Source organism: Nuphar pumila, chromosome 12 (genome assembly GCF_984573655.1).
Source record: "Nuphar pumila chromosome 12, dmNupPumi1.hap1.1, whole genome shotgun sequence".
Classification (NCBI taxonomy): domain Eukaryota; kingdom Viridiplantae; phylum Streptophyta; class Magnoliopsida; order Nymphaeales; family Nymphaeaceae; genus Nuphar; species Nuphar pumila.
In genome coordinates, this window is record NC_143260.1 from 39,716,717 (window position 1) to 39,849,418 (window position 132,702).

The 132,702-nt window shown below is 36.6% G+C and overlaps 3 protein-coding genes across 6 annotated transcripts in view; 1 reads left to right on the forward strand and 2 right to left on the reverse strand.

Annotated features, from left to right (window-relative positions):
• Positions 1-11,780, reverse strand: part of GLY1 (NAD-dependent glycerol-3-phosphate dehydrogenase family protein) — a 13,944-nt gene extending 2,164 nt beyond the window's left edge. The window contains exons 1-8 of the mRNA XM_089982920.1: positions 11,346-11,780; positions 9,765-9,901; positions 8,672-8,777; positions 8,236-8,437; positions 7,880-7,967; positions 7,345-7,492; positions 6,318-6,467; positions 6,098-6,247 (exon numbers count right to left, since the gene is read on the reverse strand). Coding sequence (XP_089839046.1) covers positions 6,098-6,247; positions 6,318-6,467; positions 7,345-7,492; positions 7,880-7,967; positions 8,236-8,437; positions 8,672-8,777; positions 9,765-9,901; positions 11,346-11,708 — 1,344 coding nt within the window. The 5' untranslated portion in view covers positions 11,709-11,780. The remainder of the gene's footprint in view (positions 1-6,097; positions 6,248-6,317; positions 6,468-7,344; positions 7,493-7,879; positions 7,968-8,235; positions 8,438-8,671; positions 8,778-9,764; positions 9,902-11,345) is intronic.
• Positions 11,781-33,028: 21,248 nt separating this feature from the next.
• LOC149820803 (lipid phosphate phosphatase gamma-like) lies at positions 33,029-34,146 on the forward strand. Its single transcript, XM_089983001.1, has one exon. It carries the CDS (start codon positions 33,295-33,297, stop codon positions 33,964-33,966), a length of 672 nt encoding a protein of 223 aa, XP_089839127.1. The 5' UTR covers positions 33,029-33,294; the 3' UTR covers positions 33,967-34,146.
• Positions 34,147-55,678: 21,532 nt separating this feature from the next.
• On the reverse strand, positions 55,679-118,931 carry LOC149820804 (uncharacterized). 4 transcript variants are annotated; one of them, XR_016426550.1, is made up of 9 exons: positions 118,862-118,931; positions 118,455-118,565; positions 116,964-117,031; positions 83,409-83,546; positions 65,243-65,284; positions 58,458-58,597; positions 56,511-56,615; positions 56,225-56,416; positions 55,679-55,921 (listed from the first exon to the last, which is right to left on the reverse strand). XR_016426550.1 is itself a non-coding variant. In XM_089982890.1 (8 exons), exons 1-8 carry the CDS (start codon positions 118,885-118,887, stop codon positions 56,368-56,370), a joined length of 636 nt encoding a protein of 211 aa, XP_089839016.1. In that variant the 5' UTR covers positions 118,888-118,931; the 3' UTR covers positions 55,679-56,367. The 4 variants fall into 4 exon arrangements, 3 of the variants coding, with proteins under 3 accessions (XP_089839016.1, XP_089839015.1, XP_089839017.1); XM_089982890.1 differs by having other exon boundaries at positions 55,679-56,373; XM_089982889.1 differs by having other exon boundaries at positions 55,679-56,416.
• Between the last annotated feature and the right edge of the window lie 13,771 nt (positions 118,932-132,702).

A 132,702-nucleotide genomic window follows, 5' to 3' on the forward strand; every position in this document is an offset into this window, starting at 1 on the left:
TATTTTGTATTTGAAGATTGCGTGGTAAACCGTGAGATCGGAGGAGCATTGGATCGTTGCTTCAGAAAGCATGCCATCAACTTTCTTCGTCTCTTCTTTGTCATTTCCTTCTTCTCTCTTCCTTTCTCTTTGCTTCTATGGCTGACAAAGAAATTGTAACTGTTGTTCCCATCAAATTTGATGGGATCAACTACAATATGTGGGCCACCACAATAAAAAGGATTCTAGTGGAAAAGGAGTTGTCGCATTTTGTTGATGGTTCTATTCTGAAACCTCAACCTATTCTTACTAAAATTATTATGGAAAAAAATGGTGAAACTAGAGAAGAGACCTTTAAAGGGAATGAAAAAAATAAGGCTCTCTTAGACTATACGTAAGCCTACAAGGCATGAGAAGTGGGTCATGCAAAAGTGTTTTCTCTTCATGGGGAGCATGTGTGAGAAGCCATGTGCAAACATTTTGGAGTTTGAAAGAGCGCCATGTGCAAACATTTTGGAGTTTGAAAGAGCTGATGAGGTGTAGACCTTCATCAAGCAAACATATACCCAAAGAGATGTCACTCACAAAATAAGAGTTGCGTGATAAAATTCATAATTGTAAACAAGGTGATAAAAGTGTCAGAGAGTACTATGGAACTCTTAAAAGGCTTTGGGACCAAATGGCTAAATTGGAGCCTACTTGGGACACACTCAATGATGCTGTTACAAGGAGAAATCAAATCCTTGAAGACCATTTTTTCCAATTCATGAAGGGTCTTAGACCCGAATTTGAATAAGTACGGGTCACTATCACTCATTGTAAGAAATATGAGTTTTCACCTATACATGAAGTCTTAACCAAAGTTTGCATAGAAGAAACAAGATTAAAGACCATGTCCAAGCCTAAGGAATCCAAAGACAATGTGTTGGCCGTCTCATGACCTAGTGCCAATACTAATGCGCATAAGTCTTCTCACTTAAACAAATCCAGTTACGGGAGGCAACACAGTGATTATGAGAGAAAGAAGATTGTATGTTATAATTATGGAGAACCATGGCACTTTGAGACTTATTGCCCCCAAATTCAAATGAAAGGATGAGCGAAGGGCAAAGAGTGGAGACACATCATATGAGGATAAGAGAGACCAATGGAGACAACAAATCCATTGGAACCATGTCATTAATGGAGGCCCTACAACCGCTTCTCGAGGGACCATTCATCTTGGGTGTCGTAGTTTCATCTTCTTCTTCGTCAGGTAACACTTTTTTGCTCTTGGACTCCAGTGTGTTTTTCCATGTAACCCTAAATAATTCTTTGCCTTCCAAATGTAGAATTAATTCAAGTAGATCTAATGTTTTCACCGCCAATGGTTCCTCTCTTCACATAAAAGGGATTGGAGATTTTCAAAACTCTTTAAATTTTTCTATACCTAAAATTAGATTTGTTCCAAAACTCAATTTAAATCTTCTTTTCGTTTATCAAATAGTCGATCATGGTTGTAGAATCTCCTTTTCATCAAACCAATGTTTGGTACAGGATCTTTAATCCGAGATGCAAATTGGGAAAGGCCATAGAGAAGGAGATCTCTAGTACATGGATCGATTGATTATTCCTAAAAATACTTTTTGTTACAATGTACAAAACTTGAATATTCTTTTTTGGTATCAAAGACTAGGTCATCCTAGCATATTTAAATTATCTAATATACATCATTTGAGAAAATTTTGTAATGAAATTATTGAAAAATGAAGGCGATTCCATTTCAAGATGAGACCTTTTTTGCTATTAAACCACTCAAATTAATGCATTTGGATGTATTGGGACTGACACCTATTGTTTCTAAAGGTAGATATGCTTATTATGTGATTTTTGTAGATGATTACTCTCGGTATACATGGATTTATTTTCTTAGGCACAAAAATGAAGTATTTGAAAATTTTAAATTCTTATTACAATTAAGTCAAAAACTTATTTAAGACCAATATAATTATTTTTTGCTCCGATTCAGGGGAAAAATGTATGTCAAACAATTTCAAAAAGTATTTGGAAATCAATGATATTGTACACCAAAGGTCTTGTGCTTATACTCCTCAACAAAATAAATTGGCCGAAAGAAAACATAGGCATATAATAGAAACTATTAGAACTCTATTCATTTCAAAAAATGTTTCAAAAGAATTTTGGGCTGAAGTTGCACTTATTGTTGTTTATCTTATAAATAGAATTCCTTCCAATGTTGTGAAAAACATTGAGGCAAAGCGCTCTACCAAAAATGAAGCGAGGCATAAAGCGTTTAAAAAAATATAAAAATATAAATAAATAAAAATGGGCTTTATTTATGAAGCAACAACCAATGTAAAATAGGAAATATCAAATAAATACCAAAAAATATAAAAATAACATGTAAAACGATAAAAGTAACATTAACACAACAACTTGATCTATCTAAGTATCTAACAAATAAAATATGAGCAGTCAATAAAAATTTAACAAAATCACTAACAATCAAGTTCCACAACATCATCATATAATGCACACAAATTCATCTAAAGTTCTAAACAAACATTAAGCTAATTCTTTATGCATGCTTGTTTGAAAAAATGAACTCTATCACACTATTAAAATTATGCATAATAATCCAAATCTGCACTTAGTCTCACAAACAAAAAACAAACATTTTTTATTTAACAATTTTTTTTTTTTAATTTCCATGATCTAACAGCCAATTACACGTAAATACACAGTCACATGCATATTTGGAAATAATTACACAAACTGAAAGTAATAGTATCACATGTATGATTTTTATATAAAAAAACTAACAAAATTGACATATACAAATTTTATATACAATCAATTAATTGCAAAAAAAAAATCCAATCATTAAGAACTGAAGAAGAAAAGGAAGGAGGGAAGAAGAAAGAAGAAGGAAGAAAAGGAATAACAAGAAGAACTGAAGAAGAAAAGGAAGGAGGGAAGAAGAAAGAAGAAGGAAACAAGATAAATAAAAAGAAAGAAGAGAGGAAGAAGAAATAGAAGAACGAAAGAAGATAAAGAAGAAAGAAGAGAATGGCAAAAATCGAAGAAGAAGAGACAAAAGAGAGGGGGGGGGGGTACGTACATATTCTTCATCGTCTTGTTCTTTCAGCAGCAGAGAGAGAGAGAGGTAAAAGAGGGGAGTGCCCTAACTCATCAGACCTCCCCCTTTTTCTTTTTTACTTACTAGATTTGAGTCAAACGAGGGCTTTGACCTCTTTTGACTCAATCAATTTAAGGTGTGCGCCTTAGCATGAGGTACACCTCACCTCGAGGCGTATGCCTCAAGGCCTATGAGACACATGCCTCAGGCCTTTTGCGCTACACATGCACACCACAAGGCATAAAGGACCTCGCCTTGAGGCAAGGCGTGCTTTTTGTGCCTTAAGACGCGTTTTTAATAGCACTGATTCTTTTTGTCAAACTTCAAAACATTACACCTCTTGAGAAACTTTATAAAATTATCCTTCATTACTCTAGATTGAGAAACTTTGGATGTAAATGTTTTGTTCTTACAAACAAAAATGATAAATTGTCTCTAAGGGAAATACCTTGTGTCTTCCTCGGATATGGTGAAACCCAAAAAGAATTTAGATGTTATGATCTCAATAATGGTAAACTCTATTTCTAGAAATGTAATTTTTTTGGAAAAATAAAATCAATTTGATCAAAGTGTGCCTAAGAAAGCTAATAACTATTCTCTTTTGTTTGAATTGCTACATAAAGATAAGGAAGATTCTTTGAGTATTGATGAACATCAACTAAATACTCTTGGTGATGTGAACAACTATGAAAGTGAACCCCTAGTTATTAAATATAGCAGAAGAGACAATGATAGACAACCTAATGCTTTGGAAAGATACTTTAACCTTGAAACACAAGAACCTAGTACCCTTAGGAGATCCACTAGGGAATCTAGACCACCAGATAGATTTGTTTCATATGAGTCATTTTCTCCACAATATAGAGCATGCTTAGCCAAAATCTTTTCATATTTTGAACCTACTACATATAAGCAAGCCAAAAATCATGCCGAAAGGATAGATGTCATTAACATTAAGCTTGAAGCTTTAGAAAAATACAATACGTGAAAAATAAAAGATCTTCCAAAAGGAAAAAGGGTCATAGGTTATAGGTGGGTTTACAAGGTAGAAACCAAAAGTGATGGTTTTCTGGAATGATATAAGGCTAGGTTAGTAGTCAAGGGCTATTCACAAGAATATAGAATAGACTACGATGAAACTTTTGCGCCAGTAGCTAGGATGACTAGTAGCTAGGATGACTTCAGTTAGAACCCACCATTAAGAATTGGCATATCAAATGGATGTAAAAAATGCTTTCTTAAATGGTAAATTGAAAGAAGAAGTATACATGGATCCTCCACAAAATATGAAATTTTGATAGTAAAGGTTCTTCACTTAAAAAAAACTGTGTATGGTTTGAAACAGGGTCCTAAGGCCCGGTATGATAGCTTTAACTTTGTTATAATTAAGATTAGTTATAAATCCTACTATACTAACACTACTATATTTGTTAAGAGATCTGATGTAAGTATTGTTATCCTACTTCTCTGTATCGATAACATGATCATTACTGGAAGAGACAAACAGGGAGTTAGTTACATTAAAAGTATTCTAAAATAAAATTTTGAAATGACAGATCTAGGTTTTCTTAGATATTTTTTGGAGATTGAGTTAACATATTCTGCATGCGGTTATTTACTAACTCAATCCAAGTTTGCCATTAAGATTATTATCATGTATGGAATTACAGATGTAAAAAGGATGGACACTCTTAAAGTAATTAATGCAAAGATGAAGATAGATGATGAAACAACCTTGGAAGACCTCACTCCTTGTAGACAGATGATTGGGGCCCTCACCTATTTGACAATTACCCGACCTGACATTTCTCTTGCAGTGCAATAAGCCAGTTTTCAGCATTCTCCTACTACTATACACACAAGTGTTGTTATGTTGATTATCATATATTTGCAAAAAAAAATTATAAAGGAGTTTTATTATCTTACTTATCTCCACTTCAATTAATTGTGTATACTGATTCCGACGGAAAAGAGGATCCCAATGATAAACGCTCAACTATGGGTTTTTGTGTTTATAGGTGATTCACTGAATCATTGGTATCCAAAAAATGCAAGCAACAAAAAGTTGCCTTATCATCCACAAAAGCCGAGTATCACGTCATGGCTACAGCAACATTTGAAATCATGTGGTTGAGAAGCTTCTTGGAAAACATGGGGTGTATATGCAATCACACTCATGGTTATGTTGTGACAATAAAAACGTCATATAAATAGCCGACGATCATATATTTCATGAAAGAACTAAGCATATCGAGATGGATTGTCACTATGTTCATGAAAAAATCTTAAGAAGACTAGCATTCTGCCCTATGTAGCATTGTAATCTCAGCTGGCCGATTTCTTCATAAAAGCTCTTCATTCTCCTTGGTTCCATTTCTTACTTGACAAACTTTCGGTGATCATACTGTAAGTTTAAGGAGTGTAAAGTTGTACATATAAGTATATATACTTATAAATATGTATATACATATATATAAATATGTATATATGTTTCTATATTAATGTAATAGGTTATACCCATTAGGGGTATTTTGGTCTTTTCTGTACATTTATTTTTTATTTTCCTTTTTATGTATTTTGTAACAGGTTAATGAGCATAATGGTACTTTACCATTAGAGCCGTTGGGAGATCCCAATGGCTCTCTATGGGCCATTATGCCTAAATAAAGGGGCTCTCCCTCCTTGTATTGTTATGCTTTCTCAAGAATACTTGTTCTCAATAATGTCTATATTTTTTACTTGTGTTCTAGCCCCTAAGTAGCTTGTGTGCATGTGTTCTAGTATTGACCCATAAGTGGTCTTTGTTTGTGTATGTTCTTGTGCTCTTGTAAGCCCGCAAGAGGCACCCACTTGTATCATTTTTCTATTTTCATTACAAGATCATGAAGACATGAACAATGTAAATCTTAAACCAAACAGTAAGAACAAGGATTAAGCCAGAACACTCTGAAAAACGGAGGGTGAAAAGTAATGGCTAACCTGAGGAAGGCTCATCAGCTCTAGAACAGCTTTCTTTGGTGTCAGCTCATTATCAAGAATGCGGGCAACTGCTGTCAAGACTGGCATCTTTACTTTGTATTTCTGTGCCAAAGCAATAACAGCCCCAGCAGTTGACACACCTTCAGCTACCTAAGAATAATCAAAGTTAAGAAGTGATCTAGAGAAAACAAAAGAAGTGCTCTCTAGGTCTTTCTAATACCTGAGTCATTGAATTTAAGATCTCATCAAGCCTCTCCCCTGACCCAAGACGCACCCCAACAGTTCTGTTTCTAGATAGATTAACAAAACATGTGAGCATAATGTCCCCAGTTCCAGATAACCCTGTGAGAGTAGTGGACTTTGCACCCATCTGCATTCACAGAGTGAGATACAATATACATGAACAAATTTGGAATTTATCTTGTGCATGATACCAATTCTCCGTTTCAACAGCAACATCATTATGCATTCTCATGAGAATGAAGCACAAAGTCCTAGGAGGAAGTGTCGCATGAGGGGGAGCACAAATTTGAAAGAATTTCCATCCAATGAAAGATACATACTAAAATGAGAATAGAAAAAAAAGAGATGCTAATGCATGATCCCTATAGTCCAAGTTGATTATTACAGGCTCTAGATAAGCGAAGGACTCATATTTAGCACCTAAAATTCAACAAGGCATAATTTGTTCCAATCAAAAGTTATGTTGAACATATGCAACTTCTGTGGTTTGTCTTTGATTAATAGTTCACCATCTCAACAAGAAATTGCAATTAGCATGATTGCCAAGAATAAATCAGTATACCATTTGAACAATGTCCACAAGAAATAAACAATGCACCATATGCATTTATATGGAGGCTCACAAAGCAAAAGCTAAAAAACAGTGGCTGAGAGAGAGAGAGAGAAGCAGCAGAAAATATTATTTTTTTTAGTGGGGGGAGGGGGGGTCCAGAAAGTCTATATCAATCAGGTCAGTTTCAGAGTTAAATATGGCCTTTTACAGATTTTATGGATACCATGGTCTATTCTTGAATGCGGTGGAGTTATCGATACAAGGTTATTAGGGAGAGGCTTCAGTGTAAGGCACAACATATACAGTAACAAGTAGTTCTTGCTGGGAGTTTCTGTGTGTACACGGGTCAAGTAGTGCAACCCCATGCAAACACTTTTAATAATTTGATATACATCACTAAATTAAATAAAAGTTCAACACACGTCAATAGCTGACAATATAAGTTATATACCTTAGTTGCAAGCCATCTTATCTCTGAGCAACCTTGTGCAACAAGAGATGCCATACAATTATTTCCCAGATTCATTCCCTCGACAATACCTGCAGCTATAGCTAGTACATTCTTGAGTGCACCAGCGATCTCTACTCCTGTGACATCACTGACATTAAAAGGTTATAAGTCAATACAAACTTGAATAGTCCAGAAAGAAACAAAAAGCAACTTATTTCGAAGCTACTTTATTTTTTTTATAAACCTCAAAGGGAAAAATCACCGCCAGATAAGGAAATGCCACGTAAAATTCTGCAAAAACTGAGAATCTTCACCTAGGTTATTCTATAAAACATGTGTTGTATAAAACAGGAGACTAGCTTAATAAATCATTTTGATTATGGTTAAGTAGCATCAAGTGTACTAGCTATAAAAAATGAAAGCAATATTTAATGCATTTTATCTTCTTTCCAATAGAATGATCTACGGTTGGAATCCCAGCAGCACCATATTTACAACTAATTGAATGGCATGACAAATTTTGATCTTCTTTTACCTTGAGAAGCTTATCCTCACATATTGAGATGATAAAAGCTGTTGAGCAGCCTTTGCCAACTTCTTGTCTTTTGATGCCGCCACCATTGCTGCAGAATTGAAATCAAGTATAAGAACCATGTTCTCAGCAACTTTGACCATCAAGTAGCAGAGTTCCATGGCTTCATAAGCCATACTAAGTAACATACCCCACAAAACCTGCACGGCAATCTAATTGTCAGATCCAGCACTGCAAGTGCTGCACTCCTACTTCACCGCTAATGCAACACCACAACAGAATGCATCCATGGAAAATTAAGATGATTGAAGAAATTGTGCATGTACTTTGTCACAAGAATGTAAGGAAAAACATGCAACCTGTAGGCAATTTTCTCATTAGCTCCACTGCAAATGATGGTCCAGACAACACGATAACAGGTTGACTAGGATTTCCCAGTGCTTGTGGAATTATTTGAGACATCATCCTCAATGAGTTCAGCTCCAATCCCTTACTGACTGATATTATTGGCATCTTTGGATCAACGTACTCTGAAATGCCACTAAGAAATGACGAACTGAACTGCAATAGGATACACAGATGCACCAGATAATCCCTTGAAACTTCAAAGATAATTGTATTTGAGTCATGCCATAAAGATGCCCCAGTCAATAACTGAAACCAAATCTAGAGTGCACAAGGAATAAAGGCCTGAGTTTAAATCTCTCTATCAACTGCCAAAAAAAATGACTTTGGACCGTGGAGGATAGATGTTACCATCTCAGAAACTGAATAAGCAAATCTGATTTGAATTACCTGGACAGGAATGGCATGTATACAAAAATCAGCTCCCAGCAAAGCAACCTTTGCATCAGTTGTTGCATGGATATTGTCTGGAAGCTTGTAATCTGCTAAGTATTTACTGTCAAATAAAACAAGAAACCAAAGTATTATCTACAAAGGATATGATGGATATGATCAAATTTTCCATGAATTTTTTTCTGGATAATGACAAGCAACTCTCTGTAATAATGATTGCAGTTTAGTTTAAGGCTACCATGTAGGGAAAAAAAGGAAGATATGAGAATAAGTACGCCTTGAGAAAATGAAAAACAAAGAGCAAGATTGGGGCATTCTCACACCACCCTAATTCTTATTGTTCAAATACTAATAAGTAATAACTAAATCATAACAACATACCAAGCAAGACAGACTACACACCCCTCCCCTCTATTATTAACATGAAATAGAACTGCCATAATCAGATGCAAAAGTGAATTTCTAAAACTCCTTTTCTCTATTAACACAAATCTCTTATTAGCCCTACCTCTCTTTTCTAATCTTGATTCACCAATCTTTCCTTTACACAGAAAACTACAAGATCAATATTTCTTCAAAGACAAGTTGATCTTGCGCCTTCCCATTATGATCTTCTTTCACGAAGCTTTTTTTTGACACTAACAGTCCTTTTAAAGTTTTTATGTTACTAAAAAAGAAGCAAATAATGAGGTTGATATCATCAGTTAAACAACACAATCTAATTATTTGACATTGGTGTAATCAACAAAAAAAATCATTCAAAAAAGAGGATCATTTTTCTTCTGTTTTTGCTAGCATATAGTTTGATTTGAATCAAGCTAATTGAGAAAATGAGATCATGCCCATTCGTGTACCTTTAGCATGCATGTCCCCTTTCCATCCATTGGATTAATCCAAACTTGAGCTTAGAATAATGCATTTGGGTACACCATATGCATTATCAAATGCCTTGCATTGGGAGGAAGCTCGAGTAACTTATGCCCATTCAGAAAATTGTGAGGTGTACGCAAATAACCAAAACAAAAACAAAAACAGACATCCCATAGTTAAACAAGTCGAATTGAAGAGAGATACGTATTATGGTACTAACCTATTACAGTGGTTCTTGTTAATTGAGTGACAAACACCAACATCCCTTACAAGCATGCTAACGTCCATTTCAGCCTTGTTGTTGGCAATAAGAGCTGCCACAGCCGTACCAAAAGATCCTCCTCCAAGTACTGCAACCTAAAGTTCCAACTTCCAAGTAAAGTCAATTTCTTAACTCTACAATTACTGTCATGCAAAATACAGATAACTAGTAACCTATCCACCTCCACCATCCATGCAGGATTGACGGTCATGGACAATCCATCATCTGTAAGTCCTCCACTTCAATCCAGATAAATTGATCGGACACCAGAGATGGAGGAAGAATGGCTGTCTAATTGCATCCTCAGTGCATGATACACGATATTGTGTGAAGAATATACATAACCATCAGAACCATAAACAAATATAATATTAAGAGAAGATCAAGTATTCATCATTGTTCTCCATGAAGCTATTTTTAGCAATCCGATGTTGAAGCGTACAGCACTTGATGAAGTCATTGCCTCATTATAAACACAAAGAAGAAGCCAACAAAGAAATAATATCTCTTTTAAATTTTCAAATCAAGATTCTTCCTTGTTCTGTGACGCACTTAGGCTCCAGGTTTGAGGGAAGGCTTATTAAGTCTGCAGGTTTCCCTCCATAAAATCTTCAATATTGTTTCACAGAAGTTTGTCCATTATAACCAATTGCTAATAATAGATACAAGTTAAGAGGAATAACAACAAAATTAAAGGAATAAGATTTACTTTGCCATGCAAAATGACCATATTGGAGCAGAGTAGAGGCTAGCTGCCTATTCTGATCCGTGCCTACCTCAGTCTACCAGGATTTTGAAGGGTTCTTTGCCCATTTTTTGTCAAATCTGACCGTACAGATGTATTCTACGAGCTTGATTTTATAGGAATCGACTCTTGCATTGTCTTATTCTGACAGGGGGCAAGGTTTTTATAAGGTTTGAAAATAGACGGTATAAAATTTTTATAAATATCATAAATATCCAAAGGCTTAATCATGTGTTTTTATCGAAAACAACACGATCCAAGTGTCGTCTCCAAGCAAATCCACCGTGCCTAACGCATCTGCAGGCTCAGATTTACTAAAAACAGCCCGGAAAACCCCGTTCGCTCACAGTAGGCTGCGGTAGGCACGAAAGGGAGCAGGCAGCTACCCTCTACTCAATTGGAGCATACTGAATTCAAAAAGTTGCGTAAACAGAATACTAAAAAAAGGCGAAAATCATTTTTCCTGATTTTCCAAGCAAAGTTTAGCTTTAAGAACGTTTTTAATTTAATCCTGTAAAACGATAAGATTTGCTATGCAATGCCGAAAGCTGCATTGAAACATACTGGATTCAAGAAGCTACCTACATAGAACACCAAAAAAGATGACAAAGAAAATCTTTCTTTTTCTAATTTTCCGAGCAAATTTCAGCTTTAAGGACGTCTTGATTGAAGCTTGAGAATACAAAAAAGAGTGTTGCAACCAACCGTAGCGAAGAATGAACACTCCCCACAAAGGAAATAGCTCTAACTTTCACTTATTTCCCGAGAAAAGTGAAAAATTAGGAACTGGGTACCTTCTTGGTCCGCTCGAGAACGTCGGTTTTGGCCTTGGCGTTCATCAGCCTCCATGAGCGAGACCACCGGACCAGTTTCTCCCACGCGACCTTCACTATCTTCCGGCGATCCTTCCGGACCGTCTTCGCGTCTCCGGCGGCCGGCGTCTCGGATGGTTCCGCTGGTTCTAGCGGGCTGGCCAAACAATGGGTGGTGGTGGTGGTCTTCGATGGGTGCCTTGGTGTGGGAATGGAGAAGGCGAAGATGGGTGTTGGTGTCTTCTTGCCCTCGCATCGCTTGAAGGATATAGAGTTAGAGAGAGAAGGGTGAAGGGTCCAAGGTAAGGGTGAGTAGGGGACGGAGAGCTCCAGAGATATGGTCATGGAGGATGAGAGAGATAAGAGTAAGCCAGCGACTTCAGAGAGAGAGAGAGAGAGCTGTTTTGGACCTTTGGTTGTGCCGTCGACCGTACGTGAATGACAGACTTTTAGTCAGTCACAAGATTTCGTGAACTCTAGGACACGGGGAGCGGATTGGACTCGGGAGTCCGATTTTTTTTTTCCAAAAATGGATACGAAGATACAGCTTTTTTTAATTAACCAATAAAAATTTATTTTTTGATATTTTAATATTTAAACATGTTTTTATTGAAATTTTATTATAAATTAATAGAAATTATTAAAAGTATCAAAATAATAATTGTTGCCATATCTGCCCGAATCACCAAGGACATGCGGCGAAAATGGCGTGTCCATGTGATATAGCTTTTATCTAAAAGTCCATTGCTTTGGCTCTAAAATGGGTTGAGCTCTTCTGCTACCTTTCGAAGATGGGACCAACGGGGCTCCGCGTGGTTGGTAGGAGTTGCCACTGCACGTCTCTTTATGGTGGAACGTTGCAGGTTCAAACCCAAGGTAAATTGAATAATGATTGGTGGGGCTGTGCCTAACACCAGCTTGCCTTTGAAAAAAAAAACATTTGAAGGTGAGCCACTTAAAACAAAGTGGGTGGGTCCATTAAGTGGCCAGTTCTCGGTGAGGACCCTGGTCTTAAAAAAAAAGTGCTGTTTTCTTATGCCACTTTTTTTTTTTTAAAGGAAAGCTGGGGTTAAGCAGACCCTGCCAAATACCATTGGGATTTGAACATGCAACTTCCCATGATTCCCAACACAAGGTGACGTGCACTAGCTGCTCCTACACAGGAGGAGCCCCCCGTTGGTTTTTCTTATGCCACTTTCGGAAGTGAAAAAATCTCATATAAAAAAGTTAAGAATGAGAGACAAACTTAGGTTTTGAAAAATTCTCCATGCCAAAAGCTCTATTAGGAAAAATGACATATTTTTCTTTTCCACTTACATTTTTCCTATTATTTCCCTTCACTTGCCCAGAAGGGCACGTTTTGGAAGTAGGAAAAAAAATCTGATAGGAAAATAAAATTTTGCCCATGAGAAGTTTGTTGGGATAAACCACCACGTTGGTGGTGGTTACCCATGATGTGGATAACGCTCTCCCACGGAAGGTGTTCCTTTCGTTAAACCCACGCAAAATAAAGAGGGAATGGTTGCACAACCGTTCCCACTATGTGCCTATAAAAAGGGGGTTTCATGAGCAAACCTGATTAAGGTGAAACACAGGAAAATCGTGAGAGAGGGTTTTAGGTTCTTACCTTTCCATACAGTCGATCTCCATCAAGAGGAAATCGATCATGCCCACCGACTGCATCCGGCAGCCTGCGCTCGTGGAGGGCCGCAGTCCGGTTGAGGAGAAGCCCTTCCCTTCCTTTATCAACCACCACCACCACTGCGGCTTCTTCTGCTCCAGCCGACCTCCACCACCCACAGTAGCCTGCCAATGGCTGGCTCAGGTACGCAGTCCTTTCCTGTTGTTTTTGCTTGTTTAACACAATTTTGCTATGTTTTTTGTCTTAACGCAGGGTCACCGCCATAAAGGAGAGGCGATGCAGGACCAGTCCCAACATTGGGTTATGGGCCCACACCACCCCTCCGCTGCGATGGTTTGATAGTGATTTTTTTTTTCAACTATCGCCATTGGGCGACAGTGTTTTTCGGTAGAGCGGAGTCGCTGTGGGGCGACGTTGCAGGTTGTCAACAGACGATCGTCGTGGGGCGACATGGTGTCGACGGCAGCCGGCGACAGTCGTCGTTGGGAGACAGACAAAAAAAAACCATTAAGGTTTTTACCTGTGGTCGTCGAACTGCAGGAGTTTTCATCGTCGTCGGTGGCAGCCGCAGACTGTTGCCAAAAAGGGGGTTGTTTTCGTCGAATCTCCGGTATTGCGTCCAACAACGTGCAACATAAGAGTTTTAAAAACCCCTTTTCGTTTTTCCCCTCTACCTTCGGGCAATGGGGGTTGCCAAAAGGATGTATCGCAGGGAAACAAGGGCCTTCGACGATCGATTCGCCGGTGTCAAGGACCATCCGACGATGTACGACATCTGGGGCACTCCACCGTTTTATTTTAGGGCGGCAGGTTTTGCCGGTGATGCGTCGTTGGCGGGGCTCCGTGTGCGGCGGGGCCCTAGTGTGTTTTGCCAGAGATGCGTTGTCGGCAGGTAGCGTGGGTCGCCGGCAGGCGACATTGGTTGCCGGCAATCCAAGAGGGTAAACCCTCTTCTTCTCAGAAAAATAGAAAACACCCTCGAGTTTTATGTTCTTTTTCTGATTTTTATCAGGTGGAACCGGATCGGGTCCAATACCGGTTCGGACCCGGATCTGGTTCATACCGAGTCTGACCCAGATTAAGTCAAACTGGGTCTGACTCAGATCAGGTTAGTACCGGGTCTGGCCCGGATCCAGTTACTATCCGGGTTAGACCCGAATCCAGTTCATACCGGGTCTGACCTAAAACTAGTTCAAACCGGATCTGACCCAGATCCTGTTTAAAGTCGGGTCCAACCCGGATCTAGTTTGAACTGGTTTTGACCCGGATCCAGCAGAGTCCAGGCACTATTTGGCCTGAACCGGATTAGGGACTGATTCGGCCCCTTCCGAGACTGGTTCAGAGCCATTTTTTACTGGTTCCTTCCATTTTCTCACCGGTTTTGAGATGCTAAAACCCTATTTTCATAAATATAAGAAAATACAAGGATTTTTGGCATACGGTTTTAAGGCTTTTATGAACTTTTGTTCATACTTGACACTGATTCATAAGGTTTAGAACCAGTTCGGACCCTTAGATAACCGTTTCAGGGTTGTTTCAGACCGATTCACAGTGTTTTCAAACCGGTTCCTACTTGAAGACCCAGGGTTTAATTTACCCATTTAAGCTTGACTTGGGTTATAGTTCATGCATTTATTTGTAATTATGCATGTGTGAACGATTGTTTAAATATTGACATCAAGGATAGCTAGATGACTTAGTGAATTTATGTCACCAAAGTGACTGAATACACGTATGTTGTCAAAATTTTATATTATCATATAGTTTTTAGCCAATATTATTGTTGTACTTAGATTCATGAAATGATAAACAACCCAAAAGTAGTTTTATTGTGTTTGAAATTTAAGTAGAGTAGAATAAGGTAAATGTGTCGAGATACATCACACATGTGTATCCAAAGGTACCTTGTGTTGATGATCTAACTTCACAAGAACCTTAGTTTTACCGAATATGGTCAGTAGGCGAAGTGGTTTCGCTTGTCAGAGCTCTTACCAAAGTAGGACCCTGATGACCCCCTTCACTCGCCTGGAAATAAGCTTATTAAGGGCCTTTATTCTTTTTGTTTTTTTCATTAAAGTTTTAGTCTTGTATGAATGTTTCTTGATACGTGTCTTTTATCGTGTAGTTTCTAGTTCTGTGATTTTAGATGGCTCAAACTCTATATCTTTTCTTGATAGATCTAACTTTAGTGATTGAAAAGAAACTGTTCTTTTTATATTAGGGTATATGGATTTAGATCTGTCCCTAAGGATAGATGAACTCGCTGCCCTCACTAATCAAAGCATTGTTGATCAAAAGAATGCTTTTGAGAAGTGGGAGCGCTCAAATAGGCTTAACTTGTTGCTTTTGCAATCTAAAGTAGGTAAAAATATTCGCATTGTTATCCCACAATGCAGAACAATGAGGGAATTCATGAATGCTATTGAGGCACAGTTTGTGAGTTCAAACAAGGCCAGAGTCAATACCTTATTGTCAAAGCTTATAACTATGAAATATTCTAGAGGAGAAAATATTTGCCAATACATTTTAGAGATGAGGAACATAGCGTCTCAGCTAAATGACATGAATCTCATCATTTCTGATTCTTTTCTAGTGCATTTAGTTTTAGCGTCCTTACCCTTGGAATACGGACATTTCAAAATCTCTTACAAAACACATAATGATGAATGGACATTCAATGAACTCATGTCCAACTGTATTGAAGAAGAAGAGAGGTTGAAAGAGAAGAAGATGCATAGTGCACATATGGCTTCTCATGCATCCAAGGTAAGACCAAGGAAGAATGCATTTAAGAAAAATGCTAGGAAGAAGCCAACTGAGAATAAGTCATCTCAAGGCAAACAATCTAACGTTGGTCCCATAAAGTACTTCTTTTGCAAAAAGAAGGGACACATAAAGGCAGATTGCATAAAATACAAGAAGTGGTTGGAAAAGAGAGGTAATTTGTCATTTATTTCTCATGAATGTAATTTATTACATATTCTTGAAAATAACTGATGGATTAAATCTTATATGCTTTGGCACCGAATGATGGGTCATATCTCTAAAAAGAGAATAAAGAGACTCGTAAATGAATGGATCTTGAAATCTCTAGATTTTACCGACAATGACATATGTGTTGATTGCATAAAGGCTAAGCATACAAACACATATAAAGAGGGTGCCAAACATAGTAGCGAGATATTAGAGATAGTCTATACAGATCTATGTGGACCGTTTACCCCCTTTACACAGGCGAGAAATATTTTGTCACCTTTATTAATGACTATTCATGATATATGTATCTCTACTTGATTTTTTAAAAATCTGATGTTTTTTAGATGTTTTTCAGATGTTTAAAGAATTTAAGAAAGAAGTAGAGAAACAAACTAATAAAGTTATTAAAATAGTCAAGTCTGATAGAGGTGGTGAATATTATGGTAGGTTTACTGAGATGGGGCAAAGGGAAGGACCATTAGCACAATTTCTCAAAGAAGAAGGCATTGTGCCTCAATATATCATGTCTAGTAGTGCTTATCAGAATGGTGTAGCTGAAAGGATAAATTGTACGCTTAAAGAAATGGTCAGGGCCATGTTGAATTATTCAACACTTCCCATAAAGTTGTGGGGTTAAGATTTAAGGACTGTTGTGCATATTTTGAATAAGGTTCCTACGAAATATGTGCCTAAAACTCCTTATGAGTTGTGGATAGGTAGAAAATCATCACTATCTTATATGCACATATGGGGATGTCCTATAGAGGCTAAGTTGTATAACCCCCACATTAAAGCCTTTGATCCAAGAACAACCAATGGATATTTTATTGGTTATCTAGAAAGATCAAAAGGGTACAGGTTTTATTGCCCATCTCACTCACCACAGATTTTTGAAACGGATAAGGCAAAATTCCTAGAATATGGTTCAGTAGAATTAAGTGCAGTTCAAAGCTTTGGTTTTGAAGAAGTACATGATTCAGTTTTGTCACCTGTTAAGGAAAACACCGAAAGATACCACATTATTATTCCTAATGATGATGTGGTTGATCATTCGGTTGTTGATGCACAAATCCAAAATGAACCTATTGTAGACAATGTAGAAGAGCACGAACAGGATGATCAGGTTCAATCTGAACCTGAAGAACGACCTGTTTGGAGATCTACAATGATTATGAGATCTGCCATACATCCTGATTATGTGGTGTACCTTCAGAAACCTGGTGATTTCATAGATATGGATGTTGACCCGTTGACAATTTATGAAAGCTGTGGAAAGCAAACAATCTACACACTGGATAGAAGCCATGAAAAAAGAGTTAGACTCTATGGCTAAAAATCAAGTGTGGAATCTTATCGAGTTACCTAAAGGAGTAAAGCCCTTAGAGTGTAAATGGGTCTTTAAGACTAAAAAGGACTCCAAAGGTAACATAGAGAGACATAAAGCAAGATTGGTTGCTAAAGGATTCACCCAGATGAAGGGCATTGACTATAATGAGACATTTTCTCCTGTCTCAACTAAAGAGTCAATGAGAATAATTTTGGCCTTCGTAGCTCATTATGACTTAGAGCTACATCAGATGGATGTGAAAACAACGTTCTTCAACGGGGATTTGAATGAAGAGGTATACATGGAACAACCACTTGGTTTCTCTAAAAATGATTGTCTGGTTTGTAAGCTCAACAAATCAATATATGGACTTAAACAGGCCTCCCGACAGTGGTATATTATATTTTTCCAAGTCATTGTGACTTTCGAGTTTACAGAAAATATTATTGATCAATGTATATACCTTAAGGAAAGTGAGAGTAAGTTCATTATATTGATGTTGTATGTGAATAACATTTTACTTGCAACCAACGATTTAAAGTTGCTTTCAGAGACAAAATAATTTCTTGCATCACATTTTGATATGAAAGATATGGGTGAAGCTGCTTATGTTCTTGGCATTGAGATCCGTCGAGACAGAGCAAAAGGTTTTTTAGGCCTCTCCCAAAGATCCTACATAGATAAGGTGTTAAAGCGATATGGGATGGAGAATTGTTCTCCTAGTTCAACATCCATATCAAAAGGTGACAAGCTAAGCCTAAAGGATTGTCCACAAGATGATATTGACAAGGCACATATGAGTGCTTATCCATATGCATCAGTTGTTGGCAGCTTGCAGTACGCGTATACATGTTCTTGACCAGATATTTCTTTTGCAGTAGGGGTGCTTGGCAGATTTCAGTCTAACCCAGGTTTACCCCATTGGAAGGCTGCCAAGAAAGTCTTGCGGTACTTGCAAAGGACAAAAGACTATATATTGACGTATCATAAAGTTGATCACCTCGAGGTCATTGGCTACTCAGATGCGGACTTAGGATGATGCCTTGATAGTAGAAAGTCTACTACTGGGTATGTCTTCTTACTTGCTGGGGGCGCGATCTTTTGAAGGAGTGGAAAACAGACGACCATTGTTGCCTACACCATGAAGGCAGAATTCATAGCATTGTACGAGACTACTTCACACGCTATATGGTTAAAGAACTTCATATCACAGTTAGAGGTGGTTGATTCCATTGGGAAGCCACTGAAGGTCTACTGTGATAATGAAGTTGCGGTGTCCTTTTCGAACAACAACAAAAGTACTACGTCATGCAAGCATATGAAATTGAAGTATTTTGTTGTTAAAGAAAGGACGAAGAATAATTTAGTGCATATTGTTAATATTGGTACCAAAGAGATGATCAATGATCCTCTTACTAAAGGGCTAGCATCCGGATTATATTCTAAACATGTAATGAGGATGAAATTGTTAAACTCTTTTTGACATATGCATATAAATAAAGTGATCACTTACAGTTCATGATTCTCATTATTTTTGTTGTTAATCTCATAAGGATTAGAGATTCAACTAAGGACCTACAGAATAGAATAAAAAGGTTATTTTGTTCATCAAGTTATTCCCATAAGGTTTTTTGGTTAAGGGTTTATCGTCGAAATAAGTGGGAGAATGTTGGGATAAACCACCACGTTGGTGGTGGTTACCCACGATGTAGATAACGCTCCCCCACGGAAGGTGTTCCTTCCGTTAAACCCGCGCAGAATAAAGGGGAAACAGTTGCACAACTGTTCCCACTCTGTGCCTATAAAAAAGGAGGTTTCATGAGCAACCCTGATTAAGGTGAAACACAGGGAAATCGTGAGAGAGGGTTTTAGGATCTTACCTCTCCATACAGTCAATTTTCATCAAGAGAGAATTGATCCTGTTCACCGACTGTATCCGGCAGCCTGCGCTCGTGGAGGGCCGCAGTCCGGCTGAGGAGAAGCCCTTCCCTTCCTTTATCAACCACCACCACCAGTGCAACTTCTTCTGCTCCAGCCGACCTCCACCACCCACAACAGCCCGTCAATGGTTGCTTCAGGTATGCAGTCCTCCCCTGTTGTTTTTGCATGTTTAACACAATTGTGTTTTGTTTTCTCTCTTAACGTAGGGCCACAACCATCAAGGGGAGGCGATGCAGGACCAGTCCCAACAAAGTTTTCATATGAGATTTAAAAAAAAAAGATATTTCTCTTTGTGAAGAGAAAAACTGGTGGAAAAAATATTAGTGTTTTGATTAAGGTGAGGGTTGCCCTCAATACTGAAAATCTTTTATGAGAAAATTTTGTCCAGTTTTGAGATGGAGGAGTTTTTCCTGGAGAAAATTTTACTATCAAAATCAAGGCAAAATTAAATTTATTTTCTTTTAAAAAAATATATTGTTTGAAACAAAGGAAAAAGTTGCTACTTTTCTTACTCGCTTGCATTTTTCTAATATTTTCTCATTTCCAAATATGCCCTAAAAAATCAAAATGACAAAAAAAATTTAATGGAAAACTTTCATATCACAATAATTGGCAGCACAAAGCCTCAGAACTTATTCTTCCAAGTAACCAATGAGTAGAGTAATTGTGTGTTCATTATGTGCTTCTCAACAACATGCAATGCAAGGAAAAGTGGTACGTTTGGGTGCCTCAAATCGACGGGATTTGGAATCAGAATGATTTAAAATTCCAAATCCTTGGAATCAGAATGATTCAAAATCACAGGGTGTCTGAAATCTTGAACATGAGAGTTCAAGCTTTTAGAATCACTTTATCGAGTTGCTTTGAGAAAGTGATTATGTGGGAACAAACTGACCGTCCCCTAGGTTGGACTGCAAAAGTCGATTGTTTCTTTAATAACAAGAGAGATTCAACAATCCAACAGGGGGCTCAACTTGTCTAGTAGGAACAGCTAGTGCACATCACCTTGTGTTGGGACTAAGGGTGTCAACGGGCCTGGTTTCCCGGACCCGACCCAAACCAAACCATATAGGGTCCGGGTATGGTGATAAATATTAAGACCCGAGTCCGATTAATACATGGACCCAGGTATATAGATTGTGAAATTTTATACTAAATCTAGACCCGACCCGACCCGATTAAGACCCACAAAATTTCAATGTAAAAATGATAAAAAAAATATAGTTTTACCGGGTATGGTCTGGATCTGGTTCATGTAGTTCTTATCAAATCCATGTATGATTTTTCTTATAGTGGACCCAATTATACCCGGGTCTGAATCCCAAAACCGAGTCCAAGTCTGGTACCACCTGGGTCCAAACCAAACCTGAGTCGTTGACACCTTAAGTTGGTATGTTGCAAGTTCGAATCCTGATGGTATCGTTGTGTAACTGGTAGGGGTCTCCCTAACCCCAGCTAGCCTATAAAAAAAGAGAGAGAGAGAGATTCAACTATCTAAAAACACATTAGGATCATGAATTCATGTGGTAGGGATGTAAATGGCTTGGTTTCGGTTCGGATATGGTCAATGTCAGACAGAGATTAGCTTAAACGGATTCAAATTCAGATAGAGAAAAGCCCATACCAAATCTAGTTTTTTTACATGTAATCATATTCAAATATCCATCAGATTCCCTTCCAAAAATTCAAAAGCATATCCAAATCCAATTATAATCATATATGGTTTGGCTTGCTAAATCCAACTTAACAAACTAGGATTTGGTCAAACATCGAATAAAATCGGATTCATTGACATCCCTATTTAATTCCCGCTATCCTGGTAGGGTCGTAGGAGCTACTTGTGAATGTCACCAAGTTAGGACGGTCACCATTGAAAAACTTTCTCCATATGCATCACAACTTGGCTTGAGTTCGGTTTAAGCTGAGACAAGTTTCGGGCTCGGGTACCCCAAAACCCATTGGTATGGATGTAAACGGTTTGGATTCAGATCGGATGTGACCAATATCATATTTTACTAAACGGATGTTGGCTAAATGGTTTCGAATTCGAATGGTGAAAAGCTAATACCGTATCCACTTTTTTACATGTAAAAGGATTCAGATATCTGTCAAATTCAGATATATGTCAGATTGGGTAGCAAAAATTCAAAACCATATCTGCATCCGATTGTAATAGGATATGGTTTTGGCTTACTAAAAAAAACTAAATGGAAACAAATTCAATTGGATATCAAATAAAATCTGATTCAGTGACATCTATGCCCTTTCGATATCTGACCCGATTTGATATCCACCCTTATTAGGGTACGCTTACCATCCATTATCAGATTTGAGTTTGATGTCTGATTATCCGAGTCTATTTATCAGAATCAGCAAACAAGAATGATAAATGGACTTCGATTTCAGATTAGCACTCTTATATTCTAATCTAAATCTGAATTCATTTTTAGACTTTATATGTCCAAACCCAAGTGTGACTCAAGATCGGGCTGTTTAATTGGGCTCGGCTCATTTAGTAGGGTGCACTCTTGCTCAGGTTGACTCGTGAGCTTGATACTAGTTTTATAAAAAAAAAACTAAGTGTTTTTTAAAAGCTTGATAATATATAAATATATACACAATACATATAATATATTCTTAATATATGTATAAAACATATATAACATTCTCATTTTGTATATAATATAACATCTCCAAGTGCCCAAATTAAAAACCTTGTCGAGAAAAGCCTTTAAGACAGATAAATACATCATTCCTTGCATATTTAAGTTTTGTTCATCTTCATCAGACCACACCTTTGGCAAAAAGGTTCATGGGAGGATTCTGATACTTGGGTTGGATGTTGATGTTTATATATCAAGCGCATTGATCAATTTTTATCTCTGTTTTGATGATATAGATGATACACGCCCAGTGTTTGTTGAAATTCCTGAAAGCGATGCTATCAAAGTTATCTTGATATGGCGTTATCTCAACCAACAATGTTACCTGCAAGGCTGGATGCAGATATATCAGTTTTGCATTTTAGATTTGTTAGATTTATATTTCAAATTACTGTTGTAACTTCCCTAAGTGTGATGTAACTTCCCTATTTTGTAGGAAGTTTCTTTTTTTTGCCGATGGATATAATAGGAATGTTGTAACAGAGTAAAAGCAACTCATTTGAATGAAAAAATTAAGATAAATTTTTTCACTCGGTATTAGTGTGTGAGAAACTTCTAGCTGCAGATATCTCTGGTTTCCAACTTTTTTTTCTTCAGCATAGCCAGTGAAGATGGTAGGTTAAATCAAATCAAAAAGAAAAAGTGACTCTTTGAAATTCAAAGCATTATTTTATTATTCATTTGGATGGAAAGCTACTCAATGATGACCTTCCATGGATTCACCTATATAAGTCACGACTAAGGTCGCAAAAATTAGAGCTTGAATACCGCTTGTGAATAATCTGAGGAACATCACAGGTATAAGAATCACTAAAGGTACTAAGGAAACAAGAACAACAACTACTAATTCATCGGCCAATATATTCTCGAAAAGTCAAAAACTAAGTGATAAAGGTTTTGTAAAATCTTCGAAGACATTAATTAGTAAAAGTATTGGAGTTGGTTGAATGTATTTACCAAAATAACACAATCCCTTTTTAGTAAGGCCTGCATAGAAATATGCCACTGACGTGAGTAAAGCTAAAGAAACAATAGTATTTATATCATTCATAAGCATATAGCAATGGGTTTGACAACGAAGGATCAGGCTAAGCTACCAATGAGTTGAATGATAATCCTTTCTTTCAGCATCATTCTGATAACAAAGGCCAAATATTGGTTATTAGTCCCCTCAGAGGTGATAAATACGCGTCATGAAACCGAACCATGACAATAGCTCTTTCAGCAAAAAATAAATTGGGTTTTGTTGATGATTCAATTGTGAAACCTAACGCATCCTCACCTAACCTTATTGCCTAGACCAGATGAAATAAAATGATTCTTTTATGGATCTTGAACTCATTATCAAAAGATTTGACAAAAAGTTTCATATATGGAAAAATGATAATCGATTTATGACAGGATTTTCATGAGTGGTTTTCTCAAACCAATGGACCATAAATTTTTCAAATTTGTCACCTCATTGTGACACTATATCAAGAAAATCTCTCAATTTTGTCATATTATACAAAGACAAAAATATTATGGGACGAGTTGTCAATACAACTTGCCCTTCTTGTATGTGTTTGGGGGGCTTCTAAATCTCTTTCAAATTTATTCCAGCAAGAAAGGCTCATAGACTTTTGGATGCGCCTAAATGAATCGTATGATGTTGTGAGGAATCAAATTTTGATTGTAGACATCTTATTGAATGTTAATAAGGCTTACAACTTATTATTACAAGAAGAAAGGCAGAGAAAGCTTTGTATTCTGTCAAACATTGAGAATAATGTGGTTGTTGTTGTCGATAATAGTAGGTGACTAAATGGATTCTCACAAAGGCAATCCTTGTATCAAAGGCAAGGAACAAAGAGAGCGCTCGAAATGTGATCATTGTGAAAAGTTAGATCACACTAGAGATCGTTGCTACTACATTCATGGTTTTCCAACAAAAAATGTTATTTCTCGTAATTAGCATGTTGAAACTCAAAGTGTGACCAATGGTCAAGATACAAGAACAAGACCCCATACGTATGTATACACAAGCTCTAACTTTCCTGTCTCTGGTGTCCTTCCAACCTTCAAAAAACTAACCTGCTTTTTAAAATATAGTCTTCACAAAGACTGACATCCAGAAACTTCAAGACTGATAACTTCACCTTTGATGATAGTATTTGCATCCCCTTCTCACTTATATGGCCAAATCTGCAATGACAGATTTTATAATCAAGGGTCGAATAAATGAATGTCACAATTTTTTTCTTATCTCTGGTCATATAAAGTGTATCAATCTTGTTGCCTCTTACTATGATCATAGCACCTTTGGCAATTTTTCAAGATCCACCTCAATGATCTTAACATACATTTCATCATCAAGTTGTCCTACATAGGTTGAATTTCTCTTTAAGCATAAAACATGTCTGACATTATGTGACTTTCACATGGTGTTATTAGCAGTCTTAATTTACACATCACCCTTTTCTACAATATCTAAAGGTTCATCATAAGCAAGATAAACTTTTCCAAAATTTTCAGCAACATAATTATCCATGCCTTCTCTGTATGGGGTGAAGTGAAAGGATGATCCAGAATCCAAGATTCAGGATTTAATGGGACTCTCAACACTTAGAATTAGGGCATCAAGAACTTCTTTTGTTATTATTGCATTGACAAATTCTTCATTTTGCTTTTGATTTTGTTTCTTAGGCAGTCTACAATCTCTCTTCACGTGCCTTCTTCCTGCAGTTAAGCAATTGGAATCCTTTTGCTCATTTCGCGGTCTAGACTGACTCCTTCTCGCAGACTTAGACCTGCCACAATATTGACATTGTTGATTTGTTATTTCTCTGTTTTCAGTGTTTAACACAGAATCAAAGGATTTTTCTGATTTCCTTATGCGAATATCTTCACTTAGAATCAGGTTCCAGACATCACCTAACTTTAACTTGTTTGAACCAAAAGAACTGCTCATAACAATCATAGTCATACCCCAACTATCCGGTAGAGAGGTCAACAAAATCAATGCCTGAACTGCATCTTCAATATTGATATCAACTGAACTCAACTGATTCATAATGACATTGAATTTGTTGATATGGTCTGTAACAGAGGCACCTTCGACCATCTTCAAATTAAACATATGGTGTATTAAAAATACCTTATTCGATATTGATGGTTTGTAATACATATTTGAGAGTGCCTTCATGCAACCAACTGTGGATGAATTTTTAAATTGGCTCGTGATGGATTTTTAAACTTGTATCATTTTTTATCTTTATTGAGTCACATCCTTGGTATTCTGATTGCAATGATAAATTGCTTAAATCATGTCACATGATGCATTGCATCTGAGTCTCGGGCTACCATGCATCATCACCATAAGTAGTTAAACCCACAGAGTAGGCTTGGGGGCTGGCCTGGTAGAGGAGTGCAAATTAAGTGCATTGCCTCACATTGTGACCAGGTGTGTCACATGCTTTACACACTGCCCGCTCATATTGGGACCCACTTATATCACCCTTATTACTAAAACACTACTTTCTCTAAAAGTCGGTTGTCACATCCCCTATACCGATTAATGTCCCCTCCTCTATAATTTCTTTTCTTCTAAAAAATATTCTGATTTCGTTGATTTTGGTATTAAGTCACTTTGGTTGAAGGTTTGATTAGATCTTTGTGGTTTTCTTGTTCCACAATTTGGGCCACCTCACTAAGAAGCATACTATGTAACTCAAATGCAATAAGCAGACTAGACCGAGTAGAGAGGGATGTTTTGAAAGTTGTATATTCATTGTGTAACCCTCTAAGAAGTTTCATAACCATATCATGTGAAATGAATTTCAGTGATTGAAAATATTCATCAATGGTATTATTCCCTTTCATGAGATCTTGCAGTTATCCTTTCAATTACATAATTTTTGCTCGAGAATGAGCAATGTAAGACATTTTTAATGGCTGCCAGTCCTCCTAACATTCACAACAAAGACCTAATAAATCACAAATGTTCGAATGCGAAATGTTGTTCAAACAATTGAGGGGAGATGCACACATAATTTTTGCAAGATTTTGATATATCTCATAAAAGTGCAAATATGATATGTAAGATCGAGACTACAACATATTAGTGTGAATGTCAGAGGTCCAAGCAAAACACTTGTGAAAGGTAAAATGGTTAAAAAAAGTCGAGAATTGGAACTTTTGGATAGGCAGAGACTTTTTTGCAAATCAGTATGCATTTGTGAGGACACATCAAATTTTAAAGATAGTATAATCATTTTGTATTTTTTTTGCCTCTTAAAAATAAAGCTTAGGTATGAGAACCATGTCATTAAATCCAAGAACCAGTGTAATTTAAATATAAGATCCGATAACCTTGGAAATAGGGTTGGAGTTACATTAGGGCCAGGATGGGCATGTGCCTACCTTGACTCAAAAATCCCCTTCAATAGGGGTGTGGATCATGGTGGGCATGACCTAGATCTGACCCCAACTCTCTCACTCTTTTGGTTTTCTACCAATCTGCGTCCAATGGCCTCTCCAACACATATCCTTGGCTAGATGGTCGTGGATGGGTCTTCTTCTTCTTTTCAATATCTTCTTTTTCAATATTCCCATGAATCATGAATTGATAGGGTTTTGATTTTATCCCATTTACCATAATGTATAAATTATGATGTTTATTAGGGATTAGGTTTTTTATTTAGCTTTTTTTTTTTAAATAACATGATTGTTCAATTAGGATTTTGGAGTTTTTCTTTTTCTTTCAATTAAATTTAGGCAAGAATAGTGAATGCTTGATTTTGGCTAGAATAGTAGGGGTTTTATATTTTTTCCAATTAACGTAAATCTATTTTTTTTTACAGTTTAGGCTATTGATTTGGGTTATATCAAATGGCATGAATGTTTAATTAGGGTTTTAGGGTTTTTTGTGCTATTTTCTTTTTAATTATCACGAAGCATGGTTCCATTAATGAGTGTTTGGTTTTGGTTACCAAATCTATAAATACTTTGAGTTTTTATGATTTAAAGTCTTATTTTGGTTTTTCAAATAACATAAATATTTAATTAGGGGTTTTGTTTTCTTTTTTCAATTAGCATATCAATAAATAATGTTTATTAAGAGCTTAAGATTTAGGGCTTTGATTTAATTTTTTTAGAATGACATAAATGTTTAACAATGGTTTTAGGGTTTTTCTATGTTTTGTTTCTAATTATCATTAGGTATGAAGCAATAAATACTATGTGATTTGATTTTGGTTAGAATATTAGTTTTTTCATCAATTAGCTTAAATGCATAACTTATGATGTTTGTAGGAATAAGGGTTTTGATTTGGTTTTTTTAAAAATGACTTTAATATTTAATTATGGTTTTAGGTTTTTTATGTGATTTGTTTTTTCATTTAGCATTAATCATGAATCAATGAGTAATGAATTCTTGATTTCGGTTATAATATTAAGGTTTTTTTTGTCAATCAGCATAGATGAGAAATCTATAATTTTTTTTAGGATTTAGGTTTTTGATTTGCATTGCTTCAAACGACATGAATGTCTAATTAGAGTTTTGATAATTTCCTCTACTATTTTTTCTTTTCGATTAGCATTTCAATAAGCAATAACAATGATTTTATGTTTGATTTCTAGTATGATTGTATGGTTTTCTTTGTGTTTTTTAATTATCAATAACCATAATTCCATGTTTGATTTTGTTATGATTTTAAGGTTATAGTTTTTTTTTAAGTTATTTGTTTTGGTCTTTGCTATACTTTTATGGAGGTAGTTTTACCATTCAAATATTTTTGTAACGTAGACATTTGATTGATATTGCACACTTGGGATTTCATTTATCAAAAGGTTGTACTAAACTAAATCAACTAGGCTCATCATTAACTTTATTGGTATGCTTACAAACTTCAATGTTTTCACTTTACATATTCATTTGTTAAATACTTGTTATTCACCATCAGTATATGTATTATTAAGAGGATTTTGAAAAACATTACTTGGTTGGTGATTTGATTAGAGAATTAGTCGAATAGGTTTTATAAATGTATATCAATACTTTTTTATTGAGGAAAGTGAGTGTTAATACTATTTGAATTTTTTTAACATATTGTTAGTATAGTTTATTAGTAACTTTTTTTAATATACCTTTTTCCACCCTCATTTAGATTTCTGCGGAAATCAAATATTCAAGCTTGTACTCTTGTAATAGCTGCTTACATGAGCATGCTTGATTTGGAAATGAACAAAGCATAAAAAAGTTTTTTGGTAAATATTCATCTCATTTTGTAAAACAAACTGCAAGCATCAACATGATGGCGTCCTGCAGCCCTAAGGGCTCTGCATACCTGGCTAGGGGTGTTTGCTTGAGGCATTCAAGTTGAAGGATGAGTTTGATATCACGGAAAATGATGGTAATGTCCTTATAAAATGGTGTTTTAAAAAATGTTTCACAATTTTTCAAAATCTTTTCCTTGTCCAAAATTTTTATTCTCACAAATTTAGAACATTTTTACCCTTTGTGAACCTCCTCGTAACATCCGTGTGCATGCTCGCTCTCTCTCTCTCTCTCTCACACACACACACACACACTATATATATATATATATATATATATATATATATATATATATATATATATATATATATATATATATATATATATATATATATATATATTTGTGAACCTCCTCCTTTGTACAAATATGTGGTGAATCTCCTGACATTCGTACAACTATGTTGCTAATCTCCTTGACGACTTTAACTATATTTGAGGGTTCACATGTGGACATGAAAGGAGGTTCAAAAAATATATATATATATATATATATATATATATATATATATATATATATATATATATATATATATATATATATATATATATATATATATAATGCAGTTTGCATTTAAATTTTCCAAAGATACCAAAGTAAATAAAAAGTGTTGCTGACAGCACATGAGAAACTCCGGTTCGAGTGGTGGGACTTGAGAAGCATCTGGATGGTTAAGTACCGAAGTCCAATTGAAAGGTGTTTGAACCTCAAAGTAATGTTCTGATGAACAAAATTCGCCTTCTGCGCCTACTTGACTTTCCCACATGAAAGTATGCCTGCCATAAAAAATAGAGAATTATCTATAGGTACCTTTATGAATCCACTGCTTGGTTCTGCCCTGCTTATATCCTTATGGCTCAAGGTCTGTTCGTTTTCTGGCAAAGTAGTCACCAAGAGCATATTTTCTTTGGTCACAAGTGGGGATGAACAATCACAATTGAGAAAGTAAAAGCTGGCAAGATCAATCTTGTGACCAATTTTCACATGATTCAAGGCAAAAACAATCACAGACAACCACAATCATAAGTTGCAACCTTAACATGCTTCACTAACTTTGAGAAAGTGTTGTAATTGTGATTTACAATTATTGTAAATCACAAGATCTTGAGAAAATCCAAGAATCATAGGGCAATGAAAACATACCCTCGTTTTTATACTTTTCCTATGACCTTTTGGGAGAAACAAACAGGTGCCAAATCAGCAATATTTTGTTTGAGAAATAATAAAAGAGAAGATACTTGGAGCTGAAGGTTTGTACCCTCATAACGACCACATTGTTCATGAGTTTAAGGTCCTAAAAACTGCTTAAGACTCTTGTTTGGGAACCAGTGTTGGAGGGATTTGCAAGGAGTTGAAGGAAATACAAAAATTAAACTTCAAGAAAAATAAATTTCAAAGGAATTCTAATTTCTTTCTATTGTTTTGAAGCATAAGTAACTCATTCAAGGATTTAGGTTTTCAACTCCTTTTGATTCCTGACCATGCTTGGTTGTAGGTAACCATAGTTAAAGCCTCTTGGGTGCAACTAAGTAGATTGGGTTTAAGGAAAGAGGCATTGTGAATAAGGGATTTACTGAGATAAATGTGGTGAAAAAATCGAACATTGAAAATCCAGAGAATATGTAATTCAAGTTGTAAATACCTCATCTTTATGAGAGAAGTTAAAATTTGAAGTTTTTAGGATTTAGAGCAAGTTGATTCCCAGCCAATATTCATGCTTCCCTTAGCTCCCTTCTTCCAAACACAGTCCAAATCCTTTTGGACCTTGCCACGCCAAGTAACCGTCTCCGATTCCCCTCCCAACTCCTCCGGTACCCTGCTCCCAAACAGAGCCCAAGATGTGTTGGTTAGCAATATAGGAAATGAAATTTTCAACTCTAAATACTTCTGTTTAGCTATAGTAGTTTTCCAAAGGGAGATTCATAAACCAGCAAACCTTTCAAGTTAGTCGCCTCTTTGGACTTTTTATGTATTCTTCACCTATTGTGGCAACTTGTTCATTGTGAACTCCATTGATTAGGGCGTTGAAATGTATTGGCATTTATTTATATTAATGTTTATACTACTGCCATTCAAACACCCCTTAAATTTGAGTGGCTGTATTCGGCTAGTTAGCTGAAAAAAAAAAGAAAAACAAAAACGTGGACTAAATTAAAAGAAAAAAACTTTATTTAAAGGTAAACTTTTTGCTTCAAAATTCAAAAATAAGCTTCACTTCTACAGGGGTCATCAGAAACTTTCTGAGACTGTACCAACGGCGGCTTCGTGTGGTTGGTAGGAGCTGTCAGTGCAAGTCTGCCTGTGGTGGGACGTTGCAGGTTCAAAACCCCAGTGGTACGATTGAATAATAACTGATGGGAGTCTGCCTAACCTCAGCTTGCCTTAAGCGTTTATCTGACTGTATAAGGTCAGGGGCACAATAGATGATAGTTTTTGTTAAAGGTGCTTGGATGTAGTTCATCCACAAGATGAAACGATAAGCCAAACACTACCATTTCTGTTTTTGCTTTTCAGCCGTTTGTTTTTTGTGCTTTAGATAAAAAATACTCATTTAACTTGGTAAGAAAGATAACGATAAACATTTTGAATCGTATTATGAAGGTTATTATCATCATTTAAGGGCTAAAGTTGGCATCCAAATGAACTGTTTTCTTATAATACAAGGGCATGTTTGAAAGTGAAAAAGATGTAGGAAAACTGATACAAAGTAAAAAAAAAAAAATTGTATGATTTTTCGACCCATTCAAACTAGAGATTTTTTTTTCTAAAAAGTATATTTTTTGATAGAAAACATTCTTCAAAGAAGTCTAAGAAAATTGTGAGCCCTTTCTCTTGGTAGAAGTGAAGAGTTCAGCCCAATCCTCTTCCTCTCTTTCTCTGTTTAAGACCCTTCCTTCCACGGTCTCACCATCACCACCACCACCACCACCATCCATCTCTAATCACTAAGGGTAAGTCGAAGAAGATAAGGAAATGAGGAGGTGAGGAAGATTAGGAGAAAGGAGAAGGGTGGTTTACATTTTATTTTTCTCACGCACACAAACAAATGAAAATATTTCATTTTAGACAAATTTTTATATCAAAACTTTTCATTGGCAATTTTTTTTTTCCTATACAAAATTTTCTTGCTTCCAAACATGCCCCAAGAGTCACAGGAGTAACTTGGGAAATGACTTTCATCGATTCCACCTAGTCATAGGTCATAGCTGAGTTGGACTGGGATCACTAACTTCAAAGATAACCAAACTGCTGGTAACACGTTCGCCAGCTTTGGCGAAGCAAAGGAACAAAATAGTGTTGATTTTTTGCTTTTCAAAAAATAGTGTTCATTTTTTTATAGACTCATCAACTGACTCACTCCCACGTCTGGTAACCGCACCTGATTGAAAGTAAAAAAAAATATGTACAGTAAACAAAACGGAAAACGCTTCCACTCATTGTATGAAGCTTATCGAAGAAATAAGTATTTAAAAATTAAAAAACATGGTTTAAAAACTTGCCAAGTTGACTCGATTCGACTCGGCGTGTAAATCGCTCAATCACCGGACCAATCAGGTGTGACTCGGCTTTAACGAAACACACGGCGGCTGAGTCACGGCGAGTCAGCTGAGTCATGGGCGAGCATATATATATATATATATATATATATATATACATATATAATATATTTTATACATAACTACATATATTATATAAAATATAATTTAAATATTATATATAAAAATATGATTATATATGTATTAATAAAGTTCTACATTAAATATATTATAAAAATATTATATATATTAAGAGAATATTATAAAATATAGATACTATATATTTATATTTATATTTTATATAAAATATAAAATTAACATAAAGTTATAGCCAAAACAAATCAATTTGCTTGGTTAGAAAACTTGTTTTCAAGGAAGACCTTCTTTTAAGTGCGATTTTGACCATCAAAACAATCAAATTTAGCACACATTAAAAATCATGACCCGACAAAAGAAAGTTAACTTGTTAGTACTAAGTCAGTATTATACTTTTAAAATCTATTTTAAAATCTTAAAAAAATCAAGGATCCATACTATTGAAACACCTCTAGAGGGCAAAATCTTAAAAAAAAATCAAGGATCTATAATGCTGAAACATCGTCAGAAGATCTAACGCCATATTGATTGAAACTCTCACATATTTGTCAATTACTTGGCCTGATATTTCACATAGTTTACACGATGAGTCAATTACCACATTCTAATCAGAATTATTAGATATATTAAGAATTTTGTTTCTGAAGGCATAGCTTTTATTTTCCTTGTCACCATTGGATCTAATTGCTTACAGTAATCTTGATTTTTGGAAGAGAGATTTTAACCATTGTTATTCAACCATGGGATTTTGTATGTTTTTAGGTAACTCATTGATTTTATGAATATACAAAAGTAATAAAAAATGTCACTTTCATCAAACAAAACTGAATATAAAGCCATGACAACTGCAAGTTCAGAAATAGTGTGATTGAGACGGTTGCTTAAAGATATGAGGTTTTAAGGGGTCAAGTAAGAATTACTTATCTTCACGCCTTTTTTTTTTTATTGTTCTCCTTAAATCAAATGAGTCTACTGATTGTGTACAAGGAGTCTACGACAAAAAGAATTTTAAAATAAAATTATCGAATTATCCTTAAAAAAAATTTGCCTCATGTAAACCCCACCTTAAAGACAGGGTCCCACACCAACTTACAGAGAAATTGGATAGGCAGAAATTATAAATTTTTATCCAAGTAAAAAACATGCACCGCAAACCAAAGATGCAGCCAGAGAGATGAAGATGGTCGACACATTCTTCTTTCCTCAACACTACCACCAATCATAAAGCTCCCTCCCTCCTGCAATTCTCTCTCTCTCTCTTCCTTCCCAAATGCACCCTGTTTCTGTCCCTTCTGTAAACCCAAAGAGGGGAAAGGAATAAAGGAAAAGGCACAAAAACGCTTTACTAAAAACGTCTCTCTGAGTCAGAGAGAGAGAGAGAGAGAGAGAGAGAGAGAGAGAGAGAGAGAGAGAGAGAGAGAGAGAGAGAGAGAGAGATGGCCTTGAAGGCTGTTGGTCTAACGCACGTCCGCTACCAAAGGGGTGACAAATTGGGGCTTTTACTGGCGTGGATCTCACTGATCCCGGTCTTCATCAGTCTCGGCGGCTTCGTCTCCCACTTCGTCTTCCGTCGAGAGCTCCAGGCCATCTTCTTCGCCCTCGGCCTCGTCATCTCCCAATTCCTCAACGAGCTCATCAAGAAATCCGTCCAGCAGTCGCGCCCGGAGACCTGCGCCTTGCTCGAGGCCTGCGATTCCCATGGCTGGCCTTCCAGCCATTCTCAGTACATGTTCTTCTTCGCTATCTACTTCACCCTCCTTAAGATCACCTACCTCCGAAATGGAGCCGCCGCCTCCAGGATTTCCAAGTACGGCCTCGTCGTCGCCCTGATCCCGTGGCCGCTGGCCATCCTCACCATGTATTCCAGGGTTTACCTGGGCTATCACACTGTCGCCCAGGTCTTCGCCGGAGCTGCGCTCGGGATCATCCTCGGTGGGATCTGGTTCTGGTTGGTGAATTCGGTGCTTGTAATGTACTTCCCAGCGATTGAAGAGAGTGCAATTGGGCGGTTCTTTTACATCAAAGATACGTCGCATATACCGGATGTTCTTAAGTTCGAGTATGACAATGCTAGGGCCGCAAGGATGGCATTTAAGAGGAAGGAATAGACCGATTTACTTGGGGTTTGTCTTCTCGTCTGCCCAATTTTAGCATACGGCATGATTCTGATATTGTTTTCTTTTCAACTTGTTTGATAATATATTTTTCTTTCATGCTCTTTTTGTCACGGTCTCTGATATTAATCAAAAGACCCAATCGGGCATTTAAAAAATTTGTTGTAGCGTTTACATTCTCCATGGATTCTTTCTTAGGGATTGTTGGACTAGAGTAGAAATTGCTAATGTGAACCTTTTGTTCTGTTTATATATATATATATATATATATATATATATATATATATATATATATATATATATATATATATATAGGGTAATACATCAGTGCTAAATGAAACATGCTAATTGGGGTTTTCAGGCTTTTTACGTCTTAGTTTGAAATTCTGACCGTACATATGTGATCTGTGTACTTGATTTTTTAGGGATCATCTCTTTAAGGGTTCGATTCCAACACATGGGTAGATTTTTATAAGGTTCGAAAAATCAACAGTCCAAAATCTTTGTAAACTTTTGAGACTTCAAAAATCAAAATTTTCATCAAAAACACATGTTCCAGGTGTAGATTCCCAGTAAATCGACCATGCTCAACACATTTATGGGGTCAGAACTGCTAAAAAATACTAGAAAAGCAACAAAACTCATTTAGCATGTTTCATTTAGCACTATATATATATATATATATATATATATATGGTCACTAGAATATGAGAATTGGAAATATGAAAAGTAGTGTGAACTAGGCAATTCTGATAATTTTTTTTTGCAAATCCAACCCTGCAGATGTGTTCAACATGGTCCATTTGCTAGGGATAGATTGTCAAATCATGCTTTTTCGGCAAAGAAACACGAAATTTGAATGCTTGAATATTTACAAAAATTTTGAGCCATCAATTTTCAAGCCTTAAAATGCTGCTTATGCATCACAATCAGATGAATAAAGATCTGTTCCCTTTAAAACCAAGCATATAAATCACACCCATATTGTCATATTTAAGGGAAGAAAACACTCGTGAAAATCTCAGCTCACACTTTAGTTATCATATTTTCAATTCTCATACTCTAGTGCCCCTGACACCCCCCCCCCCCCCCCCCCGACACACACACACACACACACACACACACACACACACACACACACACACACACACACATATATATATATATATATATATATATATATATATATAGAGAGAGAGAGAGAGAGAGAGAAAGTGGTAGCTGCCTGACCACCTTTGTGCTTGATGCAAATGGATGCGTGCTGGGCATCCATCATGCACACATGATGGACGCTCAACACACGCCTGTATTAAAAGGACCTTTAGCGGCGCTTTCGAAGCACAAAAGCAAAACCACCAACAAAGATCAAAACACCGTTGAGACCTTTAGCGGTGCGTCAAAATTATTCATTTTTTTTGCTTTCTTTCATGTGAGATACTCTCTCTCTCTCTCTCTCCATCCTCTGGTCTGAGAATGAAAGACATTTGAATGCCCCTTGATGAATTGGAGATGTTGAGAGTCTTGGTTGCTAAAATATATGTTGGTAGATGGAAAGCAAATGTTATGTTTTTCCAAGGGCTCTATTACTTTATAAAAATGTTGTTTGTTAGCGACTGTTTTATTTCATTAACTCACTTCCATACTTGAGAATCCAAGTATCATGATTGTTTTTATGTCCGTGATTATGTGTGTGGTATTGCATTGAGGATTTATCTTGCTGCTGTGGGTTGTAGCTGGGAGTTTTGTAAGGTGTTGTATTTTTTCTGGAAAATTTTGTGATAGCCAGCAATATTGTGCTTGAGTCATCTACTCATGGAAATGCTCAAGTGTCAAGCTCAAATGCTAAACAATAGAAAATGTATAGGGACAAAACTTAACCAATTCAAATTCCCAGATATCTTTGTCTGGTTTCCCTGCAACCTATGGTACCCAGACACTTCATTTTGCCCTCCGTACCTCTGTCGACACGTGTCGACACCCGGACACACCATTTTACCCTTTGTACATACAAGTTTGTATTTAATTTATAATTTATAATTTATAATTATATTTTCAGTTTATAACTTTATATTTTCAGTATATAATATATATTTTAGATATAGCATATATATTTAGATTATATTCAGTTTATTTTGTATTTATGTGATGTATATATAGCTGTGTCTCGTACCCACATTTTTTGGAATTGCGGTATCGTATCCTCCGTACGCATACCCGGCACCTGTACCCAGGTGACATAGCCTGCAACCTTTGCTATTTTCTGTTTCAAAGTTTATATTTTTTGTTTTTGTTTTTATTTTGGCTTCATTGTTGCCCCGTGGTGATCACTTTGTATTCTTCTATGGAATGATTACAACATTCAAAGGTGTTGCTTTTGAAATGCATTTTTGTGCAAACATTTGAAATTGTTTTATCAGTATCTAGTCTTTCATAAGCATTTAATTGTGTCAGCTATATCCAAAGATTCAGTGATAATTGTCTATTTGCAAGGGTTGAAAATTTTAGAAGTGTGTATTATCATTTAATTTGAGATATTATATGCTGAACGCACCCTACCATCGACCTACAATTCATCATATGGATAAATGGACAACCCAGGATGAACAAGCTTTTCTGACTCATTTTTTTCTTGCTTTTTGGTATCTAATTTATCTATTCCTTCAAAAATGATCTACAAGGTTTTTCTAGCTCAATTCTTTCAAGTTTTGAACAATAATCTAAAGTCGCAATGATACAAAAATAAATGGAATGAATATATGGATGAGCATGGTCATTTTGAATAAATGAATGAATGATTATACGAGTTGGTTCATTTTTTAATGAATGGAATGAATATACGTGGATGGGCATGTTCATTTTTGAATGAATAAAATGAATATAGGTATGAATATATGTATGAGCATGTTCATTTTTAAACGAATATATGTAAGAACATGTTCATTTTTTGAATGAATGAATGAATATACGTATGAGCAGGTCAATTTTTTAACGAAGGAATGAATATATTGATGAGCAGGTCAATTTCTGAATGAATGAATGAATGAATGAACGAATATATGCATGAGTAGGTTCATTTTTGAATGAATGAATATATGCATAAGCAGGTGAATGAATGAATTAATATATGCATGAGCAGGTCAATTTTTGAATGAATGAATGAATATATGGATGAACGTGTTTATTTTTTAATGAATATAATGAATATATGTATGAGAAAATTCATTTTTGAGGGGTAATAAAACCACTTGAATCTTGTATGATTATGCAGTTTTTCTATTAATTTCACAGTTCATATAGTCTATGGGGTAATAAAATGACTCAATGAATAATTTTCAGGGACAACAACCACTTTCTCCTTTTTAAGCGCACCAACTGTTAAATTTCTTCGCATACAATATGCAAATGATATACTAGCAGGTCTCTATCGTATAAAAGTGTCGTCATGGTCGATTGGATGATGTACCACAAGCGAACAGGTGTTTTCCACAATTCTGACCCTGCAGATGTGTTTGTCATGGTCGATTTGCTAAGAAACAACACTTGTATCATGTTTTTTGGATAAAAAACATGGTTTTTTAAGCCTTGAATATTTATGAAAATCTTAGATCGTTGATTTTTAAACCTTATAAGAACCTACCTACATGTTGGAATCTGATGATCCAAGAGTCGATTCCTATAAAATCAAGCATGTATAACACATCTGTACGGTCAGATTTAAGGAAAACATGGAAAAACCTTTAAAAGCTCTGTAGGCTGACGGTAGGCTAAAAAACTGGTAGGCAGGTACCACCTACTCTTTGTATGTGACTGGTAGTGAAGAACCTGAATGACTCTTATTAACAGCTTATGCAATAAGGTGATTGCTAACCAGATCTTACACCAAAACTGCTTTAGATTCTGCATTATCTTTTACTCTCTATCCTTTTCCTCCTCAACTGTTTCGGATACACTCTCATGTTAGATTTACATGTTTCTATGTGTTTGGTGCCGGAGGTACATAAATATCTTGGTACTTGTTCAGCTGACATAGAACAGCTGTTTTGTAAATTGCATATATACAAAAATGTAGATCCTCTCTGGGAAAGTAACTGACAAGGGGATTCATTTACTTGAGAAAAGGAGATCCAATGTTTGTGCTTGGAAACTTGGGCCACATAAAATAGACATCTTGCCCTAGAAAGCACTGCCTCCAGTCACACAAAAAAGGTAGCCTTAAGGACTAGATATTTATGTTAGAGAGTTAATTTGAGCTGGAGAAAGACAGAGAGGATGGAATTTTTTCTTGGTCATTCTTTCATTTCAGTGATTTCTATGAAGTGTGATAAGTTGATAACATTATGATAATCAATTGTATCTTTAAGAAAAAAAAATTAATTCATGAAAATACTACACGAATCAAAACTGTGCCTTTTGCCCCACAGAAATTTGCATGTTCTGTTAACATAAAAATCTTACATTTGAACACTTGATGTAGATTTTCATGAATTTTGTCGCTAATGTATCAGCCATTTGCATCTATTTAAACAAATTTTAATATTTTCATTCGATGATGAGAGAGAATCGTTTACGGTGGTTTGGACATATTCGGCGAAGGCCTAATGATGCTCCAGTTAGAAGGATGGAGAAATGGGAAAATATATTAGTTAAAAGAGGTCGGGGTAGGCCTAGGAAGACATGGATGGAGGTGATAGGAAAGGATATGAATGCTTTGAACCTCACCAAGGACATGGCATTGGATAGAAATGATTGGAGGAGAAGGATTCATGTGGAAGACCCATAATGATTTTCTTTTTTGGTTCATATCGCCGACCCCAATTATTTTGGGATGAAGGCGTAGTTGTTGTTGTTGTTGTTCATGATGTGTTTGACCTGCCAAGTAGTTTTTGGATTCACTGAAAATTTTCAATGCAGTTTTGCCATTATAATACATGATACTGCATAATTTATATTAAAAACTGTGAGTAGCCTTCTTATCTATGTTGCCCTGCCTCAGTGTTATCAAAAACGCGCTTTGAGGCGAAAAAGGCGCGCCTCACCTTGAGGCGTGGCCCTCTGTGCCTCAAGGCGCAAAATTTTTTTTTTTTACAACAAGACTTCTAAGACATAATAAAAAATATTTTTGTAGGTTAATCTCATATATTTTCCAGTTATTTTAGTTATGTAATTAGTTTCTTAGTATATTACTATATTTTAACTTTTGTTGGTTAATCTCGTATATTTTATACATTTTTAACTTTTGTTGGTTAATCTCATATATTTTTTCAGTTATGTAATCATTTTTTTAGTTACTTTTATATGTTAATCTCATATTTTTTAGAATAAACTCATATATTTTAACTTTTGTAGGTTATCTTATATATTTTTCAGTTATGTAATCAGTTTCTTAGTATATTTTAACTTTTGTTGGTTAATCTTGTTACGAAAACCGCGAGCAAGAAACAACCGAAGGAAACAATAAACTGGGTCTGATCCATAAGAAACCGGGTCTCAAACATAAGCCCAAAAAAAAATTCTTTCGGGGGGCGCTGCCCCCCATGACCCGCGCCAGGAGGGAGCCCCCGGACCCCCCTTCCTGCAAGGGCAAACACTCTGAATCAGGCTCCACAACTCATCAAATCTCATATATTTTCCAGTTATTTAATCAGTTTTTAGTTACTTTTATATGTTAATCTCATATTTTTTAGAATAATCTCATATATTTTAACTTTTGTTGGTTAATCTCATATATTTTCCAGTTATGTAATCGGTTTTTTAGTATATTTTATCTTTTGTTGGTTAATCTCATATATTTTCCAGTTATGTAATCATTTTTTTAGTTAATTTTATATGTTAATCTCATATTTTTTAGAATAATCTCATATATTTTAACTTTTGTAGGTTAATCTCATATATTTTCCAGTTAGTTTCTTAGTATATTTTAACTTTTTTTTGTTAATCTCATATATTTTTCAGTTATATAATCATATTTTAGTTACTTTTATATGTTAATCTCATATTTTTTAGTACTTATTTGAGATTTTCTATTTCTTATTGGTTGTTATTTCATCAATAAAGCATTTCTTTATTTATATTTTTAGATATTTTTTATAATTTTTTTAAAGTTTTCAAAAAAAAATTTGAGGCTTACGCTTTGTGCCTCGAGGCTTACGCCTCGCCTCGATTTTTGGTGGAGCGCCTCGCTACGCCTCAATGCTTTTCACAACACTGCCCTGCCTTTAAGGTTGTCACATGATATTCAACTTTCAGATTTATCGCAATAACTGCTTTCTGTTTCTAATCTTAGAAATTAGGATGCCCTTTTTTTTTAGTCAAGGAGGGGGATAGCCCCATCTGAGCTTCAAATTTGAGATGCCACGGACATGATAGTGCAACTTTACCCATCCAGCTATCTTATTCAACCGGACTAGGTTGCCTTTCAATATCCTGTGTTCAATATAGGCCTCCTCCTTTTGTGTTCCTCACTTAAATCTGCATCAAGAGAGATAAATCATCATCACATTGTTCATTTTTTATGGCTCATTTAAACCATTATTTCTTGCTGCTTTGTGTCCCATCATATTCTTTTTTATGACTTTCATATAATTGAATCTTGGGATGTGCATGAACTAGCACACTTGCTTCACAACACACAGATTTTGCAACTGAGAGATATCCTTAAATCTCCTATAACTTTTGTGGTATTTTACTAAGATTGGATATTGCTTCAAAATTGTATGTTCCCTTCTCTATTGCTTTTTTGAGATGTGGCTAAGAATTCAACATTCGTGTCCTCTTCAAGTGATCAAGTTTTAATTGTGCTCCAGTTATGTCACTGTATCTGCCTTTCTTTCAATTTTAGCGTCTGGATGGTTGTCAAGTACCAAAGTCCAATTGAAAGGTGTTTGAACCTCAAAGTAATGTTCTGATGAACAAAATTCGCCTTCTGCACTTATTTGACTTTCTCACATGAAAGTATAACTACACCTTGCTGCCTGCGATACAAGAATAAAGAATTATCTATAGGTACCTTTATGAATCCCCACTCATTTATTGCATTGAAGAAACACTGAGACACTTCTTTCAGCCTATATATGGATCTATTGAGCTTGCACATATACCTTTTTGGATCCACTTGATATATGCCTAATGATTGCTCCATGTAAACTTCTTATTTCATATCTCTATGCAAAAGTGCATTTTTTACATCCAATTGAAAAAGAGACCAATCAAACATTGAAATAACACAATCCTTTTACAATTTTGACAACCGAGTTGAACGTCTTTATAATCTATCCCATGTTGTCGGTCTTATCCCTTTGAATAAGCCTCGCCTTTTATCATTTAAAACTTTCATCAGAGTTGTATTTCACCGTATATACCCATTTACAGCCTACAACATTCTTATTCAGGTCTTTTCACTATAATCCAAATGTTATTCAAATGTATCATAGATTCTATTTCTTTGACCATTGATCTATCCATTTTTTACTTTTAGTTACCCCAAAGTGGTTTTTTTTTTTACTTTAAAGGCCTCTCTGAAAAAACCTGAAATTCATTTGAAAATCTTTTATAAGGTAAAAATCTATCAATGGGATGTCTTACACTTGTGGCCCTTCTCAATTTTACTATTATTTCTCAACTTTTAGAGCTCTCATGTGTCTTTGCATGTGGAATTATCCATCATTGACTGCTCAACTAAATCATATGCCATTCTACCATCACAAATTTCTTCTTGTGTTCTTCTGTGATATACTATGATGTCTTTAGCATGATCTGCCACTTTGGTCCTTATAGGCAAATTATTTTGTGAGCTCATCTCTTCGCTTGTCTAAAGACACGTTCACCATTTTCAGTTTCGACATTATCTTCATAATCAAAGTGCTTCATAAACTCTTTCTTGGGATGGCTTGGTACCTACATTATGCCATTAACTTTATCCTTAGTCAATGAACCACAAATAAAGAATGGTTTATTTTTAACTTCTTGCCTCTTTTCGTTAAGACCTACATCAATATCTCTCAATAAATCTAGTTTTACCCAGGGTTATCAGAAACACTATAGCTCTCGGGGAAGCACACTTCACTGAAACATGTTTCGAAAGCAAGAAACGTGGTGCTTCCGAAACGCTCGGGGAAGCGGCCCTTTTAAATGGGAAGCTCACTTCCCTTTTATCGGAAACACACATTTCCTTTTTTTGGGGTGCTTGGACAGTTTTACCTTTTAGTATTTTCTTTTACCCAAAAGATAAAAGAAACACTATTTTTTAAAAGGGAAAATTGGTTATTTTAATTTTTTTGTGAAATATGAAAACCTAAATCTAGTAGGGTTTGGGGTTTTCGTTTCCCAATTCTCAACTCTCTCCCTCTCTCGTTCTCAACCTCCAGCGACCTCCATGGGTGTTCTCAGGTACTCTCTCTCTCTCTCTCTCTCTCTCTCTTGCTCGCTCTGTCTATCCCTCTTTTTCGCTCTCTAGGTAAAATTTTCGGGATGCACCAGTTTGTGTCTTTGTGATGATATTGTTAGAAAATTGCAATATTTTCAAAACATCATCAATGTATGTTACATAGCTTAAAAGTTTTGTTCATTTAAGTTAAAACTTTGGTATGAATCTCTGAAATTTAATCATGTTCTCTTAATCATACATGCTTAGATTGCTTTATTAGATGCTGATGTTTGATCAAATTGGGACACTGATCAGTAGTTAATTGATAGTGCTAGAAATAGTATTAACACTTTTGATTTTTGAAAGGGCAATAAAGATGCAAATCTAGCCATTGAATTCAAGTTATTACTAACCTTTAATTTGCACACAATACACATTGTAATCAAATTTACTAGTTTTCTATAGCTTATACTTTTACTACCAGTAACTTGATAATGTTTTTATTATTTTAGTAGTTCTTAAATTCTTGTTTAATGGATTGTGGAATATGGAATATGATTTTTTTATGTATTAATTATTAAATGCTTGCAACATGATGCATTTGTTAAATTGTTGCACTTGCATATATGATTCAGTTTTGAGATTAATAGATTTTAATGTTATTTACTCATGTTTTATTTTGTCAATGATAACATAAATTTTATATTTTGATAAAATAAGAAAAAATAGTTACGTTTTCGTTTCATGTTCAATTCCCTTTGGCTTCCCACTCGAATCCTAGGTCGCTTCCCTCTTAGTTTCCTCTTTGAATCCTGGTTCGATTCCTAAGTCGCTTCTCTTCTCGCTTCCAAGAGGATTTTCGGTTTGCTTCTAAGTCATTCCACGCTTCTCGCTTCTTGCTCCCGAGCCGGTTTCTGCTCCCGCTTCCTCGATTGACAACCTTGGTTTTACCAAATGTCACTTTAGATATTAAGATATCTTCTTCTCCTTGAAGAATAAAACTTATACCCTTTATGAACATTAAAGTAGCTAGCTAATACATATATTTTTTACTTGGGGTCAGGCTTCTTTCTATGTGCATCATCAACATGTACATAGCACACACAACTAAGCTTTTCAAAATAGAATAATCAGGTTGTAACTTAAGCAGTTTGATTGGTGACTCATCATTCAGTCCTTTACTAAGAAGTTGATTAAGATAAACTGCTATGGAAAGCCCTAGTCTAGAATATCTTAGGCATTCCACTAATATACAACAATGCTAATCCAATCTCATTAATATGCCTATTTCTACCATTCCATTCTGTTTGGTGGTGTCCAGGCAAGATAGAGGTTTCATTCTATTGTCTCTTAAATGCTTCTTAAATTCATTGGATGTATATTCTCCCTCTCCATGAGAAGGGAAGTTATAAATACCTTTTCAGAAACTTTTCTCGATATAGGGTTTAAATTTCTTAAAATTGCAAAAGATTTCTGATTTATGTTTAAGGAATCAAGTCCATGTGAAGTTAGAATTAGTCATCTACGAAAATAACATAATGAGATGTACCCATTAAAGAGCGTGTGAGAGTAGAACCCCAAACATTAGAACGGACTAGTTCAAAAGTAGAAGGCGTTCTTTTATTGCTTGAAGGAAAAGGTAGCTTTACATGTTGACCTAACAAATGGCAAATAAAAAAAGATAAACCGAGCAACTAACTGCATCAGGAATCAACCCCTTTCTACATAATTTACTCAATGACTCCAAAGAATAGTGACCTAACTGGTGGTGCCAAAAATAGACATCCTTATTGACTTTAAACTAACATGACATAATAAGAGGCTGAAATCTCTTCTGAGATTCATCCTGGATGACATAAAGCTCTCAGTTGTAGTCTTATCTGTATTTGATGATGACATCCCAATTTATTATAATTCTCGCATCCCCTGTTAGTTTGCATCCCATCTTATTATAATTCCTGCAACCAGCATAATTGCTACTCCTTCCACACCCACGACCTTGAAAGCCATTAAACAATCTACCACCTTTGCCCATTCCTGGTCTTTCTTTAAAATTTTGGGCAGCATTATTATTTATCAATAACATGTGATGTCCAATGTTATTGTGGATGAATTGCTGGTCGCACATTTTTGGAAACAGTAATTTCATGATGCAATGACATGGGAATGTAACTCAAAAAAATGTAGGTGGCTTAGCACATACTATTGTAACAAATGGTTCATATCTGTCACCTAATTCTTGTGAGACAATTAAGAGTAGGGAACATACAAATGCATCTTTGGGCCACAAATCATTCCCATTGCTCTGCATATGAACTAGCCAAACATCACAAGCTTGCTTGCTTCCTTTTCTAAAGGAAGGAAACTCTGACCCTTTGCATTGTTGTAGAGTGTCATTGTAGAGAATCCCTATCTTCCTCTCTAGCTACTTTTATTCATCAGTTTTATTGTCCTTAGACCCCTAAACAGAAAGGGCTTGCCGACTGTGCAGTTCTCTTAGCAAGCCTATGTCTTCTAGACCTAGGACTACCATAACCCACCCCTTCAGGACTTCGACCAAGATAAGGAGAGACAATAGTCAAGCTGTCAGAATGTTGGCAGTTATTGCTACTCTGTATATAAATTCATCAAAATGACAATACCCCTTTGGCATGATCCCACTTCAGTCTAGACCCCGCAGACAGGATGTCCCCTTTGCGATATTCCAAAAAAGATTATAAAATTTCGAAAAAATTTGCAAAACTCGTGATAAGTTTTGCGTGATCACTTGCACAAATTATAAAATTTGTAGAAATCCGATAATTGCGAAATTGCGAACGAGTATCGCATGGCACGTTGATGGTGCTCTCCTAATTATAAAGTTTCACCTTCAAGAGCAATGAGAATTGGAACATCGACAACATTGGCACCTTACAAGCCTTCCTTCCACAAAACCACTATACCTTCTGATCTTCCCACCATAGGAAGAAGTGGGAACCCAACATTCAACCAAATCCTGTTGGCAACATATTGATTGAAAACCTCCATCTTCAATTTGATAATACCAATGATGTACCAACTCCTCCGTGATTCAATTATGAACAAACATCTGCTTAGTATGGCAATTGAAGCCTTATACATTCTACGAGGCATTCTTCATTCAGATGATTTATATAGACTCCCTACTTGACGCTAAGATCGGCACAATCAAAGGCTTGACACAGGGACAAAGGAGACTGGAACAACCATCCTTGCCAAGTCCTTTACTTTTTGAAGGGATGAACCCGATTGAGAAAGTATCTTGACTTTCTATCCAAGGTCCTCAATAATAGCCTACTTTAGGGCACGTTTGGAAATGAGAATGTAGGACAAGTGATGCAAGATGAAAAATATATACAATTTTTTCAACCTTCCAAATGAGAGACTTTTTTTCTGAGAGAGTTTTTCCAAAAAAATGTTTTTTGATAAGAAACATACGAGGAATGTTTCCTACCAAGAGAAAATGGTGAGGTCCACTCCCCACCACCCACCACCATCACTACCATCTCACCACCATCACCCACCTCCCCAAAAACCGCCCTCCCATGATGATTTTTCACTATCCATTACTGCCATCCACCTCACAACCATCACCCACCTTCCGAAAAATGGTGCCGGAGAAGCTCCATTACCACCACCCCACTATGGCCTTCTATACTCAAATAGGTTGTGGGCGTGGTAATGCCCGTGGCCATGGCAGAGGTAGAGGAGGTGCTGATTGGTTTGGCCATTTTAATTAGATTTTTCAAAATCCTGGTGCTAAGGATAAGGGCAGTCCTAATGCTCATCCTCAACGTGATACTTGAGTTGTTTGCCAGCTTTCACCGCCCATGATATGAATCATATACAGCAGGACTCTGCCTGTTTCCCTGATACAGGGGCCACCCATCCTATGGTGTCAAATGATCAGTCTATGACCAGCAAGGCTGAATATCATCAGATGGTATAATGGTGGGAAACAGATCTAGTCTCCCCATGACCAGCATAAGTAATGTTTCTCTTAATACTCAAGGAAACTTTTTTATACTTAAGAAAGTGCTTCATGTTCCGGATATTAGGAAAAATATAATGTCAGTTGCTAAATTCTCTCATGATAATAATTGTTACTTCAAATTTCAAATTGATGCTTTTTTATGTGAAGGATTGACGGAGTGGGATTACTCTCCTAAGAGGACCTAGTAGTGATACTCTATCGTTGGCCTAATTAGAGGCGTGATAATCTTTTGGGTAGTGCAGTGTGTTTTCTTTCTAATTTGCATGATAGAAACATTATTGGTGAATTGTGTCTTGCCGGTGTTAAAGTGTCTAAGGAGATCTGCCATAATCGCCTAGGTCATGCTAACATTAAAGTTATGAACCTGCTCAAACGAAATAATTTATTTATTAATGGTGACATGAATGTGTGCTCTAGTTTCTTGGTGAGTAAGATGCATAAGCAACCTTTTGAAAAATCTGATTTTTAAGCCAAAACTCTGTTAGAGCTTATTCATTCAGATCTATGGGGTCCAGCTCCATTGTTAATCTTAGGAGGATTTTAAGTATTACCTGTTGTTAGTTGATCATTTTTCCAAGTTTTCATGGTTGTTTCCCTTAACCAAGAAATCTGATGCAATGTCAGTATTGAAAATTTCAAAGCCATCATTGAGAAGCAATTATGAACACGTTAAATCTTTTTACAATGATTGAGGGGGAGAGTTTACCGGTAGTGTTTTCTCAAGTTTTCTTGATAAAACATGGCATAAAATTATGTCTGTCTTGTCCGCACACACCACAACAACATAACGGGGTGTTGGAGCATAAACACAAACATACAGTCGAAACATGGCTAAGTTTATTTATGCATGCTTCTATGAGTTTCGAGTTTTGGGTGGATGCTTTCAGAACTTTCACATATCTTGCAAAATGTCTACCCAGTCCAACCTTAAAAGGATGGGAATTCCCTATAGCTTCTTCTCAAACATGTTCTTAGATATGATCACCTTAAGGTTTTTGGCTGCACTTGTTACTCTTATTTAGTCCCATATTTAAATTTTAAGTTGTCTTCAAGGTCCAAGACTTGTGTTTTTTTTGGGTACGGAGTCAAACCAAAACCAAAACCATAGTCCAAACTGAAAACCTGTTAGAGTCCAACCGTCAAATTCAGCCCTTATGATTGAGCCAATCCAAATTGGTTAAAAACATGGTATGCTCTACCTAGAGAACTCTAGTCAGATAGACCTAGTTCCTAGCCAAATAGACCTAGTTATTCCCATTGAAATCAATCTTAATGAAACCGAATATGATTTAAATCCATCACCGAAAGTTCTAACTCTCTCCTCCAAGAATTCGATCACAATCTTGCATGAAGTTCAGGTTCCTCAAGTATAAATCTTATTGTTGACTTGTCTAACCAAAACTCTCTTCGAAGCGCATCACATGGTTACCAGATGATGGGACTTTAAAACCCAAGGTTTTCATTTCTACCAAACATCTTGTTCCTATTGCTCTCTTGAGTAAGGTTATAGCAAAAGAGAAAGAGCAAGATTTTTTTTGACCAAGTCAAGAGAGACCAAAAGTAGTGTCGAGATAAATGCCTTATACAAAAATCATAGGAGTTGATTAGACCTAACCCTATTATCAAGTTGACTTCTGTTACAATGATTCTTTCTATAATAGTTAGCTTAAACTAATTGATACATCAACTTAATGTTAACAATTCATTTTTTCGCGATTATATGAAAGAAAAGGTGTATATGAGTCAACCCAAAGGGTTTGGGGACAAACAATATCCTAATTATGTTTGCAAATTAAATCAGGCTCCAAGAGCTTGGTTTGAAAGGCTGAAACATTATTTGTTAAAATTGGGATTTGTAGAGGTTGAATCAGATTCATCCTTGTTCATTCGGCATGCACGAGAGAAGAAAATGTTTGTCATAATCTATGTTGATGACATTATTATAACTGACAATTCGTAAGAAGAAATCAAGAGGCCAATCACTTTGTCTGGTCAAGAGTTTTATATAAAGGACCTCAGCCTTTTGCACTTTTTTTAGGTATAGAAGTTAGTGAAGGAGATCAAGGGATATGTCTGCTTCTAATGTCTCTCTTTATAAATATTTTGGTGAATATATTAGTGATCTTATACAATATAAAAGTATTGTTGGAGCTTTACAATATGCTACATTTATTCAGACAAACATTTCCTACTCAATTAATAAGGCATGTCAATTCAGGCACCAATCAACACAGAAACATTAGGCTCATGTTAGGTTTTTGGATGCAGGGTTGGATGCCTAGATTATCAAAAGTCCACTAGTGGTTACTTGACCTTCTTAAGGTCAAATTAACTTGATTTCCTGAAGTTCATCAAAGCAACACACAATTGCTCGATCAAGCACTGAAGCAGAATATAAAGCAGTTGCAAGTGTTGTTTTTAAAATAATGTGGCTTAAACAAATAGCAAAATAATTAAATATTGACTAGTTAAGCACTCCAATTGTTTGGTGTGACAATTTAGGAGCGACCTACTTATCTGCCAATTCGGTTTTTCATGCCAGAGCTAAATATATAGAAAATGATTATTATTTTTCTCTAGAAAATGTTGCATGGGGAGAAATAGAAGTTCGATTTGTTTCTTCACAAGATCATATTGCATACATTTTTTGACAAAATCTATATATGAGTCTAAATTCATTGCCTTTAGAGACAAGCTCAATCTCATGGAGATTCACTTGAGGGGGAGTGTGAAGGATTTGGATTGTGGTCCTCATATCACACGTCTAGTTATTGGGTCCACATGTCTACAACGAGAAGACTTCAAACAGAATAGCAAGTCTTCAAGAGCGGTTGATAAGTCTAAGCTCGAGGACTCTAGAATAGCAATAACAGAGAAGATATGCAACCAGCTCAGTCAGTCTCACTATGTTAATAAAAATATAGTTTCCTAAGCTAATAGTAACTTTGTAAAAGCCAACTTAGATTGGCCTTCCTTAATTGATCAGGTCATGCTGAACATGGGCGTTTTTGCTCATGCGGGCATCTTGGCCCTCTGTTTGTATTTTGGATGAATGCCACGTGGTTTTGTTCATCCTTCATGACAAAAAAGCAAAAAAAAGGAAATAATCCATACTCCCAACTCCAACAACTCCCAAACCTAAATTCTCGATGGCTAGAATGGTTTCTCAACAAAAACAATTTCTTTACCTGACTGATCCAATCCAACCCGAGCTCTTTGGTCAGTGGAAAATATAACAGAGAGAGAGAGAGAGAGAAAGAGATAAGAGAGAGATACTTCACCTACCCAGAAAGCCGTGGCAGTGAAGGAGACTGTCCAAAGAAGGGTGGCCTGGACGTATGTAGGGTTGATGCGGAATCTCGGCCTCCTCCTGGATACCATGTAGATACCAGCAACGTAGCCGGCCATCCCTCCTTCTCTCCTATCATTCAATGAAGAAGAAAACTCAAACAACTTTCTTCTTCCTCCTTGGATGATGCCAATGCAAAAGAAGGATGGCAAGTGGCGCCAGTCTAGACAATTGGCTCTTTACACCCCCCCCCCAACCTGCCTTGAGACCGCATCGGGTGCAATCACGTGGCAGAAAATGCAACAGCCGCTGCAATTGATCACCCTCAATCTTCTCTTGTATAACCTGTCAACAATCGATAGATGGTGATTAGGTGCAGTGGCTCGTTGCATTTGTACAATGTGCCTGATCCCAACAGGCCTACCTTGTTGCCAATTTTACGGGAAAAATGAGTACGGATCCCCATCATTTGACATAGGATGGGTTCCATCCTGCATTCAATCTTAGCCGTCCAACTAATGGTTAGGATTGATCCACCATCTCACATTGATGTGAACTGAACCTAACCGTCCAGATCCATTAGCTGGATGGCTAAGATTAACATAGGATCCCTTGTTTTCCTTAAAAGTAAAAAACAAAAGGATCCTTTGTGTCCTATGTCAAAGGATGAGGCCCTTTCTGCAAGAGGATCTCGTGATATATAAAAAAATATGGACTTTGTAGGAAAAATCTCGCTAAAATAACAAGATATATGGGTGCTTGCTACATGCAGTGGAAACAAGAGTAAAGTGATTCCCAAGTGGGAGAGGTGCGATGCGGGTTTCACATGTTTCTTGCTTGTAACCCAAGGGCCTGTTTGTTTCATGCCATTTTCATATGAAATTGCTGATCTGGCATTTTTTTCCCTCCCTTTCACAACACAAGATCATCATGATTAGAAAATGTCATGATGAGACAAGTCAGCCTTAGTTTTCCACCATCTACTAATTTCCTTGTGCAGATTCTTTCGTACCTCCTTCCATACTGATTTTCTAAAAATCTAAGTTTTTTTCTCGTAAAAGGCCCTTCTAAAAATAAAACAAACATGCTCCAAAGGAGGATAAAGAGCATGCCTTAGTACAAAAGGGACCCCTTCATCGGAAAGAGGGCATGAAATAAATGTATCTACAGGGGGTGTTTGTTACACTCCCAGAAAGCCTCTTTGAAAGGACCACTTTGGAGGGAAAGTACTTCCCACCGGGGGGGAGAAACCCATTTTGACATGAAACTTGCTTTGTTGCATTTATTACGTGGGTCCTATTTTATATTTCACATAGTCATGTTTGTTTCACCCTTTGTAGAAAAGAAGCCCTGTTTTTTTACGAAAGAAAGCATCTTTCATAGGAAAGAGCATGAAACAAACACCCCCTCATGGGAGAACGGCTTCGTGTAAAACACAAGCCAACGTGGGGAACAGCTTCCCCATGGGAAGCATGTGATGCCCATTTTCACACTAACAATGGTCTTGTACGAAACTTGTGGGCCCTGCACCCACTTTCGCCTGGGAGAGCTCGTTTCAGCCCCTGTGGGAAATGGCCCCCATTTCATATGATTTTGAGCTTCTTTTGCATGAAATGTGGTGAAGCAAACGCTGCCTAAGGAAATCTAAAATATCATAGATATAAATATAAAGAAAAATATAAAATGATATAAAAACTAAAGTGTTTTTTTTTTCAAATTAGTGTCGTGATAAAAATAAGATAAAATAAATCAAGTTCGTTACAAGGAAGTCCCCATGTCTACATATTAAGGACAACTTATTGGCCGTGAAAACATTGTGACATCTTTTTTTTTTCATGTTTTTATAAGAATTTTTTCACCAAAACAAATCAATTAAGAATATTAAAAATGTAATGTAATAAACAAGAAATTAAATACTACTAAAAAGTAGCTGATATTTTGATGATACAAGCTGCTAAAAACACAAATATTGCGACAAATGCATGAAGCTTTCATCTAAATAATTACAATGCATGATTTTGAAAATATCGTGGTACTTTGGCCATCCCCTTCATTACCGACGGTATATTGACAAGCCTCTGATTGGTAAAACCCCTGAGATTTTCTCTGCCTATTTGGGAGAACACCTAGCTTCGAGTTCGACCTTGCACCAACGGGGGCTCCGCATGGTTGATAGGAGCTGTCAGTGCACGTCTCGTTGTGGTGGGACGTTGCAGGTTCAAAACCCAGTGGTATGTTAAATATTACCTGAAAAAAAAAACTTTGACCTTGCAACAGGGGACGCCACTCGTGAGTTTTGAATTGTGGTCGTCTCATGTAAAGTGACAAAATAAGGTGGAACTCTTATGGGCAAATATAGGGTTTGGCCTAGTGGGATGGGGCCTAGGTTCTTAGACCGTCTGTCTAGGTTAAAATCACATGGGTGTCATCCCTTGTGTAAGCTGAAGCTTGGCGACTCCCTAGGGTCAAGATTTAAGCTCTCCGAGTTTTACGCCGATATGGACAGAGACCGTAGTACGGCAGGCTGAGCCTGCACGGCTGGGTCTCTGCGCCCAGGGCGGTTTCTCCAAGTAAAAATTCAAATATATATATATATATATATATATATATATATATATATATATATATATATATATATATATAATTCCATATTGGTCACAGCGCATATGTTTCATATCCTAGCAAACCAACCCACATTGGACCCCTTAATAATTTACATTTTAAGTGTTCTTTATTGTCTAATAATCAATATATTATAAGCAGATTTATGAGTTGGATATGGTTAGACTTATATCTGGGTCAATTTTAGTAGGTACCTGTATGTGGATTTTTATATGTTTTTTGTTGATTAAAATCGCTAATTATATGTTGCTAGAATATAGACACGTATGGACATGGACACGATAAAGAGCAAGTATACAATTAAATATTTAATTTTATAAAATTGTGTTTAATAAATTTTACATAAATATCAAAATAATAGAAAATATGAAAACTGCCTTGACCATGTCTGACATGTGTTTTAGCATTTCCTTTTTTTTTAGGGCCAAAAGGGGAATTTGGGGACTGGCAGCAAACTGCTAATCAAAGGTAACCATTTCCCCCGGCTTTCATCCATCGTGCATGGGGATTTGGATGGCTCACTGCAGTGTGACAAATATTGCAAAAATATCATGAGAAATTACCTAAAATTTTCAAATGATAATTGTTGATAATATTTTCAAAATATCATGATTTTTTCGTAAAAACATAAATATTGCATTTTAAATACGATATTTATGCGTTTAACGACTACATAAATATTGCATTTTTTATGATATATATGTATTTTTTTAAAAATATATTTTTTAAAATTTTTAATGTGTTTATTATTGCTGATATTTTGCCAAAAAATGATTTTTTTTTTAAATTCTATTTCTCACAAGTTTTTGGCTGCCAATATTTTTGCCGTTTTAAACTTTTGTCACTGTGCTCTTGACTACATCTAGTCTAATTTGTCAAGGGAGAACCTTTCCTTTCATGCATACAAACCATAGTGACAAACTTTAAAAACGGCAAAATCTTGTTTTTCAAAAAATCGCGAGAATTTGAAATTTTTTCATAAATCTCACATTTTTTGGCAAAATATCGGCAATAAAAAATAAATTAAAATGTAAAAAATATTTTTATAAGAAATTATTAATAAAATTATTTAAAAATAAAAATACACTGTTTTTTTATGATAAATAACTGTTTAAAACTTAAATATCATGTTTAAATTGTGGTATTTATGTTTTTTCATAAATCTCGTGATATTTTAAAAATCTTGTGAGAAATTGCCGTTTTAAACTTTCAGGCAATTTCTTGCCATATTATCGCGAGATTTTCATAAATCTCACGATATTTGTCACTATGATACAAACCAATGTTGTCAGAATCGTACCAGACCCTAATTCTATTTTTAAAACAACCCAAGGAATCTGATGATTATATGATTCTGAACCAAATCGGACTGAATCAGCCAATTTTTAATCAGCAGATGGCACGTGCCAAGAAAATATCAAAATAATATTAAAATTATTTTAAACCCTTTTTAAAATCTATTTAAAAATAAGTTGATTCAGCTCATTTCATATCAAATTTTTGCTGATAGATATGAATCATCGATTCAGGTCGATTAGCAACGATAGTGACACCACTGATACAAACCAAGGGTGCATTTTGTGTCACCCAGGGGGAGCGCAGTCTTTTTTTTTTTTCGACAGAGAAAGCTGGGGTTAGGCAGACCTCTACCAGTTATACAACTATACCAATGGGATTTGAACTTGCAACGTCCCAACACAAGGTGACGTGCACTAACTGCTCCTGATCCCCCCCCCCCCCCGTTGGTCACATAGTCATCTTCTGCTGTAACTAAGTCTTCAATCCTGCGGACATCAACCCCCTTGCGCAAGCCGAAGCAAGGTGTTTTCCTGGGGGAGAGGGGTGCATACTGGGACAGTAACCCTAAGTATGACATGGCCCCATAGTGTGTTTGCATGCGCCAGTGTATCCCATGGAAAAGGCATGGTTTTCGCGCCCTTTGGAAGAAACCCATTCTTTTTTTTTTTTGCAGAGAAAGCTGGGGTAGGCAGGCCCCTACCAGTAGTAATACAACTAATACCAACAGGGGCTCCGCTTGTCTGGTAGGAGCAGCTAGTGCACATCATCTTGTGTTGGGACGTTGTAGGTTCAAAACCCAATGGTATAGTTGTATAACTGGTAGCAGTCTGCCTATCCCCAGCTTGCCTATAAAAAAAAACTAATGTCATTGGGATTCGAACTTACAACGTCCCAACACAAGGTGACATGCACTAACTGCTCCTGCCAGACAAGCGGAGCCCCCCTTTGGTAAAAACCCATTATTTTTCCGTGACATTCAAACGCACTCTAAAAATCAAAATGACCAAAGCTATAGGAGGCGAAGCTTGACAATTTCTTTGAGTTTAAGCCATTCATATGCCAAGTTCAGATGCACACTTTGGACTTGAACTCCTTGAACCTGCTTTTTGAACACGTATAAGCTGGAAAGAGGGCATGCCTTAGCCCTTACCACCAGAAATATTGTCAGCCAATATGTCAATAGGGATGAGAATGAATCTAATTTTTTATGATATCAGACCAAATTCGATATTGTAGTTGCATTTGGTAAGCCAAAACCATAATCAGATGCAGATATGGTTTTGCTACTGAATCCCACAGAATTTGGCAGATATCCGAATCCATTTACATGTAAAAAAGCAGATCTGGTATGAGCTTTTCACCGTCCAAATTCAAATCCAGATTTAGCCAACATCTGATTAGTAGAATATGGTATCGGCCACATTCAACCTGAATCTAATTCATTTACATCCTTAGGTCAACCTTAGGAAGGATCCAGGTAGGGACCAAACTGGCATCTGACCATTAGGCAGCTCTCTACCACCTTGTTTGAACCTTACCACATTTAAGTAGGGGTGTCGATGGGTTGGGTTGGGTTTGGTTTAGACCCATGAGAAACCAGAGCCAAACCTGACTTGAGGTGATGGTACCAAGTCTAATCGGACTCACCATAAGAGAAACCATATCCGGATCCTGTAAGAATTACATGAACCAGAGCCAGACCATACCCAATAAAATAATATTTCTTATCATTTTTACATTGAAAATTTGAGGATCATAATTGAAACTTAGGTCGGACCCAGATCTGGTATGAAATTTCACAAACCATACCCTCCATATATTAATCGGACTCTTCGGGTCTGACCCGGATATTAACCAGATCTTATTTATCACCAAGCTCTGACCCTATAGGGTTTGGTACGGGTTGGGTCAGGGTCAAACCCAACCCATGGACACCCCTACTTTTAAGTATAATCCTTGTTTCATTCTTTTCCTTTTTATTTCTAATGATAAGGAACCCACCAGGACCCAGCCCTAATTGATTCCACCCTATACTGCTAAACCGCGGGAGAGTACCATCGCCCCAGTCTTGTTTCATTCAGAAATTGTTGGATCTCAAATCAAATCAACTGATAAAAATTACTTTCCCCACAAATCAACTACCTACTTTTGCGCTTGGCATGGAAACATTTGCATCAAAGTAGCAAAGCGTGTTCTACAAGAGCCTGTTATTTATCACAAAACAGAATCTAACAAAGTACAGTTTCTTCCTTTTCTTGTTTTTTTTCATAACAGATGCAGGGGGTGTAACAATAACGGCTTCGCAAACCTTGATTGATAGGGCCAAGCTTGTTGATTACCGCCATTCAAGCTCGAATAAGTTTATCTGCATCATCAATAAAGAGTTGCACTGCATCACGAACAGATAAGGATAACCCATGCCCAGTTGCAACATGACTCATCAAGCACCTGACTAACTCATCCTGGATCGTAATCAACACCAACTTAATCTCTAGAACCGTGCATCAATTTTTTTTAGTAAGGTCAATATAATTGTAAGTAGATCAAGCAACTAATGAACCTGGGGAACCTAAGATCAAAGCCATTGGCGACTCCAAGCCATCAGAAAAATATAGATCAACAAGACTCGTGAGGAATAAAAGAACTACAATTTCTAGCTGTCACTTACCTCTATGTACTCAATAAAGTTGGGACAATTCAAAAAATTGTTAACCGTACCCCCATGCTATATTCACTTAACATGCCTCCAAGCTGCACTAATAATGTCATCATCTACAAATGGCCGCAGCTCCCACATCAGACAGTAGCTTTCTAACTCTGCCGAGGGTGTAGAAAGATTTAGTGACGAAACTATCTTTTCCTGAGAACTCATCATTGTTACATACGTATCAACATGGTATATTTCCCAACTTCATGTTTAGATTTAATTAATAGCATAAAAATGTTAAAATTACCTGCATTATATAGTCAACCTCCAGCATGTTATACACAGCTTGCATTGTCATGGCATATTCTGAAACACCAGCTCTCTGAAGATGTTGACTAGCACTCTCTGATTCCTTCAAGATGAAAAATTGAAATCAAATTACAGAAGAGTTGCAGACAGGGATAAAGATCACAGAAGGCTGCAAATATTAAGGAAACAAGCCAAGAGATTATATTCACTATGCAATACATAGAAATCATTTCAAAGATTTTCATCACGCATTTTTACCAAACCAATCATGGTATATAATGCCATGAAGGGAGTAAGGAATCCCACAAAAAATAGCCATTAGCTAACATACCAAGAATCCTTCATCTTTCTTGAAAGATGCACATAAGCAATAAACATGAATTTAGACCTCTGTTGGCAACTGCTGCTTTATTTCAAGTACCAAATGTCAGAAACTCAGATTGTCCTGTTAAGTGGTAACCTGAGTGGTTCCATGAAATCAGCATATGCTGTTACATTTAATCTAGTTCCCAAAGTGGGAGTTCTTTGAACATCTCATATCATTCTCAAGTGTAGCTTGCACCAACTACATGCAGACGATTCAACCAGTAAATCCAGCATTCTCAGTAGTATGTGATGTGATGGTTAACCCCCAGCTTTTTCTCAGATGGGGATGGGTAATGGTATGTGCAGTACAACAGTGGAGTTTCTCTAAGGACATGCGGAAGGGCACACACATGCATGCGTGTGTGTGCACCTCCTAATTTAGCACAGAGAACTTCACTACAATTTGAAGAAAAATGATACGTAGAATTTATATATGTACCACACAATACGTGCAAGTGTGCATGTTTATCGAAAAACAATTTAGAAGTACGAAATATACATGTAAAATATCTAATATGTAACATGTACATAATGAGATACCCGGCAGCACTGAACAATGATATAGTTATGCTGGCCCAAAAATTACTTGCATTACGTCTCCCACTAATGTTAGCTTAGATGCAAAATGTCACCAAGCTCTATTTTGAAATATTCCAATATTGTGAAAATATGATGAGTTATTTCAACAAAAAGAGATGATATTCTTGTATTAGAAATTACAATATGATTACAACATTCAAAGTAGCCTGAATTACTCATGTTTCTAATCATTGTGGCAGGCAAAATATTCCTGAGGTTCACTTAATAGTTCATATTCTAGAGCATCCATTTTCAGTAAGGACAAAAATGCTGATGATAAGTACGATGTTATTTTACCCCTTCTAGATGCTATGCTGCAGTAACTGATTCTTAAGAAGACTTGTCACTGAGCATACAGACATTAACATCTATTTTCCATATTCATTCTTATGTCTACTGTAATGCACTCAATTTTGTTGCAGCAAGCCCATCATGGATATATATTGTTTTCAAGTATTCTCGAATTCAAGCATAGTGTCCCCATGATTCAAATAAAACTTCTGTTCAATGATCCATTACCTGATTAAAGCAATTTAGTAACCTCTTACTTCACCTCTGTGGGAGGTTACAAGTATCATAGAATTCCACATAAGTTCTGGTGGAAAGCCAATCAATCAGTTTCAAATGAAATTTAAATTAATTGATCTAACTTGTTAGATGGAGCTTTACCAAAGGCTTCTGCAGCTTTTAAAAGAATTAGATGTTCAAGAGAATGAACGTCTTCTATAGAACTATACAAGTAAGCACATGCAACAGGCTTTTAAATTAAATGCTTTGTTCCCACGGAGTCACTATTTGAGTATCTTAACATACATGATGGATATCGAACCATCCATATTGACTTCTCGCAATATAGCTTTTAAACCCCTGAACCAATTTCAACTAATAGTAACTATTTGTTAACAAACATGCCAGCCCATATGGTCCTTTACAGCCAAATCAACTTGTGCAATATACATGTTTAAATGCACAAAGAAGCATAGAACAGTACAACATTCACCTCTTCAGAACTAATTAATGGATCGACTGGAACATCATCCAAGAGTTTATCCATATAATGTGGCAGTCTCTCGTTTTCCTCTTTAACTAATACAAGCCCATCCTCCCTGAGGTGCTCAAGTTCCTTTAAAAGAGACGTTGCTGAATGACAAAAACGAGGATGTCATTTATAAATTTAGAGATAAAAAGGAAAGCAACAAAGAAAATGGATCAAAGTAACCATTCCAAAAATATTAATCAAATTACAATATTAAAATTTTAGGAGTAGGATATAGGAGATGCTAAGATGTAATTATACATGTCAACATTATGCAGAAACTGTGAAAATCTCTACAAAAAGAGATTGTGTGTAACACCACAATACAAGAAATACAAAGAGTGCACAAAGGCACAAAGGAGAACACTCACAAGTGCACGAAGGCACGGATACACATGCACAAAAGCATGAAACAAAATGAACTTCAATTCATAAGTTCCCAAGAGGGGCTTTACAAAAGCATTGTTATTGCATATGCACTCACAAAAAAGGATGTGTTTACAAGGGCCACTAAGGCCTATTTATAATGCAAAAAGAAGCCACAGGGTGCAGCTTAATATGACTGTTAGAGCTGCACCCAACGGTCACATTTGTGACTGTTGGGGCAGCTCCAACAACTATATGGAGTTGTCCCTTTCACAAGGGTCAAAAAGAAAAAAAGTGTAAAAAGAAAAAGGTGTAAAAGTAAATAAAAAAAGAAAAAGTAAAAATGTTAGCCCATTAAGGTGGCTGACACCTATTAAGTAAAAGGACTAAAATACCCCTGATGGGTATTTCAGTTTACAGTTAAAAGAGACATAATATTTTAACACTCCCCCTCAAACTTAGGGTGTCACGACCGAAAGTTTGCCAAGAAGGAAGTTAAATCTTGGAGAACACAACGCCTTGGTGAAGAAGTTTGTCAGTTGATATTCTGATATAACATAAGGAAGGTCAATGGTTTTTCTTAAATATTCTTCACGAACATAGTGACAGTCCATCTCGATATGCTTCGTGCGCTCATGAAATGTGTGATTTTTGGCAATGTAGATTGCACTTTTATTATCACAACATAATTTTGTGGGCCCTTGCACTTGAATATTCATATCTTCCAACAAGTTGTGAATCCAAACAATCTCCATGATAGTAGATGCCATGGCTCTATACTCAGCTTCGGTGGATGAAAGCGATATTTTTTGTTGCTTCTTGCATCTCCAAGAGATTAATGATTCACCTAAAAAAATACAGAAACAGTGGTGGAGTGACGGTTATTTGTGTCACCTCCCCAATCAGAGTCAGTATAAGCAATTAAACTTAATTCAGACATAGAAGATAGAAATACTCCCTTGTTTACTGAAACCTTTATGTATCTACTGATGCGAAGGATGGCACTCATATGGACTGTAGTAGGTGCATGTTGAAATTGACTAGCAACATGTACTGCATGAGAAATATCAGGCCTGGTAATGCTGAGATACGCTAGGGATCCAACCAGTTGCCGGTAAGGTGTGGGATCTTTTAGGAGAATCCCATCATCAATCTTCATCTTTGAACCTACTATTTCAGGAGTTTCGCAGACCTTGTCATCTGTGATTCCTGATCTATCAAGAATCTCACAAGCAAGTTTAGTTTGAGACAAAAAATAGCCTCTCTGAGAATAGGCAACCTCAATTCCCAAAAAATATGTCAGAAATCCTAAGTCTGACATTTTAAATCTTGAAGTCAAAATAGATTTAATGCTCTTGATTCATTTGATATCATCACCTGTTATTAACATATCATCAACATATAACAATAATATAACAATAATATAACAATCCCTGCATCAGATTTCTTAACAAACAATGCAGTGTCAGTATAGCATGAAGTGAAACCATTTTCAGTCATTACATTGTTAAATCTATCGTGCCAAGCCTTGGGTGCTTGTTTCAGTCCATAAAGAGCTTTACGAAGACGAATAACTTTATTTTTAGGGATTTTCATACCAGGTGGAGCATCCATGTAAACTTCTTCATTAAGATTTCCATTTAAAAAGGCATTTTTGACATCCATTTGGTAAATATTCTATTTTTGAATTGAAGCAATGGTGATAAGACATCTGACAGTAACCATACGAGCTACTGAAGCAAATGTCTCTTCATAGTCAATCTTATATTCTTTACTGTACCCTTTAGCTACAAGACGAGCCTTATACCTTTCAAGAGAACCATCACTCTTAGTCTTGACCTTGAACACCCATCGACATCCTATAGTTTTCTTGCCATTGGGAAGAGATTGAAATTCCCAAGTGTTAGCTTTCTTAAGAGCTTTGAGTTCACTCTCCATGGCTTCTCTTCATTCAGTACATTGTTTGGCTTCTCCAAACATTTTTGGTTCAAAATAAGAGTGAATGACACTTAAACAAGCTCGATATTTAGGAGAGAAAGAATCAAAAGATACGAATCTAGAGGGAGTCCTTCTAGTTCTTTCAGTTCTCCTAGGATGACAATCATGAGTGGAAATAGTCTCACTAGGTTCACTATATAGTTCAATAGCACTCCTAAAGGTGCTTCTATCTCTATGAGAATAAGTGATGGGTTCTCTAGATACATTTTCTTCTTGAGGGGTAGAAGGGTTAGAGTTATTGTTGATCATAACCATTTCATTTTCACTATTATATGTTGATTCATCATCACTAGAGATATCATCATCCTTAGATAAAAGGTCAAAAAGAAAGGAGTAATCGGCATTTTCTAAAAGAGATTCATTTTTTTCAAAACCACTATCATTTTCCAAAAAAGTTACATTCCTTGAAACATATAATTTATCATTCTTAGAGTCATAACATCAAAATCCTTTTTGAGTTTCCGAATAGCCAAGGAAAGCACAAGGAATGGCTTTTGGTGAGAGTTTATCATTTTTATCGGTAAGAACAAAGCACTTACAACAAAAAACTCTCAACCTATTATAATCGGGTTCTTTTTCATATAGAATCTCAAAGGGAAAATTTTATCTAAATTTTTTGATGGAAGTCGGTTGATAAGATAGATGGAAGCAAGAGCCGCTTCGGCCCAAAAATTTTTAGGAATATTTTGGGAAATGAGAAGGGTTCTAGTGGTTTCAATGATATGCCTATGCTTTCTTTCGGCCAAACCATTTTATTGTGGGGTCTTAGAACACGATCTTTGATGGACAATGTCACAATCCTCAAGATATTTCTTAAACTCATTAGAGAGATATTCACCTCCGGAATCGGTCCTAAATATCTTTAAATTACTATTAAATTGATTTTTGATCATCATATAATATGTTTTAAAACATGAAAAACTTCATGCTTATGTTTGAGAAAATATATCCAATAATATCGTGAGAAATCATCCACAAAAATCATATAGTAAGCAAAACCACCTTTGGATATGACAGGTGTCGGTCCCCAAACATCCGAGTGAATAATTTCAAAAGGTTTAGTACTAAACATAGTTCTTGGTTCAAAAGGTGTACTTCTCATTTTTCCAAGAATACAATCATTACAAGAGAAAATATTTTTACAAAGATCTTTAACAAAATGTAGATATGATAGCTTGGTAATGTTGGGATGACCAAGTCTCTTGTGCCAAACATTTATGTCTTTATGTTGGGCCACATTACAAAAGGTGTTTTTAGGAATTTGAAGAAAGTCCACATAGTACAAGTCTCCTTTCCTAGAGCCTTCCCCAGTCAATCTCCTGGACCGGTGATCCTGTATTAAACATTTACTAGATGAGAATTGAATGTTACACCCAAGGTCCGTGAGTTGAAAAACGGAAAGCAAGTTTAAATTTAATTTTGGTATAAGTCTAATTTTTGGAATAAAGAAGTTTTGGGTTTTAAAATTTCCAATTCCCTTAATTTCGAGAGAAGTACCATCCGCGGTCGAAACAAAAGAAGGTGAGACATTTTTAGAATACTCAGAAAGAGATGAAATGTTTGGGGTCATATGAAAGGATGCACCCGAATCTAAGAGCCAAGAAGTTTTACCTGGAGGAGAAGAGGTGGATACGGCGGCACCAGAAATAGCTCCCTTTAGAAGAGGTTGAAGAGCCTCCACAATTTGATTGAGAGATAGAGCTTCTTTTGAAGATTCCTCTTTGGATGGTTGAGATGTAGTTGCCATTGCTAGAAGTTTCTTCCATTTTGGGCAAACCGGTTTGATATGACCTGGTTCTTTGCAAAAGTGACACGAGATTTTGCTATAATCTCTTCTTCCTCCTTGATTACCTTGATTTTGATTCTTAAAATGAGGAGGTCTATATGTTCTTAAATTGTTACCGGGTCTAGAAACAACATTAACGCCATCACATTCTTCTTGATTTGTGGACATTGCAAGCACACTAGGATTTTGCTTGCTAATGCCCATACGGGTTTCCTCTCCACTTAATTTAGTTAAGACATCTTCAAGAGAGGGAGAGGTAAAAGAGGATAGGAGAGAAGATTTTATTTGCTCAAACTCGGGCCTTAGCCCATTCAAAAAATTGAAGAATCGGTCTTCTTCTAATTGCTTATGACGAAGCTCTATGGCTTCTCCACTCCACTTGGGTTCAAGCATGGCAAGCTCATCCCAAATGGAAGAGAGTTTCGCAAAATACTCTCTTATAGACATATCACCTTGAACAAGAGTTAACGCTCTCTTTTGAAGATAATACTTATGGGACAAGTCCCTAGAAGAATACATCTTCTCAAGATACTCCCACGCTTGAGAAACCTTTTTAAACTTTATAATGTTGGCATTAATCCTTGTCTCAACGGAAGAGAAAATCCAAGACAAGATCTTGAAATTCTTTATTTCTCATTCCTCATGTTTCCTACTATATTCCTCAAGAACATTAGTTCTTTCATCTCCCTCAAGGATTTTGATTTCCCCTTCTTTAACCAAAGTAATTTTAGGCTCTGGTTCCGGAATCGAGCCTTGAATGTAACCCCAAAGACATTTTCCTTTGATGTGAGCTTCCATATTTTCGGCCCACACGTGATAATTTAAGTCATTTAGCTTGAAACCAAGAGAAAAATGAGAGTCTTTTTCACCCATTAGAGAGGAAAGAAGAAAGAAAAGAAAAAGTACCACAATAAGATTTTAAATCTTTCTTGTTGTAGTAATCTTCTAAAATATTGAATGAAGAAGAGTCTCCACTCCAATCACCAAAAAGTTGAAGGCACGTTTTCCGAGGCACTTGATATTGAGAAGAATCACACCAATTTCTTTCTCCAAACAACCTTGCTCTGATACCATGTGAAAATATCTACAAAAAGAGATTGTGTGTAACACCACAATACAAGAAATACAAAGAACGCACAAAAGCACAAAGGAGAACACTCACAAGTGCACGAAGGCACAAATACACATGCACAAAAGCATGAAACAAAATGAACTTCAATTCATAAGTTCCCAAGAGGGGCTTTACAAAAGCATTGTTATTGCATATGCACTCACAAAAAATGATGTGTTTACAAGGGCCACTAAGGCCTATTTATAATGCAAAAAGAAGCCACAGGGTGCAGCTTAATATGATTGTTGGAGCTGCACCCAACGGTCACATTTGTGACTGTTGGGGCAGCTCCAACAGCTATATGGAGTTAGTTTACAGTTAAAAGAGACATAATATTTTAACAGAAACATGTGCATGGAAATTATGCATGTGCACATCAGTGAATTGATCTAGAATCCGATCCATTTCCATAGTCAAGCGTACTCAGCTACAATTTTTGGTGTACATGAAGCAGGACCCACTCAACAGGCCCAGGTGCATGCTCTCAGATGAGCCAATGGCACAATGTGCACATTCAGACTGATTAACTCAGGCCTAGACCCAACAGACAATCAGGAGAGGCCAACAAAAGCACAGGCCAGATTTGGCTTATAAGCCTGACTATACCATGCTTAAGCTTCACACATCCTGACTTTCTCCCCCGTTTTAATATCATTCCATGTATAAGACTTCTATGGCAGAACAATCAATGTTAGAGTGTATGAAAATATTTTAAGGCATCAAATGCTACTTAGAAGTTTCAATTCTTCAGGCTGGCTAGATGTTGTGAAGGCTTATACCATAAATAAATGGGTCATAAAATATAATGATGGACATTCCACAATGCGCAGCCCTCATCAGAAAAAAATGAAGATGAAAGTGTACAAGCATACAACTAAAACATGTGAATGCATTTGCATGAAGATTTGGTGTGTAGGTATACACATGCACGACCAACATATGCCTCCACAGCTATATCACATGGACAAGGATATGGATTTACACAATACGAATATACGACACAGGTTTGAGAATTTTACAAAAAAGTAGGACATAAGCACACGTTTTGTGTGTGTCTACAGTCCCAAAACATAAGTCAAGGGCAAATGCCATTGATAGAATGTACCCATTGCTTATTCAGACAACTTGAGACTAATCACCGAGCTGTTAAGTGGTTTAAATTTGACTCCACAGGGTAGACAGTTTTTCACTTTCTCTATCCCTGTTTGGGCACATTACTGGTGTGCAGTCACCAGAAAGAGTTGCCAAGTGCCTAAGACCCTAATATGACATCGTAGGATAGTTTTCACTTAAATGACCCTGGGATACACTGTGTCATGGTTGTCAAACTGCATGCGAAAGCAGAGATCCTGGTAATTGTCATGTTCCATGAGAATTCAATTGTCAAGAATGAAGACCACCAGTAAGTGTGAATTGATTTCTGCCAGCCATAAATGCAAAAGTGAATTCAAGAAGAACAACAAAGTAGAATAAGATTTGAGATCTCACCCTGTGCTATGTGTTCATGGAGTCCTTGTTGGCACATATTTACTTTCCATATGCACATTTGCAAGATAAAAAAACAAAAATTAAAAGTCAATATTAACAGCTGATTATTAATAGAAGCATTAGAAAGACATTAGAAATATAACTGATATTTGAGTATCAGACATGGACAAAAGGAACAAACAAAAGACAAATCTTAATAACTCACAAAAAAAGGTCAGAATTCTAAACTGTAAATAGAATAACTGTACGAATCTAATGCCCAGAAGAGTTCTTTAGTTTCATTTAGAACCAAAGACAGGTCAAAATCTGCGCATATTATTAGTAATAAGTCTGATGCTATATACGATAGGTAAGATGATTTCCATAAATTCTGAAAAGGTTGGCAATTTTCACTAAGGCTCGGTTCGGCTCGCCTAAAGCTCATTGGGACATAATACTGCCACACACAAGTGATAGTTGAAGGCATGAATAATGTATTAAAAGGACAAAACAAGCACATGGTGCCCATAAGTGAACATAGAAATTCATTCTTTTTTCCATTTTCAATTCAAAAAGAAAAAGTGAATGGAGAACCATTCACTAGCTTCATGCCTTCATCAAGACCAATGGAATAGTATCTTCTCCTACTAGCTTCTTGTATTATTGGTCTTACTCATATGCACGATTTTTCTAGTTTTTTCCTTTTGAATTTGAGATCTCAGACCTAGTGAGAGAGAGAGAGAGAGCATTGTTAAAATGTATCTCCAAAAACCTTTTGTAAGTATAAATATATATATATATATATATTTATATACATAGAGATACATATACATATACATATTATATGTATATGTATATGTATCTCTATGTATACATATTATATTATATGTATATGTATCTCTATATATATAAACATATATATTTATATACATATTTTCTTTTCTTACCCAAAAAGGGTATTCTTGTAATTCCCTATTTTGCGCATATTCCATTTGGAATATGTTGTAATTTTCTTTTTTATTTTCTTGTATTTCTTTTTTATTTTTTATTTTTTTTTCTTTCTTTTCATAAAAGGTGCATTGGGGGTCCCCCAATAGAGTCGTTGGGGGCTCCCCAACGACTCCTTTGGGAGCCCCCCCCCCTTTGCACCTCTTGGTTCTTATATAAATAGGGGTGTTCCCCCTTGTTTTTCCTAAGCTTGAGAGTCTCAAGCATTTGCTCTTTTTTATGAAATACATGCACTATTGCATGTTTGCTACTTTTACGTTTTTTGCGTATTTTGTTCAAGTGTTGTGAGAGTGTCTTCGTGCACTTCTTTTATAAAGTATTTATGCTTGTATGCGTATTGTCTCTTCATAGACATTTTCACATGGTATCAGAGCTTGGTTGGTGATAGAGGATTGTGGGATTCTCTTCTTTTCAAGTACCTCGAAAAGCGTGCCTTCGGATTTTTGAAGGTTGAAGTGGTGGATCTTGCTTCTCAAATATTTTAGAAGAATCTTGCGCAAGCTAGCATTTGAAATATTGTGTTGGTACCCCCTTTCTCCCTTCTTCTTTACTTTATAATGGGCGAAAAAGAGTCTCATTTTAGTCTTGGCTTCAAATTAAATGGGTCAAACTATCATGTTTGGGCCGGAAACATGGAGGCTCACATAAAAGGGAAGGGGCTATGGGGTTATGTGCAAGGCACAATTCCGGAACCGGAACCCAAAATAACTGTGGTGAACGAAAGTGAAATCAAGATTCTTGAAGGAGAAGAAAGGGTTAAAGCTCTTGAAGAGTATTCTAAGAAGCACGATGAATGGGAAATGAAGAATTTCAAGATTCTTTCTTGGTTCTTTTCATCCGTTGAAACTAAAATTAATGCCAACATTATTAAGTTCAAAAAGGCATCGGAAGCTTGGCATTATCTTGAGAAAATGTATACATCGAGGGATCTATCTCATAAGTATTATCTTCAAAAGAAGACTCTCTCTCTCTTACTCAAGGTGAAATCACTATTAGGGAATATTTTGCCGATCTTTCCTCCATTTGGGATGAGCTTGCCATGCTTGAACCAAAATGGAGTGGAGAGGCAATTGAACTCCGTCACAAGCAACTTGAAGAAGATCGGTTCTTCAATTTTTTTGAATGGGCTAAGGCCCGAATTTGAGCAAATAAGGTCTTCTCTTCTATCCTCATTTACTCCTCCCTCTCTTGAAGATGTACTCACCAAATTAAGTGGTGAGGAGACTCGTATGAGTTTATGTAAACAAGGATCAAGTGTTCTTGTGGTTCCTTGTAATTATGAAGAAAGCAATGAGGTCAATGCCGTATCAAGACCTGGGAACAATGTAAAAACCTATCGTCCCCCTCACTTTAAACTACAAAATCAAGGTGAAAATGGTGGGCAAGGAGGAAAAAGGGACTATAGCAAAATTATTTGTCATTTTTGTAAAGAAACCGAACATATCAAACCCATATGTCCCAAATGAAAAAAGCTTCTCGCAATGGCTACCACCGGTGTACCACAAAAGGAGGAGGCATCATCAAGTGGGTCACTCTCTATAAATCAAATAGTGGAAGCCCTTCAACCTCTCCTCAAGGGAGCTACCTCCAGTGTCGCCGTGTCTACTTCTTTTCCAGGTAAAGTCTCTTGGCTTTTGGACTCCGGTGCATCTTTTCATATGTCCCCAAACATGTTTTCGCTTTCCGATTACTCAAAAAATGTTTTTCCCTCTTTTGTTTCCACTGCAGATGGAACCTCTCTTGAAATTAAAGGAATAGGTAATTTTGAAACTCAAGATTTTTTTATTTCAAAAATTAGATTTATACCTAAACTAAACTTAAACCTTCTCTCTGTTTCTCAACTCTCGGACCATGGTTGCGATATTAAATTCTCTTGTAATAAATGTTTAATACAGGATCGCCGGTTCGGAAAATTGATTGGGGAAGGCTTTAGAAAAGGAGACTTATACTATATGGAATCTCTTCAAGTTCCAAAATCTTTTTGTAATGTGGCCCAAAACAAAGATATAAATGTGTAGCACAAAAGACTTGGTCATCCTAATATCACCAAGTTGTCTTATTTACATTTTACAAAAGACCTATGTAAAAGTTTATTTTCTTGTAATGATTGTTGGAGAATAAAGATGCGATGCACAGCCACCTGTGTAGAGAGAGAGAGAGAGTCGGCTGCACAATAGAAAACTCGTTAACTCTGTTATTAGGGTTTCTTTCTATGTTAAATAGAGAGAGGCTAAAAAGAATAATTACATCTAAGCCCATTATGAAAACAAAATTTCAAATAACCTCTAATATAAAAAGACTTGAACTTAAAACCACCTATTCTCAACACTCCCCCTCAAGCTGGAGCATAGATATCAATCATGCTCAGCTTGTCACAACATTTTGAGAAATTTGGTCTAGCAAGAGGCTTTGTAAACATATCTGCAACTTGGTCTTCCGACTTTAGATATTTGGTAGTGATATGACCAGCTTGAACCATATCTCTTACATAGTGGCAATCAACCTCAATGTGCTTTGTTCTCTCATGAAAAACAGGATTGTTCGCTATATATGTTGCCGCTTTGTTATCGCACATCATGGTCATGGGAGAGGAAACCTTCACCTGAAGATCATGAAGAACAGTACGAACCCACATCAATTCAGCAGCTGTTTGGGCCATAGCCCGATATTCTGATTCTGCACTCGACCTGGAAACCACATTTTGTTTCTTACTTCTCCAAGAAATCAAGTTGTCTCCCAAAAACACAAAATCCTGTGGTAGATTTTCCATCTACTACAGATCCAGCATAGTCAGCATCAGAATAGGCCACTATCTCCAGAGTTCCACCTTTCCTGAACAATAACCCCTTTCCAGGAGAAGATTTTAGATATCTGAGAATCATTATGGCTGCATTCCAGTGTACCTCGGTTGGTTTGTCCATAAACTGGCTAACTTTGCTTACTGCTAAAGCAATATCTGGCTTGGTCACAGTTACATATAATAGCTTCCCTACTAGGGAGCGATAGCTTTTGCTATCAACTGGTTTTGACCCTTCTTCAAACAACTGAACTTTATGGTCCATGGGAATATTTGTTGGTTTAGCTCCCAACATTCTCGTTTCCTTTAATAAGTCAAGAACATACTTCCGTTGAGACAAAACCATCCCTTCACTGCTCCTAGCAACTTCTATACCCAAAAAATATCTAAGTGAACCAAGGTCTTTTATAACAAAGTGTTTTTGAAGATGGGCCTTTGTGTTTTCAATATCTTTCACATTGTCTCCTGTAAGGATGATGTCATCCACATATACCACCATAACAACTATGCAGCCTTTGTGTTTTCAATATCTTTCAATGTCTGTTAAATTATATACCTAATCATTCAATGTAATATATATATTTTTTATATATATAAGGTAATACATATACATATATTAATATATATGTATATGTATCTACTTATTATATATATAAAATATATATTTTTATTTGTTTAGCCGTAGGGGTATATTAGTCTTTTCCTCTATTTTACGCACATTCAATTTATGAATGTGATTGTAATTTATTTTTAGTTTTCTTTTATTTTTATTTTCTTTTATGTAAAGTACCATAAGGTACCTTGGGGGGCCCACTAACATAGACGTTGGGCCCTCTCCAACGGTCACATTTGTGTTGGAGGGGCTCCAACGTCTATGAGTGGAGCCCCTCCAAGGCTCCTTGTGTGTTGTTATAAATAGGGGTCTCACCCCTTTGTATTTCGCATGGCTTTGAGTGAAAGCCCAAGTGCTCAATAAATTGATTCCATTGTTTTTTATGCCTTTGTGCATTTGTGAGTTATTTGTGAGTTGTGCCTTTGTGCACAAGTGTTCTAAAGTGTTCTTATTGTGCATTCGTGGTGGGTTTATTATCAAGAATATTAAGGTCTTGATCTTAGTATCTTAGTGGAGATACTTTTACATGGTATCAGAGCCTCGTTGAAAGGAGGAGGATCGTGCATCTCGTCACTTGTAAAGTACCTCGAAAAACGTGCACTCAAGCTATTAAAGTTTTGAGTAAATCATTTACTTCGGGCAATATTTTAGAAGCAACTTTTGTCAAGAAAAGTTTGAAAATCCGTTAAGGTACGTATTATTTTCTATCTTTTCTTCTCTCTAATGGGTGAAAAAGATTCCCACTTCTCCCTTGGGTTTAAACTTAGTGGTTCGAACTACCATGTTTGGGCCGGCAATATGGAAGCCCATATCAAAGGGAAATGCCTTTGGGGATACGTTCAAGGTTCCATATCGGAACCCGAACCCAAACTTTCTATTATAGAGAAAGGGGAGATTAAGATTCTTGAAGGTGAAGATAGACAAAAGGCCTTAGAAGAATATTCCAAAAAGCATGATGAGTGGGAAATGAAGAACTTCAAAATATTGTCTTGGATTTTTTCATCCGTTGAAACCAAGATCAATGCCAACATCATTAAGTTTAAAAGGGCCTCCGAAGCTTGGTTGTACCTTGAAAAAATGTATACTTCAAGGGACTTGTCTCACAAATACTATCTCCAAAAGAAAGCCTTGACTCTTCAACAAAACGATTTATCTATTCGGGAATATTTTGCCTAATTATCATCTATTTGGGACGAGTTTGCCATGCTCGAACCAAAATGAAGCGGAGAAGCTATTGAATTAAGGCACAAACAACTAGAGGAAGATCGATTTTTCAACTTCCTAAATGGTCTTAGACCCGAATTTGAGCAAATTCGGTCCTCTCTTCTATCCGCTTTCACATCTCCCTCTATTGAAGATGTCATCACCAAGCTAAGTGGTGAGGAAACACGTATGGGGATCAGTAAAAATAACCCAAGCATCCTTGCTACACCTTCTCAAAGTGATTATGAAGTGGTTAATGCTGTGTCAAGACCCGAAAATAATTTGAAGACCTACAAACCGCCCCATTTCAAAAATCAAGGGCAAAATGATCGATATGGCAAGAGAGATTATAGCAAATTAACTTGCCATTTTTGTAAAGAACCGGGGCATATCAAACCCAATTGTCCTAAATGGAAGAAATTTCTTGCCGCGGCTTTAGCATCCCAATCGGAGGAACGACCTTCGACATCAAATGAACCTCTTTCGCTTCATCAAATTATGGATGCTCTTCAACCTCTTCTCAAAGGAGGCATTTCTGGAGCCGCAATGTCATCCTCTTCCTCTCTCGGTAAGACATCTTGGCTACTTGATTCCGGTGCTTCGTTTCATATGACTCCAAGCCATTGTTTTCTCTCTGATTACTCTAAAAATTGTCTTCCATCTTTTGTCTCAACGGCGGATGGAACACCTCTTGAAATTAAAGGAATGGGCAATTTTGAAAAACAAGACTTCTTTATCCCAAAAATTCGTCTTATACCAAAACTAAACTTAAATCTACTTTCTGTTTCTCAACTCTCGGACTATGGTTGCGATATAAAATTCTCTTCTGATAAATGTTGGATACAGGATCGCCAGTCCGGGAAGTTGATTGGGGAAGGCTCTAGGAGGGGAGACCTCTACTATGTTGATTTTCTTAAAATTCCCAAGAATCAATTTTGTAATGTTGCTCAAAACAAAGATATTCATGTATGACATAAGAGATTGGGTCATCCCAACATTGTTAAAATCTCTTATTTGCCTTTTATTAAGCATCTTTGTAATGAAAATTTTGTTTGTAATGAATGTATTCTTGGAAAAATGAGAAGTCTTCTGTTTCCTCAAAGATCCATGTTTACAACAAAACCTTTTGAAATCGTTCACTCCGATGTATGGGGTCCGGCTCCGGTAATATCTAAAGGAGGTTTCTCTTACTATGTTATCTTTGTGGACGACTTCACTAGGTTTAGTTGGATATATTTTCTTAAACATAAACATGAAGTTTTTTCAACTTTTAAAACATTTCATATGATGGTTTTAAAACAATTCAATGGAAATTTAAAAATTCTTAGAACCGATTCGGGTGGCGAATACCTTTCCAATGAATTCAAAAGCTATCTTGAGAATTATGGAATTCTCCATCAAAAGTCTTGTCCTAAAACCCCCCAACAAAATGGGTTGGCTGAACGAAAGCATAGGCATATTATTGAAACCACACGAACTTTGCTCATCTCTCAAAATATTCTGAAAAAACTTTGGGCTGAGGCCGCCCTTACTTCTGTCTATCTCATAAATAGACTTCCATCTAAAAACTTGAACAAAATTTTCCCATTTGAAAAATTATACGAAAAAGAACCTGATTATAGCAGGTTAAGGGTTTTTGGATGTAAATGTTTTGTCCTTACTGATAAAAATGACAAACTCTCCCCTAAGGCCATTCTGTGTGTCTTTCTTGGTTATTCTGAAATTCATAAAGGCTTTCGTTGTTATGATATTAAAAGTGATAAACTATATGTCTCCAGAAATGTAAGCTTCTTGGAAAATATTAGTGGTTTCGAAAAACCTGAAACTAATGACGAGAATATAGACTACTCCTTTCTGTTTGAGTTATTAACTGAAGATGACGATACTAGTGATGATGAAACAAATCAAAATGACTTGAATAATAATGAAACTCATCAACACATCAATGAATAACCACATAGAGATCCTATAACCTACTCTCATAGAGATAGGAATACTTTTAGAAGTGCTCTAGAAAGATATGATAGTGAGTCTACCCCTTCGGGTGAAGAAAATCTTCGTAGGACCGAAAGATCAAGAAGACCTCCTTCTAGGTTCATCTCATATGAGTCCTTTTCACCGAAATATAGAGTCTGTCTAAGCACCATTCACTCTTACATAGAACCTAGGGATTTCGAGGAAGCACGAAAATGTCCAGAATGGATAGCCGCTATGAATAATGAACTAGAAGCCCTAAAGAAAGCAAAGACATGGGAGTTTCGAGACCTCCCTAAAGACAAGAAAGCAATAGGGTGTAGATGGGTGTTTAAAGTCAAAACTAAGAGTGATGGGTCCCTTGAGAGATATAAGGCCCGCTTAGTTGCAAAAGGATATGGTCAAAAATATGGGATTGATTATGAGGAGACTTTTGCCCCGGTTGCTCGGATGGTCACCGTCCGATGTCTTATAACCGTTGCCTCAATCAATAAATGGAACATCTATCAGATGGATGTTAAGAATGCGTTTTTGAACGGAGATCTAAACGAAGAAGTATATATGGATGCTCCTCCTGGAATGGAGTCTCCTAAAGGACAAGTGCTTCGTCTTCGGAAAGCACTTTATGGTTTAAAACAAGCTCCCAAGGCTTGGTATGATAGGTTTAACTCCGTCATGTTAGAAAATGGTTTTTCATCCTGCTTTACTGATACTGCTTTGTTTGTTAGAAAATCTCATGCAGGGATTGTTATTTTGCTACTTTATGTGGATGACATGCTTATAACTGAGAGTGATTCTAAAGGGATTAAAAGCATAAAATCCATTTTAAAGGATAGGTTTGAAATGTCTGACTTAGGCTTCTTAACTTATTTTTTGGGTATTGAAGTAGCATACTCTCTTAGAGGATATTTTTTGTCTCAAACTAAGCTTGCATCTGAGATTATTGACAGGTCAGGTATTACAGATGATAAAATTTGTGAAACTCCTGCTATAGTAGGAGCTAAAATGAAGATTGATGATGGTGTTCCTCTCTCCGATCCTACTCTTTACAGGCAACTAGTAGGATCGTTGATGTAACTAAGTATCACCAGACCAGATATCTCACATGCAGTGCATACGGCAAGTCAGTTTCAGCATTCACCAACTTCTGTTCACATGAGTGCTATCTTACGTGTCGTAAGATACCTAAAGCACACTATTAATAAGGAAGTTTTTTTGTCTTCCTCTTCTGAGTTAAGATTGATTGCTTATACTGACTCTGATTGGGGAGGTGACCCAAATAACCGTCACTCCACCACTGGTTTTCGTGTTTTCTTAGGAGACTCATTAATCTCATGGATATGCAAGAAGCAACAAAAGGTGTCTCTATCATCAACTGAGGCGGAATATCGTGCCATGGCAACTACTACCATGGAAATTGTTTGGATTCATCAGTTGTTGGAAGACAAGGGGATCACTATTGAAGGGCCTACCAAGCTTTGCTGTGACAACAAAAGTGCGATTTATATTGCTAAAAATCACACTTTTCATGAGCGGACCAAACACATAGAGATGGATTGTCACTACGTTCGGGAGGCATACCTCAAAGGGATCATTGACCTTCCATATGTCACGTCCGAATATCAATTGGCGGACTTCTTCACTAAAGCCTTGTGTGCTCCGCGTTTCAACTTTCTTCTTAGCAAACTCTCGGTCATCCTGCCCTAAGTTTGAGGGGGGGTGTTAAATTATATACCTAATCATTCAATGTAATATATATATATATATATATATATTTTATATATATAAGGTAATACATATACATATATTAATATATATATATGTATCTACTTATTATATATATAAAATATACATTTCTATTTGTTTAGCCATAGGGGTATATTAGTCTTTTCCTCTATTTTACGCACATTCAATTTATGAATGTGATTGTAATTTATTTTTAGTTTTCTTTTTCTTTTATTTTTATTTTCTTTTATGTAAAGTACCATAAGGTACCTTAGGGGGCCCACTAACATAGACGTTGGGCCCTCTCCAACGGTCACATTTGTGACCGTTGGAGGGGCTCCAACGTCTATGAGTGGAGCCCCTCCAAGGCTCCTTGTGTGTTGTTATAAATAGGGGTCTCACCCCTTTGTATTTCTCATGGCTTTGAGTGAAAGCCCAAGTGCTCAATAAATTGATTCCATTGTTTTTTATGCCTTTGTGCATTTGTGAGTTATTTGTGAGTTGTGCCTTTGTGCACAAGTGTTCTAAAGTGTTCTTATTGTCCATTTGTGGTGGGTTTATTATCAAGAATATTAAGGTCTTGATCTTAGTATCTTAGTGGAGATACTTTTACAGATGTCATCCACATATACCACCATAACAACTATGTCTGAGTTAGTTTTCTTGATAAATAGAGTATGATCTGCCGCTGACCTATTAAAGCCAAAGCATGACATCACTTCAAACAACTTTTGCATGTAAACGGTCTCAGATAGATCCCCATATAGAAATGCATTTTTCACATCTAATTGGCACAAGCTCTAACCATGTTGAACAACTACTGAGAGAACAAGACGAATGGTACTCATCCGTGCAACAAGAGAAAAGGTTTCAAAGAAGTCAATACCATATGTCTGAGTATACCCTTTCGCTACTAATCTGACCTTGTACCTTTCAATAGAACCATCAGATTTGTACTTTATTGTATATACTCATTTACATCCAACAATGTCAGCATCTGCCGGGGAATCAACTAGATCCCATGTATGCTGAGATACTAAAGCATCCATTTCTTCTTACATAGCCAGCTTCCAGCGATTATCAAGCTCTGTCTGTTGATAGTTCAGAGGAATAGTTTCAGCAGATAAGGCTGAAATAAAAGACTTCATCTGATTTCCAATTCTGGCATCGGAGACAAAATGAGATATGGAATATAAGGTACATTGTCGTGTCCCCTTTCGTAGAGCAATAGGCTTGTTATCATCATCATGAAGATCACTATTGTCAGTAGAACTTACCTCAGGGGAAGAAGAAGATGAAGGCACTTGTGGAGGTGGAGCTCTACGCATATATACCAATGGAGGATTATGAAATCTGGAAGAGGATGAAGTTTGGTTCGGTAATGAGGGCACGGATTCCAAAGGAAAAGGGGGTATAGGTAATGGAAAAGACTCAGCTGGATCATCCTGCAGCAGGGAACGGGTACTAGAGTAATATGGAGTAGATTCCAAGAAAGATACATCCGCACTGACATACTCTCGGCGAGAAATAGGATCATAACATCGATATCCCTTTTGGTTTTTGGGATAACCTATAAATATGCATTTTGTAGCTTGAGCAGCTAATTTATCACGGTCAGGGCCAAATTTGTGTACAAAACAAACACATCCAAATATTTTGGGCGAGGAGAAGAGTGGGGTATTGGGTTTTAGGATATGTAATGGAATTAGATCACCCACAGAAGACGAAGGCATGCGGTTGATCAGATAGCAAGCAGTGGTAATCGCATCACCCCAGTATAACGCAGGAACATTGGATTGAATCATAATGGTCCTGGCAACATCAAGCAGGTGCCGATGTTTTCGCTCAGCCACCCCATTTTGTTGATATGAATAGGCACAGGAAGTTTGGGGTTGGATGCCATGATCTTGGTAAAATTGTAACATACCTTTTGATTTAAACTCGAGAGCATTATCAGTGCGAACAATCTTGACAATAGATTCAAACTAAGTTTTTATTTCAAGAATTAAGGATTTGATAATACTTGGAACTTCAGATCGTTCTTTTATCAAAAATGGTGGAAAGAATTTGAGGAAAGACCGAACGAAGCTTTGACAATGAAGGATGACCAAGACGACGATGCCACTGAACCGGACTGAATGAGTGTTCCACTGCAGCATGAACATTACCCATTGGATGATGTAGGTAGTAAACTCCATTTTCTTCATAGCCTCCACCAATCTTCTTTCCCGTCAGCAAATCTTGAAAATGACAACCCATCGGATCAAATATTACTCTACAGTTTTGTTCTCTTATAAGGCAACTAACAAAGAGTAAACTTTGAGAAAAGTTTAGAGCATGAAGAACATTTTTCAACTGTAATGAGGAGGATATAGAAATATTTCCCTGACCAACAACCGGGGAGGAACTCCCATCGGCTAGTGAGACTCCTCGATGAGCATTAATATCCTTTATATCTGAAAAAACACTTGAATTCCCACATAAATGTCTGGATGCACCAGAGTCAATAATCCACTTACTGTCAGTCGGATGAAGATGATTTCCGGTTGAATAGGCAACACCATCTACAGGAGGGGTGGAACTCAAAGGACGAAGAGCTATCAGCTCATCATATTCAGCACGACTGAGAGTGATACTATTGTCACTTGCGAAGATATTTTCTTGTACCTTTGTTGCCTCGTGAGTAGTAACATTTGCTTTAGGAGCATATGACTTTGATGAAGAAGAGGTTGGCCGGCCATGCTTATCCCAGCAACGATCTTCTAAATGTCCAGATTTTCCACAGAATGTACATTGAAGCTTTCCTCTGCCTCCAATACCTTGTCCACGACCTCGTCCTCTGATATTCTGAATATTTCCACGCCCATAACCAGATGAGACAACTAGAGCAGATGATTGAGTCACAGGCTGAGATTGTGGAAGAGAGATCGCAAGTCTACTCAGACGATTGTATGCATCAGCAAGAGTAGGAACATCTGATCCAGTCAACATTTGAACTTTTGCAATAGAAAAATCGGAAGAGAGACCTGTAAGAAAGCGAGCAACCATGGTTTGTTCTTGATGATCCTTTTGCTTCGAGCAACAAAGAGGCCTGTGAGCATTCAGTCTTTCAAACGCAGCTTTGACAGAGGCATAGTACTGGGCCAAGGTCTGATCTCCCTGCTGTAAATTATATATCTCCTGTTCGACTTGCAGGATACGACTCACATTAGTCTCTTGTGAATACGTATCACGAAGATTGTCCCACATCTGTTTGGCTTTATTATAGTAAATTAAACCATCTGCAATATGGGTTTCGACATTATTCATGATCCATGACATAACTATGTCATTATCTTCATCCCAAGTAACATATTTTCCCAATTTTTCAGTGGGTTCGTCTTCCAACAAAATATGTTTTCGACGATGTCCAGATACCGGCATCATAAAAGTTCTGGACCACCTGGCATAGTTGGTTTCATTCAACCTTACGGAAGAGCCGTACGAGAAGGGGTTGGCAAAAGCCTTATACTCCCCAATATGTTCCATTTTGGAATCACATTTCGAAGTTTCAGCCATACTGAAGATGTAATTAAAAAATCAGATTACCTCACTTGAACAGCAAGTGCTCAAGTAGAATTTTCCAACACAGCAGGGAATCACACCTGCTGTTTCCACGAAAAAAAAACAGCAGCCCACAAACAGGGAAATTTTCCAACACAGCAGGGAATCACGCGGATAACTTAGACTATCATGCTTCTTTCATAGCACGAAAAAAAACTCGACACAACAGGAAATCACGAAAATCACGACTGCTGAAATCCATATTCTGAAATAAACCAACCAACTAAAGTCCAGGAATCACGACCATTGTTGCGCCCAAACACATCACGACCAACTGTTGTTCTCCAAACATATAAGGCACGACAGCCAATAAGTCTTCAAGGCACAGTTAAACAGATCAATCATATCTCGATCACACGCAACAACACATTAAATGAATCTTGATCACACACAATCAGCACAGGAAAGAAAATTTCAGTTGCTCCCAAACAGCAGGAAATCACGGCAGGCACGCAACAGCACAGAAAATTTCTGTTGCTCCCAAACAGCAGGAACACAACTCGGCAACAAACAAAAATCACATCACGGCAGGAACAGAACTCGGCAACAAAAGATCACAGCAGAGAAAAAAAAACTCCAAACTGAGGAGCTCAAGGGTTACGGCTCCACATCTGCTCCTTAGATCGGACGACAGATCTAGGTAACATCCCAGATCTGTTATCAGATCTTCCACAACAAACAACAGCAAACCTGATTTCAAGAAGTCGTGTTTTTTTTTTGTTGGTGAAGATCAGTCCCTATTGATCACGCTCCCGAGATCGAGGGCTCTGATACCATGTAGAATGAAGATGCGATGCACAGCCACCTGTGTAGAGAGAGAGAGAGAAAGTCGGTTGCACAATAGAAAACTCGTTAACTCTGTTATTAGGGCTTCTCTCTATGTTAAATAGAGAGAGGCTAAAAAGAATAATTACATCTAAGCCCATTATGAAAACAAAATTTCAAATAACCTCTAATATAAAAAGACTTAAACTTAAAACCACCTATTCTCAACAATTGTATTCTCGGAAAAATGCAAAGTTTACCTTTTGAGCAAAGGACTATGTTCTCTTCTAAAACTTTTGAAATTGTTCATTCGGATGTTTGGGGACCCGCACCTGTTACTTCAAAAGGAGGCTTTTCTTATTATGTCATTTTTGTGGATGATTTTTCCAGATATTCGTGGATCTATTTTCTTAAGTTCAAACATGAAGTTTTTTCGTGTTTTAAAACCTTCCATTCAATGATCAAGAATCAATTCAACAATAATATAAAGATATTTAGAAGTGATTCTGGAGGAGAATATCTCTCCAATCAATTTAAAATATATCTTGAGGATCGTGGAATTGTCCACCAAAGGTCTTGTCCTAAAACTCCTCAACAGAATGGGTTGGCCGAAAGAAAACATAGGCACATCATTGAGACCACTAGGACCCTTCTTATTTCTCAAAACATTCCTAAAAACTTTTGGGCAGAAGCAGCTCTTGCTTCTGTTTATCTGATAAATCGCTTACAATCTAGGATATTAGGAAAAATATCCCCTTTTGGGATTTTATATAAGCTTGAACCTGATTATAGTAGGTTACGAGTTTTTTGGTGTAAGTGTTTTATACTTACGGATAAGAATGACAAACTCTCTCCCAAGGCTATTCCTTGTGCTTTTCTTGGATATTCCGAAATTCAAAAAGGGTTTCGTTGTTATGATCTTCGAGATGATAAGTTATATGTCTCTAGGAATGTAACTTTTTTAGAAAATGAAAGTGGCTTTGAAAAAAATGTTTCTCAACAAGAAAATTTTGATTATTCCTTCCTATTTGACTTATTGTCTAGTAATGATGATATATCTAGTGATGATGATGTATCATCAAATCATGATGAGGAAAATGATGGTGATGTTGGTGAACATAACTCACTCAATGAACAAGAAAGTAGAATTTCAAGTGATTCAATAACCTACTCTCGTAGAAACCAAGACACCTTTAGAAGTGCTATTGACCAATATAGTGAGTTTGTTCCTACTCTCGGTCACCGAAGATCTGAAAGGAATAGGAGACCTCCAAATCGTTTTGTTTCTTTTGATTTTTTCTCACCCCGATATAGGGCTTGTCTTAGTGTCATTCACTCTTATTTTGAACCAAGGAATTTTGAAGAAGCTAAAAAATGTATAGAATGGCAAAAAGCTATACAAAATGAACTTAATGCCCTTAAAAAGGCTGAAACTTGGGATTTCCAAACTCTACCCATAGGAAAGAAAACTATAGGTTGTCGATGGGTTTTTAAGGTTAAAACTAAGAGCGACGGATCTCTGGAAAGGTATAAAGCTCGCTTAGTTGCAAAAGGGTATGGGCAAGAGTATGGAATTGATTATGAAGAAACTTTTGCTCCTGTAGCCCGAATGGTTACAGTTAGATGTCTTATTACTAATGCATCTATTAAAAATTGGAACATTTTTCAAATGGATGTGAAAATGCTTTTTTAAATGGTGATCTTAACGAAGAAGTATATATGGATGCTCCACCAGGCATGAAGATTCCTAAAGATAAATTTTTTCGTCTTCGAAAGGCCCTCTATAGTTTGAAACAGGCCCCCAAAGCCTGGTATGACAGGTTTACCAGTGTAATGCTGGAAAATGGTTTTTCCTCATGTTATACTGACACTGCTCTATTTACTAGAAAATCTAATGCAGGGATTGTGATACTATTACTCTATGTTGATGACATGCTAATTAGAGGTGATGATGTTCAAGGAGTCAAGGGTATTAAGTCTATCTTGACTTTAAAATTTGAGATGTCAGACTTGGGTTTTTTGACATATTTTATTGGAATTGAGGTTGCCTATTCGCAACGTGGTTATTTCCTATCTCAGTCTAAACTTGCTTGTGAGATTATTGACAGATCTGAAATTTCTGATGACAAAATATGCAAAACTCCTGAAGTCGTGGGATCAAAAACGAAGATTGACGACGGTGTTCCTTTAACCAATCCTACTCCTTACAGACAGTTGGTAGGATCTTAAATGTACCTTAGCATTACTCGACCCGACTTGTCACATGCCATACACATCGCCAGTCAGTTTCAGCACGCTCCTACAACCGTTCATATGAGTGTTGTCCTTCGCATCATCAGATATTTGAAGGGAACAGTGAATAAGGGAGTATTTCTATCTTCTTCTTCTGAATTAAAATTACTTTCTTATACTGACTCAGATTGGGGAGGCGACCCCAGTAACCGTCACTCCACCACTGGCTTTTGTGTTTTCTTAGGTGAGTCTTTGATCTCATGGCGATGTAAAAAGCAACAGAAGGTCTCTCTGTTATCCACTGAAGCCGAATATAGAGTCATGGCATCTACCACCATGAAAATTGTTTGGATTCGACACCTTTTGGAAGATATGGGAGTGTTTATCAGAGAACCAACAAAGTTGTGCTGTGACAATAAAAGTGCAATCTATATTGCCAAGAACCACACTTTTCACGAGCGAACAAAGCATATAGAGATGGATTGCCATTATGTCAGAGAAGAATCCTTGAAGAAGGTCATTGATCTACCATACGTGACGTCTGAGTATCAACTTGCAGACTTCTTCACAAAAGCACTATGTTCGCCCAGATTTCATTTCCTTCTTGACAAACTTGCGGTTATCGCACTGTAAGTTTGAGGGGGGGTGTTAAAATGTATCTCCAAAAACCTTTTGTAAGTATAAATATATATATTTATATACATAGAGATACATATACATATACATATTATATGTATATGTATCTCTATATATATAAACATATATATTTATATACATATTTTCTTTTCTTACCCGAAAAGGGTATTCTTGTAATTCCCTATTTTGCGCATATTCCATTTGGAATATGTTGTAATTTTCTTTTTTATTTTCTTGTATTTCTTTTTTATTTTTTATTTTTTATTTTTTTCTTTCTTTTCATAAAAGGTGCATTGGGGGTCCCCCAATAGAGTCGTTGGGGGGGCCCCAACGGTCACAAATGTGACCGTTGGGGGCTCCCCAACGACTCCTTTGGGAGCCCTCCCCCCCCCCTTTGCACCTCTTGGTTCTTGTATAAATAGGGGTGTTCCCCCTTGTTTTTCCTAAGCTTGAGAGTCTCAAGCATTTGCTCTTTTTTATGAAATACATGCACTATTGCATGTTTGCTACTTTTACGCTTTTTGCGTATTTTGTTCAAGTGTTGTGAGAGTGTCTTCGTGCACTTCTTTTATAAAGTATTTATGCTTGTATGCGTATTGTCTCTTCATAGACATTTTCACAAGCATATATATATATATATATATATATATATATATATATATATATTCATTGGAGGCAGCGAAAATAATATTGACACGAGCGCCAGTACATCAACCACATGCATATGGTGTTATTAGCATGTGACAGGCAGCATAGATGTTTCTGATCTTTGTTAGCTGCAAGACTACTGAGCTCCTAAAAGGTGGGAACTTGTACGAGCCAGTATATAGGGCTAGTAAACTTCTAGGAAAGACTACCTTGTTTCTCTATCCATCCATGGACAGAGGACAAAATTCTGTTTTTCAAGAGGATGAAGGCACTTGACATTGACTGGGGAAGGCCCAATCAATGAAGAAACAGATGGCTTACAGAGTTGATTCAGCTTGCAAGTGGTGAAAGTGGTTATCAACAAAGAGTGTTTAAAAACTATTGCTTTAGAATCAGGGTGAAGCCAAGGCCTTCCACAAGTGGAAGCTTCCTATCAGAGCATCAAAGAAAAAGTTGGCTGCTCATTTCTTTGACATGGCTTCACTTAAATACTAAAGTACAGGCTAGGATGCAGTTATGCGTTATGATTACAAAGTAGATAACGAGTGTAGATGGACATCAAATACTATTTATTTTACTGTTTATAAACAGCAAACATAGATGCATCCAAACAGGACCTAGTTGTTTTGTTGCCTTCAAATTTATTTTTATTGGTTCGAAAAGAAAGTTGCATATAATGCAAGATGGATGTAATGTGAAAGAAATAGCCATCAGCATAACACATATAGAACATGTTTAAGTAATCTGCACATTGTAGACCGCCAGCCAGAGATCGCATGAATTATTCCATTTCTTATCTCAGTTCCAACTTTTGCTAATTAGCAATGAAGGGTATAGATAACTGATACATCCTTAAAACCCAAAAAGTAATCAAGAAATAAAATAACAAAAATGTTTTAAAGAATATTCTTATCATGTAGAAGCACGTGAACACAATTGTGAAACAAAAAATAGATCATAAAGAATCAAACAGCATTCCTTACACTTGTTTATGTTCTGTATGTCTCTGTGATGATGCCTACATCCTGATGTAATGTATGATCTCATCCATTCACTGCTATTAGCTTCTATAATCTCTCCAACGATAGTATTCATTTGTAATGGAAGCCTTCGGAATAACTCTAGTTAAGCACCACATCATAAGCTCCCAAGTTCCAGGTCATAAATGAAATACAAATGAGTTCACTAATGATGATACCAAACAGCACACACCATGTGTTCTGTCTTCCAAAGTTTTTGCTGAAAACAGCAGTCACACATGAAGAAAGTAAAAAGACCATAGGCCATGACAAGGGAATCAAATATTGAGTTAGAAAGAAGGATGCTTTGAATTTATCGTCCCTAGAGATTTAATGCTAGAACTCTGGGTGTTAGGTGGACCACCAAAAATTCTGATACATGCTGGACATTATAACAATATCAAGTGTCATGAACGATGGGCAAAATACATGAAACAAACATATATTCCAAGACAATAATGCAAATTTTACTTGGACGACGACAAGGCAATTCTGTTCTTTAGGAACCAATGCCATATGACCCATAAGAATGAATCGATAAGATATTTCAATACTCCCCAACTACATGAAATAAATTTTTGCATATAATATTTTCAGTAAACAAATGATCAATGAAGAACCATGGCTGCGGCAAATGTTGTAATGACACTACAAGCACAACCCCACAAAAGCGTATAAATGGAAGAACAACAACAACAACAACAACAACAACTACGCCTTCATCCCAAAACAATTGGGGTCAGCGATATGAACCAAAAAAGAAATTCATTTCGGGTCTTCCACATGAATCCTTTTCCTCCAATCATTTCTATCCAATGCCATGTCCTCGGTGAGGTTCAAAGCATTCATATCCTTTCCTATCATCTCCATCCAAGTCTTCCTAGGCCTACCCCGACCTCTTTTAACTAATATATTTTCCCATTTCTCCAACCTTCTAACTGGAGCATCATTAGGCCTTCGCCGAATATGTCCAAACCACCGTAAACGATTCTCTCGCATCTTATTTTCAATGGGTGCAACACCTACCTTCTTACGTATCTCCTCATTCCGAATCTTATCTTTTATTGTATTTCCACACATCCATCTAAGCATCCGCATCTCAGATACACTCATTTTTTGAATATGATGTCTTTTGGCAGCCCAACATTCCGTACCATATAGTAAAGTGGGTCTAATAGTCGTCCTATAAAACTTTCCCTTCAACCGCAATGGCATTCTACGATCGCACAACACTCCAGTTGCACTTTTCCATTTCATCCACCCAACCTTTATCCTATGATTTACATCTCCATCAATTTCTCCATACTTTTGAATGATGGATCCCAAATATTTGAAATAATCATTCACCGGTATTTCTTGCTCACCAAGCTTCACTACACTCCCATCACTACTTCGTTGCTTACTAAACCGACATAAACACAATATAAAAATAATAAACTTTTATTTCTTATGAGAAATGCTTAAGAATCCTTGTTTTACAAATGAGAGAGTCACCCTTATTTATACAAGAAAGAAGAGGAGAGGGAAGAGCCCATAGAGAGCTCTTCCTAAGAGTCGTTGGACCTAGTCCAACAGCTCTATTTATAGCCGTTGGATGGACTAGGTCCAACGACTATATTATTAGTCAAGATCTAATTAGATTTTGACTAACTATTTCAAAATGAACTAGATAAAAAAAAGAAAAAGAATAAAGAAAAGAAAGAAAATATATATATATATTATATTATATTATTATTATATTACACATTTTGTATTTTTAACACTCCCTCAAACTTACGGTACAATGAGCAAAAGTTTGTTTAAGAGGAAATGATATCTAGGAACAACGAGAGGTTTGATGAAGAAGTCTGCTAGTTAATATTATGATATAACATATGGCAGATCAATGGTTTCATGTAGATATTCCTCTCTAACATAGTGACAGTCCATTTCAATATGTTTGGTGCGTTCATGAAATGTTCGGTTGCTGGCAATATAGATCGCATTTTTGTTGTCACAGTACATGCGTGAAGCTTGTGTCGCTTCAACTCCCATGTCAGCTAGCAAACGTCAGAGTCAAACTACTTCCATTATTGTGATGACCATGGCTCGATTTTCAGCTTTGGTGGACGAAAGCGAGACCTTCTCCTACTTTTTGCATCCCCACGAAATCAGAGATTCTCCTAACAAAACACAAAAAACAGTGGTTGAGTGTCTGTTATTAGGATCACCTCCCCAGTCAACATCAGTATAAGCAATTAAATCTAATGAAGATGAAGCAGACAAGAAGAGACCTCGTGAAATGGAGGACTTTAGGTATCTAATAATATGCAAAATTGCTCCCATATGAACAGAAATGGGAGTGTGTTGAAACTGGCTAGTTGTGTGTTCAACGTGTACTATATTAAGTCTAGTAATGGAAAGATAGGAGAGTGCTTCAATGAACTATCTGTAAGGAGTGGTACCATGAAGAGGTTCTCCATCATCGATTCTCATTTTGACGTTGACAACTTCTGAAGTGTCAATTTTCTTATCATTTGTAATTTTAGACCTAAAAAAAATATCAAAAGCAAATTTAGATTAAGATAATAAATACCCACAAGGAGAATAAGCAACTTCAATTCTTAAAAAATATCTCAATAAACCTAAATCAGTCATTTCAAAATGAGTTTTAAGAAGCTTTTTAATGTTTTCAACTCCATGTTTGTCGTCTCTGGTGATGATCATGTCAACCACATAGAGAAGAAGAACAATAATCCTTGCATTAGAATTTTTAATAAACAAAGCAGTGTCAGTAAAACAAGATCAAAAATCAATATCAAGCATAACATGACTAAACTTGTCATACCAGACTTTTAGTGCCTTTTTAAGTCCGTAAAGAGCTTTTTCTAAATGAAAAGCTTTACCCTTAGGGATACTAATACCAGGTGGGGCTTCCATATAAACTTCTTCAACTAGATTTTCATTGAGAAAAGCATTTTAAACATCCATTTGAAATATGAGTTATTTTCTAATAGAGGCTAAAGTTATTAATGTCCTAATAGTGGTAGCAAAAGTTTCTTCGTAATTGATGTCATACTCTTAAGCATACCCCTTACCACTAATTTGGCTTTATACCTTTCAAGAGTTCCATTACTCTTGGTTTTAACTTTGTAAATTCATCGACAACCTATAGGTATATTTCCTAGAGGAATATCTTAAATAGTCCAAGTGTTAGCCTTTTCTAATGCTTTCAATTCTTGCTTCATGGCTTTTACCTATTTTGTATGGTTTTTGGCTTGTGAATAGGATGACGGTTCTACATATGATTGTATTAATGCAATAACTGCCTTATATGCGGGTGAAAAAGATTCGTAGGACACAAATTTTCTAAGAGGTCTAGAAATTTTGGATGACCTTCTGGTTTGTACTTCGGAGTATTTTTCTAATGCACATAGAAGATTAGATTCTCTCTATGTCACACGGATTCGACTAGGGGGTCGACGCACCCGAGTCGACACGCCCCGACACGGGTGTGGATTCAAACACGGGGCAGACTCGGTCAACGCACCTGGGCTAAGTCCATCCACTTTATAGACTCAGTCAACTTTGACAGAGTCTATAAAGGTCCATATTTGAAATTCATTTTGGACTCGGGTCGGGTCCGGATTCGGACCGACCCGGATCCAAAATATTATCGACGTCGGTGCCAAACCCTAAAGAGAGGCTTACGACAGGGGATCCCTCTCCCCCAGTCGTCTGGCAGTCCTCATCCCCTTCAGTCTCGTCGGTGACCCATACCCCGACGACCGTAGCCGCAGGCGACGCCAGCCACTGGTCCTCTCAGTCTCAGATATGCCCTCCTCCCTCTTTTGTTCTTCTTCCTCTTCGTCCGGTAGGGGGCTCCCCCTGCCTCGTTCGTGTTTTCCGGTAGAGGGCTGCCCCATGCATCGGATCAGTGTTCCGGTAGGGGGCTCCGCCTCCTGCCTCAGTTTATTTTCCGGCAGGGGGCGGAGGCCCCTGCCTCAGTTTATTTTCCGGCAGAGGGATCCCCTGCCTCAGATCTATTTTTCGGCAAGGGGCTCCCCTGCCTCAGATCTGTGTTTGCTTTCCCTTTGCCGCAGCGGAATCGTGTCCCTACTCGGTGTTAACAGCTCAACTGCAAGGTTCCTTGTGTATCTTGCCAGAGGCATTGCACATGTTTGTTTGCACGGCTAGTGCCTTTTGGGTCTCTGTGTTTGCTCTCCCTTTGCCGCAGTGGAATCGTGTCCCTACTTGGTGTTAACAGCTCAACTGCAAGGTTCCTTGTGCATCTTGCTAGAGGACTTTGACTTGCGGTTTGGCAGGACACACTGCAGCATGCGCTTCTTGATGCACACAGCTGCGGCACAGAGCAGCAGCAGCTATGGCACGTGATGCTCACTGCAAAGCAGTTTTTCGGCAGGGGGCGCCTCTGTTATTTTCTATCAGGCACAAAGTGAGAGAGGTGGAGCTCCTATTACTATTTTTTTGAAGTGTTTATTAACTTTATTTACGTATTTTGTTTTCAGTTTTCACTTTTCAGATATAATGGCGAGTTCTAGTGGCAGTGTCAATACAGTTGGTTCAAGTTCTAACCCTGAATTAGAAGTTTTTCAATCACTTTGGAGGCTTGTGATAAAAGGGATAAAAGCTAGTGGTGGTGGTGGGAATGGGCAGTTTCATTGTAATCTATGTAAGACTGCTTTCACGGGTTATTATACACGTGTGAAAGCACATCTTTTGCATATTCGTGGTCAAGAAATTAGGGCATGTTCTGGGGTTGACAAAGACTTGATAAAGCAATTAAAGAAAGAACAAGAAGAAGCTGAAAAGAAGAAAATTGCATAGATGAAAAGCGATTCGATTAATTTGCCTTTTCCTATTGCTAGTGATGTACAAGAAGAGCTTTTGAAGAAAAGAAATATGAAAAGCAATAAAACAATATGTGCGTCATTCAAAAACATGGCAAGAGCAGAAATTGATAAAAAGATTGGTCGATTCTTTTACTCAAGCTCAATTCCTTTTAATGTAGCTAGAAGTCCATACTGAAAAGATATGATTACATCTTTGGATAATTGTAATTTGAGTGGTTATGTGCCTCCTAGTTCAGAAAAACTAAGAACAGTCATTCATGCAAAGGAAAAAAATAGAATTGAAGACTTGTTAGAGACCCAAAAATTTGAATGAAAACGACATGGAGTGTCTATTGTTTCTAATGGGTGGACTGCTATACAAAGGCGACCACTGATAAACTTCATTGCTTACTCACTTAATGGGTCAATCTTTTTGAAAACTATTGACGCATCTGGGGAGTATAAAGATGTTGAATATTTAAAGAGATTATTTGTCGAAGTGATAAAAGAAGTGGGTGAAGAAAGTGGTGCAAATCATTACTGACAATGCTCCAGTTTGCAGTCGTGCAGGAATGAATTTGGCAAGAAAGATACATATTCACATATTTTTTGGATTCCTTGTGCAGCACACAGTTTAAATTTGGCACTTAAGAGTATATGCAATCCATCAAAAGATGATGCACATGCACGTGAAATGTGTTTATGGATTGATAAAATAGAGCATGATGTTCGAAATATTAGAAATTTTGTTGTAAACCATCAGCATGCCTTTTCTATATTTAATAGGCATTCTGGTCTCAAGTTGCTGAAACTCATTTTGCTTCATTCATTGTTATAATGAAAAGAATTAAGCAACTCAAGAATGCATTGATGATGATGATGGTGGCTGATCAAGATTGGAATTTTTATCGTACTGAAGATGATGTTAAGGCTCAAGCTATCAAAAAATGCATCTGTGATGATTTTTTGTGTGATAAAATTGCATATTTTATTCAATTTACAGAGCCTATTTGGGAAACGTTGAGAGAAGTTGACAGAGATGTACCCATGCTTCATAGAATTTATGAAATGTGGGACAATATGATTGAAAAAGTTCAAAGTATCATTTTTAAACATGAGAAGAAAGATGTTGCACTTGATGATTCAGAATTTTACAATCATGTACATTCAGTTTTAGTGAAAAGATGGAATAAAAGCAATACACCTTTGCATTGCATGGCACTCTCTCAATCCAAAATATTATGCAAAAAAATGGTTGACAGCAGGTCTTGGTCGTGTTTCTCCAAATGAAGATCCTGAGATATATCAAGGAATAGAATGATATGTTTGGGAAGACTTTTTAATGATCCTCACATGTTTAAGATTGTAAATAGTGAGTTTGGAAAGTTCTCTACTAAGAGATTTGATTCTTTAACAGCATTCGTGGCAAGGGACGAGGAAGATCCTCTTAATGTGTGGGCAACATATGAATCAGAGACACCAAATCTGCAACGTCTTGCAATGAAGTTATTCCAACCTGCTACACCATCGTGTTGTGAAAGAAATTTGAGTACATATACTTAAATTCACAACATTAAAAGAAACAAACCCACTAGTAAAAGAGCAGAGGATTTGGTTTATGTTCACTCAAATCTACGATTAATTTCTCGCCGCACCAAAGATGAGTATAGGTACTTTTTTTTTCTTTTGTATTCAAAGTTCGTATTTAAATATTTGTATTCAAGGTTTGAAGTTAGATACTAAGTTAGTCATTTTTTTATGTAGTTGTGGACCATCCAAGTATTGAGATGTAAATCCAAAAGATTTTGACTTGGAGGGAGAACATGATTTGCATACTCTCAACATGGACTACCTCGATCATGTTCTTCCCTCTAATTCAGATGATGAGGCAGATTTATGATAAGTTTTGTTGTTTATCACACTCACAAGCTTCTTTATGTGTTATATTTTGGTAAGTTTGTGTTAAGAAATACTTTTTTATTTTTGCTTTAAAATTTATAATCTTATTATTAATTTATTGTTATATATATAATTATATATATATATATATATATTAAAATATATATATATATAGCCGAGTCCCCATGTCCAAAAATTTTTAAATTACACCGCACCCGTGTCGCACCCGTACCCGTACCTGCACCCATGTGACATAGGATGCTCTATGTCTTGAATATTGTAGACCAATGTCCCTATGAGTTTGCTCTTTATTATCAACATTATGTTCTGAATCGTATTCATGAGTACATTCATTAGATTTTGAAGTCAAATCTATCAAAAAGGAATATTCGGTTACTTCTTTGGGCTTTTCAAATTCAACAAAACTTTCTTTTTTCAAGAAAGATACATTTCTTGATACATACAATTTTTCGTTTTGAAAATTAAAACACCTATCACCTTTTTGGTTATCTGCGTAACCTAAGAAGGTACAAGGAATGGCATGGGGGGAGAGTTTATCATTCTTTTTGGTAAAAACAAAACATTTGCATCCAAAGACCCTTAATCTAGAGTAATCAAGAGATAGGTTAACAAGTTTCTCAATTGGAGTTATATTTTTCAAAGAAGAAGATGACATTCGATTAATGAGATAGGTAGTAGTTAGGGTAGCTTATGCCCAAAACCCTTTTGGAACTTGATTTGCTATTAATAAAGTCCTAGTGGTTTTCATAATATGTCAATGTTTTGGTTCAGCCAGACCATTTTGTTGTGGTGTGTGTGGACAAGATCTTTGATGTGTGATGCCATGTAAATTAAGATAATCTTTAAATTCTTTGGACATAAATTCTCTCCCTGAATCAGTACGAAAAATTGAAATATAATTTTGAAATTTATTTTTAACCCTTTTTTGAAATGTTTGAAAGTATGAAAAAACCTTTGATTTATGCTTAAGGAAGTAAATCTAAGTATGCCTAGAAAAGTCATCGACAAAAATTACATAATACACATATCCACCTTTTGATATGACCGGTGAAGGCCCCAAACATCTGAATGTATTAACTCAAGTGATCTAAAAGAAACAAAAGTTTTATCATGAAATGGTAATCTTTTCATTTTGCCAAGAATATAATCTTTATAAGTAAAACTTTCAAAATTACAAAATTTTCCTAAACTTGAAAAATATTGGATTTTGGACATATGAGGATGGCCAAGTCTTTTGTGTCACAGATCCAATTCTAGTTTCTGAATATTATAATAGAAAGCATTCTTGGGCAATTTCAAAAAAATTCATATAATAGAGTCCTCTATGGCCTTCCTACCCAATAACCATGAGAAAAGAAGATATTACACCCATAATCAGATATTTGAGAAACAGATAAAATATTTAGATTTATTTTAGGAATATATCTAACTTCTATAATAATAAAAAATGGATTTTTGAAGATTTTCAAAATTTTCTATTCCTTTAATTTTAAGAGATGTATCATCGGTTGTGAAAACTTTTGACACACTTGAGTTATTGTTAAGACATTCGGACAAACTATTGATATTTGGGGTCATATGAAAAGAAACACCAGAGTCAAGAAGCCAAGGAAAGCTACCTAGATCAAAGAAGGATGAAACAGCTGCTCTGGTTGAGGCTTCAATTGAGGAAGATGCTCCCTTGAGAAGAAGTTAAAAAATCTCCATCAATTGAGCCACAAATACAATTGCATCTTGATTGATTTGATCTTTTGGTTTCGAACTAACAAATGCAACTTTCTTTTCTTTTCTTCTCTTTAACTTAGAACAATGAGGCCTATAGTGCCTCGGTTCATGACAATGATGGCAAATGACTTTTCTCGTCAAAATCATCATTTTGTCTACCAAAGTGAGGCGGCTTATAAGTACGTACATAATTTTTCGATCTATAGTATTCGAACATTTCCTTGATGTAAGAAAGCCGATTTGGTTGTTTCAAATTCCGGCCTTAAACCATTTACAAATTGATAAAAGTGTTTCAGATCGAGTTGCTTTTGGCGAAACTCAATGTCTTCGGAACAATGTCATTTTGGCTCAAGAAGAGCCCTATTGCCAAAGCTCAGATAACTCAGTGTAATATTCCCTAATACTTTTGTCTTTTTTAGTCAGAGTTCAAACTTTGTCTTGCAAATTGCACACATGTGCAATATCTTTAAAGGAATATACACTTCTAAGGTATTCTAGGGTAATAAGGTTGTGCAATTTGTTTAGACTAGAGCATTTTTTTATGTCAACATTATTAATTAGCCATGACATAATTTTGGCATGCCCTATCCTCCACTCTTTCCATTTTTTCTCATAAGTCGCCAAGGCCTTACCATGAGAGGTACTTCTTTGTCATTCTCAATTTTTGTGAGAACTAGTTTTGGTTCCGAATCAAAACCATCCACTATACCCCACAACCCCTTTCTCCAAATGTGGTGCTTCATAAGCCCACATTAGATAGTTGGTGTCATTTAATTTCATGGGCATGATGGTCACTTTATCATTGTCATCCATCTTTTACAAGAATGAGAAAAAGAAAGAAAGATAGATAAGAGAGAAAAAGAAAAAAGAGAGAAATAAGAGAGGGAGGGAGAGAGCACAATCACAAATTTGTTTAGCCAATCTATCTTCCAAGCGCCTTCATTCTTCAATGAGAGTGTCACAAAAGTTACTTAAATCACGAACAAGAGGATGAATCGCCTTTTGCTAAGAAGGTATGGAAAACGAGGTGGGGATTCTCCAAGATCTAGAAGCTTCCAAGTTCTGAACCATGTAATGAAATGGTGATCTTCCACAAAAACACAAAAGCTTACAAAGAGTGTCTATTGGAGACACTACAAGCACAACCCACAAAAAGGTACAAACGAAAGAACACAATATAAAAATAATAAACTTTTATTTCTCATAAAAAATGCTTAAGAAGCATTGTTTTACAAAGGAGGGGGTCACCCCTATTTATACAAGAAAGAAGAAGAGAGGGAAGAGCCCATAAAGAGCTCTTCCTAAGAGTCGTTGGACCTAGTCCAACGGCTTATTAGTCACCATTGGACTAGGTCCAATGACTATATTATTAGTCAAGATCTAATTAGACATTGACTAACTAGTTCAAAATGAACTAGATAAAAAAAAGAAAAAGAATAAAGAAAATAAAAAATATAAATATATATTATATTATTATTATATTAAATCAACCATGTGTTCAAAATGTTACTAATAACTGTTTGAAATAACGTTTCTATAATACCAGCACTATTATATGGAGTTGAATGTTGGAGACTAAAAAACGACAAGATAGAGTGCATGTTGCACATATACATATGTTAAGATGAGAGAGGATTGGGTGCAATATGATTGCACAAAAAATATGTTGCGGCCCCATAAGAGATTGATGCGTGGTTGCGGTGTAACGGATGGAGACGGACGTCTTCCGTCAGTTACATGGGAGCTGGACGCCATTTCAAATTTGGTTTATGGATCCATCAATTCCGAAGTCAAACAAAACCCCTCCAAAAAAAAACGTAAACCCCTCAAGGTTTCCCCATCCCTACTTCCATTGTCTTCTTCAACGAGGGTTACCCGACCTTAAATGAGATCTCACCTTGAATCAGTTATTGGCAATCGGCGTCTCCTCCTCCTCCTCCTCCTCCTCCTCCTGGGCGTTTGCATCCCTAACAGGTTCTCTATCTCTTTATCTTTTTGTGTCTCTCTAGTCTTTTTGTATTTTTGTGTGCATTCAGTTGTTAGAAGTTTTATCTTTGTTTTTATTTTTATTTTGGTTAATAGCCAAGTGTGTGTGTGTGTGTAGGCACACACACGCGCACCTTGCTTTAAGATGAAAAAGTCTTGGCTGCTAGCTGCATACATATGCACCTATGTTAATGTATTTTTCCAATGTTTTTGTTATTTTTTCTGTTATTGTTTTGCATTTTCCTGATTTTTTTTTGCATACATACACACCTTCCTCTCTTTGTTTTATTTCACTGTTTCACACTCCCCCGTCCCCCCGTCCCTGTCCGCCAAAGGAATGAATTCCTTTGGATTTGAGGGTGTGGATTTTTTCCCTCCCAAATAAGTTGATTTTTTGGTTTTAGTGGGTTTTCTTGCTTTTTTGTTTCAGTTGAGAAAGTGGTTTTCACTTTTACTATGTTTTTCTAGGTTCAGTTTATGTTGGGTTTTGGGATTTTCTAGCTAGGTTTGTGCATTTTAGAGGTTTGTGGTTGTTTTGAGCAAATGGGTGTTTATATCTTATTCTCAAGTTCTAATTTACTTTTTAGATGTAATTTGGGGACTATTTTGGTTATTTTTTATTTTTTCACTCGATTGATTGTGAGGGTTTTTTGTGGGTTCTCCATTAGCTTGGGGTTTTATATGCTTTTTCTAATAATCAGCTCCAGGTGTATGGTATATTTTAGTCTAGCAGTAATTGATTCTAGGATGTTGGTTACGTTTCCATTACAAGCCTTTTTAAGTTGGGCAAATGGTTTACTGTTTTTCTCTTTCAACAATTGATTTTTGTGATGTTGATTTTGTATTTCATGGATAAATTAGAAAGGGGACTAGAGTGTGTGACTGTTATTAACTAATGGGCCTTGTATCATATGGGGAGTTTATAGGTTTCAGCTTGGTTTTCTGATGAGGGTGTAGGTTTTCTAGAAGAAAAGTTTTGGTTTATTTGTCTGGTTATATTTCACTATAACATAATGATACTTGCATATGTAGGCATGGTTGTTGTATATGATGTGCATTTTTAACGTTCAATCACGGATTAGAGGCTTTTGTTTATGATGTGTTTCACGCTTAATTGAAAGAGTTGAATGAGCTAAGTCCAGTTCCAACTCTGTTAATGCTAACATATTTTGAGTGCTAGTCTTAGATGATTCTATGTTTGATGCTTTTGGGTTTAATTGTTTTACATTTGGACCTGATGTTGGTTGATATCATTCTTTTCTCAAGTGAATACAGGCTTAGTTAGCAACCTTACCACGTTCTTTGGAGTAATTGATTCAGTCATGCAGGAACGCATTCCTTTGGATTATTTGCATTTCATCAGCTGAAATATGTAGGCTTTGATTTTCTTCTTCTTTTTTGTTGGTGTTTTACCTACTCCCCACATGTTTCAGCTATTACCCCTTGCGACCTTGTGTGTGTATGTGTGTAGGCACACATACGCACCTTGCTTTAAGATAAAATTAGTTGATTTGTACAGTTCTTGTCCATAATATTTATTGATTAAATTAGTTGTACTAATAGGCATTTGAGAACTTTTGCAGTTCCATGCTTGGTGAAGTTAGGGTGTTTAAATTCCCAACATGTGTGCATAATACTTGACATTAAATTTGATATGAGTGCATAATGCTTTATTTTGTTGTTATGCTTTTTGTTTTGCACAATAACATGAATGTTTTATTTTTCTAGTATCAGATCTCTATAAAATGTCCAAAAAGTCGCTTGTTGGGAAAAGCACATTTTGGCCCTGCAACAATCTATTTGATGAAAATCGAGCAGTCCACCCATAGGTGTCTCTTTGCTCATCCTCATGATGAGTAGAAAAGTGCTTGTACTTCTTCCACTCCACCTAAACACAAGCAACTCGACAATGTGCAACTTCAAAACCAGGTTTTTTTGTCCAATAGCTATTTGGTTTCCTCGTTATATGTGATATGCATCTAACATGCAAACATGAATGGTTATATGATATAGATTTTGTTAACACTATATAATGGTGATGAAGTTATGTATATGGCATGCAAGCATGAATGTGCTTTGTTGGGTCATCTTTATGCATTAATTTTATTGTGCAAGTCATTCATACATTTTATTTGTCAGGAGATGGTGCATATTTATGAATAAAATATTTCTCTTGTTATAGAAGATGGTGTAATGAAACAAGCGAAAATACAAAAAGAGATCTTAATAAGGATCAACACAAATACAAAAGGAGTGCACAAGCACTAATTCACCAAGAGATAATACAAAGTGAGAACAATCACAAGAGCATAACACATGCACACAATGGCCACTATGGGCACACACAACACAACACAAAAATATATAATTTCACTAATGAAAATGCTTAGAAAAACATTGAACATACAAGGGGTTTCAACCCTTATAATAAAAGAGAGAGGGAAGGGGGAAGCCCAACTACACATTGGACTAGCCCCCAACGGTCATATTTATGACCGTTGGGAGCAATCCAACGTTTATTTGGGCTGCCCTAACAGCTATGTTGTAAAAAACAAAAATAAAGAAAATAAAGAATTAATAAAAGTACAAGCCTCTCATAAGCTGACACTTATACATTGGTGAAATGACTGAAATACCCCTGATACGTATTTCAGTTTACATAGAATAGAAAATAAGAATATATATATATATGTACATTGACATAATTTAACACTTCCTGTCAAATTTAGAGTGTGATCACTGAAAATTTTCCAAGAAGAGATAAAAACCGAGGTGAAGGCAAAGCCTTAGTGAAGAAATCTATCAGCTCACATTTCGAAGTTACATAAGGTAATTCAATGGTCCCTCGCAAAAATTGTTCTTGAACATAGTGGCAGTCTATCTCTATATGTTTGGTGCGCTCGTGGAAGGTGTAGTTGCTTGCAATATAGATAGCACTTTTATTGTCACAGCATCTTCTAAGGACTAGAGATGATTAAACCCATATCTTGGAGAAGACCCCTTAACCAGATAATCTCCACAATTGTTGTCGTGGCTCGATATTCAGCTTTTGTGGATGACAGGGAGACCTTTTGCTTTTTGCACTTCCAAGATATAAGAGTCTCCTAAAAATACATAAAGACCCATAGTTGAGACTCTATCATTGAGATTACCTCCCCAATCGATGTCAATATAAGCAATCAACTCTAAAGAAAAGAAAGAAGATAGAAAGTCATTTGGTTATAGAATTCTTGATATATCTAACAATTCGTAGAACAACACTCATATGCACCGTAGGTGGTGCATACTGAAACTGACTGGCTGAGTGAACCGCATGAGAGATGTTTGTTCTGGTGATGGATAAGTAGGACAACGATTCAATCAGTTGTTGGTATGAAGTTGGATATTTAAGCAGAGTTTCATCCTTCAATCTTAATTTTGCATTTACAACCTCTGATGTATCAACTTTTTTATGGTCAAAAATTCTAGATTTGGCAATAATATATGCAATTCACTTCATTTGAGACAATACATATCCTCTAGGTGAATAAGTCACTTCAATACCTAGAAAATATCTTAGAAAACTATGAACAGACATATCAAATGTTTTTTAAGAATATTTTTAATTCCATCAATTCTCTTTTTGTCACTCCTTGTGTTGATCATATCATAAACATATAATAAAAGTATGACAATATCAATACCTGCATCTTTGACAAAAAGAGTAGTATCGATATAACAAGATTTATAACCCAAGTTTAATATAACATTGTTAAGCCTATCATACCAAGCTTTGGGGGATTGCTTAAGCTCATACAAAGCTTTCTTTAACATAAGAACTTTTTCTCACTCGATCTCAAGACCAGGAGGAGGACCCATGTATACTACTTCATTTAGATCACCATTCAAAAAAGCATTTTTAACATCAAGTTGGTAAATAGGTCACTTTCTAATGGATGCTAAGGCAACGAGTGTCCTAACACTAGTCATACAGGGTACGGGAGCAAATGCCTCTTCATAGTCTATTTCATACTCTTGAAAATAACCTTTGGCTACTAATATCTTTCTAAGGATCCATCCCCTTTTGTTTTGACTTTATAGACCCACCTACATTCTATAGTCTTTTTTCTTATGGGTAATGGTTGAATTTTTCAGGTCTTGGCTTTCTCAAGAGCACTTAATTCTAAGCTCATGGCATCAATCCATTCAAGAATTTTCTTAGCCTCATTATAAGTTGAGGGTTCATAAAAAAAGTGAACAAACAAAAGACAAGCTCTACATCTAGGAGAAAAAGTCTAATAAGACAAAAATCTTTCAGGATCTCTAGAGAATCTACTAGATTTCCTAATACTATTCTCCTAGATTTTGGTTCTGTGAATATCTATCAAGTGCACATGGAGGATGATCAAGAATTCTTCTTAAATAAGTTTGAATATTATGATTCTAGGTATCTTCCATGGAAACACCAGAGTCACCAATATGCATATCATCATTATCATGCAAAATTTCATCAGGTCTTCTTTGGCAATAAATCAAACAAAAAGGAATACCCGAAATATTCCTTAGGCTTATCAAAGTCAAAACCATTTTCATTTTCAAGAAAGTTAACATTTCCTGAAATATATAATTTGTCATTTTTCTTATCATAGCATCTATATACTTTTTGGTTATTAGCATAACCAAGAAACACATATTCAATAGCCTTGGAGATAATTTGTCTTTTTTATTAATAAGCACAAAACATTTACATCCAAAGATTCTTAAATCTAGAAGAGTTTGATATAATTTTTCAATTGGAGATATGTTTTGTAAAGAGGAAAAGGGCATTTGGTTGATAAAATATACCGCAGTTAGGGCACTTGCAGCCCAAAAAAATTTGGAACATTTTTTTAGATAAGCAAAGTTCTTATAATTTCAATGATATGTCGATGCTTTCTCTTAGCTAAGCCATTTTCTTGAGGAGTATTTGAACAAGATATTTGGTGTGAAACCCCATTTTCATTTAAATAATTTTTGAAATCATTAGACAAATATTTTCTCCTTGAATCTGATCGAAAAATGACAATATTGGTTTGAAATTGGTTTTGTACAATTTTGTAAAATTCTTTAAAGCATGAGAATACATCAGATTTTTGCCTAAGGAAATAGATTCAAGTATACCTAGTATAATCATCAATCAATATAACATAATAAGAGAGTCCTTCTTTTGAAATGACTGGCATAGGTTCCCATACATCCGAATGTACAAGTTCAAAAGGTTTTGAAAATATAAAAGTCTAGGACCAAAAGGAATCTTCTTCATTTTTCCAAAGATACATTTGTTATATATAAACTCTTTATTACAAGAGTTTTTCAAAAACGGAAGAAGAGATAACTTAGATACATTAGAATGACCTAATTTTTTATGCCATACAAAAATATCTTTTCCATTGACAAAATTACAAAATGATTTTTTGGGAAGATGAAGAAAATCAATGTAGTAGAGGTTTTTCCTCCTATTGCCTTCCCCAGTCAGCTTACTTGACTGGCGATCCGGAACCCAACATTTTTTTATGAGAAGTAGACCTCGTAGCCATAATCCGAAATTTGAGAGTCATATAATAGATTTGAATTAAGTTTGGAACAACTCTAACTTTAGGTACTTAAATTTTTTTTGAAATATTTAAAAATGTTTCAATACTTTTGATTTCTATATTAGTTTCATCGGTCGTAGAAACACAAGAGTTATAAAAAGACTGTGTGTATTTGGATAAGAGGGATTCTAAAGGAGTCATGTGAAAAGAGGCACCGAAGTCAAGAATCCAAGAAATGTACCCGGACGAGAGGAAGTAGACACGACAGCACCGAAAGTAAATGTGAAGGAGTTCTTAAGAAATAGTTGAAATGCTTCCATTAGATGTTCAATAGAATCTTTAAGTTCATCTTCTTTCATAGTACCTTCACCACCTTTTTTGAATGGTGTTTCTTCAATGGTTGCTACCTTTCTTTTGAGCTTGGAACAATCCGGTTTAATGTGTTCCACTTCTTGGCAAAAGTGACAAATAACTCATTCTTCCATGGTTATATGTTCATCCTCTATTGTTACTTTTCCAAAATTGAAGAGGTTTATACGCTTTGACATTGTTACCGGGTTTTGACATGGCAAGAATCTCTTCACTTACCTTAGTTATGCTAAGTCGGGTCTCGCCATGGTATATCTCTCTAAGAGCATCATAAAGAGAGGCAGTTTCGGTCCTATGCAAGACATTTAACCTAACTTGCTGAAACTCAGGTCTTAACCTGAATAGGAAGGAAAACAAATGTTCCTCCGTAAGTTGCTTTTGCCTCATTTCAATAGCAAGACCTTCTCAATTAGGCTCATGTAATGTTAATTCATCCCAAAGAGGTGAGAGAGTACCATAGTAATCTCTCACACTTATCCCCTTATTTAATACCTCGAATCTTTTCTTGTAAAAAATATTTTTGTGCCAAATCTTTTTGCACGAACATACGCTTAGAAAAATCCAAGCCTCACTTGCCTTTTTGAATTTGAGTATGCTTGTCGCAATCTTGAGTTTCATGCTATTAAGGAACCAAGAAAGAATTTGGGCATTTTCAGCTTCCCAATCTTCCATCTTGATGTAATGTTCTTTGAGTGCAATCTCTCTTTCTTCACCATTGAGAATCTTCACTTGGTCACCATCCTTTTTGGTGAGTATGAGTTGTGGTAGCACTTGCATACCCCTAAAATTTCTTTCCCTTAATGTGGTGCTCCATAGCAGTGGCCCACGTCAAATAGTTGGAGTCGTTTAGCTTGAAGGCAATCACCGTCATGGATTCTTTTTCACTCATTTGGATCAAGAGAGACAATGCTTGTAAAGAATCCTTCCTTTGCAATCATGAACTTTTGGAGAAGCTTTACACAATCCCAAGAGCCTCAAGCTCTGATAATATGTAATGAAACAAGCAGAAATACAAAAGAGATCCTAATAAGGATCAACACAAATATAAAAGGAATGCACAAGCACTAATTCACCAAGAGATAATACAAAGTGAGAACAATCTCAAGAGCATAACACATGCACACAATAGCCACTATGGGCACACACAACACAACACATAAAAATATATAATTTCACTAATGAAAATGCTTAGAAAAGCCTTAAACATACAAAGGATTTCAACCCCTATTTATAATACAAGAGAGAGGGAAGAGGGCAGCCCAACTAGACATTGGGCTAGCCCCCAATGATCATATTTATGACCGTTGGGAGCAGCCCAACGTCTATTTGGGCTGCCCCAACAGCAATTTTGTACAAAACAAAAAGAAAGAAAATAAAAGTATGAGCCTCTAATAGGCTGACACCTATACATGGGTGAAATGACTGAAATACCCCTGATGGGTATTTCCGTTTACATAGAACAAATAATAAGAATATATATATATATATATATATATATATATATATATATATATATATATATATATATATATATACACACACATTGACATAATTTAACAGATGGTACTTGTAATATTGAATTGCAACAGCATAATCATGTGAAATATGGTAGTTGTAGTACAATTTGTGGTGATGCTCTAGAGATTGGTATGGAATTTGAAGATAAACATTAAGTATACAAGTTTTATGATGGGTACGCTAAAAGCAAAAGATTTAGTATTCAAAATAAGAATCAAAATATAAATAAGAAATGTGTGATGACTCGTAAATAATGTTGTTACAAGCAAGGTTTCCCGAGATCAATGATAAAAGGTGGCCAAACTAAGGTAAGGGAAAATACAAGATGCAGTTGTAACTGTTACGAACCCGCATGCACACTTCAAGTCCAACCCTCCAGAACCGCAGTTCCACCCCAAATCCGCCCAGTTGGAGTCCTGCCCAACTGGGATTGTGCAGAAGAGAGAGAGAGAGAGAGACCCACGTATCCTAGGACTCTCCCCAGAGTGGGACGCCCTCCCTAGAGCCCCATCCAGGGTGGACTCCCAGTTAGCCCAAGATTATCTCAAGAGTAGGACGCTCCCTCCATGGAGTCTCATCCAGGGTGGGAGTGTAGATTATAAATTACTCTTCCCTTTCCCTTTTTGTTCTATAAATAAGCATGTACATTCTCTATTATTTTCAATGAGATTTATAGAGTTCAACCTTTAAGTTTCATTATGATTCTTATATGTGAGTATTCTGTGAGGAAAATATTTTGCTCCCTCAATCGCTTGTCCATCTCCATCGATCGCCGGCTAGTTGCAAACGGATTTTCTCCTTCTAGCCGCACCCTCGCTTTTGCCTCGATCCCCGCACCTGTCATGTGAGGTTCCCATCTCTCCTTGCATTTTTTCCTCTGGACGTGTCACACCTCTAAGACACGCCCAGTCGTCCTCCCTTGGCCGAGTCCTTGCTCGGACTCGCCCCTCCCTCCTTCACAGTTCATGTGACTGTGTCCTCTTCCCTAGGACACGGCCCTCTCCCTGCCATGTCTACCTTTAGACTACAAAAATTACTTACGGACAAAACATAAAATTGTGCCAATTATTGGGGATACGAGAGCGGTGATGCAATATATAAGAGACAAGTCCTCGAAAAACCCATCATTTTTCAATTCAATACAACTTGATATGGATGAAATGATAATAAATGTTTTTTTGACAGATGCAAGGTCAAGAGTTGATTATAAGTGCTTTAAAGATGTTTGTTTTGACACAACATTTAACACAAACAAGTATGGTAGACCTTTTGCACCATTTATTGGTGTCAACCATCACAAGCATACTGTCTTTTTTGGTATGATCAAACTACATAAAGTTTTGAGTGGTTGTTTGAGACATTTGAGAATGTCATGAAAGGAAAGAAGTCAAAAGTAATATTAACAGATCAAGATCAAGCAATTCGAAATGCCTTAATTAACAAATGGCCTGAAACAGACCATCTTTTATGTTTATGGCACATGTATCAAAATGCATAAAAACATTTAACTCATTTACCCATGAGAAAGGGTTTAGAAGTGCCTTTTGTTATTGTTTATTTGATTGTGCAGATAAGGATACTTTTCTTTGGGCATGGGAAAATATATTAGAAAATTATGATTTTGTGGATAATGACTAGTTAAGAGACATATTTCAAATTAAATAGAAGTGACCATTAGCTTATGGAAGAGAACATTTTTGTGCTGATATGAAAACAACTCAAAGGAGTGATGTTGATTATTTGAAAGATGATGGGGTAGTACGTAGATATAAGGTCAAATTTGAGTTGTTTTTATATCCGCACAAAAATGTTCTCTTCCATAAGCTAAGGACCACTTCTTAATTTGAAATAAGTCTTCAACCAGTCATTACCCACAAGATCATAATTTTCTAATATATTTTCCCATGCCCAAAGGAAAGTATCCTCATTTGCACAATAAAAAAAAAGTAACAAAAGTCACTTTTAAACCCTTATGGGTAAATGAGTTAAGTGTTTTTGTGCATTTTGATACATATGCCATAAACATAAAATATGGTATATTTCAAGACATTTGTTAGTTAAAGCATTTTGAATTGCTTGATCTTGATCTGTTAATATTACTTTTGACTTCTTTCCTTTCATGACATTTTCAAATGTCTCAAACAACCACTCAAAACTTTATGTAATTTGATCATACAATAATGTTACACTAAAAAAGACTTGTAATGGTTGACATCAACGAATGATGCAAAAGGTCTACCATACTTGTTTGTATTGAATGTTGTATCAAAACAAACATCTCCAAAGCACTCATAATCAACTCTTGACCTTGAATCTGTCCAAAAAAAAAATTTGTTATCAAATTATTCATATCAAGTTGTATTGAACTGAAAAATGATGGGTTTTTCGAGGACTTGTCTCTTATATATTGCATCACCGCTCTCGTATCCTCAATAATTGGTGCAACTTCACGTTTTGTCCGCAAGTAATTTTAGTAGTCTAAAGGTAGAAATGGCAAATTTTCACGGCCTCCCATCATATTTCTTAATAATGCAAATGTTGCCTTAGGTTTTATACCCAAGCTGCTAGCCAAATTTGCAATCATTGTATGTGCTTTTGTCATCTCTCTATGTAAAGGTAACAAGTGCACTTTGTTTGGAGATACAAGACTATGACTATGTGTAGGCTCAAACTCTTAACAACCAACCATGTGTTACAACCATATCTTGTATTTTCCCTTACCTTAGTTTGGTTACCCTTTATCATTGTTCTCAGAAAACCTTGCTTGTAACAACACCATTCTTTACGAGTCAACTCATCTTTCTTATTTACATTCTGATTCATATTTTGAACACTAAATCTTTTGCTTTTAGTATACCCCTTATAAAACTTGTATACTTAATGTTCATCCTCAAATTTCATACCAATCTCTGAAGCATCATCACAAGTTGTGCTACAACTACCATCTTTCACATGATTATGATGTTGCACTTCAATATTACAAGTACCATCTTCTATATAGCAAGATAATCATTTTTTTCATAAATATGCACCATCTCCTAACAAATAAAATGTATGAATGACTTGCACAATAAAATTAATGCATAAAGATGACCCAACAAAGCACATTCATGCTTGCATGCCATATATATAACTTCATCATCATCGTATAGTGTTAACAAAATCTATATCTTATAACCATTCATGTTTGCATGTTAGAAGCATATCACATATAACAATGAGGAATCCAAATAGCAATTGGACAAAAAAAACCTGACTCACATTGTCAAGTTGCTTGTGATTAGGTAAAGAAGTGGAAGAAGTGCAAGCACCTTTCTCCTCACCACGAGGATGAGCAAAGAGACACCTATGGGTGGATCGCTCGATTCTCACCAAAGATATTGTTGCAGGGCCAAAATTCATCAATCCAAGAAAAGAACTTTTTCCAACATGCAACTTTTTGGACATTTTGTGGAGAGATGATACTAGAAAAATAAAACAACATTCACATTATTGTGCAAAAAAAAAAAGCATAACAGCAAAATGAAGCATTATGCACTCATGCTGAAAATGTAAACACCCTAACTTCACCAATCATGGATTTGTAAAAGTTCTCAAATGCATGTTAGTACAACTAATTAGATCAACAAATATTACAGACAAGAACTATACAAATCAACTAATTTCATCTCAAAGCAAGGTGTGTGTGCACACACAGGGTCGCAAGGGGTAATAGTTGAAACATGTGGGGAGGAGAAAAAGCACCCAGAAAAAAAAATTAAAGCCTATATACAGAACTACAATATTTCAGCTAATGAAACACAAATAATCCAAAGGAATGCATTCATGCATGACCAAATCAATTACTCCAAAGAACATGGTAAGGTTGGGCTATGTTCAAGCCCTTTTGGTAAATGAGTTGGACTGATAAAGACCTTTATTGGTTTGACAATAGTCTATTGTACCCCTCACCAGAATCTGCTTGAGAAAAGAAAGATCAACCAACATCAGGTCCAAATGTAAAACAATTAAACACAAAAGCATCAGGCATAGAATCATCTGAGACTCCATTACTCAAAATATTTTAGCATTAATAGAGCTGGAACTAGACTTGGCTGATTCAAATCTTTCAGCCAAGTGTGAAACACAACATAAACAAAAGCCTCTAATATGTGATTGAATGTTAAAAATGCACAACATATACAACAACCATGTTTACTGTAAAGTCCGCAAATTTTCTAGGTTTATCTCATTCAAGTGGGAAAAAGCCCACACACAAAAGCTACGTAACAGGGATTCGGCTAGCAGGGTGCCGCACCCGCGTCGACACGACTCGACGCGGGTGCGGGTGCAGTCAACCCGACCCTGGGTGCTTGACCGCACCCAGGGTCATTTCGATCCATTTTTTTGGATTTTTTTTTTAAAAAAATTGCCCTATGAAATGGGCTGCGGAATTTAAAAAAAAAATCTTGGGGGGAGGGGGGGGTGCTTGTAATGAAATATGCGGAAGAATCCAAGAATGCTAAAGCATTCACTATGTCCCACACGGACAAATGCAACAAGCATAAGAGAGGAAATCCACTAAGGGATATACGAAAGGCCTTATAAAAAGGCTACACACATGAAAAATAATATCACTATTATTGAAGAGGAGCTCTCAAGAGCAATACCACATACAAGGGGGGTTCCCCCTATTTATAAGAAAAGGAGACCAAAGGGGCTCCCAATAGAGTCGTTGGGAGCCCCCAACGACTCCATTGTGGGGCCCCTTTTCGGTATCCAAAATATATTTTAAAAATAAAAAAACAAAAATAAAAAACAGCAAAATAAAAGAAATAAAACAAGTACCCCTATTGGGTACTTGTGAAATGACCATAATACCCCTATCGGGTATTATGGTGAATATACATCTATATTTATATACATATAGATGTATTATTACATATGTTTTAACACCCCCCCCTCAAACTTTACGGGGGAATGACCGAAAGTTTGCCAAGGAGGAACAAGAATCGAGGAGCAGGCAGGGCTTTGGTAAAGAAATCTGCAAGTTGATATTCTGAAGTGACATATGGCAGTGAAACTGTCCCACGAAGATATTCATCACGTACATAATGACAATCCATTTCAATATGTTTAGTCCTCTCATGGAAAGTGTGGTTGCTGGCAATGTAGATGGCACTTTTGTTATCGCAACAAAGCTTCGAAGCCCCGGTAATTTCGACTCTCATATCTTGAAGAAGACTTCGAAGCCACACCAGCTCCATTGTAGTAGTTGTCATAGCCCTGTATTCTGCTTCAGTAGAAGACAATGAGACTTTCTGTTGTTTCTTGCACCTCCAAGCAATTAGCGAATCTCCTAGGAAAACACAAAAGCCAGTAGTTGAGATTCGATCATTTGGGTTTCCTCCCCAGTCAGCATCAGTATAAGCTAGTAAATCTAAGGAAGAGATTGAGGATAGGAATAGCCCTTTAGTCAAAGTATTTTTAATATATCGAATGATCCGGAGCACAACACTCATATGCACAGATGTAGGAGCATGCTGAAATTGGCTTGCAGAGTGCACAGCATGAGCAATATCCGGCCTGGTGATAGTCAGATAGGTGAGGGAGCCTATGAGTTGCCTGTAGGGCGTAGGATCATCCAGCAGAACTCCATCCTCCAGTCGTAGTTTAGCATTGATAACCTCTGGAGTCTCCACCTTTTTATCATCTGAAATCCCAGATTTGGAACATATGTCTGCAGCAAGCTTCATCTGTGACAATATATACCCTCGAGGAGAGTATGCAACTTCTATACCAAGAAAGTACCTGAGAAAACCCAGATCAGACATATCAAAATTATGTTTTAACATATTTTTAACTTTAAGAATACCACTTTCATCATTGCCAGTGATGATCATATCATCAACATAAAGCAGAAGGATGATAATACTATTACCTGCACGTTTAACAAAAAGAGCAGTGTCAGTATAATATGAGCGAAATCCCAATTGTAACATGATAGCACTAAATCTATCATACCAAGCCTTAGGGGCTTGTTTAAGACCATATAAAGCTTTTAATAACCGAAGGGTTTGACCTTGGTTAACACTGATTCCCGGCGGAGGGTCCATATATACTTCTTTATTCAACTGACCATTAAGAAAGGCATTTTTAACATCTAATTGGAATATAGGCCATTTCTTAGATGATGCTACCGCAATTAAAGTTCTAACGCTTGTCATGTGAGCCACGGGAGCAAAAGTCTCCTCATAATCGATGCCATACTCTTGTGAGTATCCCTTAGCAACTAATCTAGCTTTATAACGCTCTAGGGAACCATCACTTTTTGTTTTGACTTTATAGACCCATCGACATCCTATAGCTTTCTTATTTGGAGGAAGGTGAACTATTTCCCAAGTTTTAGCTTTATTTAAAGCATCTAGTTCAACTTTCATTGTTTCAACCCAATGAGGTATACTTTTTGCTTGATTATAATGGGAAGGTTCATAGTAAGAATGCAAGGCTATTAGACAAGCTCTATATTTAGGTGAGAGAGTTTCATATGAGACAAACCTATTAGGTGGAATTGATTCTCTAGAAGAACGCTAAGGGAGGTCTCTTCTAGGGGTTCATTAAGCCGCAAGAATTTTTCTAAAGCACTAATAGGTTGGGCTTCCTCACGCCGAGTGTATACTTGGAGATTGTCACCATTAGTTGGTGATACATCATTATCATGAGAATCATGAGTATTTTCTAAAACTTCCGGATGACTCAAAGAGTCATCAATTGAATCTTCTAAAAGATCATTGATAAACATATAATCAATTTCATTTGATTTTTCCAATATGTCAAATCCATTTTCATCTTCTAAGAAGGTTACATCTTTGGAGACAAATAACTTATTGTTTTTATGATCAAAGCATCTATAGCCTTTTTTATTTTCACCATATCCTAAAAATACACATTCTATTGCTTTAGGTGACAATTTATCTCTTTTATGTAAAAGAACAAAGCATTTACACCCAAAAATTCGAAGACGATTGTAGTCGGGTGTCATATTAAAAAGTTTTTCATAAGGAGAGATATTGTTCAATTTTGAAGATGGCATCCTATTGATTAAATAGGTGGAGGTTAACACGGCTTCGGCCCAAAAATTTTTAGGAATATTTTTAGAAATGAGTAAGGATCTAGTGGTTTCCAAAATATGCCTATGTTTTCTTTCCGCTAGACCGTTTTGTTGAGGAGTTCTTGGGCAAGATTTTTTATGACAAATGCCATGTTGTTTTAGATATGATTGAAAATCATTTGATAAGTACTCTCCACCCGAATCGGATCTAAGAATGAATATTTGACTTTGAAATTGATTTTGAACTTTTGCATGGAATTCTTTAAAGAAGTTAAAAACTTCCGATTTAAAGTTAAGAAAATAAATCCATACATATCTAGTATAATCATCAATAAAAGTAACATAATACGAATAACCACCTTTAGATAGAACCGGAGATGGCCCCCAAACATCGGAATGCACCAATTCAAAAGGTCTTGTTGTCACAAAGGATCTAATAGGAAAAGAAGTAGACTTCATTTTGCCAAAAATGCAATCTTTGCAATTGATATCTTTTTCTTTATAAAACTTGTGTCTAAAAGGAAAAAGATACATTTTAGAGTAACTTGGATGTCCAAGCCTTTTATGCCAAGTTTCAATATTTTTGTCTTAGACATAAGTACAAAATGAGGTATTTGGAAGCATTAAATTATCCATAAAATAAAGGTCTCCCTTCCTATGGCTTTGCCCAATCCGCTTCCCGGACCGGAGATCCTGCACAAAGCACCCTTGGGATGAGAAAGATATTTCACATCAATGGTCGGCTATTTGAGAAACGGAAAAGAGGTTAAGATTTAATTTTGGAACTATTCTAACTTTTGGAACAAGGAAATTTTGAACATTTTTAGAATCAAGAGTTGCAACACCATTTATTTTGAGAAAAGTTCCATCGGCCGTAGAGACACAAGACATTTTTGAATTGGTGTGCACATTGGTTAATGCATTTTCATGAGGGGTCATGTGAAAAGAAGCTCCGGAATCTAAAATCCAAGAGTACGTACCGGGAGGTGATGATGAGGCAATTGCGGCACTGGAGGTAGAAGTAGCCTTTAGAATTTGTTGGAGAGCCAAGGAAATTTGTCCAAGAGTATCTTTGAGATCCCCGTTCTTGCCGTCATCTTCTTTGGTGGATGATTCTTCAACGGAAGCCACCTTTGGCTTGAATGCTCCATTTAGCTTTGGGCAAACGGGTTTAATATGCCCCGGCTCATAACAATGATGACATATAATCATTTTTCTTCCACCACTCCCTTGCTTACCAAAATGAGGTGGTTTGTATGTTTTGAGATGATTGTCGGGTTTAGATACGGCAAGAACTTCATCAATGCTTTTACCCATATTATGCCTAGTCTCTTCTTGAGTAATCTCGGCAATAGCCTCTTCTAAGGGAGGAAACGTGGATCTATGGAGAAGTGAGGATCTAACTTGTTCAAATTCGGGACGAAGCCCAAATAAAAATTGAAACAATCTATCTTGTTCCATTTGTTTTTGTCTTAGTACCACATCCTCCATAGACACCCATTTAGGCTCTAAAAGAGCCAATTCACCCCACAAAGGATTTAGAGCACTATAATAGTCTTGTATGCTCATGTCACCTTGTTTTGTGGTTCTCATTTTTTCTTGCAAAAAATAAGTTCTTGCAAGATCCTTTTGGGTAAACATACCCTTCATAAAAAACCAAGCTTCATTTGCCTGGCGAAATTTTGCAATATTTGCACATACCTTAAGTTCAACATTATTCATAAACCATGCTAGGATTTTTGCATGGTTACTCTCCCAATCTTCCATTTGATGATGATAATCTTCAATAGCCTTGAGACGAGCATCGCCTTCAAGTGCTTTCTCTTGATCTTCTTCCATCTTTGTGAGCTTAAGTTGGGGTTCTGGAATGGTCCCCATTACATAACCCCAAAGCTTCTTCCCTTTGAGATTATTCTCCATTGCGGATGCCCACAACATGTAATTTTTTCCATTGAGCTTGAATGATAGATCGATCTTGACTTCCATTGCTATAAAATGGAGGTGAGAGAGAAAAGGAAAAAAAAAAGTAGAGAGATACACGATTTTACCTTAGAAGATCGTATGGCTCTGATACCATGTAATGAAATATGCGGAAGAATCCAAGAATGCTAAAGCATTCACTATGTCCCACACGGACAAATGCAACAAGCATAAGAGAGGAAATCCACTAAGGGATATACGAAAGGCCTTATAAAAAGGCTACACACATGAAAAATAATATCACTATTATTGAAGAGGAGCTCTCAAGAGCAATACCACATACAAGGGGGGTTCCCCCTATTTATAAGAAAAGGAGACCAAAGGGGCTCCCAATAGAGTCGTTGGGAGCCCCCAACGGTCACAATTGTGACCGTTGGGGGCCCCAACGACTCCATTGTGGGGCCCCTTTTCGGTATCCAAAATATATTTTAAAAATAAAAAAATAAAAAAATAAAAATAAAAAACAGCAAAATAAAAGAAATAAAACAAGTACCCCTATTGGGTACTTGTGAAATGACCATAATACCCCTATCGGGTATTATGGTGAATATACATCTATATTTATATATATATAGATGTATTATTACATATGTTTTAACAGTGCTGCCCCCTTATAACCCCCCGCCAGGGGCGCCCCCCCCTGGACCCCCGCCCGCTGACCGCGCAGTGGGACCCACACCGGGGGGAACCCCCAGACCCCCCTTAATATATATATATATATATATATATATATATATATATATATATATATATATATATATATATATATATATATATATATATATATATATATATATATATATATTTACATTTTTGCCACTGCCACACCCGGGTTTTTTGGAAGTGCCGAATCCCTGCACCCTCACCCACACCCGCACCCGCACCCGCACCCATGTGACATAGCACAAAAGTAAGTTTACAAGAGGGGAATAACACCATATTTATAGTGCATAAAGGAGAGAGCAAAGAGGGAGTCATTGGGAGTCCAACAACTCTCTAGTACATGTTGCTTTTTGACTTTGGTCAAAAAGTAACATGGCCAAAACTGTCTAAAATAAAATCCTAAACCTAATTCTAACTAGCTTCTAACTAAAATACTAACTAAACTAAAAATACATTATTGTCATATTACATTTTTAACATTCCTAACTGAGCCATAGCTCGGTTAGTTCTCCCAACTCGGTTGGAGGCCCCGGGGCTCGGCCTTGTTTTCAGGCATACCGAGCCCGACTCGGTTTGATAACCAAGCCAACTCGGTCAGCCAGCCCCCCTCCCTCAGCGTGCCTTGTTAGGCGCAGATGAGCTAAGCTCGGCTAGCACCGAGCCCATCTCGGTTCACCCTTGGCCAGAGCCCGACTCAGTTTTCTTAAACCAAGCCTGGCTCAGTCAAGAGGCAGCCTCGGGCTTCCTCTTGCTTGGCTCAACCGAGTTGAGTGCGGCCAAGGCCAAACTCAGCTCGATCCTTTTTTGTGGCACCGACCCAGCTTAGTCAAACCAAGCTCAGCTCGGTCAAACCTAGTCAACCCGGTTCCCTTCAGAACCAGCCCAACTCATTTTATGCCTCGTCAGCTCAGCTCAGTCCGATCGGCTCGAACTAGGTTCGGGTTCAACCCCTGCGACGTGATCGTCGTCTCTTTCGCAAAAATAAGAATTTAACCTCGTTCTTTATGCAGTATGATAAAAAAAAATTTTAGCGCACCACATCGGCACAACTGACGAGACTTCATACCTTCGACATGCATATCGAGGAACAGACAAGTTAAAAACCTATGCTCGGAATCGTCAAAGATTCAGACCATCTCCGAGGTAGGAGAAAGTTGCATACGATGACAGGGGTTGAATATTTCTTATATATATGTATTTATATTTACGTCAAATATATGTACGCATTTAACTCAAGGACGCAGTTTTGAGTATTCTTGTCCTATCTAAAATTATGATTTATTTCAAGTATGCAGTTTCGCGTACTTTCGCTTTATTTACGATGGCCATTTGGCGGACGCCGCTTTAATATATAGGTATTATACATACGTATATAACTATTCAGAATACGTAGTTTTGCGTATTCTTATCTTATTTCAATTTTGATTTATTTCAAGTATGCGGTTTCACGTACTTTTGCTTTATTTACGATGGCCTTTTGACGGACATTGTTTTCGTATATATGTATTATATATACATATATAATTATTCAGAGTATGTAGTTTTGCATACTCTTACTCTATTTCGATTATGAGCGCATTTATTTAGAGTACGCAATTTTGCGTACTCCTGCTTAATTTAAATTACATGAGTATTAATTTAAAATCACAGATTTATGCACCGCTACTTTAATTCAATTTTAAAAGAGTTTTCATGCGAGATTTCAAGTCTGCATGCCCCCGATGTTTCATAAAATAAAACAAGTGTTTTACGTTCACACGTTGGTGATATTCGGCATATACATGTGCCTCTTATCCTACAAACAAAATAAGGCTCTCATACTCACTTGCATCAAAGTTATTACATCCATTTTGATCGAACAATTCCCAAGCGTTGGAGTGTTCTTCGAAACACCATTCCAACTTGGTTCGAACTTTAAAATAAGTTGAGATTGGTATGACTCAGGCATTCTTAATTGAGTCTTCTCTTCGAACCAATAAAATGAAAAGACTTCGACTACGTAGACTTCGGTCATACTTACGTCAAGTCCTTCCTTTCTACATTCGGAATAACCCGGATATGTCCCTGGCCAAAGGTGTGGAAAATCGTGATTTTTCAGACTTGTGATTGGTCTTCTTTATGAGAAACTAATTTTGTTCTCATCGTCGATGTACTATTAGACATGCACGACATGCTCGTACGTTGATGAATGGTTTTAAGGTTTATGACAAACCTCACTGTGCGATAATGCACCGTATTATGGGAAAATCACATAAACATACATGATCACCTTTACAGGCAATATACTCGATTTGGTTTAAAAGACCAGAGCATATTAATGGGTTGTTGGATGAAAGAAGACCTGATACACCCATTCATCCTTTAGTTCTGTCAAGAAAGAGGATAAGAGGTACAAACTCCGTTGGACAACGTTGTTAACGACTATGCTCCTTGAGTAGCAAATGACTCGGCGGTCTCGGTTATCGGAGTTAGGAGACATGGCTACCAAATATTAAACTAGGTGGTAGATCCCATAAACTTCTGCAGAAATTCGGATGCATCCCCCGTTTATTTCAGCTTCTGGGGAATTCTCTTTCGGTCTCTGAAATTGTCCCCATTAGAGCGGACTCAACTAGTCGTTCGGGTTATAAATTTACATAAAATAATAAACCCTCAAACGGTCTCAGTTGTTTCTACGTTTTGTCCTGTGAGTACCCACAGGTCGATAATTATCGAAATAAGATGCTGATGTTCACTCTGCTTCTTTTGAAAATTGAATGTTGTAGAATATAATAATGCATATGTTAGTCTTAATTCTTTGGTCAGTTGTTGTTGCACCTACCAAGCTTTCATAAGACTAACCTATTTTATGGGATACAAGTAATGAATAGACGTATGCTACAAGTGATGGTGTGATGACGCGATGATATCAAGAATTCACTCTCTCTGTTGTTCGCTCCTGAGCACGTTTTGTAATTTTGTATAAAGACTTTTGTATAACACTATTTCTATATAAAATCTTGTTTTGAATCTTCATGGTTTTGAATGGATGTATGAAAATGGGAACCCAAATCCGAGACATTTGGGGACCCAATTTGTTGGTTGTTCGCCGACTTGTTCTTTTCAAATATTATTTCCGTTGAACTATCATTTTTAACTCTGAAAAATGATTAGTTATTAAAATTTTAAAATTTTCCTAAAATTTACAAGTTCGGGATTTTGGAGCATTACATTTACATATAAAAGTATCATTATGTTATAGCCTATGTCACATGGGTGCGGGTGCGGGCGCGGGTGCGGGTGCGGGTGCGGGTGCGGGGATTCGGCACTTCCAAAAAACCCGGGTGCGGGGGTGCGGCAGGGGCAAAAATGTCAATATATATATATATGGGATCGGGATTCCCCTCCCTTACGAATCTATTTTTTTTTTTAAAAGCAGCTGTCTGCTGCTTTTTAAAAAAAAAAATAAAGCAGCTGTCTGTCAGCTGCTGTCAGCCAGCTGACAGAGCTGCTTTTTTAAAAAAAGAATCCAGCTGCTGTCAGCCAGCTGACAGAGCTGCTTTTTTAAAAAAAGAATAGCAGCTGACAGCTGCTGTCACAGCTGACAGACAGCAGCTGACAGACAGCTGCTGTCAGCTGCTGTCAACAGTTTTTTTTTTTAAAAAAAATTCGCAGCATAGGTGATAGGGCAAATTTTTTTTAAAAAAAAAATCCAAAAAAAAATGGACTTAAATGATCCTGGGTGCGGTCAACGCACCCAGGATCATTTGACCGCACCCGGTACCGCACCCGCACCCGCACCCGCGTCGAGTCGCGTCGACGCGGGTGCGGCACCCTGCTAGCCGAATCCCTGTGACATAGGTTATAGCTAAATATAACCAGACGCCTATGTCACACAAACTCGGCTAAGGAGGCGCCGCACCCGAGTCGACACGCCCCGACACGGGTGCGGCTTCAGACACGGCCCGGACTCGGGCAACGCCGAGTCAGACTTGGTCAACGAGTCGAAGTCGAGTCCGTCCTTGTTTTGGACTCGGTCAACGTTGACCGAGTCTGTTTTGTCCATTTTTTAGGACAAAAAATGTATAAAAACTAAAAAAAATATAGCTTTTATATATTTTTTATATACTCTGTCTTTAGAGAAAAAGACTGTGCAGAGCACAGTCTTTACCAGACTGTGTAGATATATTTTTTTAATATATATGTATATATATATATATATATATATCTATGTCCCCATGTCCAAAAACTTTGAAATTCAACCGCACCCGTGTCGCACCCACACCTGCACCCGCACCCATGTGACATAGCCAGACGCAAATAAACCAAAACTTATCTTCTAGAAAACCTACACCGTCATCAGAAAACCAAGCTGAAGCCTCTAAAATCCCCATAAGATACAGATCCCATATAACAGTCATACACTCTTCCCTTTTCTAATATATCCATGAAATACAAAACCGTCATCACAAAAATCATCTGTTGAAAGAGAAAAGCAGTAAACTATCAGACCAACTTAAAAGGGCCTCTAATGGAAACTTAGCCAACATCCTAGAATCAACTACACCTAGACTAAAAGAAAACCATACACCTAAAGATAATTATCAGAAAGATCATATAAACTCCCAAGATAAAGAAGAACCCACAAAAAACCCTCACGATCAAGCAAATGCAAAAACCAAAAATAACCAGAACAATCTCAAAATTACATCTAAAAGTAAAACAAAACTTAAGAATAAACAACACCCATTTGCTCAAAACAACCACAAACATCTAAAATGCACAAACCTAGCCAAAAAACCGAAAATCCAACATAAATTGAACCTAGAAAAACATACTAAAAGTGAAAACCCTCAATTGAAATAGAAAAGCAAGAAAACCCACTGAAACAAAAAAAAAATCAACTTATTTGGGAGGGAAGAAACCCGGACCCACACCCTCAAATCCAAAGGAATGCATTCCTTTGGCTGATAGGGAAGGGGGGACTTGGGAGTGTGAAATAGTGAAACAAAACAAAGAGAGGAATGTGTGTGTGTATGCAAAAACAAAAAAAATCAGGAAAATGCCAAAAAAATAACAGAAAAAATAACAAAAACATCGGAAAAATACATTAACATAGGTGCATATGTATGTAGCTAGCAGCCAGAACTTTTTCAGCTTAAAGCAAGGTCACACACGTTTGGCCATTAACCAAAATAAAAATAAAAGCAAAGATAAAACTTCTAACAACTCAATGATACAATAATACAAGAGGACAAGAGAGAGAGAGAGAGAGAGAGCTTGTTAGGGATGCAAATGCCCAAGAGGAGAAGTTGATCGCCAGAAACTGGTTCAAGGTGAGATCTCGTTCAAGGTCATGTAACCCTCATTGAAGAAGACGATGGAGGTGGGGATGAGGAAACCCTAAGAGGTTTATGTTTTTGAGATTTTTTTTTGGAGGGGGTTTATTTGACTTCGGAACTGACAAACCCATAAACCAAATTTCATATACCAAAATGGCATCCGATTCCATGTAACTGACAAAAGATGTTTGTCTCCGTCCATTATGATGCAGCCACGCATCATGCTCTTAAGGGGTCGTGGAACATTTTTTGTGAACATATTAGAATGTGCCTAGGAGTCAAACCAATAAAGGATAAAATAAGTGAAGTAGAAGGAGCAAGGAAAAGAGGAAGACCAATGAAAACTTGGAAGGAGGCAGTTAGAGGTGACATGAAAGATTGTAAAGTGACCAAAGTTTTAGCTCTAGATAAAGAGGAATAGAGAAACAAGACTCGTAAAGCCGACCTCATGTAGTTGGGATAAAGACTGATAATGATAATGATGATGATGAGTAGATTAAACCAATCAATATGCATTCTTAAGGCAAAAAGGAATGTACATAAGAAAAAAAAGGAACACACACCTAGCTCTGATTGATAGGTTGAAAGTAATTGACCCCCAACATTTACCAACTCTTCAAACTTGGTGACCCTGTCATAAGAAGCCCATTATCTAAGATACCTCAAAAGGAAACAAAAAAAAAGGCTCCTACGACACAAGTTCTGCTAGAATAGGCAAATGTGAACAATGCCTCAACAATAACATAAGGATTAGTGAAGAAATTCCAAAACTGGATCCAAAAATGAAAGCAATAGCCACACTTACACATCCTTACAAATAAAAAAAGTTAAGCAGATCAACTTTATCAGAGTCAACACATCAAAGACCAAAGGAATTTGACCAAATTTCTTAAAAGCCATAGACTTTAATATATTAACATGTTCATAATCCTTAAAGGAAATTTTATTTTCCTTAAAAACTGAAGGTTTGCACCACAATATTCAGGATCCCGCAGTTTTTTAAGATAAAAATTAAAAGGAAACAAATGAAAAAGAAAACCAGCACCATCAAACGTTAAACGAGAACAAAAACTAGAATTTCAATCCTTATTCCTTATGAATTTCAAGTGGAGAAAAGAATGAGCTGAAATCCATATAAAAGGATTGACTTGGTTTTTATAACAATAATCAGATAGTCAAAGGACTCAAAATGACATGGCTTAAAAGTTAACTTCAGAAAAAAAGAGAAAAAAAGTTAAATGTTAACTACTGTTCAAATATATATATATATATATATATATATATATATATATATATATATATATATATATATATATATATATATATATATATATATATATATATATATATATATATATACATAGAAAGAGAGAGAGACTAAAATAAGTTAACTGAAAATATTTTAACCCGGGTATGAGAACCAAGATTTTCATGGGGGTTTTTTCCTTAAATGATGCGATCTACATGCTTGGTTTTTTGGGGGCCGGCTCTCTCAGGTCGTCCAATTATGACATATAAGCAGGATCTTTTAAAGCTTGAAAATCAACGGCTCAGAATCTTCATAAATCTTTGTGTCCAAAAATCATTTTTTTTCGTCGGAAATACACGATCCAACAATCAATTCCAAGAAAATGAACCACGCCGAACACATCTGCAGGGTCAGACTTGCAAAGAAAGGCGTTGGAAATGCCTAATTCACACTATGGTTCACATATTCTATAGTGGCAATGTGTGTGTGTGTGGACAAATTAGAAAGCGTGCAGTAATCTACAGACCACAAGTTAATATTAAACTGCTGCATAATTGACCAAATAATGATCAATGTTCAACAGTTATGCAACGATTCAGTGGCCTCAATTGAACAGAGTTTGATTGACCACCAGGAACAGCTCTAATCTAAACTTTTGGCACTGAATAATGCAGAACTTATTTCATTGCTAAAAGGTCACCATAACGCATCGTGTAGAAGGACATAGTACAACTTATTTCATGAAAACATGACCTGAAAATAAATAAATAAATGTAAGAAATGGGAAAGCAAGACGGTTATTTACCTTGTCATGAAATCTAGAAAGATATCATAAGCCTTCTTGTCAAGACCAACCAACACCTTACGGCCATTGCAGTCCATTCTACTGATTCTATTAGAAAAACCTCCTGAAATTCTACACCATAACAGGGCAACTCAGAATCCAATAGACAAAAAAAAAACAAGATACTGAATACAGGTGGGAACAGCTATGTTCTTGTCTATTTTAAATTTGAGGAATCGAATCCCGTCTGAGGCTAAGAAAATTGTTATTGTAGCATATCAAACAACACAATGACTCTTTTCCAATTATTTCTGTGTGGAAATAACCGAAGAAATCAACCAGAAGTATGGAAAACCCAACAAAGAATACAAACGTTGGTAAATCGGGATGATTTAACTCTGATTCAACAAGAGAGAGAGAGAGAGCACCTTGGTTGAGATGGTTCGATTGTCATAAGAGCTCTTCGGCTTCTTCCCCCGTCGCCTCTTTCTTAAGTTGGAGACCGGGCTCAGATCACAGGGATACTTCAATTCGTTTCCGTGTCGTATCCTTTTTATGCCCTCTTCGTCTCTTCCTAATGAGCAACTGCAATAAAAAGAAAGACAATCGTGTGCCGTGTCCTTTTGACCTGTACAAGTGACGCGACCGGCCATGTGGCTTCCGAAGTGTTACCCGGCCCGGATCGGATCGCGTGGAGGACATCCGCTGGTGACTGTCCACTTGTGCGAATGGATCGGGTTAGGTCGGACATATGTTTCGAATCAGAGACGTTATTTTCTACTATGAGAATCTAGAAATAGAATCCGTCTGTGCATTTCGGATCAGATTGGTACCTGCGTATCGTTTTCGAATATGAATCTCAAAATGGAAACCTGGTCTGGCAGCAGGCCTGGGTGGAAGGTGCTGACCCCTTCGTCCCAGGTTCCACTTCCATTGGATGCGTGGGCCCACCTTTAACTGGTGGGCTCCATAAGGGCTCGGATTTGAGGTTTGGGGGATGGGTCCTTTAAGTCACTCTATTCTTGGCAAGGGTTACCCCATCTGCATTTAGCTCAGATTGGAACTCAAAAACCTGATTCTCATTCGGGGCCAAGCAAGCTTGTCCCAAGTAAATTCAAGGGATTCCATGCCCGGATCCTATAAGGATTACATGAACCAGGCATCGACCATACCTGATAAAATAATATTTTTTATCATTTTTACATTAAAAATTTGTGGTTCTTAAATAGAACTCAGGTCGGGCCCGGGTCTGATGTGAAATTTCACAAACCATACCCTGCTCCATATATGATTCGGACCCTTCAAGTCCAACCTGGATTCTAATTTGGCATTCTTATTTATCACCCTGACCCTATAGTGTTTGGTACCAGCCAGGTCCGGGTCAAACCTCACCCATTGACACCCTTAATTTGCACCCATTACTTAATCTATCTTTGGACTAAGATTAGCAATGTTTTATCTGCTTACTTAATGGTTTCTTCGCATAAATAGTTAAGCAATGTCAAAAATCTCGTTTCCATGAATTGAAATCTCCGCAAGGCAAAATTCATGATAATTTGAAAACATTGAATATATACAAATAATAGAATATATAAAAGTTAAACTATACATATATAAAGTTATAAAGAAAACATCAACCATGTGGAAAATGTAAGAAATAGCGGTTTCTGTTGCATTAGTATGACAAAAATGAACCAACGGGGCTCTGCTTGTCTGGTAGGGGTAGCTAGTGCACGTCACCTTGTGTTGGGACGTTGCAGGTTCAAAACCCAATGGTATAGTTGTATAACTGTTAGGGTCTGCCTAAACCCAGCTTGCCTTAAAAAATAAAATCACAAAAATGTGATATTTTAAAGCAGGCAATATTTTGAAAAGAAATGGGTCCATGCTAAATGAAATGTGCTAAATGAGTTTTTCTGCTTTTCCTGTGATTTTTTTGCAGTTTCTAACCCATAAATGTATTGGGCATGGTCGATTTATGAGGAATCTAACACCTGGATCATGTGTTTTTGATAAAAAAAAAATGATGTTTGGAGCTTAAAAAATTAACAAAGGTTTTAGATATTTGATTTTTCGCAAGTTATAAAAACCCACCCATGTGTCGGAATCGAATATTTCAAGAACTGATCCCTATAAAATCAAGTACATATATTACACATGTATGGCCAGAATTAAAAAAAAAAAACTGAAAAACTCATTTAGCACGAACCCATTACTCATATTTTGAAATATGAATTTTTAGCAGATTTGTATAAAGCATTTTTTTAATGAAAACTTTTGTAATTTGGATTGCCTGTTTCCGTATTTATTTACAACTAATAAGGTTAGGATACATAAGTGTTAGTTGCATACCTGACTTAACTCGAACCTTCATCGAGTGCATGAAAGTATTGCTGCTTGGCCGCCTGGCCAAGGGAATGCTGATAATCAAAATTGCATTTAAAACATTTATAATGTATTTTGCATGCAGTTAGTCAAAAAAAATATGCCATTAGGAACGATACCCACAACCATAATCGACGTCATATACCATGCCTTTTATAGCATAAATCAACAAAGTAACTAGATCCTTAGCTTTGTGGATGCTCAAACCAAAACTTAATTAAGGAAGTCAATTCTTAAGAAAATTCAACAAGAAATACAGTGAATCGCATGCACCATGCCGCACAAAAAAGAATTGTAGGGTCGAAATCTTGCATTTAAAAATGAAAGATTTTTATTTTAAAAGATTTTATTAACAAACTAACTTGTTTTAAACAATTGTTGGTACCCATTGGTACAAAAGTGGACTATTCTTTTCCAAATGATAAGGGATAATCCACCAACCAAGGTTAAGATATTCTTTGTAGTATTTGAATTTTATAAAGTTTATATATTATTTTTAGTATCTTAACTTACCGCATATTTTTCAATAAATGAGAGAATAATGCTAGACAAAAAACCCTTTTATCACCGACCGCACATTAGCTAGCGTCGGGTTGGTAAAACTCTCTTAAAGTTTCGCTGCCTACCGGAAAATAGACCCAGTTCCGACCTTACCACAAGGTATGCCACCTTCATTGAGATTAGTGACAAATTTTAAATTGGACGCAGCCAAATTTTCGTGAGAAATTTCATTTGTTGCTTGTGTGGCAAAATATCATAAAAAATAAATTAACAAACATTAGGAAATGAAAACACTTTAAAAGTAATAAAAAAATAAAAATGCATAAAGCACATAAAATAACCCATTTTCTCAAGTAGATAGCTGACATGAGCACCATAGTTATTTAAATTGATAAATGTAACAATATTTTGAAAATATCGTTCTACATATTTTTCTGTTGGCGATATTTTGAACTTTCAAACATGGTCCATGTTTGTCACTATGGCATTGGGTCCGCCCAAGAGTGTCTTAGGGACGAATTACACGGTTGGCTCGATGGGCCCACGATTATAGCTTGCCAAACCAAAAAGTAAACTTGAGTTCGAGCAGACTAAAAACCCAGCTAGGTCATGTTTGACCTGCCGAGTTTTTTCGATTTACAAGTTACAAACAAAACAATTTGAATTAGGTTTGGTTGTGGGTGCAGAGTTGACCAAGTAGGCTCGAAGTGCAAACTGGTCGGATTTAGGCTACATATATCCTGCCAGATCCGAATCCAAGATTCAAACAATAGATCCAAAGCTGAATCCAGATCCAGACCAGAGTCAAAGAGGTTAGATGTTGAAATACATGTGGTAATACTGGATTGGGAAAACATAGAACAAAACAAGATTTTACATGTAAAAAATGTATTTGGGTTGGATTTTGAATCTGATCAACTCCAGATCTGGATTAAAATGATTATTCGAATCCGATCCAAATCTGAAAGTGATCTGATTGAATAGACCTGAATCCAATCAGACTCCATATTCAGGTTTTACTTAAAGGATCCATATCCAAAAAAACATGTTAAACATGGATCGAATATTCAATCACATCCGATCCGTTTGCAGACCTACATGAACTGAGCTTAGACTGACTCAAGGCCGAGGGTCGTGCCTCCCTGGGTCCAGGCTAAGTGCCTCAGTGCTGAAACTGTACGAGACACTTGTACGAGCAATTAATCTTCCACTGTCAAGTACAATTGGGATGCTTTTGCCTCCTCGCCAATAAAAAAAAAAACAGTCAAACAATGCGCACAGACTCTCCAATGCACTCGTGTTGACAGTATCAATCCCCGAAATTTCCTCCAAGTTGCTCCCCATCGTCGATCCAAACTTTCAACGTCTCGAATATGGTTGGGTTGGAAGGGCGCTGCAGACGGTTCGGATTCCGGTCGAATATTACCCGATCCAAATCTGAGTCCCAATCTTGTGCACTTTATCTGAATCCGAAAAGATCTGATGATACGACTGAATCTGGATCCAAATTACATGTAGTAATGCTGGATCCACTTAAAAGTTAAAGCATATCCAAAGTATGGTCCTTACATGTAAAAAATCCAATCTGAATCTTTAAACAATCTGGCTAAGCAGATTTGGGTGCAATTTGAATGCACATTAGGTTCTTACTTTAGTACTCTGGATCTAGATCAAATATTTGACCATATCCTATCCGTTCGCTCCTCTAGCTGGAATGCAAGAACTAGGAGCATATCTCTGGCTTATTTTTGGATCCTTGATTCATTTGTTAGGTCTAAGTCCGGGTCCATATAACCAGGTCGGGTTCAGGTCAGGTCTTATTAATATATCCTCGAATTGAGTCTAAAAGTTGGAGCATATGTAATGACAAGTTTTGAGAGAGTCGATCAGTTCCATGGTTCTAATCCATACCTGTCATAGGTTTGATCCCATCCCAAATCGAACTCGTGATGTCTGGGCCCTCCGAACATGCTGGCTAGGGGTGTCAACGGATCAGGTTTGGTTCGGACCCAAGTGAAACCAGACTTGACCCCGATTTTCAGGTATGGTATATATAGGGTCTGGACTTGGGTCTAATCGAACCCACCATAAGAGAAACCATAGTGCGACCCGATAAGAACTACATGAACCAGACCCGGTAAAATCATATTTTTTATTATTTTTACATTGAAAATTTGTGGGTCTTAATGGGAACTCGGGTTGGGCCTGGGTCTGGAATAAAATTTCACAAACTCTACCCAGGTCCATGTAATAATCGGACATTAGGGTCTAGACCCAGGTCTTCTTATTTATCACCATACCCGGATTTTATATGGTTTGGTTCGGGTCGGATTTGGGTAAACCCAACCCGTTGATCTGTTTGCAATGACTTTGGTGGAGCCAACAAATAATTGACGGGCACACATATTAACATTATTGTTGACTAAAATACCTTTCAATTAACTTGTTTTTTTTTTTAGATAATGATGTTGAGGTTATACTTTAAGAAGGTTAGAAGGAAAAGGTAATTTCTATAAAAATTCTCATGTAGTCAAACTCAATAGAATTAGGAGAAGCTTTAGCTGCTTCAATTTTCAGCTCTTCACTTCATGAGTGATTTACATCGCCCATCTTTGGGCCAAATTTTATCTCTCTCTCTCTCTCTCTCTCTCTCTCTCTCTCTCTCTCTCTCTCTCTCTCTCTCTCTCTCTCTCTCTCTATATATATATATATATATATATATATATATATATATATATATATATATATATATATATATAGAGAGAGAGAGAGAGAGAGAGAGAGTGCTCTCGGAATACCTACTCTCACCTAATAAAAGCTTTAGATTATCAAATTACTTAAAGCTTTTTTTAGTTGATCAGACCCACAGATATGATCTAGAAGTATTATTTAGTAGAAAATAAGTTTTGAACTATGTGATTATAGCATATATGTATGTTTTTTATGACCTTTAAACATCAATGGCTCACAATGCATCAAAATTGTATGACTTAAAAAATGTGACTTGTGTTCAAAAAAACATGATTCCTATGAGTACATCCATAAGGTTTATTTGAGAAGATACAACTTATAAGGTTTATTTGAGAAGATACAACTTACCATAATGATTTCTAGTACGTAAGAGTAAGTACTCCTAGAGCACCTAGGCATTACTTTTATATATATATATATATATATATATATATATATATATATATATATATATATATATATATAAGACAACTCATGTTACACATTTCATAAGTTGACATAAACTGCGCATGGAGATCATCCACAAACCCCAAGCCTAAGAAAGAAGCAAACGAAAATTTCCTTACAAATAGATACAACTCTCTCTTTCTCTCATAGATCTGTTTGTTTAAATTTGCCATCGTCAGTTTATACATGAAATCTAGTAAAAAATATTAGTTTTCATATTTTTTGCACTTTTTTGTGATATGCATAGTTTCTCGATGTGTGTGTGGGTGCATGTGCACACATGAATACGTGAGTGTGTGCGAGAGAGAGAGAGAGAGAGGCAAGACATGGCATGTTGGGTATGTTGGATTTAGAAATCCACCAAAAACCAAAGATGATGGATTTACATGTTCTCGTTAAATCATTGAAGCGAAAAGCAAAAACCAAACTTGATGTGAAAGCACACCTGAATCCATTGATGCTCTGGTAGATCGTTGATAGTATGATCTTTCAGAACCTGTATATCCGGTCATTTTCTTTTCTCTAGACCTAATGAGGGAGGGATTCTCTTTCTAACTTATGAAGAGTCGGTAGAGAGAGCCATTATATAAGGTTTGGAGACCATAACCTAATGTGTTTAGGAGTCTGTCTCCAATTCAGTTCATTACAAAATTATAGACAGGGTAAGTCTCTCCATATAGTTTATCATATCATATGAGACATCACAGTGCCCAACCGGATTAGATCACATAAACTGGGCTTGAACCTATGACAACCTTACAATGTGTGCTTCAACGTATGTAGGCTCACACGATAATAATCTCTCACTTGGGCCACATACGTAACCTTATAATCACACATTGTAACCTTATGAGCTCAAAATATTGTCTTATCAATTGATATCTCTACCAATATGGTTCATTGATCATGTCAACATAGAACCAAAGTTGTCTTCATTACAAATAACGTAATTAGACCCATCAATAATCACGTATATCGATACAACCAAATAACATGGATCAAGTATGGATGTGAAGCATGAAAATTACATGCAATGTAATCAAACATGCCTATTTCCAACTGGTCCTTCTTGAAAACTTTAGTGAGATCAAAACATAATGAGTAAAGAATGAAACTGAAACTTTAACTTTATACCAATGTGGCAAAATGAACTTTATTATATCATAGAACGCCCAAATATAAACTTCCACTAAACCAGCATATCATAAAATGATAAAACATCTATGTGAGCAGTATGCTCTTGAAAGACCTTGGGTGGTAAACCTTTAGTAAGAAGATCCGCAATCATAGAGTTTGTGTCAATATTTTCTATCGATATCTGACTAATCTGCACTCTTTTTTTAACGACAAGAAACTTAATGTCAATATGCTTTGACTTCGATGAACTTCTGTTGTTATTGGAATACAACACTGTTGAATTATTGTCACAAAACAACTTTAGCGGTCTTTCACCATTATCCAAAATCCGCAGCCTTATGACAAAATTACGTAGTCATATCCCATGGTTGGATGCCTTATAACAAACTATGAATTACGCTGCTATAATGAAAAAAACAATGAGTGCCTACTTGGCACTCTTCTAGGAAATAGTTTCATCGGCCAACAGAAAAATATAGCCTAACATGGATATGTGACTGTCTTAGCATCTCGCAAAGTCAGAATCAGAATACCCAATTATCTTCAACTGATCTGACTTCCTGTATGTGAGCATGTAACTTTTTATTCTCTGCAATTATCACATAACCTGTTTGGTTGCTTTCCAATGATCCATGTCTGAGTTACTAAGATATATGCTTAACATCCAACAATATAAATTCAGACTCGTACATACATGAGCATACATAAGACTCCCCACAGCAGATGCATAAGGAATCTGTTTCATAACCTTAATTTCAAACTAGTGTTTGGGGCACTGAGTGATACTAAACTTGTTTCATTTAGCAACAAAAGTATTCCTTTGTTCGCAATCTTTCATGCCATACCTTTTCAGAATCCTTTCGATATAGCTCTTTTGTGATAATTCAAGAAAACCCTGAGAACGATTTCGATATATCTGGATCTTTAATACAAAAGACGTGTCCCCAAGATCTTTCATTTCAAATTTTTTTGTCAAAAATCTCTTAGTTTCGTGCAGTATGCCTATATCATTATTAGCAAGCAATATGTTATCTGCATACAAAACCAAAAAAATAAATTTACTCTCACTAAACTTATGGTATATGCATTCATCAACCATATTCATCTCAAAACTAAACAAGAGGAACTTGATAAAATTTATTATACCACTGACGGGAAGTTTGCTTAAGTCTATAAATGGATTTCTTTAATTTGCAAACTATTTTCTTGGCATTACCTGAGATAAAATATTCTAGTTGAACCATGCATATTGTCTCATCGATGTCTCCGTTAAGGAATGCAGTCTTAACATCCATCTGATGTATCTCTAAGTCATAATGAGCCACAAGTGCCATTATAATCCTGAAAGAGTCTTTCGTAGAAACTAAAGAGAAAGTCTCGGTGTAATCAATGTCATCCCTTTGAGTAAACTCTTTTGCAACATGACGGGCCTTATATATTTCCACATTACCCTTTGAATCTCTTTTGGTTTTAAATATTCATTTGCAACCAATGAGTTTCACACCTTTAAGTAATAGGACAAGATCTCACATGTCATTGCCCCTCATGGATTTAATTTTCTCATGCATTGCTTTAACTAGAAGGATGGAAAAATAGAAAAATATATTAGTTAAAAGAGGTCGGGGTAGGTCTAGGAAGACATGGATTGAGGTGATAGGAAAAGATATGAATGCTTTGAACCTCACCGAGGACATGACATTGGATAGAAATGATTGGAGGAGAAGGATTCATGTGGGAGACCCAGAATGATTTTTTTTTTGGTTCATATCGCCGACCCCAATTGTTTTGGGATGAAGGCGTAGTTGTTGTTGTTGTTGTTGTTGTATGCATTGTTTCAATTTATTTTTGAGAGTTAGAACTTTGTGTGGCTTGATGGAGGTTGATTGGATCATCTTCTATTAGGCAAATATCACCCTTATATTCTTGTAGAAAGACAATATAATCATCTGAAATTGCTCTTCTTTTCTCTCTGGTGGATTTTCTTAATGACACTGGTTCTTGAGGTGTTTCTTGACGTTGTTGAGTTTAAACTCCAAAAGCAAATGCTTGATTTTAGATAGGGCGATCTAAAGCATTACCTTTATTTGAATTTATGGGAACAATGTCAAGAATGAAAATTTGATCATTATGATCTACAACTATAGGAAGAGAAAAAGACTCGTCTTCAAAAACAATGTCTTTTACTTTATCACTCCTCTCAAACTCAGCACACTCAAAGAAATAAGTGTTTCTTGTTTCAAAAAAGGATTTATTCATAGGGTCATAAAACTTATAACCCCTAGAACTTCAGAATACCCAAAAAAATAGCAGCTAATCGTTCTAGAATCTAGTTTCTTTTCATATGTCTTGTAGGGGCTAGCCTCAGCTAAACATCCCTAAATATGAAAATATTTCATACTAGGCTTTCAGCCTTTCCACAATTCATATGGGATCTTGGTTACTGCTTTAGAGGGTATCATGTTCAAAACATAAGTTGCAGTCTTTAATGCTTCTTCCTAAAGGAACTCCGGTATACTGAGAAACGATCTCATATTCCTTTAAAAATTTAGCAAAAGACCCTAGACACTGTTAACCTGATTCATCATATCTGTCATAGTACTTGCCACTACAGTCAGATCTAACGACCTTAATTCATTTGTCAAGTTGGTTTTCAACTTCGGCTTTAAATGATTTGAACGCATCTAGGGACTGGAACTTTTCATGAATTAAATATAAGTACTCATAACGAGAATAGTTATTACAAACGTAATAAAATATTGTTGATTATTCCATAAAACCGTAGGAAAGAGTCCACAAATATCTATATGGATTAGTTCTAAGATGTATGTTCTCCTTTCGGCACCTAATTTCCTTGTGTATATATGTTTTCCTTTTATACACTTAACACAAACCTAAAAGTTAGTGAAATCAAGAGAATCAAGAATCTCATTTGACATAAGCCTTTCAATTTTGTGTTTAAAAATATGACATAAGAGCTTATGTCATAACAAAGCAGAATTCTCATTTGTCAATTTTCGTTTTGTACCACGAGAACTTAATTGCAAGGTTTCATTAAATGAGGCAACAATATCAAACAAATAAAGGTTATCAAGTGTAGATAAAGAACCGATCCTAATAAGATTTGAATCAAAAAATAATTTAAATTTATTATTTCTAAATAAATAAAAATAGCCATATTTATCCAAAATAGAAATAAAAACCAAATTTTGCCTAAAAGATGACACAATAAATATTTCTTTAAAATCTAAATAATTTTCAGTCTTTAATAGCAACCTAAATGTTCTTATTACCTCAACTTTAACTATTTTGTCATCGCCCACATAGATGAATCTTTCAGCATCAATTGACGGTCGATAACTTAGGCAACCCTGCATTGACACACTTATGTCAGTGGTAGCACCAGAATTCATCCACCATTTGTGTTTGGGCATAGAAGCCAAATTAACTTCAGAACAAACTAAAGTAAGAAGCGTACATTTCTTCTCACGTCATGCATGATACTTGGTACAATCCTTCTTCATGTAACCCTCCCCTTTGCAAAAGAAACAACTAGACTTTGGGTCCTCATGTCTTTTCTGTTTCTTTTACAATTGAGGGTCAACTGCAACTTCCTTAGTCATTTTTTTTTCTAAAACATGTCCTTAGAAGTTACTGTCAAATGAGCACTCTCAGTCTTCTCTTACTCCATCCTATCCACTTCTTGCACACAGTGTGAAATGAGCTCATTAAGAGTTCATTTTTTCTTATGGCTATTGTGACTGGCCTTAAACTGACTGTATTGTGCAGGAAGGGATATCAAAACCAAGTGCACGAGTAAGTCTTCAGACAACTCTAACCTTAGGGCCTTGAGTTTTGAAGCAAAATGAGACATCTCCATGATGTACTCCTGAATGTTTCCTTTGCCCTTATACTTCATTGAGACAAGACTCAAAAGAAGAGTATTTGTCTCAGCCTTTTCATTTTTTATAAAACATTTTTCAATTTCTTCAAGGAAATGTTTGGCATTAAACTCTTCGGACATGGTGCCCCTGAAGGATTTAGGAATTGCATATTTCATGATCATGAGACTCATGCGATAAGATCAATCCCGCTGCTCAGAGTTCTTTTTATCCTCAGTAGAACTCTTATCCGTAAGAGCGGGGGGTTAATCTTCTCGTAGTGCAAGATCCAAATTCATACATCCGAGAACAATCATAATGTTCTTTTTTCATATTTTAAAATTTGAACCGCTCAAAATAAGGATGAAATTAATGTTTGCAGATATTGTAGAAGCAGAGGTATTAACCAAATAAAGAGCAAATAAACCAACAATTAACATGTATTTTTATATGCAGTAACATAAAATAACATATTTAAACAGTGGTGAACCCCATCACAAGATACCCAATATAACATTGATACTTAGTCTTTGGACATAAGTATCAACTTATAAGTGATACTCTCAATACAGTAATCAAAACTTAACAATCAGTCCTATCAAATAACAAGCCTTTCTTTGGACCGACTCGTTATTCACATGAAAAACTGAATAATTATCTCATATTTATTACTGAAAGTATATATTTGAGTTCGGCCAAATAGTAATATTTCTTTAGGTCGATCACTATTCGCATAAACCGTAAATATATAAATATTATAATATTTTGAAATAAACTAACTTACACAACAGAGGTTACTTTGACAACATATTGATTCAATTAATTCAATTTAAAATATTAGACCCAAAATAAAAAATAATATCAACGTCCAAATATATCAATACATGTATATGAACAATAATGCAAGCACAATAATATACATGAGTCAAACAGTAACCAAATATCGACCCACCAAAGTGATCCATAATACACGCCAAATAGCCTTATGATGCATAAATAATATATATATATATATATATATATATATATATATATATATATATATATATATATATATATATATATATAAAGCATAGCACATGGGTTCAGCAATTCGGGCCTAGCCGGACCCACCTATAAGTCTCAAAGTTGATCTGACCTGGATCGGGTCAGATCTAACCCACTATAATCGGGTGGAAAAGGTAAGTCATAGGGTCAAGTCAGAATAGGCATGGTCTGTATATGACTCGGTTCAGTCCCCGCACCCAAATCAGGTCAGTTGTGCCTTGATTCAAATAAAAATAGTTGGTTCAGGCTCGACTGAATGTCGAACCATCCCTAAACTGGTTGGCTAAAAGTTGAACCGGCTCTGAGTTGGTTGGCTAAATACCGAACTGGCCAAGGGCACTTGGACAAGCTATCCAAAATCGGATAGTCGATCTGGTCCTCTGCACAGAGGTTTACTCTAGTAAAGCACAAAACTGAACTGACCCTATACTTAAAGGTCGTATCGTCCAGGACCATACGGCCGAATTGGGCCCCAGACCCCAAAAAAAACTTGACTCGGCCCATGTCTGTGGGCTAAAGGCCGAACCAAACCACAAAGAATGGCCGAATCAGCCAAGTATCAAAAGTCTGACTCAATCTGCAGAAGGGACAAACCGACCTGCAGAAAAACGGAACTGGCCCAACCGTCTGAATCCACTGAATTGGCTCATCTGATACAGTCGGCCAAAACTGTGTTGAACCGGCTTGCACCCAATGCCTTACCCGAACGATTCGCTGGATGTTGAAACCCTTCAGCGGAGTGCCAAGATTGTGACTGTTGTCGGTCACCAGTGTTGGATCAATCCAACCCAGGATGCTGGTAAACACTCTCAATTTGGCAAATGACCGAAACCAAACAACCGATGGCTGGCGAAAATGACTCTGTGTGGCCGACAAAACGATTACCTCCGGCGATGGCCCAAAACAAAATGGCCTGGATGCCAATGGGCTCAAGTCTGGAAAGGGTGACTGCCCTCCCGGCATCCGGTAGACAGAGTAGATGGTGTCCAACTGGTGAAGAGGTGAACCAGATGTCGACCGTCGTTGTCCCTCGCAAGAATCCTTGTAAGGGCAAAATCCGATGGATGATCGAACCCTTAAGCGATGACAGCCATGAATGGTTCGAGGGGAGCCGACGAACATAGTGTATCTAGCAATGGCCAAAATCGGCTCTGGATGCTGGTGAATACGCATATGTCGGTTGTTCTTACCGTTCGACAGTCGAAGAAAGAGAAGGGCCTGACGACCCTTTTGGTCTGGAGGTTTGAAAAGGGGAAGGGCCTGACGACCCTTCCGATCTGGAGGTCTGAAAAAGGGAAGGGCCTGACTACCCTTCTGATCTGGAGGTTTGAAAAAGGGGAAGGGCCCGACGGCCCTTTCGATCTGTGCAATCCAGTATACCTAAGAAAAAAGGGTCGAACAATCTTTTCCACCCAATCAACTGGCACAAAATAACCCAGCCACCGATCGTAAGAGATCAACACCGCCAAAAGAAAAAAGTCAACAATAAAATCATATTTTCAACGATTCAATAGGAACAAGATTGCTTTGATACCAATTGTTGGATTTAGAAATCTACCAAAATGCAAAGAGGGCCGATTTATATGTTCTCATTAAATCATTGAAACAAAAAACATAAACCAAACTTAATACAAAAGTGTACATGAATCTATTGGTGCTCTGATAGATCGTTGACGGTATGATCTTTCAGAACCTGTATATCTGTCAATTTTCTTTTCTCTAGACCTAATAAGAGATGGACTAAATTCTCTTTCTGACTTATGAGGAGCTTGGAGAGATGACCATTATATAAGGTTTGAGGATCATAACCTAATGTGTTTAGGAGTCTGTCTCTAATTCAGCCCATTACAAAATTGTAGACAGGACATGTCTCTTCACAGTGTACCATACCATAGGCCCACGCGATTTTCTAACAAGATATATAACTTTGGAGCAGCTACTGCTCGTCACAGGACATTTCAGATTCTAACCCCAATGGTACAATTGTATAACTGCCAAGGCTCTCCCAAACTCTCTTTTCCCTTAACAATGCAGGGACGCTTCCCTTACTTTCAAGGAATGCAGGAACGAACACACATGTGACTTTTTAAAAGTTGAAACTTGGGAAGTTTAAAACAAACATT

Excerpts from the sequence above, each read along its gene's own strand:
- LOC149820804 (XM_089982889.1), bottom strand. The coding sequence starts at position 118,887 with ATGACAATCGAACCATCTCAACCAAG. Across the intron at positions 83,547-116,963 it reads AACCTATCAATCAGAGCTAG|AGTTATTCCGAAGGCTTCCA; the intron begins GTGTGTGTTCCT and ends GTGCTTAACTAG. Across the intron at positions 56,616-58,457 it reads CATTAATTAGTTCTGAAGAG|GAATCAGAGAGTGCTAGTCA; the intron begins GTGAATGTTGTA and ends TTCATCTTGAAG.
- LOC149820803 (XM_089983001.1), top strand. The coding sequence starts at position 33,295 with ATGGCCTTGAAGGCTGTTGGTCTAACGCACGTCCGCTACCAAAGGGGT.